At 50.3% G+C, this 126,444-nt stretch overlaps 6 protein-coding genes across 6 annotated transcripts; 3 read left to right on the forward strand and 3 right to left on the reverse strand.

The window, feature by feature from the left end:
- The first annotated feature begins 32,127 nt into the window (after positions 1-32,127).
- On the forward strand, positions 32,128-32,965 carry TIMM13 (translocase of inner mitochondrial membrane 13). The gene is made up of 3 exons (XM_070931963.1): positions 32,128-32,282; positions 32,615-32,683; positions 32,783-32,965. Exons 1-3 carry the CDS (start codon positions 32,166-32,168, stop codon positions 32,879-32,881), a joined length of 285 nt encoding a protein of 94 aa, XP_070788064.1. The 5' UTR covers positions 32,128-32,165; the 3' UTR covers positions 32,882-32,965.
- Positions 32,966-34,134: 1,169 nt separating this feature from the next.
- TMPRSS9 (transmembrane serine protease 9) lies at positions 34,135-43,794 on the reverse strand. Its single transcript, XM_070931964.1, has 19 exons — positions 43,650-43,794; positions 42,775-42,902; positions 42,270-42,337; positions 42,009-42,175; positions 41,839-41,883; positions 41,358-41,471; positions 40,549-40,720; positions 39,829-40,103; positions 39,201-39,340; positions 38,800-39,118; positions 38,550-38,721; positions 37,948-38,219; positions 37,588-37,724; positions 36,282-36,600; positions 35,881-35,997; positions 35,239-35,410; positions 34,754-35,019; positions 34,459-34,595; positions 34,135-34,296 (listed from the first exon to the last, which is right to left on the reverse strand). Exons 1-19 carry the CDS (start codon positions 43,792-43,794, stop codon positions 34,135-34,137), a joined length of 3,327 nt encoding a protein of 1,108 aa, XP_070788065.1.
- Positions 43,795-51,380: 7,586 nt separating this feature from the next.
- Positions 51,381-74,059, reverse strand: SPPL2B (signal peptide peptidase like 2B). Its single transcript, XM_070944868.1, is given in 16 exon segments — positions 51,381-53,275; positions 55,313-55,473; positions 55,854-55,931; positions 56,281-56,380; positions 57,301-57,363; positions 57,927-58,001; positions 59,126-59,207; positions 59,685-59,801; positions 60,230-60,326; positions 61,295-61,409; positions 61,411-61,438; positions 62,164-62,303; positions 72,404-72,493; positions 73,178-73,360; positions 73,473-73,595; positions 73,695-74,059. Coding segments are annotated over 16 exon segments (1,851 nt in total). The 5' UTR covers positions 73,746-74,059; the 3' UTR covers positions 51,381-52,927.
- Positions 74,060-74,122: 63 nt separating this feature from the next.
- On the forward strand, positions 74,123-75,254 carry LSM7 (LSM7 homolog, U6 small nuclear RNA and mRNA degradation associated). The gene is made up of 4 exons (XM_070944879.1): positions 74,123-74,197; positions 74,304-74,394; positions 74,487-74,558; positions 74,843-75,254. The coding sequence occupies exons 1-4, from the start codon at positions 74,192-74,194 to the stop codon at positions 74,983-74,985; spliced, it is 312 nt and encodes a 103-aa protein (XP_070800980.1). The 5' UTR covers positions 74,123-74,191; the 3' UTR covers positions 74,986-75,254.
- A 1,926-nt stretch (positions 75,255-77,180) lies between these two features.
- Positions 77,181-84,829, forward strand: LOC139317805 (kelch-like protein 21). Its single transcript, XM_070944892.1, has 3 exons — positions 77,181-78,090; positions 82,408-82,819; positions 83,961-84,829. Exons 1-3 carry the CDS (start codon positions 77,181-77,183, stop codon positions 84,280-84,282), a joined length of 1,644 nt encoding a protein of 547 aa, XP_070800993.1. The 3' UTR covers positions 84,283-84,829.
- Positions 84,830-85,169: 340 nt separating this feature from the next.
- On the reverse strand, positions 85,170-119,313 carry ADAMTSL5 (ADAMTS like 5). Its single transcript, XM_070944904.1, has 12 exons — positions 119,204-119,313; positions 115,264-115,324; positions 108,649-108,803; positions 102,295-102,355; positions 99,905-100,013; positions 98,199-98,326; positions 97,329-97,452; positions 95,398-95,481; positions 94,011-94,174; positions 93,441-93,696; positions 86,489-86,560; positions 85,170-86,037 (listed from the first exon to the last, which is right to left on the reverse strand). Exons 1-12 carry the CDS (start codon positions 119,311-119,313, stop codon positions 85,724-85,726), a joined length of 1,638 nt encoding a protein of 545 aa, XP_070801005.1. The 3' UTR covers positions 85,170-85,723.
- Between the last annotated feature and the right edge of the window lie 7,131 nt (positions 119,314-126,444).

A 126,444-nucleotide genomic window follows, 5' to 3' on the forward strand; every position in this document is an offset into this window, starting at 1 on the left:
CTGATACTGGAGGTTTTGCATGATATGTTTTCTCCATGTGCCCTAAATTTGCCTTACTCACCTTAAAAGCTGCCCGTGTGTTTGAGAGGGGAGCCACTGACATCCTCCATCCGCTCCTTGGGGCTAACTGGGATTGTGGGAAGAGACCCTGACCTTCCTCATGCATCCCTTAGTGCCCTCTGGACTTTAAGCAGCCTTAGACCCAGGGGTGCTATTCAGCAGGTTCTGACAGGTTCTGGAGAACCGGTAGCGAAAATTTTGAGAAGTTTGGAGAGCTGGCGAATACCACCTCTGGCTAGCCCCAGAATGAGGTGGGAATGGAGATTTTGCAATATCCTTTCCCCAGGAGTGATTGTGCAGTATCCTTCCCCCAGGAGTGGGGAGGGAATGGAGATTTTGCCGTATCCTTCCCCTACCACGCCCACAAAGCCACACCATGCCCACCACACCACGCCCATGGAACGGTAGTAAAAAAATTGAGTTCCATCACTGCTTAGACCTGCTGCTGCAAGAGGCAGCAGAGTAAATGCTTGGGAGACCTGGGGGGTGGGGAAAAGCCCCTCTAGGAAGGTCAGTGGAGAAGCCCCCCATGAGAGGTGGCTGGGTCCTGCTTTGCCCAATTAGCCCTTTTCCATCTGCAGCCCTCCCACACACACCCTTTCAGGACAGCCCTGTCTGGACCCCCACCCAGAAAAAGAGCTAGATTGACAGACCAAGGAGTTTTGTTGTGAAATTTTCTCCTTCAAGGTGTGTTTTCCTGCAGGTAACATGGGGAGGTCAGCCTCTTGCAAAGCTCAGGTGGGGATGCTCACCCAGGAAATGGATCCACTCAGGACCATCTCTCCTTGGTCCAAAAGGTAGCGGGGCAAGCCTGCTTGATCTCTGCATTCTCCCATCGATCCCTGACCAGGACTGGGCAGGTAGCAAGCTGAATGAATCAAAAGTATTCTGATCCACTTGAGAAATGTTCCCTGGCCATGTGGGATCTCCTCCCCCGCAGTCTTCCTTCATGGCAGTGCCTTCAAAAGAGCGCATTATACAAGGCACAGCTACAGTTTGAGGGCTGCAGCTTGGCTGATTTGGAAAAGCAATGGGGGGGGGCACCCAGGGAGTAATTGTCTCGTGGGACCACTGCCATCTTTAAGGCTGGCATTCCTTGAAACCCAAGAGGCCATGTAAAAATGCCAGCATGGCTCTCTCTGTCCTGCATCCTGGCTCAAGGAACAGTCACCCCCTCCCCCACACACATACTGCTTGATCCTTTCGGAGGGCTCCTTCCTTTTCTCAGATATGAGGGGGTTGCCTGTCCTCAGCATCCATGGAAGAGCCCCCCCCACCCCCGATTGATCAGGAAGCTGAGCCTGACTGAGGCAGGCAGGTGAGCCCAGCCTCCTCTCCACCCCTTAGCTCCCCTCCAGGAATCCGAGGGGCACAAAGGCAACATGTGTGGGGCCTGCCTCCATGGGCCGAGCCACACTAGGAACATGGCAACCCTTCCCCCACCTTAGATAGGGAGTGGCCGCCTAAAGGACCTGCGTAACCTGCCAGAGAGGAGACCCTGTCAGGTGGAAAGAGAGGGAAAGGATATGGAAGACAAGACTGGGAGACGTGCACCCTAAAAATGGCACCCCAGATGTTCTCTTAAGGAATACAAACTAGATGTGCACAGGCCAGGCCCTGATCTTAACACCCCCCCCCCCCCGCTTAGAACACCACTTAATCTCTGCAGACGCTTGCTCTGCCCATCATCTTCCCCATTAAAAAGGCCTGTCATGGCGAGGGGGGGCAGGGAAGAGGAAAATGACCCAGCAGCAGCTGGGAGACCGGGAGGGTTTCTCAAGGCGCCCACTCCTCTGCCCTGGCTAAGCAGAAGGAGATGCCCTGGGACAGGCCCGGTTCTCTCAGGGCCAGAGGGAGGCAGTCTGACTGCTCTGCATTCAGATCACCTCGGCCCACTCACTGTCCTCTTTGGAGCAGTTTTGCACAATTTTCACTTGGAGGGGAGCAGCCCCCTCCCCCGCCCAGAGGAGCGCTTAGCAAGGCTCTGACCCAGGAGCCTGGGGAAAGTGGGAAGGGCGGCCTAAGCGCTTCTCTGTCCCACTGCCCAGGCAGGAGTAGAGCCAGAGGGAGCTGGACACAGAACAGAACCTCCTGCCGGATCAGCCCTTCCCAGGACTGGACAGCTCTGGGCAATTGGACATGCAGCAGAAGGGTGCAGCTGGCCCTTGGGTCACAGGTGGCACAAAGTGGACGGAGACAATTGCATGTCAATCCTCACTGCCAAATCAACCTGCAAAGATGACAGCTTGCCAGAAGAGAGAGAATCCACTAGGAAAGTCCCCTGGAATGATTTGCACCCAGGATTGGAGAAAAGCACCCGGAGACAGACAGACAGGGCAACCCCCACCCCCATCACGATTGCAGGGGATTCGATTCTGTGCCTGCATTCATCAGGGTGGGAGCTGTCACTTGCAGAGGGTCACGCCTGTCCCAAGCCGCCCCCCTGCTGTGAGAGATCTGAAAGGTGGGGGGAGGAGAGCCAGGACTGGTGGTTGGGGGGAGGCAAAAGGGCTTTGGAGGCCTAAAATCCACGTGGTCTGGCATTGCCTCCCTCTCTGGGCACTGGAGCCCAGAGATGCCACCCACGGAAAGGCTCAGAGGGGAAACATAAGTGGGGGGTGAAGTTTAAAGGGGAAGGGAGACTGGGAGGAACGCTGCACAGCTAAGAGCACCCAGTGGTTTACAAGGAAACAAGCCTCACTGACTGAGGGCATTTTCGAAGAGAAAAGGACCCTAAACACCCGGGAAGCAGAGGATCCAACATCGCAGAGCAGCCAGAAAGGCACCTGGAGGGAAGAAGAGCCCAGATTTCTGAAAAACACCGGCCCAGAATCCTCTTCTCGGGGGGAGCCGGGGACAAACCGGGCTCTCGCCAAAGAACTCCCCCCCACACACACACACACGCTGCCCCTGGCCTGGGAAGCAACAAGGCTGGGTGGGTTGGGATGGGGGGGGGACGACAGGTAACGCGCACCGGTGCCTGAGGGTTTAGGATCTGAAGCAGCCCCTGGTCCACCCAGCTGCCCGCCCGGGGATTTGACAGCGCAGGCCGCTGGGCCCTCACCCCTGCAGGATCACCCCGACCAGCAGCCCTCTTTCCTAAAGGCCTGGCCGGGACCAGGGGCAGACCACCTCTGCCCTCGCCGCCTACACAGCGACCTCCTCTTGCTCCGGCGGCCCTTGAGTCCGCGGCCCAGGCGGGGTGTCTGAGTCGCTCGCCCCGAAAGCGCCTTCCTAGGGAGCAGCCGCCGACCTCTTCTTGGCCCGCAGAGTCGCAGAAGGAGGCCGAGCAGAAACGCCTCCGCGTCGCGCCGCCCCCGCCCCGCGACGGAGAAGCCGCCCCTCCGAGCCCAAAGTTCCAGGCAGCTGCAGCAGGAGACAAGCCTGCGGCGGGCCGGCGGCGGATAAACGAAGCTGCCGCCGCCCGCCTGCTTGCCCACCCCCGGCCGGTTGCGGTGCTCAGCGAGTGGGGCCATTGGCGCCGTCTCCCGCAGAACGCCGCGGTTCCTGCCCCCGCCCGCCAGTCCCTCTTTCCCGCCAGGACTTCGCTCCGAAGCCAAGCGCGAGGCGCCGGGCACCTACCGGGCAGGGCGAGGAACTAGGCTTCGGCGGTGAGACGGAGCAGATGCAAGCAACTCTCGGCTGGATGAACGGCAGGATGACCCGTGCCAGCCGTCCTCTTCGTCGGCGGGCTCCGTGGCGCATTGGGGGCGGCGATCCCTGCCTGCTCGCCCCGCTGGCTCTCTCCTCCTCGCCGGCCAGTTACCTTGTAGTTCGGGCTGGGCGTGCGGCGCGCCTGGGATGCTGCTCTGCCCCGCGAGCGCCTCTGGGGCTGGACACCCCCCCCACGCCACCCGCCTGCTCGCTCCCGCTGCCGCGCCGTGCGTGGGCCCGCGCTGCGTCCGACAGGGCGCCCTCCTGGACAGCCGGGGCTGCGGGGGAGACGTTTCGCGCGGCGCGGTCCGTTCCGGGGCCGGTGGCAGGTTTCGAGCGTCGGCTCGGCCAACGAGCCTCGGTGGAACAGGACACCCCGACTTGGAACAAAAAGGGCGGCGTGCGGCCCGATGTCCCGCTTGACTGGCAGCGGCCATGGAGCCGCGCCGACTGAGGCAAACTGATACGGGGACCGGCTCCCTCTCGCTGGCGTCAAGCCGAATGCGCCCAGCCCAGCCGACGGCTCCCGGGAAGAAAAGAAGGACCCATGCCAGGGCCAAAGCGCCACTCTCGTCTTCAAACGTCCAAGGGGGCTGCAGTCACGCGGGGTTAGGGCCCGCGAGGAGCCCTGCGCGGCTGAGAAAGGAGTCTCGTCCGCCGCCCGGCTCAGCCCAACCCACCCCTTCCAACGCCCGAACCCCAACAAAGGGAGGGCAGCGGGGCCGGAGCCCGGGGGTTGCTGACCTCTCGCGCTCCGGGCGGCGGAAGAGGGCTCCCCGTTTGTAGAAGGTAGGCCTTCACCTTCGTTCGCCAAGACTGCCCGGGGCAGCCGCCTGGTGCGGCAATCTTCCGCCTCCTGGGCACCTCCAATGCCCCCTTCCCTGCCGGAGGGGAGCCCAGAAGCAGCCCGGGCCGGGCTTCCTCCGGGCTTCTGAGAAGCTCTGGGCCAGATCCGTGAAGAACTGCCCGAAAGACCAGCCGCCCCTCGGCCGGACTCGAGAGCTTAAGAGTGGCCACATACTGTAGAGGGGGGAGAGGGAAGACGGCGGACTGCAGCCCCTAGCTTGAGGCTTGTCCAGCGCTTTCCCCTCTTCCAACCTCTAATGGTCCTCGCGGCCCTTCCCTGGATCCATTTCCCAGAGAGGGAGGGGGAACAGCATGGGGCTTTCTCAGGATGGGACAAAGGCAGGGCTCCCCTTCCCTGATTGGAGTGATCAGAAAGGGTCGCTTTGTGGATGTCACCTTGACCCTTCCTGCAGCCCCTTCAACCTTCACTGGGCAGGGAAAGATCCTTCCAAGCTGACCCTGTCAGGTGCCTCCCCCTCCCTCCACACTGCTCGGATCTTCCTCTCTTCTAGGATATTAGGCAGCCCCTCCCATTTTATGTCATCTGCATTAACTATATTTGGGGTTCATAATTCCCCCCCCCCTTTTGAGTTGTGCTTTCCTCCTTTCAAAGGCAGAATGACAAAACAGTGGCATTTGCTTGTCAAATACACACAGTGGGTGCCAAACAGCTCCCAGAACAGAATATTTACTCCTCATTGTATAAGAAGTACAGGAGGTTTTGGACTACCAAATTGGGAACTTTACTATCAGGCAGCAACCTGTCATGGATGAAAGAGTGGATTGTATTGCAGAATACAAGACTATTGACCTTGGAAGGACATGATTTAAAACTGGGGTGGCATGCATTTTTATGGTATGGGAAAAATAAGATACATGGATATTTTCAAAGACACTATATAAGGAATGCATTATTATTAGTGTGGGAGAAAATGAAAGAACAACATTACCTGAAGATATCAGTTTGGCTTTCAACAATGGAAGCATTGATTCACCCAAATATTTTTAATATGGGAAAAATTGTAAGATATATAGATATTTTCAATGAAGATGCGGGACTTAAAACAAAAGAAGAAATGAGCGAGCAAGGGATCGATATAACATGGTATTCATATGTGCAGATACAGTCTAGATGAGAAAGATGTTAAATTACAGGGCTTTTATAAAGAATTAACGCAATTAGATAAAATCCTAATAGGAAGAAAAGAGAGGGAAATAAAGAAACTGTATAATTATCTATTGGGTATGAAATTGGAGGAGGAACAAGTAAAAGAGACGATAGCATGGGCGAAAAACTTTGGTTATACGATAGAATTGGATAAATGGCAGAAATTGTGGGATAGGAACTACAAATTAACGATGTCAACCGCATATAAAGAGAATTTGTATAAGATGTTTTACAGATGGCATTTACCACTGGCGAGGTTGGCAAAGATGTTTAAAGATAAATCAGCTAAATGTTGGAAGTGTCACCAACTGCCTGGATCTTACTATCGTATGTAGTGGACCTGTGGTGGGTTGCTCCCGGTAGTAAAAGCAGCAGGAGGCTCCGGCCATCATAATTGACAATCTGCGCATGCACATAAGCTCCTGCACATGTGCAGAAGCGTGCATGCGTGCACCCGTTGTGAACCGGTAGTAAAGGTAAATAGAACCCACCCCACCACATGTGAAGAAGCAAAGTACTGGGAAAAAAAAAGACATAGTTGGAAGAGATGATACAACAACATAGAGTTGAAACAAGAAATATTTCTGTTAGGACTTTTACCGGAAACCTATAATAAAGAGAATGTATATTTAATTATTCATGTATTAACTGCAGCTAGAATTGTATATGAACATTGGAAAAGTGGAGAGATTCCTATCGAAGAGAAGGTGATAAGGAAAATATTAGAATGTGTAGAAATGAATAGATTAATATTAGCAATTAAAGAGAAAAAGCAAACAGAATATTTATTTATTTATTTATTAGTTCAATTTATATGCCGCCCTCCTCCGAAGTCTCAGGGCGGCTTACAATGCACTTATGGCAATAGCCTTCATTCTTTTTGTATATACCTGCTTATTAGGGCTTTTGGCCCCCCCATAAGCGGTGTTTCTACAGTCAGCTTATTGCCCCCACAATCCGGGTCCTCAGTTTACCTACCTCGGAAGGATGGAAGGCTGAGTCAACCTTGAGCCTGGTGAGATTTGAACTCGCACTAATTGCAGGCAGCTGGCAGCTAAGTGCTACATAACAGCACTTAGTCCACTGCACCACCAAGGCTCTTTGCTTGTATAATATGGGAAGTATTTTATCAATGGTTGGAGAATAAAAATGGAGTTTGGTAATGAAGGAGACCAAAAATAAGTAGAAAATATATTAAGAAAGAGTTATAAATAAGATGAAAATTGTTAGTATATGTATGAAGAGAATAATGCTATTTGATATTAACAGGGTATTATTATTGAAAGATGCTAAGAAGAAAATGGGGAATTTTACAATATTTAAATGTGTAATGTACTTAACATATTATAAAATTAATGTTAATGTGAACGTGAAAGATGTGATAAATGATGAACAATGTAGCCCAGAGATGTTTGTACTCGGATAACACACTGCATAAAGAAAGATGGAATGTTTTAATATTTGTTTTTTAAAAATATAATAAAAAAAAAAGAATATTTACTCCTCATTGTGAACATGCTGTTCCTTCTGCTCACAGGCTGCTGCCAAGGGATTCCCCAGGACTAGTGCTCCCCTCATGGGGAGGGGGCTTCCTTTAGATGTAGCGCCTCAAGAATTGAATATGTGGAACCCGTGTTGGGGCAGGCACAGCACCTCTGTGAAGCCTGCCCAGTCCCCTTTGTTCAAATTTTACATTCTAGCCAATTCACCAGCTCTGCAGAGGCGCAAAGGACCAATCATTTCCATGCGGACCACAGCAAAGGAGCAATAGCAGCCTCCTCCTGTCTTCCAATCACATGCCGGTTGCTCTGAGTTGATCTGAGGGATGACCTGGCCCTGAGGTCCAACAAGAGGAGCCCACAGTTCCCATGGAATCTCAGCCAAAGCCACCCAGGGACTGCAGGAATTAGCTTCCTCCCCGGCCCAAGGAAGACCAACCACTGCCTGGCAGGGAGACCCAGGAGTTGCGAGAGGGCCCTGGGGTGGTCTTCTCAACAGCAGTAGCAGCAGCCCTAACCAACCGAGCTCTCAGCTGTGGAGCAGGGCATCTGGTCTTGACAAGATGGGTGGCTTGCTTGTCTCCCCCATCCTTCATAATGACTGCCGAAGGGCCTAAAGCAGCGGTTCTCAACCTGGGGGTCGCAACCCCTTTGGGGGTCGAACGGCCATTTCACAGGGGTTGCCAAAGCCCTCTCTCGCCCCCCCCCCACGCCTTCACTCACCCTCACTCTCTGCTCTGTTGGATCACCGGCCGTTCGCTTACTCCACCCACTCCCAATCTATTGCTGTTTCCTGAGACCCAGCTGATGGCTAGAGGAAAAAAAAAGGTTTAAATTCTTGCCGCGGGGCTTCAAAGGGCTGCCCTAGAGCCAGTGGTGCAGCCGAACTCTTTGTTAAATTGCTGGCTTGCCCCGCCCCTCCGCACCACTATTTATTGCCAATAAATAGTGGTGGGCGAGGGGCGGGGGAGCCAGCAATTTAACAAATGGTTCGGTGTTTTTTTGTAATTTTATTGGCCCACGGAGCTTCAGTATAGGCTAATTAGCCCTTGCTTAGATCAGCTCCCGACCCCCAGCTGATTTGCTCTCAGCTGTTTTGCTCAGGGCTCTTCTGCTTGCTTGGAAAGAGTGCAGATTTTTTTCCCCTACCTATACTGAAAAAGGAAAGAGAAAGTAAAGCAGGCTGTTGGCTTTGCACATTGGAAAATTAGGCAGGCAGATTTCTTTTTCCTCACCAAAAAAGGTAGGTGCAAACAACGGGAAATTTAGGGAAAAAGAGGAGATTTTAAAACACAAAAGAAAAAAAGCTCTATTTAACTAGGGAATTGTAATAATTGAGATACTATTAATTGTATATTTCTGAAAGCAGAAATGGTTAAGTTAATGTAATGAAGTGGGCTCTGATGGATGACCACTGGATAACTTTCTATTCACTCTATTCTAAAAAGCAATGCATCCGGTTGGAAAGAGTACAAACTCAGCCAAGGTCCTTTTGGTTCCTCTAGGAGGCCTCTAAGTTGTCAGAAGAAAGGAACATTCAAAGGACATACAGCTTAAAGGTTGGTTAGGTCAAGGGGATCCACATGAGTTAAAAGTTGTCCATCGTCAAAAGATAAAAGATATGCTTCAGTAATCTACAAAAAGAATTATGATTGTTTTGCAAAGAAACTCTGTAATGTCAATTAAAATTGATAAATGTATAGGATCATATGAACTGCTGACTTCAAAAGAATCCTTTGTCTAGAAGGGTATAAAACCATTGTACCTAATTCCTGTCTTTGTTCAACGCTTCATGTACAGAGCCTTGAACCTATTGCGCAATATATATATATAAAATCTGTCTCTGATTAACCCAAAAGTTGTGTTTGTCTTATTAAATCCACAACAAAGTTGTGGTTTGGAGGAATATATGGGGGAAATTACTTGGTAATTATTTATATAATTAATTGATTTGTAAGAAATTGGATTGCATGGAAATAATTGGAATATTCATGTTCATATTGATTAATATACAAAAAAGGTAGTTATATAACAAATTGATTTATATTAAAATGTTGAATTCATATTAAACAACTGTAATATTACATAATTAACCAATGTGAGGATGGATATAAAAATAGATGACAATGGGAAGGGGTATAATATAGAATAGAAGGGAAAAATTTAGAAGGGAATAGAAGGGAATTTGATTAAGATTAGAAATGAGGATGAAAGGTAATATTGGTTTTTTACAAAAATAGATGAGGAATAAATATGGCAAAAAGAAAATATAGAAATTGTAAATTTAATTGAAATGACTAAACACAGTTTAAATTTGTGAACCGGCCAAATACTCTCTTCAAAGAAAATACATTGTATGTTTGTATGTGTGTTTCTAATTATTGTTATTTATTCATATTTGTTCTCTTTTATTCTTTAAAGTTTAATCATTCATTCTTTATCTTAATATCTTTATATTTGTTTGGGGTTGGCTTTCTTCCCTTTCATCTTTTTTATTGTACAGCAATCTTTCTCCTCAAACCTACCACCTCTCTCTTTTCTTTCCTTCTTACTTTCTCTTCCTCCCCCCCTTCTCCTCCTCCCTACTTCCTCTTCCTTTCTCCTTCTCCTCCTCTCTTCCTCCCTCTCTTACCCTCACTCCTACTCTAATTTCCCTTCTCTTCCTTCATCCCTCTCTATTGCTGTATCCTTTTATGCATATGGACTACTCAGAGGGCTGAAAAAGTTATTTCTGACTGGTCCTCGCACTTTTGACCAGTCTTCGAACTTATGACTCTCCTCACATTTTATGTTTTTGCCCTATCTTGTCACCATGGTGAAGAGAAGCAGTTGTGAAATGAGTGACACATTGTTAAGAATGCTACAATGGGCATAAATGATGACCAGTCATAAGTGCGAAGACCAGTCAAAAGTGCGAGGACCTGTCAGAAATCACTTTTTTCAGCCCTCTGGGTAGTCCTTTTGTGCATATGGACTACTCAGAGGGCTGAAAAAGTTATTTTTGACTGGTCCTCGCACTTTTGACCAGTCCTCGAACTTACGACTGTCCTCACATTTTACGTTTTTGCTCTATCTTGTCACCATGGTGAAGAGAAGCAGTTGTGAAATGAGTGACATGGTTGTTAAGAATGCTGCACGGGCATAAATGTGAGGATGGTCATAAGTGTGAGGACTAGTCAAAAGTGCGAGGACCTGTCAGAAATGACTTTTTTTCAGCCCTCTGAGTAGTCCCTATACACATAGCCATGGCCACCCGGTCACATGACCAGCTGGCCACACCCACCCAGTCACATGACCTCCAAGCCACGCCCACAAAATAAACCACGCCCACAGAACCGGTAGTAAAAAAATTTAGAACCCACCCCTGGTTGGGGGTCACCACAACATGAGGAACTGTATTAAAGGGTCGCGGCATTAGGAAGGTTGAAAACCACTGGCCTAAAGCCTTGCAGAGGACCACCACGTCTCAAGGATGGACGGCAAGTTGACCGCAGGGCATCTTCCATCGGATTGTGGCTGGACGATGGTGGGTTTGTGCTCGGTGCCCCCTTGAAACAAAGATGGCTGAAACAGGGATCCTAATGCAGCCAGGAGGACTTGCAGATGGGAGGTTTGGGAATATTGTCATCCACCATGACAATTTCTGGGCTATTGGACAAAATGGAAGTCTGGGAGATGAGGGAGGGAGGTTTTCTTGAAGGAGCGACCAGTGGTGAAATCTAAAATTTGTTACTACCGGTTCTGTGGGCGTGGCTTGGTGGTGGTGGGGTAATGTGACTAGGTGGGCATGGCCATTTTTTTTTTTTTTACTTTTAAAACCATTTTTTCTACAACCTCTTCGGAGAAGAGGCTGTAAAAAAATGCTTTCAAAAGGCTCTGACAATCCCAGCTGAGTTGCCTCATCGGCAGAGGCTTTTTTTCTTTTAAATGCCTCTGATGATCAGGCAACTCAGCTGGGATCGTCAGAGCCTTTTGAAAGCAATTTTTTACAACCTCTTCACTCTGAAGAGGCTGTAGAAAAAATGCTTTTAAAAGCCTTTGACGATCCCAGCTGAGCCGCGCGATCATCAGAGGCTTTTTTTTTTAACTTTTAAAAGCATTTTTTCGGCCAAAGAGGTTATAGAAAAAATGCTTTTAAAAGTAAAAAAAAAAAGTCTCTGATGATTGTGCAGTTCAGCTGGGCATTGGGGGGGGGGATAGGGATTTTTGCTACTGGTTCTCCAAACCACCCGCCTCCATTGCTACCAGATCGGGCGATCCGGTCCAAACTGGGAGCATTTCATCCCTGGGAGCGACCCTCATCTTCTCTTAGGTAGGATGGTCCTTCAAGGGGTAGACTTTTAGCCAATGATTCAGGCAGCAGGGAGGAGAGCATAGATCCCCCTGGCTGACTTGCCTACCTGCATCAGTGCCGTTTTAGGAAGCTGCTGGGCGGCAGGCAATTCAATCAAGGACAAGATGGAATTCATGTCATTAGAAACGGCGGCCTGCTGGGCCTGGAAGTCAAACCTGGGCTGCAGAGTGACAGATGGAAACTCAGGATGACCACAGTGGCAATTTCAGAAAAGGTTCCTGCTCGGTGCACAGGGCCAGCTGGATGGCCGTTTTATCAAGCCACATCAATCCAACATCCTCTTTTGCAACAGAGGGACTAGTTCAGTTGACTACACAATTGTGTAAAAATAGTGTGGCTGGCAGTGTACATCGACAAAATATGGGGCGGTCCTAGATGGCTATGGATTGGTTGATGACTTATAACCTGGTAGTCTGCATGGATGACGCTACTTCAAACAGGAAGAGATTTATTTATTTATTGGTTCGATTTATATGCCGCCCTTTTCCGGAGACTCAGGGCGGATTACAACGCGTTAAGCATTGGTTGAAGTTTGAAGGTTAGAAAATAAAACAACAATAATTAAATTTGCAGGTGATGTGAAGATGGGAGGGTGTTTGCAACATCCTGAAAAAAGATGCAGAGGACTTCCGGTGGCACCGTAGGCGCCGAAGACGCTCCTTTTGTGAGCGCCAGCCCCGCGATCTCGTAAAGCCGCTAGAACAGCGCAAATCAGCTGTCTAGCGGCTTGGAAACTTTCTCCCCGGGAAAAGGGGAGGAAGAGAGCAGACGGGTGCAGGTAGAGCTCCCCAAGAAGCCCCAGGAACAATTCTGGGGCTCGAAGGGTGAGAGCTCCCTGGAAGCCCGACAGAGCTCCCGATCCGGGATGTTTCTGCTTTAAGCAGAAGAAGACGCCGTGACCACCCCTGCAAACAACGCTTGGAATAAACATCATTCGGAAGCAGGCTGAGCAAATTCAGGAGAGATCAGATTTGCAAGTACTGAACTTTAACTCCGAATGTATATTACTTCCTTCTGACTCATTAAGGGGAGAAAGTGAAACCAAGATGGCGATTGAGCTTTAATGGGGCATGAAAGTGAAAGTTAAAGAGGAAAGGTTCATTTAGCGCTGGTAGCCCCTGTTCAAAATTAGAGATTTTTGCTTCAAAAAAAAAAAAAAAGATTAAAGGCTAAAAAGACTACAGCAGTGATTTTTTTAAAAAAGGATTGATATTATTTAAAGACTGGGAATTTTTGGATTTGGTGGATTTGTTGTTCTGGCTGCTAAATAAATTCAAATTGGAAACTAAAAATGGCTTCAAAACAAGTAAAGACTACTGTCACTAAAAGTGCTGGGACCTCGCCAGCTCAAACATCCAAATTGCAATCTCTCTCAGTTCCAACGGAACCACCAATATTAACATTTGAAATGTTGCAGGAAGCCCTTAAAATACAAGCCGCTGTTACAGAAAAAAAAATTGCTACAATGTCTGAGGATAAAATTCAAGATGTTGCTGAGGAGATAGTACAAATTAAAGAGATTATTCAAAAACGAAATCAAGAAATTAGAGAAGATATTATCATGGCAGTACAAGGTCTGGCAGGCCATATTGAAGCAATAGTTGAAAAAGTGGAAGAAATTAAGCAGTCTAATGAGAACCTGGAAAATAAAATAGGGGAAGTCCAGAATAAGATGGAAAGAGCAGAGGCCGATGTGATAATGATACAATATAGAGATATGGAATTTGCTTTGAGAATAAGAGGCCTCAAAGAAAATAAGCAAGAGAATTTGAGAGAGATTTTTTCATTTGCACAGATAATGGGAGACCAAAAAGCAAATCTTGAATGACAAATTGACAAAATTTACCGTGTCAATTCATGTGTTGCCAGACAGAAACATCTACCAAGAGACATTGTACTTTATTTTACAACAAGGAGAATATGCAATGAAATCTTACAAGTCACTTTTAAGAATAAACTTCAAGTGCAGGGGCAGGAGGTTTTTTTTTTTTTTTTTTTTTTTTTTTATTGCAAAAGTTTTACAATTACATTTTCACCCCTTTTTTCACCCCCCCACCACCCTCCCCAAACTTCCCATCCTCCCTAACCCTCCCTAACCCTCCCCCCCCAGACTTCCCTATTACATACTCATAACTAATAACACTAATAAATAAACCTGAACCCATCCCTCCCCCTATATAATTTTTCCTCTTTGTCTCTTTACATTAAAATATTTCTAATACATTATTTTCAAATAAAAGCTATTTGATACTTTCTAGTTTGGTATTTGTTCTGAACATATTCTATCCACCTTTTCCATTCCCATTCATAAGTCTCTTGTGAACAATCTTTTAAATACGCTGAAATCTTCGCCATCTCTGCAAAACTGGCCATCTTCAAAGTCCATTCCTCGATAGTAGGCAAAGCTTCATTCTTCCAGTATTTACCTATCAACAATCTTGCTGCTGTTATCATATACAATATTAGTTTTATTTCACCCCGTGTAAAACCCTTAACTATACCCAATAAAAACAATTGTGGAGAAAATTGAATTTTTTTCTTCAAAACATTCTGCATGACCCACCAAATTTTTATCCAAAAAGCCTTAACTTTCCTACAGGTCCACCATACATGATAATACGTAGCATCCAAACATTCGCATCTCCAACATTTTGGCTGAACATTAGGGTACATACATGACAACTTTTTAGGATCTAAATGCCATCTATAAAACATTTTATAAAAATTTTCTCTCAGGTTTTGCGACTGTGTAAATTTAACATTCTGAACCCAAATTTTTTCCCAAGTTTCCAGCATCACTGGTTCTTCAAAATTCTGTGCCCACTTAATCATACAATCTTTAACTAATTCCGTTTCTGAATCTCTTTCTAACAAAACATTATAAAGCCTTTTAATATGCATTGGACCTTTCTCTCTTATATGTCTAACCAATTCTTCCTCATGCAACATAATACCAGTTTTTTGGTCCTCTTTCCATCTCATTTGTAATTGATTATATTGTAACCAGGTTAAATTAATCCCTTCGTCCAACAGTGTCTGCAATGTCTTCAGCTGCCATCTGCCCGCATCTGTAAAAAGAACCTCTTTATATAAAAACCCCCCGAGTGACATTATATTTGTATTCCACAAGGTATGACCAAGATCCAGCCATAGCGGTATTTTATAATCCCATTTGAGTCGGTGCTTCTTCCAAACTTTCATCAGGGAGTCTCTAAGTATATGACTTTTAAATACTTTATCCACTTTATTTTCATAGAATAAGTAAGCATGCCATCCAAATTCAAGATCAAAACTTTCTGCATTCAATATTCCAGCCTTTTTATTTCCAAACCAGTCACTTGTTAAAGTTAAAGCTGCTGCATCATAATATAACTGTAGGTTTGGGAGTTTAAGGCCTCCTCTTTCTGGAACATCTTGCATAATTTTCAATTTCACTCTCGGCTTTTTCTCGTTCCAGACAAACTTATTCACACCAGACTGCCAGACTTTCAGTTGTTTATCACTTTTAAGCACCGGAATCATTTGGAACAAAAACAGAAATCTTGGCAAAATATTCATCTTAACTGCTGCTATTCTTCCAAGTAAAGACAGTTGCAGCTTTTTCCAAGTCTCCATGTCTTTCTGAACCTCTCGCCACAACACCTCATAATTATTTTGAAACAATTTCATATTTGATTCTGCAACCTGAATTCCAAGATATTTTACCTTAGGTACAATTTCAAAACCTGCCCTCCTTTCAAGCTCGTGTTTACGATCTTGTGTCATATTCTTAACTATCATTTTAGTCTTTTTTGAGTTCAGTTTAAAACCTGAAACTCTACCATAGTCTTGTATAATGTCGTTCATCAGGATTATTGATTCCATTGGTTGTGATAGGGTAACAACCAGATCATCTGCAAATGCCTTTATTCTATAATCCTCTTGCCTTATCACTATACCTTTCAAAATTTTTGAGTCCCGTATTGTATTTAGCAAGACTTCCAATGTTAATATAAATAAAAGTGGGGACAACGGACATCCCTGTCTTGTTCCTTTTTCAATTTTAAACTCTGTCGTCAAACTTCCATTAATAATAATCTGTGCTTTTTGCTCTTGATAAATTGCTGAAATCGACTGTATAAATTGGTCCCCAAAGCCCATCTTTTTTAAAGTCTTTAGTAGAAAGTTCCAATCCACTCTATCAAAGGCTTTCTCCGCATCCAAAAAAACCAGCACTGCAGAAATCTGTTTATTCTTATCAAGATATTCCAATAAGTCTATTACTTGCCTTACATTATCCTTCATATATCTGCCCTCAATAAATCCCGCTTGGTCCTCATGAATTACTTTTTGGATTACTGGCATCAACCTGTTGGCTAATACCTTCGCATAAATTTTATAGTCTGTGTTCAAAAGAGATATTGGTCTGTAGTTCTCTGGTTTTTTAGGACCAACTTGTTCCTTTGGTATCAGAGATATATAAGCAGTTGTCCAAGATGGGGGTATTTTAATTTTAAAAGGAGGTTTTAATACTGAAAGAAATCCCCCCCAAAATGTTGAGAGCCAGAAGGGATTATGGCTTTCTGGTGGAAGAACTGAGAAACCGTCAGATACAGTACAGATGGGAGGTTCCAGCTGGACTAGTGGTGAATTATTCAGGAGAAAGACATCGTCTTAACTCAGTGTGGAAGGCAAGAGATTTCTACACCAATGTACTAAAGGTTGGACGCCCACAGTCCCCAGAAGCTAGAAGGAAGACGGAAGCAGAAAAGGGGGCAAGAAAGGGGGAGAAGGAAGAATTGTTGGCAGAGGCTCAAGGGGGAGCTTTGATTACTCAAGAAGACTTAATACAACTTTCGACTACTGCCCAAGCTTTGGAGATATTCAAAAAAATAGAAGAACCTAAGGATCAAAGACAGACCCGAGCAGCAGCCAAGCGTCAAGAAGAATTAAGAGTGCAGCAACTCCAGATGATTCAAGAAACTACAAAAACAGAAGCAGTGGGAGGAGCAAGGCCAAAAAGTAAAATGCATGGAGACTTCCAGCAGATGCTCCAAAAGCTCCAGGGGCCCAAGAATGGCAACTAGATTTTTGACCTGGAATGTTAATGACCTAAATTCACCACAAAAGAGGAGAAAAATATTTCATTATTTGAAACAGTTTAAAAATGATGTAATCTGTCTACAAGAGACTCACATTAGAACGACAGATCAAAAATATTTAATAAATGCAAGGTTAGGTATACATTTTGTTGCATCTGCTCCCGAGAAGAAGAATGGTATAGTTATATACCTAAAAAAAGACTTAATTGCCAAATTAATTGAAGCAGATGATCAAGGAAGATTTATAGCAATTGAACTTTTAATAAAAGGAGAAAAAATACTTTTTTTAAAAAAAATTGATTTATATGCCGCCCTTCTCTGGAGACTCTGGGCGGCTTACAATGCATTAAGCAATAGCCTTCATACTTTTGTATATTTATACAAAGTCAGCTTATTGTCCCCACAAACTGGGTCCTCAATTTATCTATCTTAGAAAGGATGGAAGGCTGAGTCAACCTTGAGTCTGGTGAGATTCGAACTTACAGTAATTGCAGACAGCTGGTGTTAATCACAATGCTATCAGTCTGCTGAGCCACCAGGCCCTTATAACATAAACTTAAAAGTTGCATAAACTTTTGTCCCTCTTTAAGAGGGACAGATGCAAAATTCTTCAGCTCTGATGAGAGAAATCACAAGGGCCAATGTATGAATACGGGGAGGCCAAACTGAGGGCAGCACATTCTCTGTATCTTGGTGAATCATTAGTTCTTATTATGAGCAGTCAGCTTCCTTGAAATTTAAATCAGTGTTTTTGGAACAACTCTAACAATTCTGCCCATCTTCTGCAAGCCAGCAATCTCATCTTTCTGGGCTCTCCTCTTTTGAATATCCCAGGGCCGTCTCCAATGGCTCCTCTTCACATTTTTCTATTCGGGCCGTATGCTCCTTTGGATGCTCCTGTTTGCCAGGGTCCTCCAAGGCAACGCTGAGAACCGGAAGAGAAGGCCAGGGGTACATATGACAAGAACCCTGGTGTCCTTGTGGGTCACAAGTGGAACAGGAGATGGGAGAGGATGGGGAAGAACAAAAGAGGGTGGGCAGAGAAGATCTCTAAGATCTTCTAGGGAGACCCGAGTTCAAGGCTCCCCGTCTCCTCAAAGCACTTTGACCATCTTTCCAAGGCAGGATGAGGGGGAGAAGGGCCCCTGTGGGCAAGGGAGACCAAGGGGCTGCTTTGCCCAAGGGGCAGACTGATCTTCCTTTTGGTCCTGGATGCATCTCCCTGCTTAAATCTTGGGGTGTGACTCCTCATCCTTTAGCCCCCCCTCTCCTTTCACACCTAGAAAGGTGTGAAAAGTGACCTTTTTTCTTTCAAACTCCACCTTTTTCTAGTTATTTCTCCTAGCAACAGCTTACTTATTTCTTGCTTTTTTGTGTGTTTTTTGCTTGTTGTGATTAGCTAGCACTTTCAGGGGTTCCTCAAGGTTCAACGTTGTTACTGCTGCTATTCAACCTCTATTGGAAGCTGCTGGGGGAGACCATCCAAGGATGTGATGTACACTGACAATTCCCAATTGTACATTTCCAACTGAGACCAAGTGGGGCCATCGAGGTCCTATCCCAGTGCCTGGAAGCTGCTGGAGTCTGGATGGTTGACTCGACAGAGCCTTTCCATCTTTGCGTGCAAAGTAACAAGTCCACATGACTTTAGTGTTGCCTATCCAGTGATGGACTTGTATAGCAGAGTTATCTTGTAAACTGTTGAAAGATTACATTTTCTTGGCAGGATTAACAGTCTGTCTCCTGCTTTGTTTCATGTGCAAAGGACAATTTCCCCCATATTTCAGAGATTATTTTTAGTCCATCCTCCTCCTCCTCCTCCTCCTCCTCCTCCTCCTCCTCCTCCTCCTCCTCCTCCTCAATTAGATTTATTCTGGCTGCCCACTCTCAAAGAATGCATGGCTTACAGCATCAAAATGTGTAATTAAAAGAGTTTAAAACATGTTAAAATACATGTTTATCTTTTTATTCTTCCATGATTAAAATGCCATTTTTTTACTGCTTAGAAATAAAAGATGTCCACCAGGTGTTGCATATCACCCCAAACTGTCCGACTTTTGCTTTTCTTCTGCACCAGTGGCTGGAGGTCTCCGTCGTATTGACTGGCTGGCGTGGCTTCGGACTGAGAGCACCCCACAATTCCTGGGGCTGCAGCTGAGCACCAGCTGAACCAGCTGGTTGGTTACTCACAATGGCGGTGCCACTTCTTCTCTGCCCAGAAGATCTGACGTGAAGGGGGCGGCTCCCATCACTGATCCTCAGAACATCAGTGCTCAAGACTTGTCTCTTCTGCTTTGATGCCACCAAGGTTGCTTCGGTGTCCGTAGTTCTGGCATTGTGTGTGCCAAGCAGAGGCACATCTTTGCGCATGCCACTTTCCTTTTGCCTCAGGCCACATGGGCAGCTGAGCTCTGGCCATCAGCCCCTTGTCGACTCAGATCTGCCTTCTGCTCTTCCTTTTTGGCTTGCTGGATGTTTCATGATCTTCCAAGGATAGATTAACATTGCCGCGCTTGTGAATGCCTATTTTGCTTCAGGGAGGTGAAAATGGAGGGCTGTCTCTCTCTCTCTCTCTCTCTCTCTCACACACACGGATTGCTTTACACTGGGTGAAAAGCTAGTCTGAGAGCCTGTTAGGATATGGTTTGAGCCTAACTATGTTGTACAGGCAATATAAGTGTACTGTAACCTTAGGATGTAACTGTATTATGTGGCTTTAATACTGAGTCATGCTGTAATCACATAATTACTGGTTGTGAGAATATTTAAGCAAAGCTTCTGTAACGTGTTCAGTTGCTGCTATGATCTGCTGTTGAGAGGAAGCTGCAATGCTATGCTGCTGTTAATGATGAAGCTGTGATGATAAGCTATCATTGAGAGGAGGTGCTATCTGTAATCATTGTTTGATGGATCTGCAACTATCGTGGTTTGTGAACCAGAGTGAGTTTGTTATTCTAACCAACTACTGTTTGTTGAGTAAGAAGATTCTGTAACTACTGGACTGATTTACTGGCAAAGACTTGGAATTTGTTTAAAGACTATGAGACTGTTTTTCTACTATAAAGTAAGCCTTTGATAAACCAGTTTGCTTATCTCTTATTCATTGCTCTCAGCAACGTTTCTCTGTGCAATCTACTCTGCTGGTTGGTAACACAACAACAATAACCTTAACATTGGTTATGGGCCCAGAGCAAACCATAACTAACTAGGATTGTTAAAAGCCAAACTGAGTTAATGTGAATAGAACAAACTGTGTTTGTGATAAACGATCTAAGTGAAGATGGCACTAGAACAAGCAGCAAATTTTTCCATGATAACCTGTGGGAATGCAGTGGCCATAGTACATGTATAGACCAGTTTAACTGGTTGGACACTTGTATGGAGCTTAGCATTGAAATAATCAAACTAAGAAAAGCGGGTTCATATGGATACTCTCTGAAGGGCCCTATTCATTCTCTCTTTGTTTATAACATAGGCTGTGCCTGTAAAAGTAAAGATGTCTCTTTGTATAAACTTTCCTGAGAGGCAAAGCAGACACATCTCCTATCTCTTTGTAAACACATTCCTCTAGAATCAGATAAGGGAGATGGGCCTCTCGCCTGGTAGTATCTGATACCAAGCAGCCAGAGTTAGGTTTTGCTTTGTATCTTTACCATTGTTTCCCTATCTCTTGTGTGTAATATGAGATGTGTGGCCATAATAACGCCTTCTGATGACGCTGTATTTGGGTAACTAATAAAAGAGATTGTAGCTCTTTGTTTGCTGCTCTCTCATCCCGAGAAAACACTTGTCCTGTGTTTTTTCTAATCTGGACCATACATGAGGAGCCCGCCAGGATGAATTCAACATCTGGTGTCCCCGACGTGATCTCTGAAACAGATACGTCTCGACGTGATAACCCGCTGAGGCTATACGTTTCTTGGAACCCGTTCTCACCGCCTGGAAGAGGCTGTGCACCTCGATTTCGTCTGAAACACGACGACAATCTTTCGTGAGTATGGGGGGGAGTCTTACCAAGCAGCAAACGAAGCATTTGCAAGAGCTTGGTGAGATATCCAAGACTAATATTATTGGTTTTTAAAAGATAACGGGAAAGTCCTGCCCGTGATAAAAAAGAATTTGATTTACCTTCTAAAATACTTTTGGCAATAAAAGGGCTCTTTAAAAGTGAATCTGTGGAAGCAGATGGGAACATGCCTCCACAAACCTCCCCAGCCCTGAAAAATTTTTTGCACTCTGGAGATTAGTTATAGAGTGTTTTATGATACATTAAAAAATAAATAAATAAAAGCCTTCAGGACACTGTTAATAGTTCCTTTTCAGACTTTGTTGAGAGATTGCTCTCACGTTAAATCACCCACACAGACGCACGGCATGAAATTAAACATCAGCTCATTCTGAAGGAGTCAGTTACACCCCCACTAAGCAGAATTTAAAGAAACAGTTAGACAAAAAAAGGGGGATGGATAGAATAAATTGCTGAAATGCTTTCAGTGTGTCTGCCGGCTGCAATTTTGCAAGCTTCTTCTGAATGTGCTTAACAAGCCTTCAGAAAAATGCTTGTCTCTTGCAAGCGTCAACAAAAGCTCCGGCTTTTAAAGTTACCCAAAGTTAAATTTGCAACAATTACTGGGTATTATTAATTAGGACTGCTCATATTTCTCTTTACCTATGCATTTACTTAGTCCATTATTTGAGTTATTGACAAAAAGAAAAAAGCCAGGAGATTTAATTCTGTTTTAGAACAGTAAAAAGTACATTGCTTTATTTGTCTCATTACCATCTAAAAATGTTTTACCCTTTATTTAAGCTATTGCTGAAATTATAACCTTGGGACGTAATCCAGACTGTCGAAGAAATGGAACTGATCTAATAAATATTATTCTTTCTATCTCAAAATCTGACTTTTACTTTTGTCTTCAGAATAATTCATCTCTTCAGTGTGCTCTAACTGACTATGTAAGCTGTATTTCATATCATTTGCCTAAAGATCCTAGGTTTACTTGCTTAATGATTTTCTCCAGAGGAGCCATTGCTTACAAGGATACTCATGACGACATCTGGAAAGAATCTTACACTAATTGTCTGCGACTATCTTAGCTTTCACATTTTTTCTCAACAAGCTTTTAATTTGATCTCTGACTCTCAGTATGTTTCTCAGGCTGAAAAAATAAATAAATAAATAAATAAATTGTTTATTGTTCTTCCCACCCGGGGTTTAGCAGGAAATAAAAGTAGAGCCTGTCTAAATGGGAAGACTCAGATAATTTGAACTAATCAACTTGAAGTGATTTCTGTTAAAAATATTTTGTTGATGTGCATCTATAATGATAGTGTGTGGAATTGATATGCTTGGCTGGCCAGCAAAAAATTGACTGGGTTTGAACTTGAAACTGTGGAAAACCGGGCAATGGTTATGGGCCCATATCACCTTTTGTGATTATGACTGTTGCCTGAATTTTTTCACTGTTTTGGGAATAAACTAGTTCATTGAAATAATTTGAATGACTGATTCGCATGAAGGATGTATTATACAAAAGGTCTGATTGCAGTACAGATGTGAATGGGTGTGTATTGGATTGCATGAAATGAAATGTAATTTTGTGTATAAGCACTTTTTTCTTTTCTCTCTCTGCCCTCCGAGGAGAAGGGAGGCTTGGTCTGTTTTAAAAAAGTTTTCCTTTCCCTCACCCCCTCCCTTTTTTCCCTGGGAGATGAGAGGCACGAAAAAGGGGGGGGGGCTACTTTGTACTTTTAACCATTTTTTTTTCTCTCAGAGAACCAGCCAGAGAAAGGCGGGAGTGAAAGGGTGATATCTGATACCTGCCTTTGCAGAGCACTGAACGGCTCAGAATGCAATTTTGATTTTTTTCCTTCTGAACATTTTTGACGTTTTAAATACTTTCATACCCAATTCTATTTCAGAGTATTGACTCAAAATGCTCCTTAATGTTTTTATGTCTACGTGCATTTTGCATACTTAACAAATGGCATGTTTGTTCTTTGTTTGTCTGTTGTTTATTTGTTTGTTTGTTAGGAATTATCACAGAGATGAGTTAGAAATTACAATATGTAGACAGAGAGATAAAATACTTAGGACATTTAATTAATGAAAGAAGTAACACCTGAAGAGTTGAGGAAATTTTTAGGATTGACTGGATATTGTAGGCTGTGAATAGATAATTGTGCTATTTTGAATAAAGACTGGTATGCAAAGAATCCAGTGTTACAGGGAATGTAAGAAGGAGTTGAATTGTTTAAGAGAAAGTTGGTTTGCACAGATTTGGGCTGGCTTGGAAGTCAAAATGGCAGTGAGAGAAGGACTTGAATGTTTAGTGTTATAAGGAGATTTGTTTATTGGAAGGTTATAGATGTTGTGGGTAGCGGAGACAGAGATTGGAAGAGGGAAATGACAAAGCTGCAACTGCGCTCATGGTTATATCTTCCATCACACCATGGGACAGTCATGCCTATTTTCATCAAAATAAAAAGCTTTAGCGAAACAATTTGGTCTCATGGCAGCTGAAGTGACTGCCATCATACAACAATGTCCTACCTGTAGTCAACAAGCTCATTCTATCCCTATGGGTGTTAACCCTAGAGGACTTAAAGCTTGTGAAATCTGGCAAATGGATGTAACTCAGTACCCATCCTTTGCCGCATGGAAATATTTGCATGTTTCCGTGGACACTTATTCAGGATTTATTATTGGCATTCCCAAAAAAGGGGGGAAGCAACCAAACATGTAATAAATCATTGTATTCGGACTTCTGCATCAATGGGACGCCCAATTGAACTTAAAACTGACAATGGACCTGGGTACACCAGTACTGCCTTTGCAGACTTTTGTAACAAGTGGTCCATCACACACAAATTTGGCTTATAAAATTGAAAGAGGAAAAATGCCTCGGCCTCCCAGCCATGCAAAACAAACTCAATCTTTGTTTATATACTTTGAACTTTCTTAACCTGACTGGACAGCCTCCCACATCGGCTGCAACCCGTCATTTTTCTGCTTCTCAATCAGCCACTCCAAAACCGAAGGTATATTTCCGCCAACTACCTGATCCTGCATGGAGAGGGCCCGCTGACCTTATTACCTGGGGCCATGGATATGCTGCTGTCCAGGACAATGATCGCATCATTTGGATCCCCAAAAGACACGTAAGACCATTTCATTTACAACAAAAAGAAGGAGAAACCCTTGGTGCTGACATTTAAGAGAAAAAACATCTTGCTGAGTCCTCCCGGCAACAGACTCTTAACGCAAGGTGGTGACCATCAGCTTTGCAGAACTACACCGGAAGTTGGTCCCCTGCGCACAGCGGAAGATTTCATCAGGAGACAAAAATACCTTCACATTGTACATATACATTTTAACACTTTCTTACACATACTAATGTTAGTAGAATTGTTTTTCTAATTTTGCTAGTAATTTTGTTTCACACGTATAAGTGACTATGATTTGTTTATGGCCTTGGACATTGTTAGCTTTGGGACTCTCAAGTGACCATGTAAGAATGCTCCTGCCACAAACGTATTGTCTATGTACAAGGTCCTTATTTTCTACCTAAGTCTACTCCAACACCTAAGGTTCCCATATTGACATTTCCAGCTGAGGGGGGAGTGAATAAGAACAATGGGCCTCTGTAACAATTGCATAAAGGAGACTATATATCATGGATTCTGGAATTAAGTTACGATCTTGCATCTATTGCCCCTACATCTCATGATCCTTCATGTCAGCAGCCTCTACATTCAATCATGATGGGACAGTAAAAGATATTCAAATAGCTGCTAATCGGACAAACTCCACTACTCCTATTTCCTAAACCACACCCATCACTGACACTGGGTGGCTCATTAAAAACTCAGATATTAAGAAACATCTTGCCCAATCTCAGGTGGCAATGAACTATTGGGATCTTCATTTATTAAATAACTGGACAGTATATATGTTCAACGAGACTATCAAGGTGCTGAAGCTGATGAATAAAGAACTGGCTGAAATCAGAGAGGTAGTCTTACAAAACCGATATGCCTTAGCTAAAGGAGGCAATTGTGCCCTTATACATTCATGTTGTTGTACCTATGTATCTGATTATCAGTATAACATCACTCACACCATAGAACATGGAAAACTTGATCAAAAAACAATCCCTTATCATCCAATGGATCTGGCGCCATTGACATCTGGGCTGCTCTTTGGTCATGGCTCCCGGATGGTTCTTGGTTGAAATCAATTATGCCAACTATTGTATCTATAATTGTACTACTTGTTTTGCTTTGTTGCTGTATCCAATGTCTCCCCTCCCTTCTGCAAATGTGCAAAGGTTTTATTCCCTCCAATAGGAAGGACGTCCTGATAAGTGAAACCAAAGCCCTTCTGGAACTGGAGGAACAAATCAGGTGTGGTCAGAGGAGGTGCTCGGGACTTGCAAGATAGGGCTTCCAAGATAACTCAGAGGTTACAAACTCCTGACATGTGGTTTTCTTGGGTGCCTGAAACCGGATGGATTTACAATTTGTGTGAGCGATTTGTGGAAATGTATAACTGGAATACAACTCAGAAACATGATGGCCTACCTCGCTTGACATCTCCTGGCCACTTTTCCACTAACTTTGTTCACCGTAATAAAAGGATGGGTGACCTAAAAATATTTGCAGAAACCAGATGGATGAAGAACATATTGTCTACTGTACTCATGATCATTGCTTTGCTTATTTCTGTATGTTGTAGTATTCAATGTATTCCTGATTTGTTTACTATGATGATAGACATGTTTCCCAGGCATAAAGAGAACATCATAATAACAACACAGCTGAACCCTGTTGCAAAAAACAAAAACAGAGGAAATGTGGGAATGCAGTGGCCATAGTACATGTATAGACCAGTTTAACTGGTTGGACACTTGTATGGAGCTTAGCATTGAAATAATCAAACTAAGAAAAGCGGGTTCATATGGATACTCTCTGAAGGGCCCTATTCATTCTCTCTTTGTTTATAACATAGGCTGTGCCTGTAAAAGTAAAGATGTCTCTTTGTATAAACTTTCCTGAGAGGCAAAGCAGACACATCTCCTATCTCTTTGTAAACACATTCCTCTAGAATCAGATAAGGGAGATGGGCCTCTCGCCTGGTAGTATCTGATACCAAGCAGCCAGAGTTAGGTTTTGCTTTGTATCTTTACCATTGTTTCCCTATCTCTTGTGTGTAATATGAGATGTGTGGCCATAATAACGCCTTCTGATGACGCTGTATTTGGGTAACTAATAAAAGAGATTGTAGCTCTTTGTTTGCTGCTCTCTCATCCCGAGAAAACACTTGTCCTGTGTTTTTTCTAATCTGGACCATACATGAGGAGCCCGCCAGGATGAATTCAACAATAACCCGGCTGGATGGAACAAACTATGTATCCTGGTCTGCAAAATGTACTCTACTTCTGCGTAGAGAAGGACTGTGGGATATAGTTAATAATCCACCGGATGTAACAGCATGGGATCCTGCTGATGAGGAAGATGAGAAGAAAATAACCAAGTTTAACAGAGACAATGAACGAGCTCTTTGCATTATTGGACTAACACTGGGTGACCAACAGCTTGTCCATATTCGTGGCGAAGAGTCTGCTGCTAGGTGTTGGACCAAGTTGAAGAGACTATATGTTCGTGACTCTGTGGGTGCTCATATTTATCTCACGTGGAGATTATTTAAACAACATCTTCTTAAAGGTGGAGATATGATGGCTCATTTGGAATCCATGACCAGAATTTTCCAGGAGCTGCATGAAAAGCAACTTGTTTTCTCAGAACTACAACAAGTTTATATAATTCTTTCTTCATTGGACGATACCTATGACAACTATGTTTCTTCGTTAGAGGTTTTGTCCAGAGATGAACTGACATTGGCTGGCATAACCGGTAGGTTATTGGAAGAATCCAAAAGAAGACAAGAAAGGGATCAGTTGAGAGTGTAACAGCCAAAAGAAGAAAAAATGTACTCAACTGCCTATTTTGTAAAACGTTGTTTTGCTTGTGGGGCTAAAGGGCATATAGCTAAGTATTGCAAGAATAAGAAAATGCCTGTTAGGGACAATACTAGACCCAAGAAGGGTTGTAATTTAGCTATATCAAGTTCAACTACTGATGTTAACCAGGATTGTTGGGTTGTTGACAATGGTGCTTCTCAATCAAGGCATAACCCAATATTGATGGCTAAATCTAAGTCTGTTTATAAGAATGTTAAACCACATGATGAATGTATTCATCTGTTACACAGGAGACCTGGGCATTTAAATTTCAGGATGTTAAAGAAAACAGTTCAGTTATCTGAAGGGATAAAACTACAAGCCTGTAGTAAATATCTAAATTGCAATGCCTGCAATCAGCAAAAAAGTAGGGTTACACCAGCAAACCGTGTTAATGGTTTTAAAACTAAAAATCCATTAGAGGTAGTGTTGATAGACCTAATTGGACCCAAGAAACCTAGCATTGGAGGTGCCTGCTATATTCTGAGCATAGTAGACCATTATTCAAGATATGGATTCTGTTATCTAATGAAAACAAAATGTGAAACATTCCAGCATATTAACAACTGGCTATATTTTGTAGAAAGGAAACAGAAATTTAAGGTTAAATGCTTAGTGACTGATAATGGTACAGAATTTACCAACCAAAGATTAGAAAAGTTTTTGCAGGATGCAGGGATCCAACATAAACGGTCTGCTCCGTACAGACCAGAACACAATTCGTATATTGAAAGACAAGGTCAGATATTACAAGCCATGACTAGAACTATGTTGGCAGATTCTGGTTTGCCTGAAAATTTATGGGGTGAGGCTGTTATGTGTGCTAACCATGTGTTAAACAACGTGGTTCATTCCTCTACAGGTGAAATACCATTCACCTTATGGCATGGGAGGAAACCAAATCTTAGTTACTTACACACATTTGGAACCCCAGCTTGGGTACATATTCCATCTAGTTTAAGGAGAAAGGATCAACAGAGAGCCAATGTTTTTCGTTGGCTATGAATCAAATCATAGATCTTTTAGATTTTGGGCACAAGGAACTACTAGTGTTTACTGTAGTGCAAGTGCTAAATTTCTAGAGCACAAAGGATGGGATAAACTAGAGCGTGCAGATTATAGACATGATAATACTGTTAGTATAAAGCATCATATTCCTGATGATATTCCTGAGGATTTAGATGATATAAAATCCTCTATCAAAGAGGAAGAACAGGAAGTAGGTTTAGAGGATGCAGTTTTAGGGGAGGAGTCAGATGAACCATCTGCTGTAAGTCCTGTATTACCTAGGAGATCAACTAGGGAAAGGCATCCACCTGATCGATATAAAGCAACTGTAGTTTGCCAGGTTAATATTGAACCTTCAAGGTATGAGGATATCAAGCTCTATCCTGAAAAGGAACAGAATGCTTGGAAGGAGGCAATGAGTAAGGAAATTAATTCTTTAACCAAGTTAGGTGTTTATGAAACTGTGAAATTGCCACCTGGTGAAAAACTAATAGGCTGTAGATGGGTTTACAAAATTAAGAAAAGCATAGATGGGACAGTAACCCATAAAGCTCGCCTTGTAGCTCAAGGTTTTTCTCAGACCGAAAAGGATTTCGATGAGGTTTTTGCTCTAGTACTTTACGAACAATGCTAGTGTGGGCAGCTAAGCATAAATATACTATTAACCATATAGATGTAGAGACAGCATACTTGCATGCTCCATTAAGACACACCATCTATATGAGGAAGCCTTTAGGAGTTGATACACAAAACCACACTGATTGTTGGAAGTTAAATAAAAGCCTTTATGGTTTGAGACAATCAGGGTTTGAATGGAACCAATGTATAGTTAAAGAGCTAAATAAGATAGGTTTTCATGAAGGTGTAGCGGATAAATGTCTCTTTAAAAGAGAAAATAATGGTGTAGTATCATTTTTGTTATTGTTTACAGATGATATAGCCATAATAACTAAAACTGACAATGAAGCCATAGATATTGTTAAACAGTTAGAAACCAAATTTAAGATCAGAAATTTGGGAAATATTAGGCATTATTTAGGTTTAGATATCAATCAAACAGCTAGAGGTTATAAAATATCTCAATCTAGCAAAATAAGCCAAATGTTAAAACGTTATGGCCTGGAGCTATGTAAGCCAGCTAAAACGCCTATGGCACAGGATTTTCAACAAGATGAAATCCAAAGTCCTAAATTTAGTAAGGAGATCTACCAATCTCTTATAGGTAGTCTATCTTATATAAGCAATTGGTCAAGACCTGATATTTCATTTGGAGTAAACCAATTAGCGAGATATAATGCAGAGCCAACTGATAGGCATTGGCAGGCCGCAAAGCGTATATTAAGATATCTGAAAATGACGATGCATTATGCATTGTATCAAGAACCTAACAATGATTTAGTATTAACTGCATATGCTGATGCCAGTTTTGCTACTGATGTGACCACCAGAAAATCCACATCAGGTATAGCTATCATGTTAGACAATTGTTTGATTGGCTGGAAATCAATTCGTCAAAAACATATTAGTCTTTCGACTATGGAGGCGGAATTCTCATGTTTGTCACTAGTTTGTACAGATCTGATTTATTATAAACAATTAATGATGGATATTGGTTTAGATATGGATTATCCAATTGTAATACATGAGGACAACCAAGCTGCTATTAAAATGGAAACAAATTTAGCAGTTAAAACTAGATCTAAGTATACTGACATTAGGTATCTGAATGTTCATCAGTGTATTCAAAGCAACATGGTTAAGTTGGAATATTGTATGTCAGAAGACAATATAGCTGATAATTTTACCAAAGCACAAGGTGCTATAAAACATAAAACGTGTTGTGAAAGCTATGGATTAAGAATCTAAACTGTATATATTGACCTGTCCAAAGGGGAGAATGTTAGGATATGGTTTGAGCCTAACTATGTTGTACAGGCAATATAAGTGTACTGTAACCTTAAGCTGTAACTGTATTATGTGGTTTTAATGCTGAGTCATGCTGTAATCACATAATTACTGGTTGTGAGAATATTTAAGCAAAGCTTCTGTAACGTGTTCAGTTGCTGCTATGATCTGCTGTTGAGAGGAAGCTGTAATGCTATGCTGCTGTTAATGATGAAGCTGTGATGATAAGCTATCATTGAGAGGAGGTGCTATCTGTAATCATTGTTTGATGGATCTGCAACTATCGTGGTTTGTGAACCAGAGCGAGTTTGTTATTCTAACCAACTACTGTTTATTGAGTAAGAAGATTCTGTAACTACTGGACTGATTTACCGGCAAAGACTTGGAATTTGTTTAAAGACTATGAGACTGTTTTTCTACTATAAACTAAGCTTTTGATAAACCAGTTTGCTTATCTCTTATTCATCGCTCTCAGCAACGTTTCTCTGTGCAATCTACTCTGCTGGTTGGTAACACAACAACAATAACCTTAACAGAGCCCATGTAGCTTAATATAAGTTAAGTGTAAAGTGATGCAATTTGGGGACTCTCCCTGCCCCAACTTCACATATGCACTGAGAGGGTCTGTAACTGACTGGCAAACAGATCTCGGGGTTAAAATGGAGAACTCAAGAAGAGTTCCGTTTAGTGCTTAACGCTCCAGGTTAAAAACCAGGAAATTCTGAGTTCTAGTCCTGCCTTAGGCATGAAAGCTGCCCGGGTGACTTTGGGCCTGTTGCTCTCTCTCTCAGCCCAACCCACCTCAGAGTGCTGATGAGGAGGAAATAAGAGGAAGGAGTATTAGTTATGTTCACTTCCTTGAGTTATTTATAAAAATAGTAAAGGCAGGGTAAGAAAATCTAAAAACTATGCTGATTCAGCATACAGTGGCGTATTAGGAAAGGGGTTAAAAATAAGACGACCCATGCTATATTAATCCTGTTCAGACATGTAATGCATTTCATCTGCAGTCCTGCCTGGGGCTTTCTGGCTACCCCATTTGGAGAATGGTACAATAGAGCTTCGGGCTCTGAAAAGCACAACTGGAGCGGAACACAACTGTGGCACAGAAACACCTGAACTGAAGAAGGCAAGGGGGGGGGCGTTTTTCTCCCATAAGAAAGCTGATGGGAGAAAAGTCTAAGGAGAGGACGGGATTTCTCCATGTAGCCTGCAACGATGAAGTAAACTCCAAGATTAACATAATCCCAGGAGGAGAGCCTTCTCTGTGGGGGCACCCACCCTCTGGAATGAGCTACCCCCAGGAATACAACTAATCCCGGACCTCCGGACCTTCCATCGAGCTTTGAAGACCTTCCTATTTCAGCAAGCTGGGCTGGCTTAAAATTTTAATGGGTTATTTTAAGGGTAATGGGTTTTAATTTTTGGGAAGCCAATTCGATTTAATTCTGTTTTTAAATTATTTTAAATTTTATATTGTATGTATTTTAATTTTAGCTGTTCACTGCCCTGAGTCCTTCGGGAGAAGGGCGGTATACAAATTTAAATAATAAAATAAATAAATAATAAATAATCAAAAAGGAAACAATACGCCAATCTGGGATCTGCCAAACAAGTCGACAGTAAACAGCCTGACCAAAGAATGCCTTAAGATCTCCGCCCCCATCCACCCCCACCCCAACAGAGACAGGGAGAGACAACAAGGACATGAACTGGGAGAAAACCCTTCCTTCCTAGTAGCGCTGCTGATGTTACCTAGTTGGGTCACAGAACCCCTGCAAGAAACCAGCCAAGCCCAGAGGGCACCAAGCAGGGGTGGGTTTCACTTACCTTTGCTACCAGTTCGCTTGTGCGCTTCACTCACGCGTGCGCCACTTCCGCACGTGTGAGCGAATGACGTCCAGGCGGGTGGGTGGAGCCCAACACTGGCGCCAAGGATGCCAGTGGTGTCCTCCAATTCAACCCCCAGCTGCAAAGGTTCCCCTTTAAAAGAGCCGTGGTGGCGCAGTGGTTAGAGTGCAGTACTGCAGGCTACTTCTGCTGCCTGCCGGCTGCTTGCAATTTGGCAGTTCGAATCTCACCAGGCTCAAGGCTGACTCAGCCTCCCGTCCAGATTGTTGAGGGCAAAAGGCTGACTCTGTGAACCGCTTAAAGAGGGCTGGAATGTGGTATATAAGTCTAAGTATTATTGCCACTGCTATTATTGGCGCCTGCAATCGCCCCGCGGGACTCCTCACCCGCGGACGCGGCCAAGGCTACTGACGCCCATCGGAGGGCAGGCCAGCAGTCACCCCAGGGCGGGAGGGCGGACGGCTGGGCCCACCTGACTGCTGGCACCCCGTCTGGCGCGTGGCGGCACCGAGATCGGCTTGCCTGCCCGCTCGCCCCTTCGCGGTGGCCGGGACCGTTCGCTCGGCTGCGCGCCCTCCCGCCCTCCGCCGCTGGGGGCGCCCGAGGCCTCCGCGAGCCGTGGCGGGCTTGCGGGCAGCGCGGCCGGAAGCTTGGCTTCGGAAGAGGCGGAGCTCGGGACGGAAGCGGCTGCGCAGGCTCCTGGGACGGCGCGGGATGGCGGCGGGCGACGAGTTCGGCTCCGGGGCGTCGTCGGGCCGGCTGGACCCGGGAGCGCTGATGGAGCAGGTGAAGGTGCAGATCGCCGTGGCCAACGCGCAGGAGCTGCTGCAGGTGAGCAGGAGGCGCCGCCGCCGCCGCCGCCGCCTTGCAGGCCCTGCGGCGGGTCCCGTGGATGCGTCGCCCCGGAGCCCTCGTGCGGCGGAGGCGGGTCTGGTGGGGCCGGGCCTGCGGTCGGAGGCTAAAGGCCCCCGCCCGGCCCTTCTGCGGAGGGGGGGGGGAGCCCCGGGAGAGGCTGCTGACGCGGGAGGGGGCTTTGCGGGGGGGGGGGAGACGGATCCAGTTGGGACCCTGAGCCCTTCGGCGGCGGTGGTGGGGAGGCTGCTGACCTCCTTCCTTCCTTCCTTCCTCCCCTCCGGTCTCCCCCCCCCGCCCCCCACCCGCAGAGGATGACCGACAAGTGTTTCAGGAAATGCATCGGGAAGCCCGGAAGCTCCCTGGACAACTCGGAGCAGGTGAGCCCTGCGGCCCAAAAGGCCCTTTGGAGCCAGTTGCCTGCTGCCCCTCCCCCCTCCCCCCTCCTGACTCGGCCTCTTCTCTCCTCTTCCCCACAGAAGTGCATCGCCATGTGCATGGACCGCTACATGGACGCCTGGAACACGGTTTCCCGCGCCTACAATTCCCGTCTCCAGAGGGAGCGGGCCAACATGTGAGAGGGGGACTCTGGCAATCACCTTTGGAGAGATCGGTGGACTGTTAAGCGGTCAGCCTGATACCATTAAAACGTTGGCCCAGATGCCCCTCTGTCGTCCCCTCGCCTGTGTCGGTCAGAGGTCTTGGCTGCAGCCCCCAGGAGGCAAGGCCCGCCAGCCTCGAGAGGCTGATGTTGCTCTGGAAGGGGGAGTCCTTATTTCCTCTTTCAGAGTTGTGTCTGAATTGGAGGAGGGGGCTGCTGGTCTGCTTTCTGGGACCTGCCTCCCACTGGAGCTGGAGAGGAACGGAAGACCCCAGACTGTTGTTACAGCCTGTGTTGCTAAGACCTGGCCTTCGAGGGCCCTTCGTTCCCTCCCTCCTTGAGGCTGGCAGAAGCAAGGCCTGCCCTGCCCCTTCTCTGGTGCTGGGCTCTCTTCACAGCCAAAGCCCCCTTCCCCTGGCCCTTTGGCAGCGAGTAGGCAACACCCCGTCTGAGCTTGGATTTAAGCTGCTGATCTTCTGGGTCCTTGGTTTTGGGGGGGTCCTTGAAGAAGTGAAAGCTGTCCCTCTGCTTTGTGGGAGTGCAGAGAAGCTGCTTTGGGTTAAGTAGGGTGTGGTCGCCGAGCCTTGTTCCTTTGGCCAGCAGTGGAAGACACTTCGATTTCTAGAGTGCCAGCATCTGTCCTTCGATAAAATGAGGCAGGCGAGGCTGAGCTCAGCCAGAATGGCTGGTGGGTGGTGCATTGATTGTCCCTGAGGCTGAGAAAAGTACATGGAATATTTGTTCAGGCTTACATGTTATGAGAACTGCCAGAGTGTGTTTTGTTAATCCTTCTTGAGCACATTATGTGCATCCTGCCATTTGGGGGTTGGAGAGAGGAAGGAAGCGGCACATGGGCCGATGCAGGGAAGATCGCCCCAGTTAACACATCCTTCCTTGGGCCTTAGTTTCCTTTCACATTTCCTATTGTCTGAAGACACAGCATTTTCTTGGCATGGTGAAAGGAGGGAAGCCATCCCGCTCCCAAAGCTTGTGTGAGCATTGCAGGGGCTCCTCCTGACAAGCTGTGGAGGCTGGAGGTGGTAGAAACCACCCCCTCCCAGCAGATCCACAGAAACCACATGGAAATTCACAAGTGGATCATTTTCATTTAATGTACCTGCAGCTGGAACAGTCTGGCAGAATCCTTTTTAGGAAAGGGCTTTGGTAGGATCATGAGAGGTCAGTCTCTGTGGGCCTTGGCTCCCCCTGCTGGCCCCAGTAGGTAGGGAGTTATGCCTTGAGGTTCTGCGCAATCCAGCCCCGGACTGCTGTCACCTTGGCATAGACCCCGGGGAAGGAAGGCCGGGCGCAGCCGTAGCCCCAGCTGGTGACGCCTGCCAGGAACCAGCGGCCAGACGGCTCTCTGCAGGCCAAGGGCCCCCCCGCATCTCCCTACGGAGCAAGAGAGAAGCATGAGGGCTTGCAGCTCTGAGCACAGGGTAGGGTAGGGTGACTTTGAGGAATTGCCTCTCCCCTCCCCTGCAGAACAGTGTTCCAAGGCCTTTGCCATTCCTGGCGGCCATAGGGGCGCTGCTGCTGCTGCGTGGAGCTCACCGAGCAACTGTCGACGCCCCCCTGCGGGAAGCCAGCACAGAGCATCCGGCTGCTGATCTGGATGGGGTAGAACCTCCGGCAGTCCTGCTGTCGGATCACCTGAACATCAGCCTTTTGCAGGCGTGTGCTCACCAGGCCTGTGAGTAGCAAGACCCCCGTCACATTTCTACCCTGAGCTGAAGAATCCCATGCCAGGGCATCCCCGGAAGACCCTGGGCTTGGTCTGATGAGAAGTTGGTTGGCCCCAGATTGAGCTGTGCCCCATGGGGACAGGGCTTGTCGGAAACATCCGTACCCCCCTCCTTGGTGGAGCCCCAGCCGGTGATGACGCAGGGCCTGCCCTCGCTGAAGGCATGGGTGCGGTCTGGGAGGCAGATGGGCCGGATGGAGCTGGTGTAGTGCAGGGGGGCAGCCAGCTCCAGCAGGGCCACGTCGTAGTCCAGCATGTAGCCATTGTAGAAGGGGTGCTTGTGTATCCGGGCAATCTTCTCCGCTTGCCCCTCAAGGCCGCTCAGGAAGGGTGTCCCCAGGACAGCCACCCACATCTTGGGGTTGCTGTAGCTGCAAGAGGCAAGGCTGTCAGCCTTTCGGAGGTCTCAGGAGAGCCCCCTCCCCCCCCCCACAGCGCCCACACTCTGGCCTGGCCAGGGTAACCATGGAGGTTGCTGAGCCCAAGAGGCCTGGGGTGGCCAGGGCAACCTTCTGTGGGGCTGGCGGAGTGGGAACAGAGGGGGCACAGCTTGGAGGGGTCCGGGCCCTCCTCCAGTCCCCCTCACTCACACATCGAAGCAATGGGCAGCTGAGAGTAGCCACCGCTCAGCGATCACAACAGCCCCACACGTGTGCTGCCTTCGCTGCAGCCACAGGCTCGCCTGCCATGGCCACTCGCCCTGTGCTGCACCGCTGCCCCCCACGATCTTGCTGAAGGCTGCAGTGTGGGCCAAGCCGCAGTCTGCCGGAAAGGGCCAAAGCAGGGGCTGAAGTGAGGGTAGACCAGCCCAGGAACTCTTTCCCCCCCCCCACTTCTGCTGGAATGGGTGTCAGGGGCAGCCCAATCGCCTGCCATATTTCCAGTCATTGATGGCTGCAACTAAAGCACACTCAGAGCAGCTCTGACCCAGAGCCTACCTCCTTCCCCTTTGTCCCCCACATGCTGCCACAGGATTCCCCTTGCCCCTCGGGTGCAACTGGGCCCAAGCCATTTTTGGAAATGATGGGGACAGCGGGGGACCCCTGGAGATCACAGGGGAAGTGGCTGGCAGCCCCTCTCTTCATCAGAGAGAGACTTCCCAGCACCCTATTGGGAGCCCCCCCCCCCGACATCTCTGTGTCCCTGTTTTTCTAAAGTCCTCTCTCCCCACTAGACCAGTTGCTGCCCCTGGTGAAATGAGGGTGGGGCTGGAGGGTGAGAGAGGTACACACTGCAGCCGATCTCATCCCAGCCGTTGCCACAGTCAACGATGCCGTCACACTCGGGGTTTGCTTTCCCGATGCAGACCTTGCTGGAGCACTTGAATGTGGAGGGGGTGCATGGCACGGCTGGGGGAGGAGGGGACAAGTGGGTGAGTCCAACTGGGAAGCCCAGCTCCTCTCCCCACAGGGAGCCAGAATTCCCACCCATGGCTGGTTAAAAGGGGTGGGTGCTGAGCTTGGCAATGTAGAGTCGTGTCGGACAGCTCTGCCCAGAGGGCATTTCCTGGCAGGCCACCTGTCACAAGCGATTGTGGCAGAGGGAGAAGAGGACTGCTGTTGGGCTTGCTCTGCCACGCTGGCTTGCACACCCCATTTACTTACACACTGAGCCTTTTCTTTCTGCCCTGTACCTGGCGGCTGGGTGGCCTGGGAGGCGCTGACTTCCTGCCCGGGTGTGGTCAAGCTGGCAGGGCCAGCACTTGGGCTGAGCGGTGTAGGCCTTTGCTCCAGGCCAGAGTCGGTTGAGGCAGTGGTGGTCCTGGATCTGAGGGGCTCTGCGGTGCTGAGACAGGGCAAAATGATGCCTAGGATCCAACTCTTGAGCTTGGTGATCCGGGCGTAGACCCCCAGCTTCTTGGCCTGCCTGCAGCCAATGCCCCAGCTCACCAGCCCAGCCAAGTAGAAGGTTCCTGGAGTCTCCTCGCAGGCCAATGGTCCCCCCGAGTCCCACTGGAAAGAAGGCAGGAGGAAGCACCTCTTGGCAAGGGCCAGTGGCTTGATGGTGAATGCCTCTTCTGTTATAGGCAAGGCAATTCCTCCCTCCATAAACAGATGGCTGAAAGAATTCTCAAGCTGGACCTGGACCTGAAAATGCCCTAAATACTCAGTGGGGAGGCCACAGGAGCCCCTTAACCATCCCCCGCCTTCAGTCACCTGGACAGCTGGCAGCAAGTTCCCTGCTTGGCAAAAAGTGGCAAATGGGCAGCGTGGGAAAGGGACACAGGCCTGAGTTGTTCCCTGGGAAGAAAAGTGGAGCAGGCAGCATAGACAAAAGATGAATGCCAGGAGCAGGACCCCAGAGAGGAGGGGGTATGGAGAAAGGGCTCCCCTTACTGCCCTGGCATCTGCCCTGGTGGGACTGATGAGCTTCTCCAGCAGTAGCAGCACAGAGAAGCCATAATTGCCAGGGGCCCCTCTGTCTCCCACCCAGGAAGCCTGTCTTCGCGCTACACTGTGGGGCCTTTCCCTGCATTGCAAAGGAAGGGGAGCGGTCCAGGGAAACGGGCATCCTGTCTCCGAGTAGCAGCAGCAAGGGTGAGGTGAGGGGTCAGGTCTGGGAGACAGCTGCGAAGGGTCCATGTAACCCAGCAGAAGAGTGTTGAACTGCAGGCCCTGTGGTGCTCTCTGAGCTTGGTGGTTTCCGGCCAGACGTTTTGTGACCCAACTAAGGAACATCTCAAGTGCTAGACACTCTATGGTCTTTTAGCACTGTTACCGATGCCTAGTCGGGTCATGAAACATCTTCAAGAAAAGCACCAAAGGCCTCCCTAGTTGTGTATCCTTTAGACTCCCGCTACTGAAAACGGAAAAGAACACTGTTGGAAAATGGTGATATCTGTCCAAAACACACTTTCAGCCTTTATGCCCCTCTCCTCCAGGAGGGGGGGGGCGCTCAGTCCTGAAAGGGCCAGGGAGGGGAAGAAGTGCTCCTGGTACCTGGCAGGCATCCACTTTCCCCTCGAGGAACCCCGCACAGATCATTTGGTCCGAGAGGGAAACATTGTGCAATTCTTCACAGGTCTTCTGCTCAAGGATCCCAACTGCGGCTTGGTGCAGGTTCTCGGGCTGAGAAGCTGGAAGCCCAAAAGGAGGAGGAGGAGGAGACTTCGCAGGAGACTAGTCAGCCCAAAGTCCCAGGCCCCATTTCAAACCACCCCAGACCCTGGGCAATCTTGCCCAGTGTAGCACAGACTGATCTTGCCCAATGGGGTTCAGTACGCAAGGGGGGCACTCTTCTACCCACAGGACACAATCTGATGCCCGGTTCCCCATCTACTCTGAGGAAGTTCTTCCTACCATTGCCATCCTGGAGGCTGCCCCAGCCCGAAACCAGGCATTTTCTGCCCACAGGGAACTTGTGGACGGCCAATGGGAGGCAGATGGGCTGGATGTATCTGCCAAAGCGCAGCGGCCTGACCAGTTCCAGCACCGCAACATCGAAGTCCAGTAGGGCAGGGTCGTAAGAAGGGTGGAGCACCACCTGTTGGATGCCAACCTTCACAGAAGAGCTGTCCATGGCTGAGAGTGAGGTGGTGCCTGCGAAGGCAGTGAGGTGTCCCACCTTGGTCCTGCTGATACAGGAACAGGAACGATGGCCCATTTGTCCACAGGCAGAGCATGCCCTGTGCACCTTCCGTGCACCCCGGGCCACCCCCAGGGTTGAGGTTGGATGGAGCAGGGCCCGCCTTGGGGGAGGCAGACATGAGGCAGAATGGCAGGCGACTTTCAGGAGTGCCTCAGCCCCAATGGGGCACCCCTCCCTCAGGTTCTCCACTGCCACCTCCTGCTGAACAGACCACAACAGCAGCTGCTCAATTACTTCCCCTCGGTGGAACCCAAACACGAGCCTTCCAGAAGAGAGCCCAGCTGCCAAAGAGATCCTACTAACAAACACTTACTGTTTAAAACAATGTGCAGCTGAAAGCAGCCATCGCTCCCCAATGATTGCGGCCCCACAGAAATGCTGGAGACCCTCTTTCAGGGTGACTTGCCAAGGGACTTCCCCGTGGGATGCTTCCAGGCCACCCACAATTTTCATGGGTTTGGAGAAACCAGGCCGCTGACCACACTCTGCACATAAACAGGGAACAGCTATGGATGCAGGAGGGGGCCACCCCACCTCCACTCACTCCCTGCCAGCTGCCCTACCTGAGGGCTGGGGGCTTGAGGCTGCCGGTCTGCTTGAGGCTGGGGAGGCAGAGTTGGGGGTGGAGCTGGGGTGCTGTAGCCTGGCTGCGCTTGTGCCCACGGTTGGAGCTGAATGATGGAGCCCAGTGCCTGGGACAGCTGAGGCGGTGGGGCCCCTGGATGTGGCCATGGTCTTGAGGATCCAGTCCCAGAGCCGGATCACACGAGTATAAACACCTGGGCGCCTGGCCTCTGCACAGCCAATCCCCCAGCTGACTATCCCTGCGAGGAAGAAGCGCCCGGAGGGCTCTTGGCAGACCAGTGGGCCCCCGGAGTCCCCCTGTAGAAGGAAAGGGCCAAGATGGGGTGGATGTCATGCAGGGAGGTCCGTCCAAAGCCTGCTGGGGGTTGGGGACCCCTACCTGGCAAGAGTCAACCTTGCCCTCCAGGTAGCCAGCACACATCATCCGGTCGGTGAGCACACTGCTGCCGTAGAGATTGCCACACAGAGCCTGGTCCAGCAGCTCCACGGTGGCTTTCTGGAGCAGCTCCGGCTTCACTACTGGGAGGGTAGGGGAGGATGAATGCTAAGTGGATCCTGGCTTTGCTCTCAGGGCAGCCTAGCGGGGTTGGGGGCTGAGGATATGCTTGCAGGAGCAGCAGCAGCAGCAGCTATGGGCTAGCTGGATTGCCTCCCTCCTCCTCCTCCTCAGTGTAACACACCAGCAGCTTTGCATGGGCACACAAAACAGTTGTGTAGTTACGCTGGCCTTGCTCAGGAGTTTTCCCTCTACCACACCTGAGGGTTGGTGCAGCAGCAGGAGTCTCCCTTCTCGGACTGTGGGGACAGTGGTGGCCTCTTTGTGTCCCTGAGCAGCCACAGGTTTCCTCACATGAGGAGGTGGAATTGACAGGTTCAATCTCCCTGCACAAACCCTGGCCCCAGCAACATCCCTTTGAGGTAGGCCGGTCAGCTCCAGCCCTGACCGGAGGATTCCTTCTGTGCCGCCTCACCCTGTTTTTCACCTGACCGCCAGGGACCCCACTTACAGAAGTCTTCCTTCAGGTATCCCCAGCCGGAGATGAGGCACTTCCTGCCTGGGGGGAACCAGTGGGAGGGGGCTGGCAGGCACACGGGCTGGATGTATTTGCTGAAGGCAAGGGGCTCCGCCAGCTCCAGTAGGGCTGCATCGTAGTCGGCGCTCTCCACATTGTAGGAGGGATGCTGGAGGATGCGCAGCACCTTGGCCTGTGCCCGGCTGCCTTCACTGCCACTCAGCCGGACACTGCCTGCCTGGGCCATCCAGGTGCGGGGGTCCTGGAACCTGTGAAGGGACAGCTTCAGTCTCCCCTGGTTTCCCTCCCTACCCAGGAGGTCTCAGGGAACTGCAAGCCACACTTTCCCTAGAATGCCTGTCTGGGACAAGGCCCATGTTTCATTTGTGACCTCACACTCCATTGTTGCTCTCCTGACTATTTTGATCTCACTGGGCACCTCAGCCATCCATCCCTTTTTCTTCTTGCTATTTTGAAGAAGCTACGTGGGCTTGGGGTTTCTTCTGCCCCTGTCACCCCCTTCCTCTCCCTCCTCCTCCCTCCTCCCCATGCTGTAGCTCTATACCCACTGCATGCTCCCCACCCCCCAGTGTCCCTACTGACTGCCTCTTTCCATCCTTGAGCTGCTCCTTCCTGGCCTCATCACCTCCCCCCCACCGCCAGCCTCTTATTCCCCCTTGGCACCAACCCACTGCAGCGGGCTCCCAGGCTTACTCATTGAAGCAGTGTGCAGCAGACACCAGCCACCTGGCAGTCAGGATGGCTGCCCCACAGAAGTGTTCATTGCTCTCTCTCAGGCTGACCTGCCATGGGAACTCGCCCAGCAGCGCCTCTGATCCCCCCACGATCCGAGTGGCGGATCGCATGGCTGGCCTGGTTCCACAGTCTGCAAGAGAACATGAGGGGCTGATGGTGAATAGGGGAGTCCAGGAGAGCCCACCCACCCACACATTAAACCCCGGAAACCTACAAAGGGAGGAAATGCACGACAGAGACTTTGGCTCTGATTTGAGGTTTCAGAGCCTCTTCTCTTGCAAGTTAGGAAAGCTCCAAACGCAGTTGCCCCACCACCCCTGGTCAGTTCTTTTATAAGTTTGCAGTTTGAAATTGGTCAGAGGGGAGGGTTCCTGTTTTTTTCTGACATGGCAAAAGTAATGTTTCAGCCATCTGTTGTCCTCCTGCTTATGGTCACTCTGGCCTGACTGATCACACTCTGAGTGAAGATTAGCTCCAAAGGCTTTCTTGTGCACAGGCAGCCTCCCACCACCTAACAGCCCCCTTCTGGTTTCCTAAGGCCAGGTGCCCCTCTTCATGCCCCCCCCCCCGGAAGGTAGCCTCTCTGGAGACTCTGCCCCCCCCACAGAGGTCAATTATCTCTGCAAAGGATCCTGCACTCTGCATAGTTCAGCTCTCCATATAGGGAGGCACCCACAGTCTACCCATCCTCCAAGGGAGATCAGCACGGAGAATCCCCAGCTTTGCAGAGGCAGTGAGCCCAGCAGCTCCAGCAGCGAAAGACCCACCACACTCAGCCTCGTCAGAACCATCTGAGCAATTTTTCCTTCCGTCACACTGCACGTTTCCTGGGGCTACACACTGGCCATTTTGGCAGGCAAAGGCCTCCCCTGGACACCTTCCTGTGAACATAACAGTGAGTGGCAGAATTGACTCCGGGGTTGTTCTTCCCCTCAGCACAGATACTGGGAGTGGGGCGGGGGGATGCATTGGGGAGAGTTCAGCCCTCATTGGGTTCAGCCATGGTGCTCAACACCTCCTGTAATTGAGGTAGGAAATCTCTGCCCTCGGCAGCCTGGGCTTTTGGGTAGCAGTTTGGCTGTTCTTTTCCAACCTCTCACTCCTGCCCCCAAATGCCCCTGTTCTCTTGTGCACAATGCTAAGGCCAAACGGGCCCCCAGTTCCCAATGCTGCCCACCAGGAGGGAGGGATGGAGCTGGGCCCCCCAAAATCAGGGTCCCAGACCGGTTCCATGGCCGACCAGCCTACCTGACTTGAGCTCTGTGCCTGAGAAGGTGACGTCCCATGGCCCTGCTGGAAAGAGGGGGGGGGATCAGAAGTGAACTGCAGGTGAGCAGCACAGGAGAAACTAGGCTAATTAGGGGCACACACCACCCCAGTCAGCCTGGGCCAAAGGGCCAGAAATAGTGCAGGGATACCCAAGAGGGAAGCAGCCGAGATGGTGCCATAGGTGGGAACCCTGATGCCCTCGTTGCTCACGGCTGCTGCCAGTCCCCGCCTCAGGACGTCCTCTTCCATGCCAGGGCTGGGCAGCGGTGCAGAAAAGCAGAGGTGGAAGCGGACAATGAGGCTGGCATTGCCCTCCCTGCCAAGCAGAAGCAAGAATTCCTTACTCTCTCTTTCTGACAGGAGAGTGGAGGAGAGCCTCCCCCCAGGCCAGCCCTCCGGCCCCTGCCCACCTGTATTGCAAAATGGTACACCTGAAGCAGCTGCCATCCAGGGATGAGTTCTGAAAGCTGCTTTTGAACTGAACAGTCAGAAGAACAAGAGAGCACGTTGGCCTTGTTGCTGTGCCCATCAGACCCACACTCAAACGGGGGGCGGGGCAGTTTCAGAGCAGCCTCGCCACATGAAAAGATCCATGCCATCTGCTCACTCAACCAATTAGCCAAAGGGATGCCTCACCTGGGGCTTAGAGGAGGCATTGCACACACACCCCAAGCTGGCTGGCAGGATGCATTCCCTCAACCCTCACCTGGGAACAGCCCAGCCAGCCATGGAAGGTCTGACCAGTCTTGTGTGCCTTCCCAGGGTGGGGGAGAGGCTTCTCTCCATCCCTTAGAGCTACACTCCTGGGGAGCACTGAATGGACAGCCCTGCCTCAGGGCGGAACAGCATCTGGTGGCCCTTCTCAGTGGCTCGCCCATAGCTCATTGTCTTGAGAAGGGGGCAGGGGGTCCTTACCAGCTGTTCCAGAATAGGGGTCAGCAGGCGGGAGTAGCCAGTACTGGGCTGCTGCAAACTACTCTGGTAGGGGATCCCTCGCAGCTCCACCATGTGCTCAAAGTGGGTTTCTTGCTTCCCAAGGAAAACTGCAGCAGGAGAGAGCCTCGGTGCTCTGGTGGTTGCCAAGGGCCCCTCCAAGCACTGCCAGGCGCCTGGCCCACCCAACTCCTTCCCCCTGCCAGCCGACATGGTTGCTTAGCTGCCAGGGCCCTGCCAAGCTTTGGGGCTGTCTGTGATCTCAGCCACAAGAGGGCTACTGCTGAAAGGATGGGCAGCCCAGCTGCTGGTTTCTCTTGGCACAGTTGCCGCAGAAAGGTCCTGGCACAAGATGAGCACCGAATTCAGACTCTCCTTGTCTAGCCAAGGGGTTTTCTGTCCCTGCCCTTTGCTTTGCAAAATTGCAGCCATCTCCAGAGGACACACATCCCTCCCCTCCCCACTGGTATCTTTGCAATTCTTGCAAATAGCATGTTGCAAGTCCCCCACCCCACCCCACTCTTGTTTTCCCCAAGGCAAGCAATGAGGTTGCTCACTGCCTCCTTTCCCGAAGGGTGCCAGGCCCACCAGATCGGGTAGCGTGGGCCCACTCCAGGTCCCTCTCCTTAAACATGTTCAGCTAGTTCTGCCACCCAAGTACTGCCGGTCTAGGGAAAAAGGAGCTCAGCCGAGGTATGGGAGGCGCTGCTTGGGGCTACTCTATTGGGCTGACAAGAAGGTCCCACCACCAAAGAGCTTTTTCTTTGTCAGTCCAATGGTGCATACAATTTGTAGGGGAATTTAAGCTCCATGGGGGACCCCAGGTTAACCCCCAAACCCATTTCAAAGCAACTCACACACAAGGATGCCCACACACAGGGCTGTTGCGGTGCTCGTGAGGATGGTGGCCAAGGCAGCTCGGCTGCAGATTCCACCGCCAGCCAGGGGCCGTGCTGTCTGTCTGTCCAGTGCCGGCTTTGAGGTGATGCCTGGTGGTCCCATAGCTGCCCCACAAAGTAGGATGGACCTGGAGATGGAGAGAGAGCAGGACTGAAGTCCCCTCTCTCTGCTTTCTAGGCCTGGAGCCCTGAGGACCAGCACAGCCTCCCACAATGGCCTGTTGAGACACAGGATGTCCACGTCTCAGGTGGGGGAACTACGCCGATGCCTCCCCGGTCAGCAACAACTTCCCTGACCCAGCTATGATGTCTCTGCAAGAGAGAGACAAATACAGACACACCTCATGGCCAAAATTACCTGAGGGAATTACATAGCGTCCATTTGAATGCCTTGTAACCTGCAGAGACAGCTCCGTTGGCCTCTGCAACCCTTTGAACAGAGAAGCAGGGCCCAGAGCCAGTTTGCAGCATGAATGGCTGGTTATTGATTCATTATTTATTCCTTTAGTTCCCAGCTTTGCAAAGCCCCATTGAGCCTTATAAGCCCAGTGACAACAATGAAAGCTGGTCTGGTGTAATGTTAAGGATCGGACTAGAAACCAGGGGTGAAATGCTCCTGGTTCGGACTGGATCACCCGATTCGGTTGCAATGGCAGCGGGTGGTTCGGAGAACCGATAGCAAAATCCCTGTCCACCCACCCCCCATGCCCAGCTGAGCCACGTGATCATCAGAGGCTTTTTTTTTTCTTTTAAAAGCATTTTTTATAACCTCTTCGGCTGAAGAGGTTGTAGAAAAAATGCTTTTAAAAGTTAAAAAAAAAAAAGTTGGCCACACCCACCCAGTCACATTACCCTCCACCAAGCCACGCCCACAGAACCGATAGTAACAAATTTTACATTTCACCACTGCTAGAAACTGTGAGTTCTAGTCCTGCCTTAAGACAGAGCCAGATGGGTTAGGGTTAGTGATGTCATATCTATGTCCAATGTTTTTTTAATTTTGTATTATTATTAAAAAAAAAAAAAAAGACAGAGCCAGCTGGGGGACTCTGGGCCAATCATTCTCTTTCAGCCCTAGGAAGGAAACAATGTCAAAAACCTTGCCAGGAAAACTACAGGGACTTGTCCAGGAAGTCACCAGGAGTCAAAAAGGTGCACATATTCACACTAATGAAACAAAAACCCAATAACAATGTTAAAAATAAGATTTCAGGTTCCTCATCCCAGTTGTCTACCCTGCTCTCTGTCCCATGAGGAGCATCAGTGTGGGGCCTTCCCTGCAATGGGAGGGCTTGCCTCCAGGTCTTCCCTCTGCAGTGCTCAGCACTTGCCAGCAAAGGCTGGGGAAAGGGGAGCTGGTGACTCCTGGGCTGGCAGCTGAGGCAGGGCAGGGGTTGATTACAGATGCCAGTCTGCCAGGTAAGTTGCTCTGAAGAATCTGGTGGTGCCCCTCGGTTGGGAAGGAAGCTTCCCCACCCTCACCCCAGTGCCTTCTGATAAGCCAATTTCAGCTTCCTCCTGGCTTGCTGCTGGCTCACTTTCTGCCCATGCTGGGAGCTGTTCTCCCACCAGGGGAGCTGAGAAGCCTCTCCATCAGGGGAGGCCTGCAGCGCACAAGCCAAGCCAAGAGTTGGCAAAGGCACCTTCTCTTCATGCCACATAAACAACCTTTGAGGGTTGCTAAGGCGGGAGGGGGGAGGAGAGGCCAAGAGAAATCTGATGCAGTAGGTGGCTCCTCCCAGCCCCCCCACCACTGGGGGTGGGGGTTGTCTACAAGGCAGTGAGAAAGGGCAGCCTGCCTTTGTGTGCCTGAGAAGGAGGGGGTGGCTGCTGCCTGGCTGGGCGTCCCTGCCCATCTGTGAAAGGGAGGCAGTCCAGACAGCAGACAATGCCGGGCTTGATAGGGGCCTCTCGATCCCCCTGGCCTGCTTGCATGTCAATGAGCCGTCCAGGGACAATGCAGGGCAGGTGAGGCAAATTGGAGCCAAAATCCTTGGAGCTGCAACCTGGCCTCCTCCTCTCCTGCCCAGAGGCAGATCCCAAGCAGGGTCACATTTCAAAAGAGAGTGGGAGGGGGGACCAAACTAGGTTTATTTGCGTCAAACCTTGGTTAATGCAACCACTCTATTATTTTCCATATCTACACTCCCCCACCCCAATTGTTTTCCCACAAGTGCAGGATCTGTTCTCCCTCCCAATCAATTGAGTGTTGACCCATCATTTGTGTTTGTTGCTAGAGCAGAGAGAGCTGGACTAGCCTAAAGTATCTTAGCTGCTCTGGCACCTGGGTGGGACTAGAACTCACTGTCTCCTGGTTTAGCCTGGTGTTTTAACCACTAGAGCAAACTGGATCTCTTTTTCTATGTTGGCAATTTTTGTCACCTTAAACCTCGGGTTGGAAGAGATCACAGGCTTTCAAGAGGAGGAAGGGGGAACAGGTTCAGGTCCCCCTGCCAGCTAGGAAATGCAGGAAAGGGGGCAGTCAGGCCAGGGGTCCCAGGAGAGAGGACAGACTGGGGCTGCTACTCCCCCTGTGGCAGGCTCAGAAAGTCCAGGGCTGATTTCTGATCAGCTCCCATGAGACCTTACTAAAAGGGGTGGGTGGGTGGGGAGAGGGCCCGAGACACAGCCCACTTCCCACCTGCTCTTTTGGGAAGTGGGAAGATTCTACTCCTGGTCAGCTTTTTGACCAGGAACTCCCCCCACTCCCAATGCAATGGGCATGGGTCAGAAATTCCGTTCATGGCTTATGCTGCCTTGGGGGCTCGCAGCTAAGGGCCCCTTTGGGCTCTGTTGTCCCTTCTCTGGGCATTGCCAGACCTGGAGCTCATTGCTGCCAGCCAGCATCCCTTCTCTGCACACATGTGTCTCCCTCCCACATTTGCATGGTCTGGAGAAACATCCCCACCATCCTTTTTGCTAGTTTTCCCTTGTTTTCCCAGGCTACATACCAAGTGACTTTCAACTTGCTCGGCAGTGCAGTCCCCTTGGTTGCCCTTAGCCCCAGGCCCTGCCTTAGTTCTGGGCTGGGCTGCCGCCCTCCCGTCCAGGCTGCACGCACCTCCTGAGCAGCCACTCCTACATGAAACAACTCCCGTCTGCTCTCATCCCCATCACCTCTCTGGCTCTCAGGTTGGCTGCGAGGTGGGGGGGGAGGAGGGAATCTCTTAAAGGGACAGGAGCCGCCTGGAATTGCTTGGACAGGGTGGAGCTGAGTCAGAGACATGAACAGGGTTCAAAAAGGGTGGAAAGTTTGGTCTGCCATCTTTCTTGCTTGTCCATAGAGATGGCCATGGTTGTCCCAAAGATGCTCTTTTTTTTTTTATTTGATTTATATGCCGCCCTTCTCCGGAGACTCAGGGCGGCTTACAGTGCGTTAAGCAATAGCCTTCATACTTTTGTATATTTTATACAAAGTCAGCTTATTGCCCCCACAAACTGGGTCCTCAAAAGGCAACTGGATTTTCTTGATTTTTTTTTCTTTGAAAACGTTTTGCTTCTCATCAACTGAAGAATCTTCTTGGATGAGAAGCAAAACATTTTCAAAGAAAAAAAATTAAGAAAATCCAGCTGCCTTTTGGAAAAAGCACCTTTGTAGCATCTTTCTTGCTTATTTATAAAATTGTCCCATTTATGTGGTCTCTGCACCATACACCTCACTAGAGCATTCTAAAAAAACAGTGAAAACTTGAGGTCAATGCTTGTTAAGAGCAAGAATCAAAAACTAAAAGGACATCCGCATATGAGGACCCGCACCTGTCTACCTAGTGAGCCCCCTAACGCCCAGAGACTGCAAGGTCATCCAGGTCTTGAGCTGGGCATGCGGTATCAGAAGACCTGTTCCTTGGCAGAGTCTCCTGAGTCCCACCAGGGAGGCACTGCTTGATAAAGGGACCTATGTGGCTTCTTGGGGGGGGGGGGCTGAATTAATCAGAGACCGATGGCCCTGCAGGTAAGTCCGTCCCATGCTCCAAAAGATTTGGCTGGCAACGAACAGCACCTTGACTATAGAGAGGGGGTCTCAGTGACAAATGGAAGGATGTTGCTGGCCATAACCTCATTGGTTTAACTGACACCCCTTCCACCCCGTTCACTAATTATAATATAAAACGCTATGGGATTTACGGTGCAGAAAGCAACTTTTCACACAGCATGAAGAGTTTGTACTGGCTCACAACATGTGGACGAGCGTCCGCTTGACTCTGCCACAGAGGAGGAAGGACAGGAGGAGCGGCAAGTAACCACATGCCAGCCTTCCTGGCTAGCAGGGGCAGGTACGGGGGTCTCCATGAGCCCTTTTCCTGGAAGGCTGCGGCTCCTCAGCCACCAACAGCTGCACTTCTTCTCAGAGAACTGGCATCTTGGAGATTTCTTCATGCCAACAGAACAGAACAGACGATGGCATTGGTCGCGCTTACCAAGGATCCCTGGTGAGAGCGGGATGGGGGCAGTGTGACCATCCTCACTCTCCTCAACCTATCAGCGGCCTTCGATAGCTCGACCAAGGTCAGCTATGGGGGCTGAGCTGGGCAGCAGAGTCTCACGCAGGTTCAGCTCCTTCCTCCCATCGGTGTTAATAGGGATAGAGAGGTCCAGCCCTCAGCCACCATCTCGTGCTGTGCCACAGGGTTTGGTACTCTCTCCACTCCTCTTTAATATCTACATGAAGCTGCTGGGCGAGATCAACTCTGGGTGGAGATACTGGCAGGACACTGATGATGCCCAACTCTGTATCTCCACCCCTGGTGATCCAAGTGATGCTGTGGCCACCCTCTCAGTGCTTGGAGGTTGTGGGGGCCTGGATGGGGGACAACAGGCTTCAATTGAACCCTGGCAAGAGCAAATGGCTTTGGGTGCACAAGGCCCTGAGATTCAGACTGTCATCTTTAATTCAGAATGGGGTGGCACTACCCCCAGACGAATCTGGCCCACAACTTGGCGGTTCTCCTGGACTCACGATTCCTGCTCAAGCCAGCAGGTGGCAGCCGCGGCCAAGAGACCCTTTGTGCAACTTTGGATTGGGTGCCAGTTGTGTCCTCTCCTGGATCAGGGCTCCCTGCACTCGGCTGTTCAAGTCATCTCACGGCTGGACTACTGTAATGCTCTCTACATGGGGCTACCTTTGAAGAGCATTCGGAAGCTACAGCTGATACACTATGGTGGTGCAGGTAGTTCCTGGGGCCCGAAGAATGGCATTACTGCTCTGCGAGCTGCATGGGTTGCCAATCTGCTTCCTGGTGCAATTCAAGGTGTTGGTGATCACCTTTAAAACCCTTCATGGCAGTGGATCTAGGTTACTCAAGGCACCGTCTCACCCCACTGGATTGGCTCACCCCACCCGTGCCAGCAGAGGAGGCATGCTGTGGGCCCCAGCAGCCTAGTTATTGTGGCTGGTGGAGTCGGGGAAGGGGCTTCGCTGCTGTTGCGTTGATCAATCAACTGATCGCCATCCATGGAGGTGAATTCACATTGGAATCAGAAGGGGCCAAGGAACCCAACCCCTCCTCACCAAAGGAAGCCAGACTCTAGCTGTCCTCTGGCTGACTCACCATAAACCAGCATAAACAGTGCTCTGCTGAGAGCAAAGTGGTCCCCTTCATAACAAAGCCGGCAGGCTAGGTCAATGATGGCAAACCTTTTCGGCACTGTGCCCAAACTGGAATGTGTGCATGTGCTGGAGCGCCGGAAACCCGAAGACCAGATGGCCGGTGTGCATGCGCACTGGCCAGCTGGTCTTCGGGTTTCTGGCACTCCAGCATGTGCCAAGAGCAGCTAGCACACCAGAAACCAGAACAGCAGTTGACGACTGCGCGCGTGTCCAGAGAGGGCTTGCGGGCCCCCTCTGGCATGTGTGCCATAGGTTTGCCATCATTGGGCTAGGTGATCCCTACAATTTTGGCCACCCAAGATAAGGAAGGCGAACTTCCCATCCCAGTTTCCCTTCCTCTTCGAGAGATTCTCCTGACTGCCTGGGTTTGGTTGACTGGAAACAGGCTCTCCACAGGCTCCTTTGGAGCAGCCCTAAGTCCACCAATGAACATCCATCTGGGCAGCCAGCGCCCTGTCCTGGCTCATCTGGGCTTGACTCACAAACTCAGCCACACGCTAGACCTGGTTTTTATCCCAGGGCAGCACAAATAACTGTCCTTTGCCAGGGCTGGATCACTCCCTGCTTGGTGCCATTCCGTTGGGGGGACAAGCAGCTTCCTTCCAGGGGAATTCAGAGTTGTGCAGACACAAGGCCAGATGGGGCAAGAGGGGCTGGCAGAGCGCATGGTGTGTGCTCTGCAGTCCACAGCCAACTGAGAGCTACTGTTAGGCAAGGTCAGAGTGTGAGGAAGAAAACAGCTGGCCGTCCCCATTGGGCAGCCTCTCTGACCACTGCCTAACCCAGAACGTGGAAGGAAGAGAGCTGCCGGCCAGCCCTGGAGGCTTAGCATCCCTCCCTCCCTCCCTCCCTCAAGATGTGGCAGTGGTTCCCCTGCCACAAACTTTGACTGCGTTGTCAAAATGTAGTGCTAAACAAAAATGATACTTCAACAAGCAGATTTGTGACATAGCCACACAAGTCTACAAAAGGCTACCCCTTAAGGTGGCATTAGAGTGAAAAGTTGGTGGCTTAACCAATTATATTGGGGCACTGTTACACACACGGCACCATTTTGCGACTTATTCTGCCAGATACCTTAGCAGACAAAGAACAGGTGTCAGTTACTTTTGTTTTGTTTGCCGCCTCCTGTCCACGGAATTGGTTTGCATTTATTATTTTATATAGCTACCCAATTTGCAAATTGTAACTAAAATAGGACTAACATGGTAGCTAACATAAAATTAAACACTCAAAAAAATAGCAGAATTACAGAGTTGGAAGGGACTTTGGAAGGTCCCAACCCCCTGCTTGAGCAGGGGGTCATATACCATTCTCAGGCATATGTTGCATCTCCTCTTAAAAGCATCCAGTGATGGGGCACCCACAACTTCTGGAGGCCTTCCTCCGGTTAATTGTTTTCACTGTAAGTTTCTCCTTAATTCTAGGTGAAAATAAGCCATGAGCACAATGGTGGAACCAGCAAACCATCTAAACAAGGGCCAAACCCAATCTGTCCAAAAGCCCACCTGGGTTCCCCCATTGACCTGGCCCTGCACTGGGGGAGAACTCCCAAATGTTTGATGCCTCAGGGCGCAAGTTCAGGAGACGTTCTTGAGCTGCTGACCAGGACTTGAGTCAGAAGACAAAGGAAGAAGGTGAGTTACTGCAAGTCGCCTGGAATCACATCCAGGGGCTGGGAAGCCCCCCACCCCCCCCCCAACAACAAAGTGGGAACGTAGCAAGTCTTGGGAGCCCAACTGGCAGCCCCGGATTTCTCCTGCTTGTTCCCATGTCAGAGACCTGCTGTCCTCCCACCCCCACTGCTGCTCTCCCCTCCCCACCCAGGGCTGAGATTTTTAAAAATGCAGTGAAAGAAGATGGCATTTTTAGGCTTCCTATGCACTGGACAGTCCTGGCTGCTGATGTCATCACTTTTCAATCTGGATGGAGCCATCCACCCCACACACAATCAGGAAAAGGGTCCTGCCGTAGCCCCAGATATGGGGAACCTGCAGATCTTCTCCATCCCTTGACAGACCCTCCTTCCACAAAGGCTGAGCAAAAAAAAAATTAAGGCGTAACATTTGGGCAAGAGCAACTCAAGTTTCATCAAGTTTATTTTTTAACCTGCTTCAGTAAAATAAAAGTTCCATGTACATTATTTATAAAATGGCTTAAATTAAGGCAAAATCCTGTAGTGTCTAAACAAGTGCTTGTCGTTCTGCATGAGAGAGAGAGAGCCAGGCCCACTGACCAACACCCCCCCCCGCCCCGCTCCCTCCAATTGCTCCAAGGGATCGGGATAAACCTCTCCGAAACAAGGCTGTTGTATCCCTTCCTCGGCTGACAGCCAACAGAACAGGGATCGGCCAGCGACTCAGCAGAAGCCAGTAAATCTTTAATATGCAGGCTTGTAAAGCTACATTTTACAGTCCAGAGAACAAAACAAAACAAAAAAAGAAGAAGAAGAAGAATGCAAACACACTACACTGAAACACAAAGACAACACAGAAGCCCTCTGGCCCAGGATGCCGAGGAGGAGAAGCTGAAGGGGGACCCGACACTCCCCGTGTTAAGACTATTGTCCCTGGAAGGCTACCAGTTCCCTCCCTCCAACTGCCTGCCCTCTGCTACTTCAATGCCCCCACCCCTCAGGAGGGCCGGGGGAGCTGCAGCCACTTCCTTTCCCAAATCACCTGTCAGGAACCTTCTCCTTGAGTCCCAGCTGAGCCAGAAGAGAAGGGACACACTAACCCTAGACCGCTGCCTCCACCTCCAGGAATTCAACAGACTAAAACCCAGGGCTGCAGCACCGAAGCAGGGCTCCGGCAGTCACTTTGCAGGAAGACTTCTTGCCTCTCGCACGGCCTTGTTCCCTGGAAGTGGCCTCGAGGCAGCCACAGGCTAGCCATAGGCAGAGGCAGCCACTTCCATGAAGAGCTGCAGGCGTCTGAAGTGACAGCCCAGAGAGCTGGGAAAGGCACCCCACTTCCTCCTGAGCTTAAGGGGCCAGCAATTTGGGGTGCCATGCCCCAGGGTGTTAGTCTGCAGGCCCCGACAGCCCTTCCTTCCAGCACACGAGCCCCCAGAAGAGACAGACAGAACGAAAAGCCTGCGGAGACAGAGTGGACAATTTCTTTTTGAGACCGGCTCGTTCCTTGAGGATAGAGTGAGTGGGTGGCCCCTGGGAAGGACAACCAGCCCTGCAGCGCCTTCCACGGAGAGATGAGTTTTAAAAAGAGGAAACCGTTGGAGAAGAGCTTCTTCCCAAAGAGCCCTAACTTATGCTAAAGCGATTATCATGGCCACACAAGTGCAAATACTGCCTAGTTTTTTTTGTTTTTTTTTAAAAAAAGATATTAATACTAACCAGCAGACTAAAACAGGGAAAGGAAAGGCATCTGCTTGCTGATTTGTCTTTTAAATAGTTGAACTTCTATTCGAACCTTCGTAAAAGCACCATATTCAAAAAGGAAGGGGATTTGGTATGAAACGCAGATGGCTGCCCCTCCAAAGTCCAACCTGGGAGTCTCCTAATGGCCCAAGAATTGACATCGTCCCTCTGAGCGAAACCCACAGGGGACCAAACCAGTCCTCAGCTGCACTGGAGGAGGGAGGGGGCCGGGAGAAAGGGGGAGAAGGGACTCTAGCCAGACTGACTATGCTCGACTGGGGGGCTCATCTGTCCCGGAGCGTCATCCTTCAGAGGGTCATCGGGCGGCTCTCCCCATGGCCTCTGGGCTGGCGGTTGGTCGGGCTGGGGCTCAGCAGCGTCGGTCTCCTCTTCCTTCGCCTCTTGCTCCACCTCCAGGAAAGGGGCGTGTGGCTCCTCCTCCTCCGGGCCCACGGGGGTGCTGGCAGGCTCGCTGGGGGGGGCAGTGGAGGCAGCTGCTTCTCCGTCGGCCTCTGGGTGGGATGCTGGAGGTACCTCTCCTTTCGGGGGAGCAGGGCAGCTGACAGGGGAGACGACCAAGGAAGGATGAGGTAGCTCTTTCTGCGTATAGAAAAGCATAGGTCAGGATCACAGGGTAGAGAGAACTGACCCCCAACAGCATCTGGACATGGTGGGCCAGAGGCTCTCAAGACACCCCCTAAATCCTAGACCCTGGGGAGCGAGGATGGCTGAGAGCCCCAGCCCAACCGGGCCTTTGCTTGAAAGCGCAGCCCCCTCCCCTTTCTCCCCTGCTCCGGTTCAGCTTTGCTGCCAGAAGAAACCCTGCATTGGGCAGCACCCGTGCCCATTCGTCAGGAGCAGCAGCCAAAGGGCCCCGGTCAGTCTTTAGGCTTCTCGTGCCATTCCCTGGCAGTGGAAGGTGAAGAAAATAAGAGGGCTGCTCAGCTCTGAGGGCCAGCCATGGGGCGAGGGTGGAAAGGGGATAGTGGTCTGGGCTGCTTTTCACCACGGCATGTGCCACACCACAAACACACCCAGCGATAACTTTCTGGGTTACTAAATAAACTGGCTTTGGACAGTTCAGTTCTGCTGCTCTCATCTTGCAAGGAAACCGGGGACTTTTCAGCATCCACAAGCGCCTCAAAGAATCTCACCTTCCTGCAGTTTGGGGAACAGGAGGGGCTCTCACCTGCCAACCAAGCTCTTTAACCTTTGGCCTGAAGGCCCACCTCTCAATTTAAGGAATGGCTCGGCCCAATGAATTCTATGCTCATCCCCAAAAGGGAGAACCTGACCAAGCTTTGCTCTTCTAAAATCTCCCCCCCCACACCACCACCGTCTATTGTAGCACCAAGTCTTTTTGTGTGTGTGTGTGTGTGAGGGGGGGGGGAAGGGCAGCCACAACAGTGATACTTGAGAAAGCACAAGGCTGGAGATGGGATGGAAGAGAAGGAGTGAGGGGGAGAGAGAGAGAGAGAGACATTATCCTTCACTTCATCACACTTTCCTTTTTGCTTATTGATTTTATTGTTCAATTGTTGTGAGCCACCCTGAGTCATGCAACATAAAATAATAGCTGGGTAAAAATCCCAAATTGGGTCTGGCTGATGACGGAACCAACCATAAAACTCCACTGCACTGCAATGGATCGGTGCCTTCCCAGGGAAACTTCTAAGGTCAGGGGGCGACTGTGATGCACCAAGCCCCCTCCCTCTTGAACAGGATTCATGGGACACACAGAATCAATATTTTGGCTTTCCTGAGCGCCCCCCCCCCATCTGCCCGCTTGCTTCTATATTGGACCAGGTCAACTGACCATACATAAGCCCTCCCCCTCCCAAATCACAGTCTGCCACTGTTTGCCATGTTCCCTAGGAAGTGGCTTGGGCTTCTGACATAGGGAGGGTGGGAGGCCTTGCCCTGCAGGGTCGGAGGATGAGGGGGCTTGGAGATTCCCCTTGTCCCCTCCCTCCCACCCTCCATCCAGAGAAGCCCCCACCGTCCTAGGAAGCTGGCTCCACCACCCAATGATTCTTAGGAAATATTTTCTGAGATCCAAATGACATCTTCCTCGTTTCTCGCCCTATCCTTTAGAGCCGGGTTTCTCAGAGGGGGGTCTCCCAAGACCCTCTCAAAGGTCCACAAAATCAAAATTATTTGACAGCCTATGTTGAAAAATAAGATGCATTAAAATCTCATCAATCACGAGAAGCAGTAGTTGCAGCGAACGCCTCCATTTTCGGCACATTTGGGGTCCTCCATTATTTCTAAAAGCGGGAAGGGACCACGAAAGAAAGAGAAGCGTGGGTCCAAGTCCAACATTAAATACATCCCACCCGCTTTGCTTCTTCCCCCACCCTCCGGCCATTTAAAAATATTTGGAATGGCTTGGAAACAGAGCTGCTTTGCTGGGCGGAACCCCCCCTCCCTTGCAGGACCCCCCCCCCCATTCCCCAGAAAATGGCTTTTTCACCCCAACCTTTTGCATCGAGAGGTGCGCTGCACCTGCCCCCAAACCAAAGGCCTGGCTTTGACGGAAGAGGAGCTGAACATGAAGGGAGAACAAAGAGGCAAAACCTCTACTCAACTTTAATTCTAGTTAGGGGCTCGCTAGATTCATATCAAACTGGTATTCACCGCAAAGCCGCTGCCCGTCCAGAACGTGGCCAGCTCCCGGCGCCACAGGGCCACGAGGAGGCTGGTGAGGAGAGTGCAGGGCACCAGGTAGAGGAGCGCCGGCTGGCCCTTCCGCATCCAGGCCAGGGCTGCAAAGGTCGCCAGGAGGCCGATGCCATAACCTGCAGGGAGGAGGAAGCGGCAGGGATCTCTCTCTCTCTCTCTCTTTCTCCCGCCCAGACCAGACCCTGGCTAGAAAGAACCCAGACCCCGGCCAAAAGGAAAACAGAGGGAAGCCACCCCCGTCTCTGCCAGCCTCTCAGAAGCCCCAGGAGGGCAGAGGCAGAGCTCCAGCCCTGGCAGATGCTGCCCCAAGGCTCCCTTCTGTGCAGGGCCGGCTGGGGGACGAGACTGGGAAGGCTTTCTGGGCGTCGGGCGACTTCATCCCAGGGAAGGCTCCATCGGTGGGGAAGATGCCAGCCAAAGGCCGCTGGGTTGGGCCTAGAGGGGCAGCCCCTTAGCCCTCAGACAAAGGGGGAGGCAACAGTGGCAGCATACATACCTATGGTGCAAGCTACGAAGTATACCCTGGACGACTGGACTTGAATATCAAACCTGTGGCAGTAGGCCACAAGCAGACCTGCACGGGGAGGGGAGAGGAGAGGAGGAATTCTTTCCTTTCCTAAGGAGCCCCAAGTGGAGTCAAGGCTGTCCGCACGGAGGCAGGTAGGGACATAGGGGTGTACTTCCCCAACCCCCCAGACCCTGGTTCTAGGCCCAGGGCCAGCAAGGGCACCAAGCCCAAGAAGGGGGCAGCTGGGAGGGCTAGGGGCCTGCCTGCCGCACAGCGGCAGCCTCCTCCAGAGCCCCCTGGCCAAGCAGGGAGGGAGGGAGGGAGGGAGGGAGTGGGGCAGGTGTTCGTGCTGCCCTGAGCATCAGGCTGAACCTGGTTGTTGGTGGTGGGGGGGGGGAGGATTGGAAGCTCCTACCTGGTACCAAGATGTCCCCAAATCCCAGGAGAGAGAAGGGTCTGTCACAGAGGGCCAGTGGGGAGAAGTTGAGCCGGGGGACCTTGAGCACCATGGGGAGCTTTGGAAACGAAAAAGGCATCAATTCTACTGGGAAAGCAGCTCCACCTCCACCTGTGCCACAGGACCTCCCCCACCCAGGCTCAAGAGCCTTGGTACTACAGTGGTTTAAAGCACCCTGTTATTAACACAGCTGCCTGCAATTTACTGCTGGTTCGAATCTCTCCAAGGCTCAAGGTTGACTCAGCCTTCCATCCTTTCTAAGGTAGGTAAATTGAGGACCCAGTTTGTGGGGGCAATAAGCTGACTTTGTATAAATATACAAAAGTATGAAGGCTATTGCTTAACGCACTGTAAGCCGCCCTGAGTCTCCGGAGAAGGGCGGCATATAAATCAAATTAAAAAAAAAAAAAAAAGTGGGCCAAAGGGTCAGCTATAACAACCAAATCTTGCAAGTCTGACCGTGCAGGGTCTCCTCTGTCCTCCCCCTCCCCCTGGTGGGCCTCTACCAAACATCATCTTGTTCCCCAACCTGTGCTGAAAAGGGCTCCGGCCCCTTGTGCTCAGTTACTCAGCCTGTTGGCTCATCGGCCTCTCTCTGTGCCCCAAGTGCCCAGCAGCAGCTCCCCTGCCCCAAGGGGAACATGGAAGAACCACGACTGACCCAAAGGTGGGTCTCTCCCCAGAAGAGCTGCTTGCAGCTGGCCCCTCTTTGCACATGGCTCCAGAGCAGGCTGGGCAGGACACACAATGACAGGGGGTCTGTATTTGGAGCACGGCAGGGGGCTCCCGAAGGATTGGCAAACCCAGCAAAATCTCGGCCCTCCCAAGGTCAGTTGTGCTGCCTGCATCCAACTCTTCTCTCTTTCCTCGTACCGTGACTTAGGCATTCTTAGGGAACTCCAGACAGCCTCCCCTTCCCGGGCCCTTTCCCCCTTCCTGTTTTTGAGCAACAGGAAGGGGAAAATTCCTCCTACTCACCTTTTCACGAGTGGATGAGTCAGTCGGTCCAGCAGCCACTTCCACCATGATGCTCTCCCCTGTCTGAAGGGATCAGGGAGGAGGACAAGGTCAGCAGTCCCCAAAGCCTCCCAATGACCTGGAGAGTGTCCCAACCCCACTGAAAACAGCCTTGTGTCCTTCTCCTCCTCCTCCCTTGGGGACTGAGCTCCCCAACTTCTAAACAAGAGAGCAGAAGAGCTGAGTGGTGGACAAAGAGCAGGGGCTCCCTGACCTGGCCAGCAGGCACCCTGGCAGCCTCGCTGGACAGTCCTCTCAGCCAGCTGCCCTTCAGATGTCTCAGATCCCCAATCCTGGTTAGTTCTGGCTTGCATGGATGGATCTGGCAAGGGGCGGTGGGACAATCAAGTCCAAGCAGCCAGAGGGCATCTGCCAGCGCTTTCTCTGGGTCCTTCCTTCTCCTGGCTACCTCTCAGTCCTCTGGCTTTCTCCTCCCCAGATCAGGAAGCCTTCCAAGGCAAGACTGCCCAGCCGGCCAGGGGTGTGAACCCGGGGGGGGGGGGGTGTTAATCCAATGCCCTTCTCCTTCTCTGACTGCCCAAGTCACAGCGGCTCCTCAAAGGAGGGTGGGGCAGCAGTGCACCTACCTTGGTTAGGTATGGAGTAATGAAGACGAAAAAGACGTCATACACAAAGAGGACCAGAAGGAGCAAAGTGCAGCCCTGGGGAAGAAAAGGCCCCAAGTCAAAAAAGGCCACAGCTTCCACTGCAGATCGCTCAGGCCCCGCCTCTTTTGAAGGGTGGGGGCAGGGCTTGGGAGATCCTGCTCCAGGCCCCCTGGGAAGCTCTGCAGGGAGGAGCTGGCTGTTCTGACCTAGGCTTCCCCAAAAAGCAGGAAGCAGAATCCTGGTCCCGACAAAACCCCTTTTATTAAACAAACAGTGAATTCCTCTCATTCACCTTCAGCAAAGGGAGAATTTAGGGTCACAGACCTTATCTGGCTTGGAGAGCTGCCAGGCCGATATCTTCAAAACTTGGCAAGGAGTCTTGGAGAGTCACGAACCAATTAAGTGAACTAATTGTCTCTTGCAAACTCCACTCTCCTTTCGCTCCTCTTTTATTCCCCCTGGGAGGGGCCATTCATCGTCCACCTGTGGCCTTACTCCCAAGTCGACCCTTGTTCCTCAGTTGTTCCCTTCATCTGGCAACTCTGCGCATGTGCACACTGGGAACAGGCTCCAGCTGTTCGTCTGCCTCACTGATGTCTGAATCTGAAGGCAGCTGATAACTGGCATCCGGCCCTGGCCCCCTCCCTGCCTCCGATGCAGGGCCTTCATCAAAGCCTTCCCCAGACTCCAGGACTGGCCCATGTTCCTCCCCAACCTCCTCACTGTCCGAATCCGCTGCCAGCTCTGCTGGAGGGCCACAACACTGGCTTGGTAAATTTTGCCCGACTAGACAGGCTTTCCGTCCTTCTGTTTAAAGCAGCAGCCAGAGCATCTCGTTTGCAAGCACCACTCTCTTGCTCCAGAGCAGCCGAGAGGCATTCCACAAACCCCTCTCTGCCTGCTGGTCTGCCCGGCTCAGTTTATCTCCCGTGGCCAACAGGTAACCTTTTCGGGGCTGCCCCTTCCTGAGGACGGGAGTGCCTGGAAACCCTCAGCAGTCCTTGGTACGCCTGCTGCCCTGCCCTGCTCTAGTCAGGAAGACCAGAGCCTTCAGGCTCTGTCCTGGGGTCTGGTGCCCCCATGTTGCTGCTGGGAGGGAAGGAAAAAAGAGCAGGTGGTTCTCAGCAGCCTCTGGGGAGGGCAGAAGGCGGGTGGGAGGCCCATCATGGCTGTCTCACCTTGAACGTTGGCAATCGGATGGTTTTCAGCATGTAGAGGCAGAAGGCGATCCCCAGAGCGTCTTGGAGGATCCAGGCCCACCTGGGGGGAAGACCCACCACATGTGGCTGACCCTTTCTGCCCTGTGGAGGCCTTGCTCCATAACCCTACCCCCCACAGGCTCTCCCTCTTGGCTCATGCAGGGGCAGAACAGGCCTCTCTGGGTCTGACCCAGAGTCTTTGTGTGGGTTGCAAATCCCTGGTGGCACCAGAGTCACTCTGATTTTGCCTCCTGCACAGCCTCTGCTGTGCTAACCGCAGAAGTCGTGCGGCAGAGATGGAGGGAGGCTGGCTCTCACCCAAAGCATGCTGGGAAGGTGCTGGAGGCCCTTGAGTCCGGGGGTGGGGGGCTGCCTGGGGCAATCCCAGTCCCTCTCCTCCCCCCCCCACACTTTCTCGGGAGAGGAGACACCCTGTGAGGCTTTCTTAGAAGGCCAGAGTGTTGCCAGCAACATTTCAGGAAACCAGGAAGCAGACAGTTGTGGGGGGGGGGGAACGGGGGACGGACACCAGACTTACTGGTCTTCATTTCGGAAGAGACCCCAGACCAGGCTGACAGCAACGCAGAAGGCGGCAAGAAGAAGCATCCGGACTTGGGGCCGTTTGTGGAAATAAGGCCAGTTGTTACTGGGAACGCTGAAAGCAAGGCAGAGGCAGGGCATGGGCATCGCCTGGCAGCAGTAGTGGGCACAGAGGAAAGGGAGGAAGCAAGCTGTGCGGCAGGAGTGTGTTAGTGCATGAAACACTCTCCAAGCACTTCCCTTCCGAAGGGGGGTTTGGGTTTCCTGCATCCCCCTCCCCCAATCTTGCACCCCTCTATCCTCCGGTCTGGGATAGCTGAAGGTGGGCTAGTAAAACGGACCCCAAGGGAGACTCCAAACCACTGGGAAAGAGGTGGCTGCTCTGTTTCCAGCAGTCCTTGTCTGAACGTGGCCCATAACAAAACCACGTGTGCCAATCTGGCAGCTGAAAGGCCAGAGCCTGGAGAGGGTCCCTGCCATCCTGTGGGAGCTGCTCGGGCCAAAAAGCCCCTTCCCCACCGAATCCATCAGCAATCCACCTACCGGCACTTCCCGAGGGGGAACCTTCGGACAAACGGGGAAAGGCAACTGTAGAGGCCGATGGAAGCGGCGAGGCAAAAAATCCCAATGATGGCATACACTGAAGGGGAAAGGAAGAGGGAGGAAAAGCCTTCGGAGGCGGCCCTGGCAGCCAAACCAAGCCAGGGATTAGCTTGGCTATAAATTTGGTTTCGCTATAAATCCGTGGCATTTATAGCTGTCCTGCTCCACACACACACACCCAACACCCAGCCCTACACCTCTCACTCCCCCCTCGCCTTGGTGAAGCCAAAGCAACGTCCTTGAAAGCAGAAGAGCCTCGTGGTGGGCCTTGGTTCTGCCGTCGGCTGAAAGCTCCTCTACTGGGTTGAAGCCAACGGCCCCGTGTCTGGAGAAAGCCTTGTCAGCTGAGGAAACAGGGCTCACCTTCCAGGTGGGAAGGAAGGCTGGAGGCCCCATCTATCGTTCATGACAGGCTGGGGATGAAGGAAAACTGACATTTTGGCCAGAGTGATATTGGCTTATTTTAGGCTCAACCAGAGGAGCAGGATGGGCGCTTGCCAGTTCCCGGAAGGACCTGCAGCTTCCCAGGGATTCCCCTTGTCAGGCTTTGGGGAATGGGGAGGGGGAACGGATGGACACCCCCCCCTCCACATCCACCCACACACAGACACTGCAGATCCTTAGGCTCCCAGGAAGCCAGTCTTTCATTTGGAACACCTGGTTCTTTGAGGGGCTCCGGTCTGGATGCAGGAAATTGGTCTTGGTCCTTGCAGCCTCTTCTGGCAGGGCAGGGAAGTACCCGGACGGCCGTTGCTGACCACGGTGCCCATGGAACTCCGCCCAAGGAAGCCCTCACAGGGTCTGAACCAGGGTCCCAGCAGCAGACAAAGCCCTGGCTGCCCAGGCCAAGCTGCCTCCCTCCCTTTTTTTTAGCCACCGGGAACCTGAAAGGGTGGTCTTGGCCAAAGTATTCCAGCCTTTCCCCCACAGAAACGGAGCCAAGGTGAACCCAGAGACACCAGGGCCAAAGAGCGTAGAGACCATGTCCCTCCGCCCAGTCAGTACCTAGTTGGTCATAGAAGTAATACAAGAGGACCAGCATAGAGCAACACATGACCACAAAGACGCCGATCATGACCGGAGTGACATCCACCGTCTCGTCTTCTTGCTTCTCAGCCCCCGTCGTCCCGCTTGTGTTTCATGTAGCGTCTGAAAAAGAGGGGTCCTCAGTGGAGGCTGCCCCCCTCCCTCTTCCTGTGTCCATGAAGGCTGAGGGCTCTGGCCATCCTCCTCCTCCTCCTTCCCACCCCCCACCCCCGCTACAGAGATAAGGCCAATTCAGCTGCCACCCTATCTTAGGGGGGCTTCGGGACAGTCCTGGCCCTTTCCTTGGGGGCTGCAGCAGGATGGCTTTGCTGCTGCGTTCGGTCAACTGCGGGCAGTGGCTGGGCGGGCAGCAGCCCCCTCCTTTTGATCTAGACAGCTGGGCGGGACGGGGTTCCACAGGACTGCCTCTCTTCCACTGCCCAGTCTTCCAAGCAGATGGGGTTTCACAAGCGGACATTTTTTTGGCAGTTGTATAAAAGCAAATAAATAAATGAAATTACTAAGACATTTACAGCTTCCTTTCCAGAAGATGAGCTGGTGAACTGTGGCTCAGAAATCCTGCTGGCTTAACAACCCCTCCCCGTTCAGAAGCAAGATACCCCTGGCTGAGGGACAGGAAGCGGGGATGCTTCCTTCTGTTCTGCTTATGGGCCTCCTGAGGCCATTAGAAGAGTGAGGAAGAGAGAGCAGTGGGGAGACCGTGGGGCAGAGCAGCTGTTTCCTGCTAATATCCCAACAGAGGCGGATAGAAAGGGCAGGAGACCAAGACACCCCGCCATCCCCACTCCAATTCATCCCATCCTTCAGGGCTTTGTCTCTGCACTTACTTTTTCACATCTCTGCTCCCGGCCCAGTATCCACCCACGGCCACCGTGCCCACCGCCATGACAAAGATGATCACCATGTTGTAATCTAGAACGGGCTCGCCAGGTGCGTACATGGCCACCTTGGCCGAGCGACCAAAGCTCTACAGGGGAGAGAGGGAGGGAAGGAGAAAGAAAGAAAGAGTAAACGAGTGCTCCTGACCACCCCAGGCAAATGATAACCTCCAGCGATGGAGTATCAGAGGTGGTACTCAGCCAGTTAGGACCGGTTCGGATGAACCGGTAGGGGAAATTAAAACTGGTTTGCTGAACCGGCAAATACCACCCCTGGCTGGCCCAGCTCCTGCCCGCCAGGTTGCCGCTTGCCCCCGCCCTATATATGTTGCCTTCGCCACGCAGCCCAGCTAAATGCCTCACCTCTGCACCTCACCCGCTTTGCTCACTAAAGGTAAGCATGCCACCCACTTGCCCTTCGCCTCGGGTTGGGGCCCAAGGCGGCGTCATTCCCTGAGGACCCGGTTGGAGCTTCCACCAGCTCACAGTTTGCCCTGGCCAGGGAATGTGCCATTCCCCGGCCCCGGCCTTCCCCAGGGCCTCTGCCCGCATGCCGCCTGCTCACCCTAACCCTAACCCATTGCCTGCCGGTCAGTGTGCGCAGCCACACTCCATTGCCAGACATGGCAAGGAGAACGGCCTGCTGCGCTGGAGGGACGGCATCGCAGGAGAGCTGCTCGGAAGGTAGCTGAACTGCAGTGTCCCTTTAAGGTACTTTGATGTGGGGGGGGGGACCATAACGTACCTGGCTCCCTGCCGCGTGGCAATGGCCCTGCTCGAGCTGCTCAACGTCATAGCTGAGGTGGCGGTTGGTACCCCCCGACTTCTAGTCATGGGGGATTTCAACCTGCCATCTGTCGGCGAAACGTCTGAGGTGGCTCGAGAGTTCATGGCTTCCATGATGGCCATGGACCTTACTCAGTTAATTCATGACCCTACTCACACGGGTGGACACACTCTGGACTTAGTTTTTGTCTCTGGTCAGTGGTCGAGTTGCCTTGATACAGGGGATATAGTCATCGAACCCTTGTCATGGTCTGACCACTCGCTCCTTCGACTGGACTTTCTAACCGCTACACCCTACTGCAGGGAGGCGGACCCAACCAGGTGGTTCCGCCCCAGGCGCCTGATGGATCCTGATAGGTTCCAGATGGAGCTTGGGCCATTTCCTGAGACTCTGGCTCACAACTCGGCTGATGACCTGGTGGCCGCCTGGGATAGTGCGGCCGCCAGGGCTCTGGACCGCGTCGTGCCTTTGCGGCCTCTGACCCGGCACCGAACTCACCTAGCTCCTTGGTTCTGCGAGGAGCTGAGGGAGTTGAAGCGCTGGAAAAGACGCCTGGGGAGTAGTTGGAGGACCAGCCGCTCCGGAATCTGACCGAACACTGGTGAGGTCTCATATTAAGACCTACCTAGTGGCGATAAAAGCGGCGAAATCTAGTTATTTTGCCGCTCTTATCGCTTCATCAGATAATCGCCGAGCCACCCTGTTTAGGGTGACCCGCTCCCTCCTCCATCTGGAAGCGCGGGATGATCCCTTGCAGGGTCGAGCTGAGGATTTTGTGCAGTATCTGTATGACAAGATCGCTCAGATTCGGGAAGGCCTGGCCTCTGACTGGGTAAGTCCGGACGGGATGACTGAGGCAGGTCTTGAGAGTGTTATCTGGAAGGAGTTCGATCCTGTGGCTCCCGAGGACGTGGACAGGATCCTGGGACGGCCACATGTTTATTGGACCCGTGTCCCTCCTGGTTGGTACTGGCTTCCCGGGAGGTTACACGAGGCTGGCTCCAGAAGATTGTTAACGCTTCTTTGAGTGAGGGGGTCCTGCCGGCCACTTTGAAAGAAGTGGTGGTGAGGCCCCTCCTCAAGCCGCCTTCTCTGGATCCGGCTGTATTGGCTAACTATCGTCCAGTCTCCAACCTTCGCTTTGTTGCGAAGGTTGTTGAGAGTGTGGTGGCGCGGCAGCTTCCCCGGTACCTGGATGAAGCTGTCTATCTAGACCCGCTCCAGTACGGCTTCCGACCTGGGTACAGCACGGAAACAGCATTGGTCGCGTTGGTGGATGATCTCTGGAGGGCTTGGGAGAGGGGTTGCTCCTCTATCCTGGTCCTGTTAGATCTCTCAGCGGCTTTTGATACCATCGACCATGGTATCATGTTGCACTGGTTGAAGGGACTGGGGGTGGGGGGCACCGTTCTGCGGTGGTTCTCCTCCTACCTCTCTGACCGGTCGCAATCTGTGTTGACAGGGGGGCAGCGGTCGACCCCGAGGTGCCTTGCGTGTGGGGTGCCACAAGGGTCGGTCCTCTCGCCCCTTCTGTTCAACATTTATGTAAAGCTGCTGGGTGAGATCATCCGTGGCTTTGGGGTGGAGTTCCATCAGTATGCTGACGATACTCAGCTGTACATCTCCACCCCAGGCCACCCCAACGATGCCCTTGAAGTGATGTCCCAGTGTCTGGAGGCCGTGCAGGCCTGGATGGGGAGAAACAGGCTCCGACTCAACCCTTCCAAGACCGAGTGGCTGTGGCTTCCGGCATCCCGATATAGCCAGCTGGTGCCATCGCTGGCTATTGGGGCCGAATCACTGGCCCCCACGGAGAGGGCTCGCAACTTAGGCGTCCTCCTGGATGCACGGCTGTCTTTAGAAGAGCACATGACGGCCGTGGCCAGGGGGGCTTTTTATCAGGTTCGCCTGATATGCCAGTTGCGCCTCTTTCTGGGTCGGGACTCCCTACGCACGGTCACTCAAGCACTCATCACTTCCCGCCTGGACTACTGCAATGCTCTCTACATGGGGCTCCCCTTGGGGTGCACCTGGAGGCTGCAGTTAGTCCAGAATGCGGCCGCGCGGGGGATTATGGGAGCGACGGGGCGCTCACAAATGACACCTCTCCTGTGCGAGCTGCACTGGCTTCCTGTGGTCTTCCGGGTGCGCTTCAAGGTGTTAGTGACCACCTTTAAAGTGCTCCATGGGTTAGGGCTGGGTTATCTGCGAGACCGCCTTCTGCCACCAATAGCCTCCCACTGACCGGTTCGCTCGCACAGAGAGGGCCTCCTCAGGGTGCCGTCGGCCAGACAGTGTCGGCTGGCGACCCCCAGGGGGAGAGCCTTCTCTGTGGCAGCACCCGCCCTCTGGAATGACCTACTCCCTGAGATACGCACGATATCAGACCTCCGGATTTTTCGTCGGGCCCTGAAAACACACCTATTCCATCTAGCTGGGCTGGCTTGATCCCATCCTCTCAGTTTTAATTGAATTTGGTTTTAATTGGGTTGTTTTTAATATCTTGGGCTGAAATTATTTAATTGTTTATTAAATTGTTTTTAAATTTTATATGCAATGTTTTATCTTGGCTGTACACCGCCCTAAGTCCTGCAGGAGAAGGGCGGTATAGAAATAAAATAATAATAATAATAATAATAATAGTAATAATAGTAATAATAATAATAATAATGGGACAGGCCGCAGGAGCTGCCTTTTATGCTGGTTCTGTGGGCATGGCTTGGTGGGGGTCATGTGACTGAGTGGGCATGGCCAACTCGATGTCACTCACAGCAAGGTGCTGCCCCACCAAGCCATGCCCACAGAACTGGTAGTAGAAAATTTGAATCCCACCAGTGTGGAGTAACCACCGTTTGAGGAGACAGGCTGCTCCTTCTGTGGCTTCAGAGTTCAAAGGAAATTCCTCTTTAACTCAAGTTAGGATCTCAAAATTCCGCTTGGCTCACGCCTGGGGTCAGGGAGAAAAATCCCACTCCTCCCCCCTTCCCGGACTGGAAGGCTGCTGTCCCTCCCCAGGTGTCTCTTCTTTAATAGACCAAGTTCCCTTAACCACTCTGGGTAGGATTTGGTAGCCATCTTTTTTATTTTATTTTATTTTTTATTTATTATTAAAATTGTCCCATCTCACTTCAAAGCATCTCTGGGTGGCTTACAACATTAAAAGTGTGTATATGTATGTATGTGCGTATGCATACTGTGTGCGCAATTATTAGGCGAGTAAGTATTTTGACCAAATCATCGTTTTAATGCATATTTTCCATCTCAAAGCTGTATAAACTGGAATGCTTAGTGCATTCCAAAGGTGTCAGCTTTGGAAGCCATATTAGCACCAGAAGCTTCCACGCTGCCACCTTCTTGTGTGTGGGAAAGTAGGAGGGGGGATTTAATAGAGGGAATGTAGTTAGACAAAATAGCATTCTTCTTTTCGGTCAAGGTCATGACAGTCCTGCATCTGGAGAAGGAGTGGTTGGAGTGATGTCTCGAGATGGGATGGATGGTGATTGGACCATGTGATGGATGCAGGGGATGGATTTGGGGGTTTTGATTTACTGAGGGAAAACCCGGAACTCTCAGATTTGGGTTTTCCCAGATGTGCCAGTATACCTACCCTGTCTCCCCCAAAATAAGACATCCCCTGATAATAAGCCCAAACGGGTTTTTGAGTGCATGGCAATAAAGCCAAGTGCTTATTTCAGGGTTTAAAAAAATATAAGACAGGGACTTATTTTGGGGAAACATGGTACTCTAATAAAGGGAACTTTGAGAAAGTGCTTGTCTTGGAAGTTTTAATTGGAGTTATTTATTTATTTATTTATAAATAAATAAATAATTGGAGTTGGGTTTTTCCTGAACGCTGACAGCAGGGGTATCAAACTCGCAACATGTTGTCGTCACATGACGTATTGCTTTTCCCCCTTCGCTAAAGCAGAGGTGGGTGTGGCCAGCGTGTGAAGCATCTGGCCGGTGGGCCGCAAGTTTGATATCTCTGGCTTAATGGATATAAGGAGATCAGGTGATGTGCATTTGTGTAATGAGGAAGGGTGTGGCCTAAGGAGATCAACAGCCTATGTCAAGCTGTGCATAATTATTAGGCAGTTTCTTTTCCTCAGGCAAAATGGGCCAAAAAAGAGATTTAACTGACTCTGAAAGGTCAAAAATTGTACAAAGTCTTTCAGAGGGATGCAGCACTCTTGAAATTGCTAAGATATTGGGGCGTGATCACAGAACCATCAAACGCTTTGTTGCAAATACTCAACATCATTGCAAGAAACATGTTGAGAAAAAAAGACACAAATTAACGGCCAAAGATTTGAGAAGATTCAAACTGAAACTACTAGGAATCCATTATCCCCCAGTGCTGTCATATTCCAGAACTGCAACCTACCTGGATTGCCCAGAAGTACAATATGTTCTTGTACTTCTGCCCAAGGTGTACATGGCCAAGGTAGGGAAGGCTGAAACCCCGACCACCACTGAACAAAGTACATAGGTTGAAATGGCAAGACTGGGACAAGAAATATCTGAAGACAGATTCTGCAAAGGTTTTATGGACTGAGGAGATGAGTGACTCTTGAGGGACCAGATGGATGGATTAGAGTTAGGGACCCTAGGGCTGGATCAGTAACGGGCACAGAGCTCCACTCGACTCTGACACCATCAAGGTGGAGGTGGAGTACTGGTATGGGCTGGTATTGTGAAAGATGACCTAGTTGGACCTTTTCGGGTTGAAGATGGACTCAAAGTCAACTCCTAAACCTGCTGCCAGGTTTTAGAAGACACTTTCTTCAAGCAGTGGTACAGGAAAAAGTCTGCATCTTTCAAGAAGACCATGATTTTATGCACCATTGCATGCATCGCACTGTGTGGCTAGCCAGTAAAGGCCTTAATGATGAAAGAATAATGACATGCCTCCCTTCCTCACCTGACCTAAACACTATTGTGGGCCCATCTTAAATGGGAGATTTACGATGAAGGAACAGAGGTGCACACATAGGGAGGAGCTCTGGAATCCAGGGGGGCCGCAGGGGTATCAGGAACACCCCATGGCGTTATCTCACCAATTCTGGGAGCGTGCCCTTCTTGTCTTCTGAGCCCAAATGTTGACCATCCATCCTCTTATAGCAGGGGTGAAATTCACTTACCTTCCCTACCGGTTTGCAAATGTGCATGCGCTGTTGTCCAAACATGCACAAAGCCTTCTGCACATGCGCAGAGGCTTAAAATCATTGCAAAAAAGCAAGGTCATGATGTCTGCATGGATGGGCGGAGCTTCCAGCAGCCATTGCTACTGGTTCGCCTGAGCCGGATAGAACCCCTGTGTTATAGTGACCTTTTTCTTTGGCCATTTCATCTAACATTATTTTTTTGGGGGTGACGTCTCTTGTTCAAGACCTAGCAGGTCTTTTACCTGAATTCAGAGGCTGATCCTCTCTTTCCGGAGCTCTCATCACCATCCTTACGAGGGCTGCCATTTTTGTTTACATCCATATCTCACAATGCTTGTCATGTCCTTCTTAGAAATTGCCTCCTCTCTTGACTTTAGTCAGGGAGCTTTCTATGGTCTATATTACAACTTCCCATAGTTTGAATTACAGGTAGTCCTTGACTTACAACAATTGGACTGAAACTTCTGTTCTTAGGCGATTGCCTGAGTGATACCCTATTTCATGACCTCTTTGCCAGGGTCGAGCAAATCGCTTGGTAAAGTGAATCCGGCTTCACCCTCGCCATAAGCCCCCCTGGGAAGGTCATAAGTGGCCGTCAATAACCCCAGGACGCTGCAACTGTTTTAAGTACATGCTGGTTACCGAGCGCCCAAATTTTGATCACGTGACCATCAGAATGTTGTGACGGTCATGAGGACTTGTCATAACTTTTCAGCACTCTCATAATTTCAATTGGTTATTAAACAAATAGCCGTAAGCTTCTTTGAGTGAGGGTGACCTGCCTTGAAAGAGGCGGTTGTGAGGCCCTCCTCAAGAAGCCATCCCTGGATCCGGCTGTTTTGGCTAACTATCGTCCAGTCTCCAACCTTCATTTTATTGCGAAGATTGTTGAGAGTGTGGTGGCGCGACAGCTTCCCCAATACCTGGATGAAGCTGTCTATTTGGATCCGCTCCAGTCCGGCTTCAGACCTGGGTACAGCACGGAAACAGCATTGGTCGCGTTGGTGGATGATCTCTGGAGGGCTCGGGATAGGGGTTACTCCTCTATCCTGGTCCTGTTAGATCTCTCAGCGGCTTTTGATACCATCGACCATGGTATCATGTTGCGCCGGCTGGAGGGACTGGGAGTGGGGGGCACCGTTTTGCGGTGGTTCTCCTATCTCTCCGACAGGTCGCAGTCTGTGTTGACAGGGGGGCAGCGGTCGACCCCAAGGCGCCTTGTTTGTGGGGTGCCACAGGGGTCGGTCCTCTCGCCCCTCCTGTTCAACATTTATGTGAAGCCGCTGGGTGAGATCATCCGTGGTTTTGGGGTGGAGTTCCATCAGTACGCTGATGATACTCAGCTGTACATCTCCACCTCAGACCATCACAACGATGCCCTTGAAGTGATGTCCCAGTGCCTGGAGGCCGTGCGGGTCTGGATGGGGAGAAACAGGCTTCGACTCAACCCTTCCAAGACCGAGTGGCTGTGGCTTCCGGCGTCCCGGTATAGCTAGCTGGTGCCATCGCTGGTTATTGGGGGCGAATCATTGGCCCCCACGGAAAAGGCCCGCAACTTGGGCGTCCTCCTGGACACATGGCTGTCTTTAGAAGAGCATATGACGGCCGTGGCCAGGGGGGCTTTTTATCAGGTTTGCCTGATACCCCAGTTGCACCCCTTTCTGGATCGGAACTCCCTACGCACGGTCACTTCTCGTCTAGACTATTGTAACACTCTCTACATGGGGCTCCCCTTGGGGTGCACCCGGAGGCTCCAACTGGTGCAGAATGCGGCCGCATGGGGGATTATGGGAGCAACGGGTCACTCCCATGTGACTCCTCTCCTACGCGAGTTGCATTGGCTTCCGGTGGACTTCCGGGTGTGCTTCAAGGTGTTGGTGATCACCTTTAAAACACTCCATGGCTTAGGGCCGGGGTACTTATGGGACCGCCTTCTGCCACCAATTGCCTCCCACCGGCCAGTTTGCTCCCACAGAGAGGGCCTCCTCAGGGTGCCGTCGGCCAGACAATATCGGCTGGCGACCCCCAGGGGGAGAGCCTTCTCTGTGGTGGCACCTACCCTCTGGAACAATCTACCCCCAGAGATACGAGTGATCCCCGACCTCCGGACTTTTCGTCGGGCCCTAAAAACCTATTTTTTTCAGTTAGCCGGGCTGTCCTGATTTAATGGTTGGTTTTAAAATTTGATATGGATTTTAATTGAAATGTTTTAAATTACGGTCCAAATTTATTTAATTATTTTAAATCTATTTTAACTTTTGTGTATAAATGTTTTATCTTGGCTGTTCACCGCCCTGAGTCCGAAAGGAGAAGGGCGGTATAGAAATCTGAAAAATAAATAAATAAATAAATAAATAAATAAATAAATAAATAAATAAGTAAGTAAGTAAGTAAGTAAGTAAGTAAGTAAATAAGTAAGTAAGTAAGTAAGTAAGTTGAGGACTACTTGAAGTCTCCTTCTGGTCTCTTATCTTTGTTAAGCAGACAATCCTCATACAATAGATCCCCAAACAATCCACTTGGGGGGGAAAACAGAATAACAGAGTTGGAAGGGACCTTGGAGGTCTTCTACTCCAACCCTCTGCTTAGGCAGGAAATCCTACACCACTTTCTCACAAAGGTATTTAAAACTCTTTGGTTACCTTTTTAAATTTCCCCAAAAATCCAGTTTTGACTGGTTGCCTAATTCTATTTAAACCTTTCTTTGTTTACTCTTATCTTCCAATAAAGTGGATGTCCACACCTCATCAAAAAGTGCCTGATCACTCAACCCAATACAGAACAACCAACACAAGTCGTAAAAAGGATCACACTACATCAAAAGCATCTCAGGAACCACCAAGAGACTATTACAACCACATGGAATCAGCACAGCACACAAACCAACTAAAGCCAACCCCCTCCCCCCAAATGTCCTAAGTAAAAAAAAAAAAATCAAGGTTTGTCATATCTATTATTATGGAATGTTTTTTCAGCTTCCCTATGGGACATCCCCATCATTGCCCGGCTTAGGTATTTAAATCATCTACAGCTCCCCCTGCTCAGCTCTTAAATAACAGACAGGTATAAATATTTTAATGAAATACATAAGCATAGAGCTAAAAGAGCACTTCTTCCCCAGAAACAAATGAGTTTAAAAGCATGCTTAATTTTTCAAAGAGAACATACAATGCTGCCCCCATTCCAGTTAACCAGACAACAATTATTAGTTTAGTTTAGTTTAGTTTTATTTGATTTGTATACCGCCCTACTCCCGAAGGACTCAGGGGGGTGAACAGCCACAGGATAAAAAACATAAATTGTTTGTATACTGTGCCATTTAGTTTTTCTTTTTGCCAGAAACTAACCCAGGATCAATTCTCCTCTACCTTATGAAGGTGGCTACTGAAGCCATTAAAAGACCCCTGCAAGAGGCCAAACTGTCTTTTTGCCACCGAAAGGAACTGAGCATAGCTTCACTGGAGAAAGGAAGGGGCCTAACCCTCTCCTTGGCCACCCATCCAGTGAAGGTGTTGAGAGATGGCAGGGTCAAGCAGTTGCAAAGCATGGACTGGCTGAGATGTGCAGTTACATCTCTCTTCTAAAGCAGCCCACAATTTCTGCAGATTGCAGCTATACAACTGGTGCTCTCTAGGGGTGTAGGGGGGAATCATTTCCCTCAGGCTTATTTGGTGACACTATCAGAATCAAACCAGGAGTATTTTGCGTAGAATAACTGTCATCCTCTCTGCTTCCACTGGGCTGCCTTAAGTAGAAATGGAAGGAACTCTGATTGTCTCTCTCAGCAGGACCAATGAATTCCCCCACAGAGAAGTTACAGAAATGATCTGGGAAAAACTCTTTTGGCAATGCTTGACAATTCCTGGAGGGTTGATGAGACCCCAGAAAACTAGAGGAGAGCAAAGGCAGAACACTCTGCTATGTGAAACAGTGAGATCCCCTGCAAAGGGCGACTGGATGTTCATCTTTCCAATTCAATACTTTGGGGGGGGGGGCAGTCTGCAAGGCAAGAGCCTACCAGTAAAAAAACCAAGATGTGCTATTTATTTAACCATCACTACTCTTTCCTTGGGGGGGGGATTATATTTGTTCCACAATTTACCAATGTTTATCAATTAAATGGTCAATGTTACTTTCATTGGAAATGATTCTGCATTTCAGTTTCCCCAACATTTTAGCTAGAAGCGCCTCATGCTTGACTATGTGGAAGAACACACAAAGGCGGGAGAAAGCTCACCTGTCCTATGTCCAGCATATCTGCATAGCTAAGCAGGGCAACTGGGATATCAATTTCCTCATACTGACTCCGGTTACCAGCGGGGGGCACCTGATGAGAAGAGGAGAAAGGAAAGCAGCACCTAAATAGACCACCTAGGAAACACCAACTCAATTTCTGTGGCCCAAAATCTAAACTCACCAGCATCTATTTAACAAGCATCAGAGCAGCTTTGTTCAACCTATATAGGCATTGGAAGGAGACTCTAAGACGCTAAAATTGTTACAGGATATGCGTGTTTAGGAACACATGGGCCATGGGGAGACCAAAGGGCAATACAGACAGGACAGAATGACCTTAAGCCTTCACGAATGGGTTGTGACCACGGCAGAACTTGCAGAAATGGCTGAATCGATGTTTGATTAGGGAGGGAACAGCAGCTACTGTTATAAAAGACTGTAAACCTTTTATGGACTTCATGTGGATTGAAATGAAGTGACGGTTTCCGAACGTACTGATTCTTTGGGGTTGAATAGGGGAGAAGGGACCCACGTGAGGCAACTCAGAAGGGGGAAACAGTTTCAAGGATGTGTATGACAATTGAAAGTCATTCCTTTAGTATCTTCTGTCTTCTTTTTGCTTTCTAATGTTCCAACACTTTCTTGCTTTTTTTTTCTATCTATCCCGTTTCATCTTTTAACTTGGTGAAACATTTCCTTAACAAACATCACAAAAGGGAAAACAGGACAACGGCAGCCGTCCCCAGCCCGGGAGGGTCCCCGCGAGCGGACTCACCAGCCTCTCCTTGCTGACGATCAGCAGCCCCCGAGCGCCGTTCACCTGCGCCAGGCGAACCTTCTCGTAGAAGGTGCAGTTGCCCCGCATCACCATGGGCACCGCGTTGCCGAAGCCTCCCTCGGGCACCTCGGAGGCCGCGCACAAGAAAGACACCGTCTGATCCTGCAGCGCCAGCAGGGACTGTGGGAGGAGCGGGAGGAGTGAGGCACCGGGGGAGCCCTTCCGTCAGCCGGCCCGCCCCGGGCCCCCACCCCCACCCCACCCCCACCCCCACCCGACGCGAGGCACTCACCGCCTTGCCCAGGTCGTGCGGCAGGTGCGCCCACTGCGAGTTGAAGAGGATGCAGTAGTCCTTCCCGCCGCCGCCGCCGCCCTTCTCAGGGAAGACGCGCACCACGCCGAACTCGCCGGAGACCTGGCGGGAGGCAGAGCAGCCGGGGCAGCTCGGGGACCCCGCCAGACGGATGGCCAGCCGCCCCCGCCCATCCCCCGCCCCGTCTCCGCGGGCGCTCACCTGGGCCACCAGCAGCGCCAGCACCCACCCGCGCGGCCCGGCAGCCGCCATGGCCGCCTCTCCCTCTCGTCTCCCGCGGGCACCGGAGGCAGCGGCAGCAGCGGCGGGGAAGGGCGACCCTCGCAAGGCAGGAAGCGGGCGCCCGTTACTTAGCAACCCCGGAAGTTCCACCCCAGCCGGCCAGGGAGCTTCGCCTCTTCGCGGCCGGAGCGGCCTCCCGCGGAGGCTTCCGGGAGCGGGAAGCCGGAGTCCGTGGCGGGGCGGCCCGGGAGCCCCTCTCGAGCCTCGCTTCGGCGCCGCAGCGGAACGGGGATCGGCCCGAGGAGCCTCGCGCGAGAGCCCCGGAAGTTTCGGTGGCTCGCGGATGCGCCCGCCGGTCACGTGACCGCACTCCCAGCCGGTAATTGGAGAAGAGGCGAGAGGGGGGGGTCCCTGGAGGGCCGTGGGCGGAAGTGACGCCACGAGGCCCCGGGCGCGGGATCCCCGGCGAGAGCAAGATGGCGGTGAGCGGCGGGCCGCTGCAGGGTGGAGGGGCGGGTCGCAGGAGGGGGCGGCTTTCTTCCCCTCCGGGTGGCGTCGGGGCTTGACGTCCTTCTGCTCCGCCCGCAGGACAAGGAGAAGAAGAAGAAGGAGAGCATCTTGGACCTCTCCAAGTACATCGACAAGACCATCCGCGTGAAGTTCCAGGGCGGCCGGGAAGGTGAGTGGCGGCGGCGGGGTCGGCGGCCGGGGGATGGGAGTCCTACGGTCGCACGGAGAGTGCCGGCCATTTCTCCCTTTCTCTCCCCACAGCCAGCGGCGTCCTGAAAGGCTTCGACCCGCTGCTCAACCTGGTGCTGGACGGCACCATCGAATACATGAGAGGTGGGTGCCCGAAGCCCCCCCGGAGGGAAGGTGGGGGGCGACCCTGGCGCGGGGTTTTCGGCTCTCCCCGTGAGGGGCGGGAGATGGTGGTCCTGGGCGCGCTCTGGCCTCGGGCGGGTGGGGGTGGGCTTTCCTCTCTGACGCTTCCTGGCCCAGCTAGGTGACCTCATGGGGTTCCTGTTTTCCCATCTGCTGCTCTGGAATCAGAACCTTTGCCCAGGGGAGAGACCCTCGCCTGTTGTCTGCCTACCCATTTAACGTTTTCTGATTAACCTCCTCTTCAGATCCGGATGACCAGTACAAACTCACGGAAGACACCCGCCAGCTGGGCCTGGTGGTCTGCAGAGGGACCTCCGTGGTCCTCATCTGCCCGCAGGACGGGATGGAAGCCATTCCGAACCCCTTCATTCAGCAGCAAGATGGCTAGCCGGCCTGTAGGTCAAACCTTGGGAGGAGTGGAATGCAGTTTCTGGAAAGAAGCCACATTTGCAGAAGAAATTATTTTTTTATGCTCTTTTTGTATAGGAGGAGAACCTTATAACATTTTTTCTTATTTTGTGTGACACTGTGAGTGGGCCAGGAAATAGTCTTACACGAGGTGATGTCTTTTGTCTACAGAGGCTTGGACCATCTTTCTGCTGTAAACGATTGAAAGCACATTAGAAGGTTTGGTAAAATACAGCAGACTATTCTGGTTGGTTCCTGTTCCTTTAATCTCTGGATAAACGATGCGATCACTCCCTGTTTGGTCCCGTGTCCTCGGGCCTTCATCTTTGCGTCTTAACTCTGTTGTTTTCTCAGGAAGGCATCTAAGACAAGTGAACAGCAGCCAGGTGAACATTTAGTCATAAAAGATAAGGTGATAAAATTTGTGTACTGTGTCAGCATTCATCTTCCTTTTCATTCCTCACTGAAGGAGGAGTGTTTATTATTTGACAAATAATAAAACACATCCTGAATCTTCTCATAAATTGAATGTAGGAGAATGTGAAAACTCACTGATAGAGCACATTGAGAAAAAATTATAAATGGTGTCAATTTAAAGGGTACGCTGGGATTGAGGCACAACAGCTGTTTTCTTATAAATGATTCCTGGGATAGAATCTTGAACCTGGTCTGGATCTGCTTGCTTGGTAACAAACTATCCAGTGTTGTTTGTGGAGCTAGAATTTGATCCACTGCAAGAAGGTAATTATTCTATTTACATCCTGGGCCAAACAAGTAATGGCTGATCTTCCTTTTCCAACTTCTCGCCTCTCTGAGCAAGCTGCATTCAAGCAAGGGCTTGTATGCCAGTCACAGGGTTGTGGTGAAAACCTGTGTTTAAAGAAAAATACCCACTGGCTGCAGTTGTTGGAAAAGTAATTGGCAGGTATTGATAACAATTGTTTATATCAAAATACAAGATTTTCCAAGCCAACTCGTGGAGGGATAATTTTTTACTGTAAATATTTTTGTACTTAATACCATATTATGGTCATGATGAAGAACATGTTGAGGACTAAACAGACTACTTAATGGACAATAACTAAAATGGATGACTTTGCTGAGTAACAGCCTGAGGGAAGAAAAATCTGAGATCTCATCTTCCAATTTCCATTGAGGTTCATCTCGGCCCTCTAAGGGGGCTTCTTACCACCTTTTGTCACTGACTAATAACATGAAAAATGTGCGGTCTGAATGAGAGTAAAAGTAAGATGCTTGCATTGCTAAAATAAAGCCTTTAAAACCCACTGTAGGCTCCTATAGGATATGAAGATCGCTGACTGCTCCTATGCTACATAAAAGATTCCTAGTTTTAAGAATTTTATAACAGAAGGCAAACTTGTAACACCTAGGAGGCTGAATCACAAAAGATAAGGATGTTAAAGAGGAAGATAACACAAATGCCAGTCAGTCAAACACGCTTCTTGGGGCAGTTTGATCTGCTCCATGGCCGACTTGTTTCTCCAAAGGGAGATTAGCCTTCCAGCCACAGTCCAGCCCATCATTCCCGTTAGGGTTAAGTCTTTTGAAATGCCATTCCTGCAATGTTTGGGTAAGGATCAAAGACTGGGCAGCTGAGCAGTTATTAACATTTCATCCTACTGTTGTATTAAGCAACTCAAGTGGCAAACATTCTTAATACTCCTGCCTCTTCCGCTTTTCCCCATAACAGCCCTGTGAGGTGGAGTGGGTTGCGCTGTCAGAGAAAGAATGGCGCAGAAGTCATCCAGCCGGCGCTTATGCCTAAAATGGGACTGGAACTGACGGTTTCTCGGCCTGCACCTTCATCCTGATAGCAAACCGCCTCCCCACTAGTTGTTTCGTGTTGCCATATCTAACCCCCAGGCTTGGTAATGTTCCTCCTCTTGTATCAAAACAGTTGTGCTTGCTCCAGGCGGACAGGCAAACGAGATTGCCACCAAGCAGCAAGTGGAGATGAGGGGTTGGGACATGGGTCCCTGGGTAAAGGAAGATGGTCTCTATTTTTAGGATTGGAGTTGTGTCTATATTGGGCCTAGCAACTGCTCTGCTGGCTTTTCACCATGGTTTGAATGGGAGCCAAGGTCACAGGACAGGAGGGCGTTTTATTCTGGGTTGGCTTCTTGAGTCAGCCAGCCAGCCAGCCAGCCAGCCAGCATGGATCCGTCCCCGTGTGCGGCAATTCAGGCCAGTCTTCAGTGTGATGCAGTCCTGGAAGTGGGGGGAAAGTGCTTCCCAGTCAACCGGTGGGCCCTGGCCCACCACAGCAGCTATTTTGAGGCCATGTTCTTTGGCGGCACCCGGGAGTGTGTAGAGCGGCACATTCGGATCCAGGGGGTTGAGGCGGAGCCCTTCCAGGCACTTCTGGACTTTACCCAGACAGGCAGCCTTGGCATTGCCCCTGGCAATGTCACCAGCCTTCTGCAGACAGCAGACTTCCTGCAGCTGGAGGCTGCCAAGAGGCGCTGTGAGACCTTTCTGGAAAGGGAGCTGCATGTTTCCAACTGCCTCAGCCTCAGGGCCTATGCACAGCACTTTGCCTGTGCGGCACTCGGCTCTGCTGCCTTCAACGTGGCCCTCAGCCACTGGGCTGATGTGGTGACCCATGGCGAGGTTGAGGAGCTGCCCAAGGCCACTTTGATGGAGCTGCTGCAGAGCGACGAGCTCTTCGTGGCTCATGAGGATGTGGTCTTCGACACGGTGATGCAGTGGGTACTGGCCGACCTGCCCGGGCGGGCCAAGGATTTCCTGGAGCTGGTGGGGCTGGTGCGGGTCCCCTTCCTCAGCCTTCCCTTCCTTGGCCTCCTGGTGAAGCGCAGCCAGCGTCCTGGGCTGGATGCTCCGGCTCAGCTACTGAAAGAGCTGGACCGCTTCCCACCTCCCAACTGGCAGGACGCTGCCCAGGCCCCCTGCGCAAGCCGGAGCTATGAGACTCTCTTCGTGATGGCTGGGAAACGCGACCAAGAGCAGCAGGAGCTCTTCCACTTCCTGCCCAAGACGGGAGCCTGGCAGGCCTGCTCGCCACTCAAGCGCAAAAACCTCACCCAGTATGCTGTGGCTGCCGTGGGTAATGCTCCTTCCCTCAGAGTGGGGGTGGGCTCTGGGCTGCAGCCCCATAACAAGGGGAGGGGAGAAGAACTGCCAAAGCAGCTCCTGGCTTGCTCTACTCTAGAAGCCCCTTCACCAGAGCTGCACATTGTAATTGGAAAGGCTCTTCAGCTCTCTGCCCTGGGGCCGGTTCCTCGCTTTGCGGTTGCTGGGCTTTTTGGCCTCCCTTCCCAATGCCCAGGGAGGAACTGGAAGGAAGTGGGAGCCGGGATTCAAACCTGGCTCCAAGTCTGCATGGGCTGCAAGCTAGAAAGTGCACAGGTGAGAGTCTTCTGAATGCACTCTGGACAGTTGCTCTGCTTCTGGGTGGCAGGGAGCCCGCTCACTTCTGAGCACCATGTGGCTGGCCAGGGTGGGGCCTGGAGAAATCAGGGGGGTCCCTTTCATTGGGGGGGGGACCCTTGGGACATGGTCACTTATCCTGTGACAAGATGTATTCGGCAGCTGAGCTTCTTGTTCTGCGAGACTCCCCCCTCTTGCAGGATTGGCCCTCCACTTTATCGAGGGCCTACCTCGATGACGGGCTTTGGAACCCCGAGAGGTGGCATGCGGCGAAGAGGGGGTTGAGGGGTTTTTTAAAATTGTCATTTGCCAATCTTTTAAGGGGTTTTGGGAGAGGGGAGGGCTGTTTGGCAAAGGATAGGGAGGGTGATTTGTTGGGGAGGGGGCCAGGCCCGGCACAGGGTTGCGTTAGGGGAGGTGCGGAGCGGGGATCGGAGGGGGTTGGTGTTGGTAGGGAAGAGGGCGATGTCATCAGGACCGTGGGTGGGAGGGGCAGGTATGGTGGGAGCAGGGGGCCATATCATGTTGTGGGGGCATGCACCCACTGTCTCCAAGTGGTGACGTGCTCCGGTTCCCAATGCTCTCCTCATTCCCTGGGTTGTTCAGAGCCTCAGAGCCTGGGTCTTAGGCTGATGTTGTGCAACGCCAGGTCCGTGGTTAATAAAGCCCCCCTCATTTGTGAGCTGATTCAGGAGGGGGGAGTGGACCTGGCGGGTATTACAGAGACCTGGTTGGGCCTGGAAGGGGGGGATCCCCCTCGTAGAAATGTGCCCACCGGGTTTCCGTGCATTTCATCAGCCGAGGGCCCAGGGTAGGGGTGGGAGGATGGTGGTTATTGTAAAGGAAGGTCTTGATCCTAGGGAGGCCACTGTACCTCAGATAGCCGGCTGTGAGTCTCTCCTTGTGAAGTGGGGCCATGGGAGGCAGATGGACCTGCTGGTTGCATACCTGGCTCCTTGCTGCGTGGCAGCGACCCTGCCTGAGCTCCTCAACGTAATAGCCGGGGTGGCGGTTGATACCCCCAGGCTTTTAGTCATGGGGGATTTCAACCTGCCATCCATCAGTGAATCATCTGAGGTGGCTTGGGAGTTCATGGCTTCCATGACGGCCATGGACCTGACCCAGTTAATTCAGGGCCCCACTCACACAGGAGGAAACACGCTGGACCTGGTTTTCGTCTCTGGTCAGTGGTTGAATGGCCTAGATACAGGGGATATAGTCATTGAACCCTTGTCATGGTCAGACCATTCTCTCCTTAGACTTGACTTCCTGACCGCTACACCCCACCGCAGGGAGGCGGAACCGACTAGGTGGTTCCGCCCCAGGCGCCTGATGGATCCTGATAGGTTCCAAATGGAGCTTGGGCCATTTCCTGAGACTCTGGCTCACGACTCGACGGGAGACCTGGTGGCCGCCTGGGATAGGACAGCCGCTGGTGCTTTAGATCGGGTTGTGCCTTTGCGGCCTCTGACCTGGCGCCGAATCTGCCCAGCTCTTTGGTTCTCCGAAGAGCTGAGGGGGATGAAGCACCGGAAAAGACGCCTAGAGAGCAGTTGGAAGGCTAGTCGTTCCAAATCTGACCGTACACTAGTGAGGTCTTATATCAAGACCTACTTAGTGGTGATAAAAGCAGCGAAGTGTAACTACTTTTCCACTCTTATCGCGTCGGCAGATAATCGCCTAGCTGCCTTGTTTAGGGTGACCCGCTCCCTCCTCCATCTGGGAGCGCGGGAAGACCCCTTGCAAGGACGTGCTGAGGATTTTGCGCATTATCTGCACAATAAAGTCGCTCAAATTCAGGAAGTTCTGGACTCTGACTGGGTGGATTCAGGCGGGTTGTCCAAGGTGTGTCTTGAGAATGTTACCTGGGATGAGTTCTACTCTGTGACCCCCGAGGACGTGGACAGGATGCTGGGGAGGTTGAACGCAACCACATGTTTATTGGACCCGTGTCCCTCCTGGTTGGTGCTGGCTACCCAGGAGGCTACACGAGGCTGGCTCCAGAGGATTATAAACGCTTCCTTGAGTGAGGGTTTCTTGTCTCCCGCCTTGAAAGAGGCGGTGGTGAGGCCCCTCCTCAAGAAGCCCTCTCTGTACCCAGCTGTTTTGGCAAACTATTGTCCAGTTTCCAACCTTCGCTTTCTGGCGAAGGTTGTTGAGAGAGTGGTGGCGTGACAGCTCCCGCAGTACCTGGATGAAACCATCTATCTAGATCCGTTCCAGTCTGGCTTCAGGCCTGGGTACAGTACGGAAACGGCATTGGTCGCGTTGGTTGATGATCTCTAGAGGGCTCGGGACAGGGGTTGTTATTCTGTTCTGGTCCTATTAGACCTCTCAGCGGCTTTTGATACCATCGACCATGGTATCATGCTGCACCGGTTGGAAGAGTTAGGGGTGGGGGGCACTGTTTTACGGTGGTTCTCCTATCTCTCCGACAGGTCGCAGTCCGTGTTGGCTGGGGGGTAGAGGTCGACCTCAAGGCACCTGGTTTGTGGGGTGCCGCAAGGGTCGATCCTCTCGCCCTTCCTGTTCAACATTTATGTGAAGCCGCTGGGTGAGATCATCCGTGGTTTTGGGGTGCAGTGCCATCTGTACGCTGATGACACTCAGCTGTACATCTCCACCCCAGACCACCCCAACGATGCCCTTGAAGTGATGTCCCGGTGCCTGGAGGCCGTGCGGGTCTGGATGGTGAGGAACAGTCTCCGACTCAACCCCTCCAAGACTGAGTGGCTGTGGTTGCCGGCGTCCTGATATAGCCAGCTGGTGCCATCGCTGGCTATTGGGGGCGAGACATTGGCCCCCACGGAGAGGGCGCGCAACTTGGGTGTCCTCCTGGACGCACGGCTGTCTTTAGAAGAGCATATGACAGCTGTGGCCAGGGGGGCTTTCTATCAGGTTCTCCTGATACGCCAGTTGCACCCCTTTCTGGATCGGGACTCCTTATGCACGGTCACTCATGCCCTCGTCACTTCCCGCCTGGACTACTGCAATGCTCTCTACATGGGGCTCCCCTTGAGGAGCAGCCGGAGGCTCCAACTGGTGCAGAATGCAGCCATGTGGGTACTTATGGGGGGCGACATGGCGCTCCCATGTAACACCTCTCCTGCGCGAGCTGCATTGGCTTCCAGTGGTCTTCCGGGTGCCCTTCAAGGTACTGGTTCTCATCTTCAAAGCGCTCCATGGCTTAGGGCCTGGTTATTTACGAGACCACCTTCTGCCACCGATAACCTCCCACCGGCCAATATGCTCCCACAGAGAGGGTCTCCTCAGGGTGCCGTCAGTCAGGCAATGTCGACTGGCGACCCCCCGGGGAAGAGCCTTCTCTGTGGGGGCACCTGCCATCTGAAATGAGCTACCCCCAGGGATACGACTGATCCCGGACCTCCGAACCTTTAGCTGGGCTCTGAAAACGTTCCTATTTCGGCAAGCCAGGCTGGCTTAAAATTTTTCATTGGTGAATTTTATGGGTAAGGGGTTTTAACTTGGGGAAAGCCATTAGGGATTTAATTTTGTTTTAAATGTATTTTAATGTTTATATTGTATGTTTTTAAATCTTGGCTGTCCACCGCCCCGAGTCCTTTGGGAGAGGGGGCGGTATAAAAATAAATAAATTGTCAGAGTGAGTGAGTTCAGAGCCCTTTGGGAGGCTATTGGGTGTCATGGCCAAATAGGGAATGGATTGTTCTGAGGCACTCTATCTTGAGACACCAGTCCTTGGGTACAGCTGCCATCAGTGCTTACCTTGGGCTCCAGGCAGTGCTCCCGCTCCTCCCACTCGGTGGGTGGGTGGCAGTCAGCCTGCCCCACTTTAGGATGCTCAGCAGGATGAATCTGCCCAGTGCCATGTTGATGCTGAGGGTCCTGGGGAGGGCAAGGGAGCCACCTCTCTGTGCCAGGAGGGAGCAACCCAAGCCTTTCCTTTTCCCAACCAGGAACAAAGTGCTGGCTTCCTCCGGACACAGAGCCTCCTTTCCCTGTGCTCTTTCTGCAGGCAACCTGGTCTTCGTCACGGGAGGGAACTTCCGAGAGGAGTTTTTTTGGGCCCCTGTGGACTGGGTGTGGATCTACAACAGCTGGGATGACAGCTGGCTGGAGGGGCCAGCCATGAAGGAGGCTCGCGACAGCCACTGCGCAGTCGGGGTTGGCTTCCATTTGTATGTAATGGGGGGGAGCACCCTGGAGGGCATCACCCCCAGCGTTGAGCGCCTCGCCCTGACCGACTCCTCCTGGAAGCCCACCAGTCCCCTGATCCACCCTGTGGAACGAGCCGGAGCCACTGGTGTGGGGACGCGGATCTACGTGGTCTGTGGCATGGATGAGAATGGGGATGTCTGCCAGGCAGTTCAGCGGCTGGACATAGAGACGGACATGTGGGATGTTGTTTCTTTCTCACCACTGCCAAGGTGAGGCTTAGCCGGCTTTCCTGGGGTCTTTTGGGGGAGGAGGGTGGGCTGCAGAGAGTGGAGGACTTAGAGGTTCCCTGGTGTCTTGTAGAATAGAATAGAATAGAATTCTTTATTGGCCAAGTGTGATTGGACACACAAGGAATTTGACTTTGGTGCACATGCTCTCCGTGTACATAAAAAGAAGAAAAAAGAAAAAAAGAGGAAAAAATACATTCATCAAGAATCATAAGATACAACACTTAGTGATAGTCATAGGTTACTAATAAGCAATCAAATCATACTAGGAAACAGAACAATATAAATCGTAAAAATACAAGCAACATGGTTATATAAGACAGAGAAGGTAGATACTAGTAAGGAAGAGAAGAATAATAGTAATAGAGTCTTAGTAAATAGTTTGACAGTGTTGTGGGAATTAGTTGTTTAGCAGAGTGATGGCATTCGGGAAAAAACTGTCCTTGTGTCTAGTTGTTCTGGTGTGCAGTGCCCTATAATGTCGTTTTGAGGGCAGAAGTTGAAACAATTTATGTCCAGGATGTGAGGGGTCTGTAGGTATTTTCTTAGCCCTCTTTTTGACTCATGCAGTATACAGATCCTCAATGGAAGGCAAGTTGGTAGCGATTATTTTTTCTGCAGTTCTAATTATCCATTGAAGTCTGTGTGTCTTATTTGGTTGCAGAGCCAAACCAGACAGTTATAGAGGTGCAGATTGCAGACTCAATAATTCCTCTGTAGAATTGAATCAGCAGCTCTTTGGCCAGTTTGAGCTTTCTGAGTTGGGGCACAAAGAACATTCTTTCTTGTGCTTTTGATGACATTTTTGATATTAGATGGCCGAAGAGGAGAGGTCAGGGCAAAAGGGGGGTTTGAGGCCATTCCTATCCTTCATCAGATGTGCCATTTTGGGGAAATATTCCTTACTCGTGCCAAGTTCAGATAGATGAAGCTACTGTTTGAAAGGCCACCCCAATGGGCGGCCAGATGTGGAGCACCCCAACAGGACTGAGCTCTTCAGCTGCTGGCAACTCAGGCCCTGGAGGGAGCTCTTTGTGGAGCAGGGGAGCTCCATCAGTGGGTCCAACTAGCTCGAGAGAGCAGTGCTCTCCATCCCACCCTGCCCTGCTTCTCTTCCCTTCAGGTATGACCTCTGTGTGGCAGCCTTGAACGGGGCCCTCTACACCGTCGGAGGTGGGGCCTTCCGCTTCGATGTCTGCACCGATGAGTGGACCCCCATGGAGGACGACAGCCTGGCTCAGAAGTTCTTTGAAGGATGCAGCTCGGCCAACGGACGCATCTATCTGCTGGCAGAGCGGCGGGGGAACGCTGCAGTCCCAAACATGGTGATTCTGGACCCCTACAAGGAGGCGTGCCAGGAAGTGGGCCAATGGCTCCCCTGCCCCCTCCCAATCCACGGAATGGCCTCTATACGCAGGTTCAACACCTGGGGGTGCCAGGCATAGCCAGGGGTGCCGCCTCCCTTCTGAAGAGATCCCCAGGGCAGAGATCAGCCTCCATGGAGGGTACATCTGAGCCCTCCTGTTCTGCCGACATTGGTCCCGAGACATGAGGGGGGATTCCCTTCACAGATCCGTAGAGTGGGAGCAACCTTGGAGATAACTGGGCTGTTCCTGGTGTCAATACAGGAACCCCCAACTGAAGGCCCTCAAGCCCCCCCCCCCGAAGCCGGTCCCTGCATTCAGCCACCCCAGGGCATCCCACAGGCTAAACACGGCCAAAGCCCCCAACCGCTGCTCCTTGAGCCCCATCTCACCTTGCTTGCTCTCCCCTGGAGACACCCTTCCCCCACACCATTTCCAATATCCTTTCTAAAATGTGGTGAACAGGACTGACCCGTGCTGAAACAAGGGCCTCTTGTGGTCTTGGTTTGACCTATTGATACAGCCGGGCATGTCATTGCTACAATTGTAGGATTTTCCTGCTTCGATACTTGGTGGTTGCCGGAGTTTTAGGCTTATGTTTTTTAAGTCATTGGTTTGATTACCTATTTATTTGTGTCATAAATTTATGAATTTATAAATGTTACTATTAAACATTTAAGCTGGTTTATTACTTATGGTTTATGTATACATTTATTTCAAACTTAAATTCTTTCCATCTGAAAGTTAAGGATACTGAGTTGGAATGTAAATGGTATGCAAAATAAGGTACTGCAGGTGGCTTATATAGTGATAGGAGAAATCCCTGAGCCCTACACAGAACGGGGTCATGTGGTGCTGGCAAGAGAAGAACAGACAAATTGTACATCCACAACGACATCCACTCAGGGCTTATTAAGGCAAGGAGGTAACATCTTAAGCGCAGAGATGACGGAATCTGTTCAGTTGTGGAACCCTGGATCATGGATAATCTTGAGTTATTGCATGAAATTTTAAGACCTCTCAGTCAAAGAAAAATGGATAAAAAATTGGGGGCGGAGTTTCTTTCAATGTTATTATTTAATAATAATAAAAAAACTACCATCGCTAGCTGGGGTGGGAGCACTTCCTTTCCGTCCGTGTCCGGGGCCAGGCCTCTCCTTCAGACCTAGGGGATCAGCGCAAGATTACCCACGGGGCAGCGGGACGCAGCATCGGTCCACCCAGTAGCAGCATCGGCCAAAGGAGCCAAACTGCGGAGGCCACTGGGCGCCTGGGCTTGGCTGCTCTTCCGGGAGACAATCACGGGGCTGATCCAGCAGGCCCCTTTTGCTCGGACTCGGCCAGCTTGGATGCGGCTCGGCGGCGGCGGGATTTGCCGGCACGGTCGGTCGGATTCGTCCCCGGGCGGTTCAGAAGCCCAGCAAGCCGGCGGCCGAGTCCGGCGTCTGCGCTCTCCTGCCGGGCGGGGCGGACTGGGCGTCCGTGGCGGGGTTTCGCGGCTCCCTTCCGCGAGCGGAGGCTCTCAGGCGGGAGGGCCGGGCTGGCAACGCAGGGCGGCGTCGCGTAGCAGCAGGTCTTCGCGGGGCGACCAGGGCCGGGCGTAGCCGCCGCGCTGCAGCAGCAGTCGGTTGAGGGTCTGCTCGAAGTTGACGTGATTCCGCGTCATAAGCAGGTACTCGCGCCGCTCCAGCAGGTGGGGGCAGTCGCAGGTGTTGGGCACCCAGAGGTACTCGCGCGAGCGCAGCGGGTAGCGGTTGCGGTACGTCTGCTGCACCTGCACGTCGTAGCGTGTCTCGGAACCGACGTAGCGCTTCGAGAGGATCCGTGCTCGGAAGACTGCCGGGAAGAAGCCCGCCCGCTCGCCGGTCAGCCCGTGAGAGGAGTCGCCGCCGCCGCCGCCCCTCGGTTCCCCCTGCACCCCGTCCCCCGCCCTTGTCCGCGAAGGAGGGTGAAGGCAGCCTTCCTGACGCGGAAGCCGGCTGCCCCGGAATGCGTTCCTCCTCGCGCGCCCCTGCCGCAATCCTGGGCCGCCTGCCTGCCTGCGGCTCCTATGGTGCGCGAACGAGGCACAGCCGGAGAGCCGCTTTGAGCGCGGGCGTTTTCCCGGGCCATCCAAGCCGATTTCTGTGCAGCTTGAATGGCGCCCATGATGGACGGACTGATGTAAGGAAGCCGGCGCCACGGGAGACCTGAGTTTTGTGCGGGGCGCGGCAGAAGCTCGGCCCAGCGCAGCCGGTCTCCCAGGTCTCTCCATCAGCCCATCCCAGCAAGGGGGAAGACTACCTACCGAAGTCGCTGTTGCAGTAGTGGTGAAGGCGTTGCGACTTTCCTCTCGGCGGGTCGCACTTCCCACAGGGTCCTGCAAGGTCAGAAGAGAGAGCGAGAGAGGAGGGTTAGGGCTGGGTTAGCAGCGGCCTGAACTGCTGCTGGTAAGGAGAGGTTTGGGTCTCCTCCTGGATTAAGGGAATTTCCCATGGGGAAATTGCGCACGCGGGGGGGGGGGGGCGGGGCAGGGCAGGAGCATACTTTTCCAACGGCCTAGGCGGCCCACCCGTTGTTTCTGGTCAAGCTGCTACCCCTCCCACTTGCAGGGGCTGGATGCCTTTTTGATGATGCCAGCTGGTGGGGGGGGGCAGTTCCACTACACATCTGTGATTTCTTGACTGCAGATGTCCCAGCTGTGAGGGCCTGGCGGAATTGCACCTGTTGGATGTCCTCTTGTTTTAGTGAGGAGCTGCTGAAAATGCAATGGGTAAATCAACTCCCAGTTCTGACTGGAAGCAACAATGACCAGGCTCTAATCCCCCTACTTTAGAGCCTCTTTTGGCAAGGGGAAGGGACTGTTGGGCTGTTCCTTGTGGGGGCCAAATAGGCCCCTGAGAGGCCTTTGGGGTGTCCATTATACACTGTGCGCACAATTATTAGGCAAGTAAGTAATTCGACCATATTGTACACATATTTTCCACCTCCAAGCTATATAAACTTGAATGCTTAGCGGATATAAACATATCAAGTGATGTGCATTTGTATAATAAGGGAAGGTGTGGCCCAGGGGTGGGTTTTACTTACCTTTACTACCAGTTTGCAATGGGATCACGCATGTGAGCAAAGCTTCTGCGCATGCGCAGATCACCAATGACATCCGGGGCAGTGAGTGGGGCCTCCCGGCGGTTTAACTACCAGTTCTTGCGAACCGGTCCGAACCGGGGGCAACCCACCACTGGTGTGGCCTAAGGAGATCAACACCCTCTGTCAAGGTGTGCATAATTAAGCAGCTTCTTTTCCTCAGGCATATAAAATCCAACCAATAAATAAATAAATAAAATAAATAAAAAATGGGCTAAAAAAGATTTAACTGACTCTGAAAAATCAAAAATTGTACAAAGTCTTTCAGAAGGATGCAGCACTCTTGAAATTGCTAAGATATTGGAGCGTGATCACAGAACTATCAAACATTTTGTTGCAAATAGTCAACAGGGTGCAAGAAACGTGTTAGAAAAAAAAGACACACCTTAAATGCCAAAGATTTGAGAAGAATCAAACATGAAGCTACCAGGAATCCATTATCCTTCAGTGCTGTCATATTTCAGAACTGCAACCTACCTGGATTGCCCAGAAGTACAAGTTGTTCAGTGCTTGGCCAGAGACATGGCCAAGGTAAGGAAGGCTGAAATCTGACCACCCCTGAACAAGACACCTAAGTTGAAACAGCAAGATTGGGCCAAGAAATATCTGAAGACAGATTTTTCAAAGATTTTATGGACTGATGGAATGAGAATGACTCTTGACAGACAAGATGGATGGGCCCATGTCTGGATCAGTAACGGGCACAGAGCTCCACTTCGACTCAGACGCCAGCAAGGTGGAGGTGGGGTACTGGCATGGGCTGGTATTGTGAAAGATGAGCTAATTGGACCTTTTCGGGTTGAAGATGGACTCAAAGTCAACTCCCAAACTTGCTGCCAGTTTCTGCTACAGAAACTGCTTGAAGTGGTACAGGAAAAAGTCTGCATCTTTCAAGAAGACCATGATTTTATGCTCCATCGCATGCATCAAAGTACTCTTCTGCCTGGCTAGCCAGTAAAGGCCTTAATGATGAAAGAATAATGACATGCCTCCCTTCCTCACCTTACCTAAACCCCATTGAAAACTTGTGGGCCCTTCTTAAATGGGAGATTTATGATGAAGGAAAACAGGACACCTCTCTGAACTGTGTCTGGGAGGCTGTGGTTGCTGGTGCACGAAAAATTGATCAAGAGATCAAGAAACAGACAGACTCCATGAATGGAAGGCCTAGGACTGTTATTGAAAAGAAGGGTGACTATATTGGTCATTGATTTTTTTTTAAACTGTCAGAAATGTTTATTTGTAAATTTTGAGTTGTTTATTATTCTCACTTTAACAAATGAAAATAAATGAGTGAGATGGGAAAATTCTCATTTTTCATTTAGTTGCATAATAATTCTGCACACTAATAGTTGCCCAATAATTGTGCACACATATTCTTCTAAGAAAGCCATAACCTCACTTTTACTTTCTTAAATATTCAGGTTTGAGATTTATTAACATTTTGGATTGACCAAGAGCACTGTAGTTGTTCAATAATAAAATTAATCCTCCAAAATACAGCTTGCCTAATAATTGTGCACACAGTGTAGGCAGGTTCTCCTTGGACATGAAGAAGAATTTTCTAATACCGTATTTCCCTGAAAATAAAGGCTGGAACTTATTATCGGGGGGGGGGGGTGTCTTATGTTGGGAGTGCAGGAGGCAGCGAGTGTGGGACTGGATGTCTCATCACTGCCATCGCCTCCCCTCCCTGTTCTTCGTGCTGGCTGAGCGGCTGGCCGCAACTGCCCTGACATGTCCCGCCACGACTGCTGCCTCACAGAGCAGGACTCTGCAAGGCTTGTTGTGCCATTGTAAAAAAAACCTTCTTGCTCATTCAATCAAACTTCTTGAACTCGCGAGAAGTTTTCTTTTACAACCTGTTTCCCCTGGACACAACGGTGAGGAACACAACAGAGCTAGAAAGGAAAGATGTGCGTCCCGCTTCTCGCCCGCCTCACCTACCACCCCCAAATTACATCCCTAAAGGGGGTGGGTGGCTAAGCAAGGGGCAGGAGCCCTGCCATGCCCAGTGAGGGGGGGGAGAAGAGACGGCAAGAGGAGCCACATCTTGCTAAACACTTCTCACTTCTCCCCCGCCCCACCTGCCACCCCTCTCGATACGGCTGTTGGCATGGGGGTGGGGTGGGACGTGTTGGGCCATGAGATGCGTGTCTTACCTTTCCAGCTCTGTCGCATTCCTCGCCTTTGTGTCCAGGAAACACCTTGTAAAAGAAAACTTCTTGCATGTTCAAGAAGTTTGATTGAACTTGCGAGAGGGTTTTCTTTTACAACGGGTTGCCCTGGACACAACAGCAAGGAATGCAACGGAGCTGGAAAGGTAAGACACACGTCCTGCTTCTCCCCTGCCCCACCTGCCACTCCCAAATTGCATCCCTAAAGGGGGCGGGTGGCTAAGCAAGGGACAGAAGTGGGGCGTGAGGCGGGGTGCTGGCCTGCCGCTCTTTTTGCGGCGGCCATCAGCATTACTGGTAGGTACGGTAAGGGTGTGTGGGGTGCATGGGGCATATTCCCCCCCTTTCCCCCCTCTCTGGCCTTGCCTCCTCACATCGTGTTGTTTGGGCAGCAAGCAACCAGAGGAAATGGCGGGATCGGCTGCACATGCATGTAAGTAGTTGGTGGGGGGCTTATTTTGCGGGGGGAGGGGGGCTTATCGCATGTGCTGAAAAGCCCGATTGGGTTTATAATCTGGAGAGGTCTTAGTTTCGGGGAAACACGGTAGCAGAGCCATTCCCAGTGGGACCAGCTGACTCAGGAAGTGGGGTGGAGCGTGGAGGGCATCTCTTCCTTTAAACAAAGGCTGAAGAGGCACCTATTGGGCTGCTGTAGAAAAGCGGTCACCAACTGGTGGTCCGTGGACCACTGGTGGTCCGTGAGAAAATTTTGGTGGTCCACAGACAAATTATTTGCATTTTTTATACTGCACTAAATCAGGGGTCCTCAAAGTACGGCCCCTGGGCCGGATATATGCAATGAACGTTTGTGTTGCTGCAGAGCAGGGGTGAAGTGCTCCCGGTTTGGACCAGCTCGGGCAAGTAGGTAGCGATGGAGGCAGGCAGTTCGGAGATCCGGTAGCAAAAATCCCTGTCCCTGCCCCCCATGCCCAGCTGAGCCGTGCAATCATCAGAGCCTTTTTTTCTTTTAAATGGCTCTCAGGAGCCAAGCTCTAATGATCACAGCTGAGTTGCCTGCTGGTAGCAAAAGTCCCTCCCCCCCTGCCTCCAGCTTGCTTACTTTAGCTGCTGGTCACAACACCTGTCTTGCTTCGCTTGCTGTAAATACCTGCAATCCATTGCATCAGCAAGCAACTGAATCTCCCTGCCTGCAATCAAGTTCATCGGTGAGCAGCTCTATCTGCCTGCCTGCCTGCCTGATACCTTCTATTGCAGGGGTTTCCAACCTTGGCAACTTTAAGACTTCTGGACTTCAACTCCCAGCAAAGCTGGCTGAGGAATTCTGGGAGTTGAAGTCCACAAGTCTTATAAAGTTGCCAAGGTTGGAGACCTGTGTTCTATTGGGTAAGTTTTTTTCCCCTTTGGGAGCTTTAAAAAAAATAGTTAATTGGGGTTGTTTTTAGTTGTTCTTTTTTTAGACCTAGCCATTTAAAGTTTAGGAAGTTTTAAATTCAGCTGCTTTTATATAAAAATAAAAATAAATGAAAATAAAATAATATTTGTGCAGCTTTCTGAGATTTAGTGTGTTTCTGTAGTGTTTCACTCTAACTACACAAACACACAAAATCTCACAAAGCTGTATGTGGAATTTTGTGTGTGTAAAGTGTGAAAGTTGGTTTTTTGGGCTTTTTGGGGCTGTGTGTGGTTCCTGCTTGTTGCAGGGCCCCTTTTACATTGTGGGTGAGCCAGTTGTGTTGTGTTGTGTTTTGTAGGTTAAAAAATGGCAAAGAAGTGACATTGACTTGGCCACGCCCACCCAGTCACCTTACCACCAAGCCCCGCCCACTAATTAAGCCACGCCTACAGAACCGGTAGCAAAAATTTTTAGATTTCACCCCTGCTGCAGAGTTTTCCCCTTCGGGGTCTTTTTGTGCGGGTCGGAGGGGGGCAGAAATTCTGACTCGGATTTGCTTCTGCTTCCTGGTGTGGGGCTTTGGGCGAAGGCTGGAGGGAAGCGCTGCTGGTGGCGAAGAGCCGGAGGGCCTTGTTCCAGTGGGACTGCATCATGGCCTGGAACTGGCTAACCATCTCAGCCCGCTGAGCTTCCAGGCACCGCTACCTGGCCTTGCACTACCACTGGTCTTCCCTCTGCTTGTAAAGCCTATGCTCATAGTCCTCAGTGAGGTGCTTCTGCTGAGCCTCCTTCTCGGCCAGATCCAATTTGAACTGAGCCAGCTGTTTTGCCAACTCTTTCTCGTGGTGGCTGCTTAGCTCCAACAACTGCTTCCTGTTGGGGTCCTAAGGAGCCTGGGTGCGGGGAGACGAGTTGGCCACACCCACCCAGTCACATGACCACCTAGCCACACCCACCCAGCCAGTCATTAGGCAGATCATATTACTGGTAGTGTTCCGCGGGATTTAAAATTATGAATTTAGTGGTCTCTGAGGTCCGAAAGGTTGGTGACCCCAGCTGTAGGGGAGCCCTCCTAAACTGGGCAGGGGATTGGTCTGGATGAAGGGTGACTTTCACCCTTAAACTCTGTGAGGAAAGAGCCCATTCCCCAATGCTGCTGATCTGAAGGCTCAGTGACCTGGAAGTGGCTCCCAGCGGGAACGGAAAGGCAACACTCAAATGGCCCTTGAGTGTCTGGAAGAGAGCATACAAGCTACTGCTACCCTTTTTAAAAAAAACCTGACAGAGCTAAAGTTGCTGGCCATTTTAAATGAAGAACAAAGGATTCCCACTGATGGCTGAAATGGAATATGATGTTTCTTGATCCTTTCTGGCTGTACAAATTATCTGCAAGTCAGTGAACTCTCTGCACAAATTCAGGATTGAAAGAGAAAGAATCCAGAGCAGAGTCTGTTCATTCCAGGGTGTTATTGGCAAGGAAATGTGAAATCAATTTCAAACGTTAAATGGAACTCCAGCTCAGCTGTTGGAAAAGAACTGGAGAGGTGGAGCATCTGCTCCCTGGAGGGGCGTGTGGGGGAGACAGTCTAAAAGCAAGCAAGCAGAAAGGAAACCTGAATTTTCTATCCAAAATGCAGAGAGTCCAGCTTGCCCAAAATTGAGTGGATGGTAAACTGGAAAGGTGCCAGCAAAAGGCGAAGGCAGTTGTGGACTGCTCTGGCTGGAGGGATCAAAGCCTACCTCCCTTGAGCCCTGATTCCTGGTCTGGGTACTGGCACCCCCTCCCTCCCTTAAGGAGAATTTAGAGAAGCTGGAACCTTTTTAGAGAGGGGCGGGGAGGGGGAGGGGGAAGCCTAGCCGGGTAGGGAGATTGAAGGAGCTGGGGGATGCTTTGCCTTGAGAAGGGAAGGAGGAAGATGGCTCTCTTGAGCTCCCTCGGCGTGGAGGTTCTCGGTGTGGATCACATTCTTCCCCAGCCCAAAGTGCACAACAGGCATTTAAGTTACAGGAAGGCCATTTCTGACCCAACTTAGGACAAGCCTCCTAATGGTAGGAACTGTTTGATCATGGAAGATGCGACAGACTTCCCTTTGCTGGATGGACTTGAGTGGAGGGCTTGTTTGAGCAGGGTGGGAGTAGATGACCTCAAGGCCCCTTTCTCTCTCTCTCTGAGTCAGCTTGCTAGCTAAGGCTTCTCCCCTTCACAGGGCTATCTGCCTGCCAACTCATGAGCATCCCTAAGGACACCCTCCCCCAAGAGCACGTGGCAGTGTGGCCCAACCCCCCCCCAAAGAAAAGCCTGACCTCTCGGGGGGCAGTCCAATGGACCACCAGTTCTGTTTCTTATGAGCTGCATTAACAAAGAATAAAGTAGCATTTGGGAAGTTGGGGTGGCATCACTGAGCTAGAGGATGCTACTGTACATCTATGGGCCTTTGTGGCCACAGTGGGGGCACGGGGCCAGCTGTTCCACCCAGGAATCTGTTGTGCCCATCGCTTCTCTTCCTACATCTGCCAGAGAAGCAGAAATGGATGGTCTGGATAATTGGGGGCTCCCCCCCCCGCGCCTGTTCCAGTGCTACCTAGTGCTGTAGGAGTCCTCAAGGGTGCTGGGGTGACCTGCGGTGCCTCCTTGGCCACCTCCTCGGCCTTGGCGAAATGGCGCGTCGCTGCTGTAGCTTCAGGAAAGTCTGCAGGCTCTTCTGGGTGCTGGGCCTCTACCTCCCTGGCCTGGGGCTGGCGCAGAGCATGGGCCTCCCCCTGCGCACGGTGGAGGGTCTGCTTCCTTGGCCCCCAGTACTGGTAGTCTATGCTGAGGTCCTCCTCCTGACAAAGGACCTGGCAATGGGGGCAGGGTGGGGGTGTTAGCTGGGGCCCAGGCATACTTGCACCCCCCACCTCCAGCTGCCTGCGGTTGCAAAACTGCTCCTGGGCCCATGCCATTTTCTTCCTTGCATACCAGTTTAGAGAACCAGCAAAAGCCAAAGACACAGTTTCTGTGTGTTTTTCCCGTGTCTCTAGGGTAAGGCCCACGGATCATTGGGTGGTCTGTCCCTCCCACCCAGCATTTAATGTCCAGAGGTGGCCTCCTTTGAAGGGGCTAAAAACAGTGATTTTCCAATTTCCTTTTTTGCTAGGGGGTCCCTTCTCACCATGACAAATAGATCGTCGCTTGTGGGTCCGGCTGCCTCAAGGGTCTCATGCCCGTTAGCCGTGCGAGTGTAATGCCACTGGGTGCCTGCTGCCTCAAATGCACCTGGCTGATCCACGGCCCACTCCCCGTTGAGGACATAATGCTGGTTTGCTTTCATCAGGGCTGCAGAGGGACAGAGCACAGGAAGGGTTGGGGATGGATGGGGGGCTCTGGAGAGAGAGAGTGGCAGAGCTAGGTAGGTGGGGAGGGTGAGGGCTTTAGTTTGGAAGTCTTGTTGCTTTGAGAAGCAGCCATCTGGGCTGCTGTGCCAAGGGCTGGACTGGCACAACACACAGACCCTGGCCAGCCGAAAATGTCAAGGCTGCGGCCCCACTGCAGCTGCTCTTTGTGGCTCAACTTGATCCCTGTTGGCTCTTTGTTCAGAGCAAAGGCCCTTTTGGAAACGGCCATGGCCACGTCCGCGTGTCCAGCATGGGGCAGAAGGCTAAGGGGAGAATGGAAGCGTGCTGAGCTAGATGTGGGGAGTGTCTCAGAGCGACTTTGGCTCACCATTTTCTTACTCTGTGATGCACAGGAATGAAAAGGCCCCAAAGCAGGAACCAATTTGGGGGGTAGGGGGTTGCAGAAGGCTGTGACAGAAGAGGCACCACCCCTCTGCTTTGGACAATCATTTCTCCACTGGACAATCATTTATCTGAAATGGTACAGGGTCTCCTGCTCAAGCAGGGGGTTGTTCTAGATGACCTTGAAGGTCCCTTCCAACTCTATTATTCTATGTTTTTTCAGGGAGCCTGGGGGGAGGACAGCACCTTCAACCGCAGTGCCCTTTGATGAGGGGAAGGCTCCCCAAGATCTGACCAGGAGAGGGAGGCAGCACGTGCTGCCCTTCAGTGGGACTGAGGTGCCCACAAGCAGGCTCCTGCTGAATGTGGAGGTGACATTTTGTTCTCTCCTTTGGAGCCTTCTGAGCCAGAAGCCCTCCTGCACTCACTCCCAGGAAAAGAGTGAATAACTTCTCTGGGGTGGAACGCTGGCACCAGCTGAATTCAAGCGGTGTCCTAAGGCTATTAAGTCCATTGCTGCAGCTTGTTTGATTAGCATGCTGAGCCTTAACTTGGGGTGGCGGGGTGGCACCCAGGGGCTGGGGCTTCAGGCTCTGCATCCCCATCATGGAATTGGGCAAAACAAGGGCCTACCAGGATTGGATGCCCATTGCCCCTTTCCCCCTCTCTGCCCATCCTTAACCTCTGGCTGACCCTCTGCCTCCAAGGCTGCCTGTTGGGATTCCCCCCACCCCCACCATGGTTGCGGGGAGAGAGGCCGGAGGAGGAAGCGCTGTGGCTGATCTGAGCTGCAGCCAGTGAGGAAGGGCAGGACGGACCTACCGAGATAGTTGCGGCTGTTGTCGATCACCCTGATCTGTCTGGCTCCGGCTGAGATCTGGGTCACGTTCCTGTACCCAAAGAAACCTGTTCAGAAGAGTCAGAGGGGAGCCAGTCAGAGAAAGGCAGAGGCGAGGGAGATCCGAGTAGTGGGGGCCCAAGGGAAGTGGGACCTGTGCTGGGGGGTGCCCTGGGTGGCTTCCCAGGGCTGCTGGAGAAGTGGCCACCCTGGCCTTTGCAACTGCTCCCCACCCCATTTCAGAGGATGGGGGCCTCCATGGCCACTATTGGGCCCCTCCTGTCCTCTGCACTGAGAGAGCAAAGAAGAAGCCCTTGATGGCGCTTGCACACCAGAGGCTTTGGCACTGTTTCTGGTTGGCGGAGCAGCTCCCTCCCCTCCCTTCCCCTCCCCTCCCCTCCCTCCCTCCCTCCGCCTTCTCTGAACTTCTCAGTCTTTCAGCTTCTTATTGACCATCAGTTCTTGCCCTCAAAAGATGGTCACGCTCTTCCTGCCCATCATATGTCCCCGGCTTCTAGTTTTCTTTCAGGTTTTCCTGATGGCACCCTCCCCTCCCCCGGTCTTTTTTTGACTTCCAGTTGTCATTCCAGCCACTTCTAAGACCCATCCTCACACATGCCAGGACTGGTGACATGAAAATGCCTGACTTTTTTGAGGAGCCCCCCTCCCCCGGGCCATGCCAGGGTCTCCATGCCAATTCAAGGACTGGAGGAGTGCCCATGCAATGCAGCTCCGAGGAAGGGCCCATTTTCTATCTCTTTCTGCTGGAAGATTAATCGAAGGCTGGCCTGTCTCTTTCTTCACCCTCTTTCCTTTCTCCTCCCCTCAAGGCCACGAAGGAAGCCTGCCTCCTCACGGCCCTGGAATCCGCTCTCCAGAATTCAGCCTGAATCCCCTCATCAAACTTGCTCTTAGATTTAGGGCCAGTCCTTTGCCAGGTGTGCCGACATGCAGTTCGCCTGCCTGAAAACTGTTGTGCTCAAGAGGCCCAGTCAACGTTTTCTGCACTTCCTGCCTCCTTCCTCCCCCACCTCCTTCACCTAAGAAAGCAAGGACACTCCCCCCCCAGCTTCCTTCAGTTTCCAAATTGCACCCCCGTTCTCTCCGTGTCAGAGTTCACTGAAGCATTTTTGCATCGCCAACCAGGAGCCTCACTTTCAGCTGCACACCCACCCCCTCCCAGTTTGGTACACACTATTTCCCGGTATGTGCTTGTCAGCTCCAGTCTGTGACATTGGATGTGAAGTGTGCAGGAGCTGGGATGGGATCAGAGGGCACAATGACAACACAGGTAGGGTAGAACTTGAGTTTGACATCTGCAGCTCTGTCATTTGCACAGTGGTGTGTGTGTTGTCCTTAGGTGTGATGCAATGGGACGGGTGTGCCTGTATATGCTTCATTCAGACGGATTCCACACTTGTCCTTTCGGTGAATTTCACAGATTCACAAGGCACCTCTCCCATCTTCACACACGATTCTTAAATGTTAACGTCCTGCTTTTGGCCTCCAGGCTGGCCCAGGGGCATCTGCCTGTTGCTTAGGAGTATTTTTGTGTTACTCTCGCGTGCCAAGAATGCTGAGACTCTGGTGCCTGTCCAGGAGTGTTCGGTGCCCCCTCCCTGGGCAGGAAGAAGCTGCAAAGCTGCAGGGTGCCCTGCTGCCCATCACAAAAGGCTTCAGCTTATTAGGAGGAGAGCGCCAGGTGCTCTGCCCGCAAGCCTGGAGGTGTGGCTCCTAGAGGGCACCAGGCCTCACCCTGCGTGTCAGATGGGCAAAACCCGCCTTCAGGACAGCCCCGGCCAGCCAGCAGAGCAGCAGCAGAGGAGGAAGGGAGGAGGGAAGGGGGGAGAGGCAAGGGGCTGGGTTGACGAATGCCAAAAGCCAAAGCTTCACCCACGTCAGCACATTCAATCACCAGAGGTGGGAACCGCCACCCGGAAGACTTCCTGGACGAAGACGCAGGACTCGTTCCTGCCCCCACAGATGCCACAGGCATCGGCCCGTGCCTCGGAGCCCAGGACTCCATCACAGCCAGCTCTCTGAGGGATTGGACAAAGGGTGGCAATTAGAGGTGCCTGGAAGAGCCCCCACTCATTATGGGGGAAATGGAGAAAGCCCACTGCAAGGCTGCCCTACATTCCCCTTTCCTGCTAGAGCTGCTGCTCAGGGACGTCTTGGGATGGAGCAGGGAAACCCTCCCCAGAAAAAGCATTTATCCCCTCACCCCCCATAAGGGCAAGTGCTGCTTTTGCGGATGGGCTGCTCTTCCTCCCCAGCTCTGCTCCTCTAGAAAATGAGGACACCTGTGACTTTCTTTTAGTCACCCAGTCAACAATGAGGCTGCTGTCGCTGCAGCGCCTCAGTTTGTGTGGAGTTTTGTGTTTTTGTCTTGCTGTGCTTGGAGAATGAGGGCGACAACCCAATGCTGGCGAATGGGAGGATCTTGGCCACCTGTCCTTCCACTGGCCAAAAGCGTGGAGGTCCAGGCCCAGCCCCGGATTGAACAATCCAGCCAAAGTTAGTTCTTTATTTACTCACACCAAACAGCCCGAATCTTGCTGGAATAACCTTTACTGCCCCCACCCAAACTGATATGCCCTGGGAGTTTCTGGGAAGGGGACTCCTAAATCTCTTCCTCTGCCCCCATCCAGCTCCAGGCTGGGCTGCTGCTTGTCTCGCCCCTCCCCCTGCAATGTGCTTCCTGGGAAATTCTCTGGTGCTTCCATCGCATCTTTTCCTCCCTCACACAGACTCAACCTGTCACAGCCGATGCTGACTGACTCACCAAGCAGCGGCCGCTGATGCAGAGTTCCGGCGATGCTGGGCTGCAGGGGGTTCCGTCCAGGACTCGGCCAAAGCTGTAGTAAAAATTGTGCCCCATCGCCAGGCAGTTAAGGTCACAGAGGTTGGCAGCTGGGGGAGAGCAAAGGAGGCATGAGAGCCAGGCAGTGGCACAAAAAATGCCCCATCCATTTGATTGGGGGGGGTGTTTGGACTGAAGCAGGGGTGAAATCCAGCATGTTCCGACAAGTTCTGGAGAACCGGTAGCAGAAATTTTGAGCAGTTCGGAGAACCGGCAAATGCCATCGCTGGCTGGCCCCAGAGTAGGGTGGGAATGGAGATTTTGCAATATCCGTCTCCCAAGAGTGGGGTGGGAATGGAGATTTTGCAGTATCCTTCCGCTGCCACACCCACCAAGCCATGCCCACAGAACCGGTAGTAAAAAAAATTGGATTTCACTACTGGCCTAAAGGTCACACAGTGCTGGACCAGGGTTGAAGTTTTTAAGTCCCTCTCGCTACCTTTGCTCCAGGGGGTGTGCGTTCTCCCCCCCCCCATGCAGCTGACTTGCCTCCGGCCCTGGACAGCCACAGTCAGGGATCCTGGCTCACTTTCCCCTCGGAAATGTTTAAAAGCACTTTCTCCCCTTTCAGGAAATTCCCATCCAGGCAATTGTAGGGTTGTGTGTGTATGTAAAGCATACAACACACACAGATCTAGAGTTCCCGACAGCCCTGATTTCTGGGACCACTTTGGGACTTCAGTTCTGTCTTGGCTCCATTAATGCTCTGCTACACTACTTGCGCCCATTCTCACAATAGCTCTGATGGGGTTTGTAACCCTGCTGAGCTGCTCTGTTATTTGGATGTCACTTTGACTCTCCATGCTTGTCCCAGTCAATTGAGTCCCATATCTGGTTTGCGATCAGAGCACAGTATGAATCATATAGAAGGCAAAAGACTCTCCCCAGTCTTCTCTGTTTCCCAGAATGTAGCTTTTCAAAAAGGACCTTCCAAGGTCTGAGTGCAGAAAGTGGGGGGAGGGGGGGGTTTCTACCCCGCCTTCCCCAGCTTCACAAGGCTCTGGGGCTCCATCAACTGATGTCACTTTACTGGATCTTACAGGAAAAGCCACTCTAGCAGATATCTTATCCTAAGCTGTATAGGATGTGAACTGGATCCAGTGTCAAAAACCACACAAATAAGTCACAAAACCCACAATGATGAAGCTCGGTGGCCATTTGCAAGAGCAGAAAGTTTAACTCCTGCTCAATTCTCTGGCTGTCAATCTGTCTCTACTCTGCCTTGTCCCGGGGTTTCCACTCTGAGGAAAGTCCCCAATCACGCTCTTCATGGGGACCGAAGGAAATCTCTTCCGGTGGAATGGTAACACCTTTTAGTCTCAATGATGCACTGAGATATTTTTCTTGAAAAAGGGGAAGTGTTCCTGCCTGCCAGTCATTGTTTATAAGGGTGGGGGTGGTCTTTAGGACCGCCCCCCCCGGCGTAGGACTCCAAGCCATGAAGCTCCCTCCCCTCAGGATGGCCCTTGCCTTGACTCTGCAGCTGGAGAAAGCTGGTTCTCACAATCAACTCCAGGGCAGGCCCAGCACTGGGCTCCCCAAAGTGAAGCCGGAAAGAAACCCATGGCCAAGTCCCCCACCTCCCCCAGTGACCTTGAGGGCCTGACTGCCCTCACTGATGCTCTCACCTCCATGGAAGGGGACCCACTGGTACTGAGCCTGCCCCCCTAGGATGGGCCTGCTGTTGTAGAGAGTGCACTGCATAGCCCTGAAGGGGACAGTGCCAGCTGGGCAGGCCTGTGAGAGAGAGGGAGGGGGGAGGAAGGGAGACAACCACCGTTAGACCACGACTGCAGGATGGAAAGAAAAGACACATCCAGGTTGACTTCCCATTCATTCATTCATTCATTCATTCATTCATTCACTCTATAAATGACATGTCCCAGACAAGGCAACTCATAAAAGCCAACAATACCAAACAAGAACACCAACACTCTAATCCAGAATCACAGAGTAATAAAATTGTAATAAAATGTAGTAAAACTTCAAAAGCACCACATAAGGTTCATAAATACCATCAGGGCCTCTACCACTTTAGATCATCCTTGATTTCTGACCCCAATAGGGACTGAAAAAAATCATCTTTAAATGGTGCTGTCATTAAGCACCTGATCTTATGAGCTTTTTTTTGCTATGGTCGTTATTAAGGGAATCACCCATGATAGTTAAACATCAGGCAAGTGAAACTTGCCGCTGCCTTCCCTCTTGACTTTGGGAGTGCCACAGATGTGGACCATGTGGCTGCAGGATGCCCTGATTGTGGTAAATGGGCACCAGCTGCCAAACTCCCAAATCATGATCACATTGACTGTGGGGACGTTGCAATGGTCGTAAGTGTAAGAACTGATTCATTGCTTTTTTCAGTACCATTGTTACTGCAAATGAATGGGTGTTAAGCAATAAACAATAAAATCAACAACAAGCTTCACACGTCAACCTATCAAATATGTTGATTACTAACTGTGGGAGCAGCCTCTCGATGGAATGGCTTTCATTCAGAGATTTTGGTTGCTCCATCACTGGAAACTTTCAAGAAGAGACTTGAACAGCCACCTGTCTGAACTGGTATAGGGCAGTGATGGCTAACTTTTTTGCCATCGCGTGCCAGGAGGGGGGGTGGGGAAGGGTCATGCACACACATGACCACATGCATGTGCGCGCAACACCCCCCCCCCACTCCTGGCACATGATGGCCTGGTAAGCCCGTTTTTCTTTCTTACCTGGTTCCAGATCCTATTTATCTGGGAAGGGTGAAAACAGCTTTTTTTTCTCTCTCTCCCTCTCTCCTCCCCCCCTCTCTCTGTCTTGGAGGCTCTCCAAAGGCCTGAAATGGCCCATTTCCCAACTCCCAGTGGGACAGGAAGTGACATTTTTTGCTGTCCCCAGCCTCCAGAGCCTCTAGGAGTCTCTGGAGGCTGGGGACAGCAAAAATTGTCACTTCCTGTCCCACCGGGAGTCAGGAAATGGGCCCTTTCAGCCTCCGTAGGGCCTCCAAGGGAGTGGGAAAGGCTGTTTTCGCCCTTCCCAGATAAATAGAGAAGATCTGGAGCCATGTAAGAAAGAAAAACGGGCCTTCCTCACACCCCCAGGCCCTGTTTCCCTACTTCTGGTGGGCCCAGAAGGCCCGAAAATGATCTGGCCGGCATGCGCATGTGCCCCAGAGCTGAGCTAGCGTGCCCACTAATATGGCTCCGCATGCCACCTGTGACACGCGTTCCATAGGTTCACCATCACGGGTATAGGGCCTCCTGCTCGGGCAGCGGGTTGGACTAGAAGACCTCCAAGGTTCCTTCCAACTCTTATTGTTCTGTTAACTCTGATATGTTTTTAAACAAAAGCCCTAGAATACAAGGCTGGATGTTAACTATGCATCTTGAATGTAAGCACAAATCCACAAGGCCCCAGTGCTCTTTGTGCCTACCAGAAACTTTGGGAAGAAATTCATCCCTGCATTCTGGATCCATTCTGAGCGACATGGTGGCCTAGTGGTGAAGATGCTCACCTCCCACTCAGAAGGTTGAGTTCAATCCTAGGTAGTGGCAGATATTTCTCGCAAAGAGAAAGTATCTGCTGAGAGGTCTGTGTGGGCATCAGGAAGGGCATCCGACCAGTAAATCTCAGCTCCATTCATTTTGTCATGCCAACTCTACCCAAAATTAAGAGATTACAGGGTTGTAAAAAGGAAAAAAATTCCAGACCCATAATAATCTGGAGGGATTCCCCATTTATAAGGAGGGAGTCTGGGCAGCATTCAGCTGATCTATCTCTCCATAATTTGAGTGTGCACTTATGCCACAAAGGCCACGCAGGGGCCACGGAACTGTTGGATTTCCTCCCAGGCCATGCCAGCAAAGGTTCCCTTGAGCATCCAAGGACTGTGGTCAAACCAGGACCCCCAAGTGCCTTTTTCCTTGCCCCCCACCCCACGACTGATGTCTGCAAGAGGCTTCTAGCCTCATGGTTAAGCCCACCTGCCCCCTATCAAGATGGGCTCAGCAGGGGAGAGGAAGGTACTTACTTTCTGCTCACAGACGCGATACTGCCTGGCCTCCGCTTGGCAGGGCTCTTCTCCAGGAAGCCTGTGGCCCAAGAGAAACAGAATAACAGAACAGAGTTGGAAGGGACCTTGGAGGTCTTCTAGTAAACCCCCTACTCAAGCAGGAAGCCCTATATCATTTCAGACAAACTGTTGTCCAAATTCTTCTTAAAAACCTCCAGTGTTAGAGCATTCACAACTTCTGAATGCAAGCCGTTCCATTGGTTAATTGTTCTCAATGTCAGGAAGTTTGTCCTTAGTTTTAGGTTAGCTCTCTCTTTGATGACTTCCTGTCCGTTGCTTCTTGTCCTATCTTCTGGTGCTTTGGAGAATAGATTCACCCCCTTTTCCTTATGATAGCCCTTTAGATATTGGAACACTGCTATCATGTCACCCACCCCCCAGTCCTTTTCAGTAGTTTAGACATACCCAATTCCTGCAACTGTTCTTCATATATTTTAGCTTCGAGCCCCCTAAATATTTTTGTTGCTTTCTCTGCACTCTTTCCAGAATGACATCTTTTTTTATATTGTGGTCATCAAAACTGGATGCAATATTACCAAGACATAATAAAGTGGTATTAACGCTTCATTTCTATCCCTCTGTTAATACCGCCTAGGATTGTATTGGCTTTTTTGTCAGCTGCAGCACATTGCTGGAGTCCAAGATCCTTCTCGCAGTTCCTGCTATTGAGCCAGGTTTCATCCAATCTGTATCTGGACATTTGATTTTTCTTGCCTAAGTGTAAAATCTTAACTTTTCTCTACATTGAATTTCATTTTGTTAGATACGGCCCAGTGTTCAAGTCTGCCAAGATCCTTCTTGAGCTGATTATCTGGTGTATTGGCTATTCCTGCCAGCTTAGTGTCATCTGCAAATTTGATGAGTTCCCCTTCTATTCCTTTTTTTAGTTTTAGTTTTTAATTGTTTTTAATTGTTTAGTTTTAATCTGTTAATGGGTTTTAATTCACATTGTTTTAATTCGGGCCAAAGTATATAATTCTTTTAATTAATTTTAAATTTTGTATTGTTATGTATTTTAGTTCTGGCTGTGCACCGCCCTGAGTCCACTAGGAGAAGGGCGGTATATAAATTGAATAAATAAATAAATAAATAAATCTAAATAGTTTATGAACAGTACTGAGCCTAAGATGGAATCTTGTGGTATCCTTACTTCCCTCCATGTAGATGTAGTACCGTTAAGGACTACTCATTGAATAGTTTGTCAGCCAGTTACAAATCCATCTGGTGGTGATGCTGTCTATGCCACATTTTTCTAATTTACCAATAAGTAAGTTAGCCTTACTGAAGTCCAAGTATACTATGTCCACAGCATTTTGCTGGTCCACTATTTTGTCAAAGAATGAAATAAGATTTGTTTGGCATGATATGTTTTTAACAAACCCATGCTGGCTTCTGGTTATAACCCTGATTGAGTATTCTCTGTTGGAGTGGCACCGCTCACTGGCTGGAGAGCCACAAGGGAAGGAATCAGTAGAGCAGCACCTGTTGTTGCCACCATCACTGCCTTCCCAGCCATTGCGAGGTAGATGCTCTCTGTCCACAGAGGCTCTTCCCGAGGCCAATAGCCATTTTTCTTTCCCCCAGAGCCCACCTTCCTCCATGACTGCCTCCAAACCAATCTAATCTGGGGAATTTTACCTAATAATATTGGGAGAACAGAGTCAGCGCTGTGAGATTTATTTATTTTATTTTATTATTTTATTTTATTTTATTTTATTTTATTATTTTATTTTATTTTATTTTATTTTATTTTATTTTATATTTTATTTTATTATTTTATTTTATTTTATTTTATTTTATTATTTTATTTTATTTTTTTATTTTATTTATTTTATTTTATTTTATTTTTTATTTTATTTTATTTTATTTTATTTTATTTTATTTTATTTTATTATTTTTTTATTTTTTTATTTTATTTTATTTTATTTTATTTTATTTTATTTTATTTTATTTTATTTTATTTTATTTTATTATTTTATTTTATTTATAATTAGACTTCTATACCACCCTTCTCCCAAAGGACTCAGGGAGGTGTACAGCCATATTAAAACACATAGATTTACAAAATTTAAAACCAATTAAAATCAAATATATAATAATATTCTCAAGACCCCCCCCCCCTCCATCACCCCATCCGAATCTACCCAATCAGAGTCCAGACCTTCCTGAATCTGAGTGACTTTGTCATGCAGGAATTGCACAAAATCCTCAGCCCTGCCCTGCAAGATGTGCTTCTCCAATAACCACAGCAGATTGAAATGAGGCGACTGTGTTATTTCCAAAGCTAGCAGGTCAGAGGCACCCACAGGATTCATGAGCAAACATGGGAAAACATTATGGATGCAGTTATTACTTCTTTTTACTGATGACATAGCTTTGATTACAGAAAATGAACAAGAGACCAGCAGGATTGTTGATCAATTAAAAACTGATTTCAGAATTAAAAATCTAGGGGAGATACAACAATACCTGGGTTTACGAATTGAAAAAAACAGGGGAGGATTTAAATTATCCCAAACTGATAAAATCAATAATTTATTAAAACAATTTAGGATGGAGTTATGTAAACCATCAAAGACACCTATGGTTCAAGACTACTGTAACACTGATGTAAACAGTCTGTTGTTTGATAAAGGGATTTACCAATCGCTGGTTGGCAGCTTATCATATATCAGCAATTGGTCTAGGCCCGATATTTCTTATAGTGTTAACCAATTGGCTAGGTTTAACAAGGAACCTACAAAAAGACACTGGCAGGGAGCAAAATGTATCCTAAGGTATTTAAAATATACCATGCATCATGCATTATATCTACAACCATCAGAAGATTTACCCGTAATTGCTTATGCGGATGCTAGTTTCGCAACAGATGTGAATACAAGGAAATCAACCTCAGGAATCACTATATTTCTGGGAAAGTCTTTGATATGGTGGCGTTCAATTAGACAGAAGCATTTGAGTATGTCTACAATGGAGGCAGAATTTTCTTGTTTCTCTTTATTATGTACTGATCTGATTAGTATTAAGCAACTGATGCTAGATATAGGAATAAATATAAGAGATCCTATAACAGTATACGAAGATAATCAGGCAGCGATTCAAATGGCGACGAATATAGCTGTGAAAACTAGAACGAAGTATACAGATCTTCGGTATCTAAATGTAAGAGAGTGTATAATGAACAAGATGATAGAACTTGTATATTGTGCATCGGAAGACAAGGTGGCTGATCATTTCACGAAAGCACAAGGAAGTAGGAAACATAAAGATACATGTGAACAATATGGTTTGAGATTGTAAATATATTAAGCTACCCAAAGGGGAGAATGTTGGATATTTATCCTACGGTTGGGTAGGTAATATATAGAAAAACTATGTTTGTGACTTTAAATGTTATAAGAAAGAATGATTGGCTGTGCTATTATCAGGCAGCCATAAAAGTAGACAGGAAGCCCGGGAGCTCCTGCTCCTGCTCCTGCTATTTGATGACTGATCTTCTGAAGAGGGACTGTGTGTGACTGAAGAGAACTGTAAGCAAACTATGTTTTGTGCTGGAGAGTGATTATTCGAAGACGTGTTATCATTGTTTTGAGAAACCAAGTTTGTTTTTTCACTAAGAGTAAAGAATGTTTTTTTTTTCACTGTTCAGAGTCTGTGAGTATCTGTGTGTTTAACCAGCAACGTATCTCTTTGCTGTCCGGTCTGTTGCCTACTATGCAGAGGGAAGTTTTACCCTCAACATAGACAAACTTACCAACAAATTAAAGGTACACGTCTGGCATTACTGCTTTCGTGACTTATTAAGGAGGTTATTAGGCAACATCTAGAAGCCATAGCACTCCCACAGATACAATCCAAAACATGGATCAGATATGTAGATGACACCTTCACCATAATAGAAAAGGACCAATTAGAGAAAAAACAACTTACTACCCTTCCTGGCCATCCTGATCAACAGAGACCACAATGGCAAACTAGAAGCACAAGTGTATAGAAAAAACATCCTCATCAACCAAGTGGTCCACTACCAAAGCAACAACCCAACCTCCCACAAGAGTAGCTGTGTAAGAACTATGTAGATGAGCACAAACTCATTGCAGCAACAGAATATCTATATAGCATATTCCAACAAAATGGATATCCATGCAACTTTCTCAAAATGTGCCTGACCACTCAACCCAATACAGCACAAACAACACAAGCCCTAAAAAGAATAACACTGCCATACATCAAGAACATCTCACAAACCACCAACAGACCACTATAGCCATATGGAATCAGCGAAACACACAAGTCAACTAAAGCCCCCCCCAAATATTCTAAGTAAAGCAAAAGACCCAGCAGCCCCAGAAGTAAAAACAAGAGTCATCTACTGTTAGATAGCGGGCGTGAATAGAAGAGGCGGGACACCGTAGTCCGTTTCAGCACTTGATTTCCAGCTGTGATCAGGAGCAAGAGAGTGGCAGGCTGCCAGAGCTCTCTTTTTAAAGAGCTCCGGCAGTCTCGCTGGCCACTGACAGGGGTTTATTTTTCCCGCCGCTAGATTAGTGAATCAGTGGCGGCATGCAAATGAGTGCTCCGTACATCCCTACGTAACATCTACAAGATACAATGTAATGAGTGCAACAGCCACAATGTAGGGCAAACAGACAGAAGGCTGGCAGAACTCATCCATGAACACCAACGAGCAATCAGAAGACATGATGAAAACTCTTCAATTTCACAAGATATCGGCAGACTTAATCATAGTTTCAAATGGGAAATTGTGACCTAGATCAAGCCAAGTCCAAAAATGCTAGAGAACTTCTAGAAGCCTGACACTTTGACAAATTGGCCATTAGTAGACACAAAGGCCTAAATAATATCTACAGACCATGCAAAAAGACACAATCAATCCAGCCAAAAAGGGAACAAAAAGACCAAACCATCTCCCCGCCTGCAAAAGGTTAAAAAAAAAGGTTAACATCAGACCAACAATCAACAATACCCCAATCCACGTCCTGACAAACAAGCCAAACAAGCATCCCAACCAAAGAACCTCTAAGATCACACACGCACACACCCCAACACTGACAGGCTGAGGCACTAGAATATAAACTGAGAGCAAACCCCATTCCTTTCTAACACTGATGATGTTACCTGCTATCTGCATGAAAACAACCAAGCCCAGAGAGCCCCAAGGACCCCCCAGAAATGCTAGTTCTAGAAGAAGAAGCTAGATCAACACTCTAGTCATCACTGAGCTGGAAGGCTACAGGAATGGATGGAAGATCCAAAGAAACATGGCAAGAAACTGAAGAAGACCAGACTATGACAACAATTCTGGAGAATATCACAAATTTTGTTGTTGTTTTATATTCTGATTTAGCTTGTTCCTCTCCTACAAACACTCCACTGCAGCTCTGGGACTGCATTTAATGGGGGGAGGCGTGGAACAGCTGACAATATAGAAGGATCTTGGCAGATTTGACCACTGGGCCCTATCTACAAAATGCAATTCAGTGGTGAAAAAATGTAAGGCATTACATTGTGCAAGAAAAACCAAATGCACAGATATATAATGTGGGTGGGGTGGAGTAGTAGCAACTGTGAGAAGGATCTAGGAGTCCTAGTGGACAATCACTTAAGTAAAGGCAGCAGTGTGCTGCAGCTGCTGAAACAGCCAATGCACTCCTAGACTGCATCATCAGAGGGAGAATATCAAGGTCACATGAAGTGGTAGTACTGCTGTATACTGCATTGGTCACACCACATTTGGAATACTTTGTCCAGTTTTGGTCATCCTGATCCAAAAAACGATACTGGGATTCTAAAAAGAGTGCAGAGAAGAGCAACAAAGATGATTAGGGGACTGGAGGCTAAAGCATAGGATGAATGGTTGCAGGAATTGGGTATATCTAGTTTAATGAAAAGAAGAACTAGGGCTGACATGATAGCAGTCTTCCAATATCTAAAGAGCTGCCACAAAGAGGAGGGGGTCAATTTATTCTTCCAAAGTGTGTGAAGGCAGGACAAGAAATAATGAAAATAATCAAGGAGAGAATCAACCTAGAACTAAGGAGAAATTTCCCAATGGTGAGAACAATTAACTAGAAGGAACTGCTTGCTTTCAGAAGTTGTAGGTGCTCCAACGTTGAAGGTTTTTAAGAAGACACTGGACAGCCATTTGTCCAGAATGGTATAGGATCTCCTGTTTGAGCAGGGGGTAGAATTAGAAGACCTCCAAGGTCCCTTATTGTTATACTTGTTATTCTGTATTCTGTTGGGTCTTTTCCCTTAGCGGCTACGTCTAAACAGGTCTCGTGTGCCCACCTGATACACCTCCGGATCCGGAAGGAGACGCCGTCCCCGCAGGTACTGGAACAAGCACTCCAGCTGCCCCAGTGTGTCCATGTCCCATGGGTTGGTTGCTGTCGGTGCTGGGGCTCTAATTCCAGATCAAGGTCCAGTGGGCCATTGTTTCTTCCCTACTTAAAAGAAGATGGCAAAGTCAACAGTGAGGAGACAGGCACCAGCCCAGGACCACTCAGCACAGCCTACAAAGTGTGTGTGTGTGTGTGTGTGTGTGTGTGTGTGTGTGTATTATTTCTGACTTTGCCATGTTTTGGCCTCTGTCTCTCAATTGGAAGCAAGACCAGAACTCCCCCAGATTGAAGGGGCCAAGACAGGGCAGCCCTGAGGAGGCCACCTCAGGTCCCATCTGCAGGAGATGTCTCTTACAGGCTAGGGCAACCTCCTGAGAGCCAGGCTTCTCTCCTCCCTCCACCCAGCTCCAGTCCTGGACGGGCAGCCTGGCCTTTTCTAACTCCCCTCTCTTCTGGCAATGGCAGGGGGTGCCCTCTCTGAAGCTGCTAGGGCAGTGGGTCAACCAGCCGGACATGAGAGACCCTCTTTGGGAGAGGAGGCTCTTGGCTTAACAGACAGGGCTGCGGTGAGACTCAGAACGCATTTCCTGTTCCTGAGGCTTCCTATGAGGAGCCTGTCTCAAGGATGGCTCCTATAGATCTTGGCCGTCCCTGTTTTGCCTCTGCTCTCCTGATTAGCATCAGTGAAGATGACATTTCCTGGCCATCTTTCTCTTTGGTCCAATGGATGGACGGATGGCTGCTCCGGTGTGAGCCTCTCATATTGTGCTCTGCCTGCCAACTGGCAGGGAGAAAGGGAGGATCATGCCCCCTCCGTGCAGGCATGACCTGGTCCAGAAGGGCCATGCCTGCTCCTGAATAATAAGGATTGTTTCCCTCCCCTCCATTTTGGGAGAGCTACTGGACGCCTCCCCCACCCCCAAGGCTGAGCTGTCCTCTAAGGGAGCACTTTGACTGCCCGTATCCCCCCTCCTTCCCCCTTCCCTGCTGCAGATGCCAAGCACAGGGGCAGCTTGTTACCATCGCTTGCTAGCATGGACTGAATGGAGAGGTGAGGATGCCCCCCTCAAGGATCTTCACCATCCCCTCTGCCCTCTGACCAAGGGAAGGGCACCTGATGGCTGCTGGTGGGAGCGGGGAGGAGGGAGCCCTCATGAAGCCTGCAGCTGACCTATTTTGGGCAGCGGATAAGGTGCCTGTGGTGCATCTGGTTGCCAGTTTTTGCCATCTTTTGTTCCTTGTTTTTATAATGAAGGGGCGGGGGGGGTGGCGGTTATTATAAAGGAAGGTCTTGATCCGAGGGAGACCACTGTTCCACAGCTAGCCGGATGTGAGTCCCTTTTTGTAAAGTGGGGCCGTGGAGTACAGATGGGCTTGTTGATCATGTACCTGGCTCCCTGCCACGTGGCAACGGCCCTGCCCGAGCTGCTCAACGTTATAGCCGAGGTGGCGGTTGATACCCCCAGACTTTTAGTCATGGGGGATTTCAACCTGCCATCTATCAGTGAAACGTCTGAGGTGGCTCGAGAGTTCATGGCTTCCATGATGGCCATGGACCTTACTCAGTTAATTCATGACCCTACTCACATGGGTGGACACACTCTGGACTTAGTTTTTGTCTCTGGTCAGTGGTCGAGTGGCCTTGATACAGGGGATATAGTCATCGAACCCTTGTCATGGTCTGACCACTCGCTCCTTCGACTGGACTTTCTAACCGCTGCACCCCGCCGCAGGGAGGCAGGACCGACCAGGTGGTTCCATCCCAGGCGCCTGATGAATCCTGATAGGTTCCAGATGGAGCTTGGGCCATTTCCTGAGACTCTGGCTCATGACTCGGCTGAAGACTTGGTGGCCACCTGGGACAATGCGGCTGCTGGGGCTTTGGACCACGTCGTGCCTTTGCGGCCTCTGACCTGGCACCGAACTCACCTAGCTCCTTGGTTCTCCGAGGAGCTGAGGGAGATGAAGCTCCGGAAAAGACGCCTGGGGAGTAGTTGGAGGACCAGCCGCTCCGAATCCGACCGAACACTGGTGAGGTCTCATATTAAGACCTACCTAGTGGCGATAAAAGCGGCGAAATCCAGCTATTTTGCCGCTCTGATCACATCATCAGATAATTGCCCAGCCGCCCTGTTTAGGGTGACCCGCTCCCTCCTCCATCTGGAAGCGCGGGATGATCCCTTGCAGGGTCGATCTGAGGATTTTGTGCAGTATCTGTATGACAAGATCGGTCAGATTCGGGAAGGTCTGGCCTCTGACTGCGTAAGTCCGGACGGGATGACTGAGGCAGATCTTGAGAGTGTTATCTGGGAGGAGTTTGATCCTGTGGCTCCCGAGGACGTGGACAGGATCCTGGGACGGCTGAACGCGACCACATGTTTATTGGACCCGTGCCCCTCCTGGTTGGTACTGGCTTCCCGGGAGGTTACACGAGGCTGGCTCCAGAGGATTGTTAACGCTTCTCTGAGTGAAGGGGTCCTGCCGGCCGCTTTGAAAGAAGCGGTGGTGAGGCCCCTCCTCAAGAAGCCCTCTCCGGATCCAGCTGTTTTGGCTAACTATCGTCCAGTCTCCAACCTTCGCTTCGTTGCGAAGGTTGTTGAGAGTGTGATGGCGCGGCAGCTTCCCCAGTACCTGGATGAAGCTGTCTATCTGGACCCCCTCCAGTCCGGCTTCCAGCCTGGGCACAGCATAGAAATGGCATTGGTCGCGTTGGTGGATGATCTCTGGAGGGCTCGGGACAGGGGTTGTTCCTCTACCCTGGTCCTGTTAGATCTCTCAGCAGCTTTTGATACCATCGACCATGGTATCATGTTGCACCGGTTGAAGGGGCTGGGGGCACCATTCTGCGGTGGTTCTCCTCCTACCTCTCTGACCGGTCGCAATCTGTGTTGACAGGGGGGCAGCGGTCGACCCCGAGGCGCCTTGCTTGTGGGGTGCCACAAGGGTCGGTCCTCTCGCTCCTTCTGTTCAACATTTATGTAAAGCGCTGGGTGAGATAATCCGTGGCTTTGGGGTGGAGTTCCATCAGTACGCTGACGACACTCAGCTGTACATCTCCACCCCAGGCCACCCCAACGATGCCCTTGAAGTGATGTCCCAGTGCCTGGAGGCTGTGTGGGCCTGGATGGGGAGAAACAGGCTCCGACTCAATCCTTCCAAGACCGAGTGGCTGTGGCTTCCGGCGTCCCGATGTAGCCAGCTGGCGCCAGCTGGCGCCATTGCTGGCTATTGGGGGTGAATCACTGGCCCCCACAGAGAGGGCTTGCAACTTAGGCGTCCTCCTGGATGCACGACTGTCTTTAGAAGAGCACATGACGGCCGTGGCCAGGGGGGCTTTTTATCAGGTTCACCTGATACGCCAGTTGCGCCCCTTTCTGGGTCGGGACTCCCTACGCACGGTCACTCAGGCACTCGTCACTTCCCGCCTGGACTACTGCAATGCTCTCTACATGGGGCTCCCCTTGGGGTGCACCTGGAGGCTGCAGTTAGTCCAGAATGCGGCCGCACGGGGGATTATGGGAGCAACGGGGCGCTCACATATGACACCTCTCCTGCACGAGCTGCACTGGCTTCTTGTGGTCTTCCGGGTGCGCTTCAAGGTGTTGGTGACCACCTTTAAAGCACTCCATGGCTTAGGGCCGGGGTATTTGCGGGATCGCCTTCTGCCGCCAATAGCCTCCCACCGACTGGTTCGCTCGCACAGAGAGCGCCTCCTCAGGGTGCTGTCGGCCAGACACTGCCGGCTGGCGACCCCCAGGGGGAGAGCCTTCTTTGTGGCAGCACCTGCCCTCTGGAATGACCTACCCCCTGAGATACGCATGATATCAGACCTCCGGACTTTTCGTCGGGCCCTGAAAACACACTTATTCCATCTAGCCGGGCTGGCTTGATTCCATCCTCTGCATTTTAATTGAATTCGGTTTCAATTGGGTTGTTTTAAATTTTGGGCCAAAATTATTTAATTGTTTTTTAAACTGTTTTTAAATTTTATATGCTATGTTTTATCTTGGCTGTACACCGCCCTGAGTCCTGCAGGAGAAGGGCGGTATAGAAATAAAATAAAATAAATAAATAAAATAAATAAAAATAAATAAATAATGGCATTGTTTTATTATATTTCAGTTTGGGAGTCAATGGGAATTGGTTTATGAAGTTTATGAAACAAGTTTATGAAACAAATAAACAAATTGATTGGCATAAGACTCTGTGTCTCATCATGAACTGATCATGATGGATGCCAGGCTGGATCAGGGTAGCCAACCAAGCCCATCAGCTATGGCAGCACTTGGTTGGCTGCTCGGCACTGGTGGGCACTTTTCCGAAGCATTTTCTTGCCCCAGGCCTCTGGCAGCCATGAGGGAGCGTGACTTCTCAGTGCAGTGACCAAATTTTATTGAGGAAAAAAAAGGACAAAGCTGAAAAAGGGGCTCAATAAGGATTAAGAAAATTGTAGTGTTTAAAACTTTGCTTTACAAAGAAAAATTCAAGAGCAAAACCAAGAAAACAAATAATTAAATCAATGATGAGTTCCAACTCCAGCTTTAAATTAATAAAGATTAAAAATTGATTTAAAAAACTAACACAAAGTGAAACGTGTAAAAATAAGAAGTGCAGAGAATTTTTAAAATAAACACAGATAAAAGGGGAACTTATAAAGAAGTGACTCCCCCTTCATCAAGACAATTTTGATAACTTATCACTTTCTCTTATCCTATCACAAAAGATCTCTTCTTCCCATATCTCACCTCATTTCGTACCTACTAATTCTTAAAGCTTCATCATTCAGTCCTACGCAACAACATAAGTCCATTAAGAATGACAAGAAATAACACTTATATATTAACCTCAATCAAATAAACCAACTTTATATTCCTTTACTTTTAACAGACATTTATCATTTCCCCAAAAATCAGAGTTTGTCAGTTTTTTTACCAGGATTTCTTAGGAGATTTTGTCAGTCTGGGAGTTCTTACTTGAGGGACAAATGACAATGCTCAAATTATCCTACTTAGACCCATTGTATCAGCTGCATGAGTGAGAGTTTGGGATAGGTGGAAGGAAAGAGGAGGGGGACAGATGCCACCTATGTGGCCACTAACAGTCAACAATGACTTGATGGTACATGATCAATAATAATTGATTAATTTGTTCCATGTTTTACTGAAGTCAAAGGACACCATGTTCACCCCATTCCCTGGTCAATTGAATGGGTTATTCTGTCAAAAATGAGCTGACTTATTCTTGATAAAGCCCTGCTGGCTCCTGCCAAGCCACACATTCTTTCCTTCTTACTCACAAACTGACAGCATAAAATCTGTTCTGGAGGTCTGTGTGGCAGACGTCAAGCTGATTGGTCTGCAATGACCTCAGTCCTCTTATTTTCCCTTTCTGAAGGCAGAAACAACATCTCCTTTCTCCAACCCTCTGGCACTGTCTCTGCCCTCCGTGACTTCTAAAAGATCACAAAAAGGGGCTGCGAATGACCAGGATTCTCAAACCAAAGCTCTCTGGTCCAGGAGACCGAAATGCTTTCATGGAAGACATCTCTTTCCCTCCCTCCATAAGCCTCTTTCCCCAAACACAAAAGGTACCACAAGACTCTGGGTCACAACCCAGCTTCCCCCCTGGGCCTTGCCTGCCCCCCTTTCTTTCCAATAAGAAAAAGCACACCATAACGGTTGCCCTGCAGAGTCCTCCAAGGAGAGAAGGAGACTGTAGCCTCCCTGTCCCTTACAGATGCTCCTCCGGGCCTTCTGGGGATGAAGGGGGCCCAGCCCCAGTCCAAGGGATGCTCATGAATGCAGTGGATGTATCGACCGCCTCCCAGATCCTTCCAGGGATGAGCAACCCAGAAACTACTCCAGGGTCATTCAAATTGGCTAAATGGCAGGCCTGAAGGCACAACTGCAGAAATGGATTTCTTTAAAAAAAGAAGAGAAAATGCTCCTTTGAAGTAAAAGCATTTCAGGAGCATGCCAACTTTCAGCCTTGGGGTCTGGCATGAACGGGGAACATGCCATGCTGCTGGGCATTTATTGTTTCCTCTGTTACACTCATGGGTGGGTGAAGTTGCGGACACGACACCTCCTTTGGCTGGGCACCCATTCTCACAATATCTGGTTCCAGATGACTGTCAGGGGTGAAAAGCCAAGTCTACCCGTGAAGGTTCAGCTTGACTGATCTATTGCTAAAAGCCTCTGCACAGGAATCCTCTGAGTTAAGGGTCAGCAACCAGTTAGTTCAGAGGTGGCTCTTTTCAATCCTCCCCCATGCCAGGCTCTGCCAGGCCTTTCCCTCCAGGGACTAAGCCAACTCACCAAGGGAGCAATGAGGCATCCAGGATGGCAGCTCTCTTCCTTGAGACTCTAATTTAGAAACCCTGTATAAATGCCTCTGCTTCCTCCTCCTTCTCCTCTTCCTCCATGAGAAGAGGTGACCAGTTCCCGGATGCTGTCAGCAGAGTTGACCCAAAGGCTCTCTTCTTAAGGGGAGAGTGGGCTGAAGGGGAGACTTGTCACCCAGTTCTGGAGAGCATTTCTGGGTTTGGGTTGGGTGGACTTACCTGAACTGTGCACGCAAAGACCAGGCCAATCAGGAGCAGGACTCTCCAGTGGGATAGCTGCCTGCAGGAAAACACCAGAGGGAAATGAACATTTCCAAAATCTTTGTCAGGAAGGAAAGAAAACGCTTTGCCAATATCTTATAAGCTTAGAGAAAAAGTGTATACTGGCCAAACTGTAGTGCCAAAGATATGCAAATGCTTTAATTCCCACCTGGACTACAGTAATGCTCTCTACATGGGGCTCCCCTTGAGGAGCACCCGGAGGCTCCAGCTGGTTCAGAGTGCGGCCGCGTGGTTGGTTATGGGAGCGACGTGGCGTTCCCATGTGACACCTCTCCTGCACGAGCTGCACTGGCTCCCGGTGGTCTTCCGGGTGCGCTTCAAGGTTTTGGTTACCCCCTTTAGAGCGCTCCATGGCTTAGGATCAGGGTACTTACGGGACTGCCTTCTGCCACCAGTAGCCTCTCACCGGCCAGTACGCTCATATAGAGAGAGGCTCCTCAGGGTGTCGTCGGCCAAACAGTGTCGACTGGTGGCCCCCAGGGGGAGAGCCTTCTCTGTGGGGGCACCAATCTGGAATGGTGGTCCCCCCGGAGATACGGAGGATCCTGGATTTACGCACCTTCCGCCATGCTCTCAAGACCTATTTATTTCAACAAGCTGGCCTGGCCTAACTTCCCTTTTAATTGTAACTTTTAAAATTGGTTTTAAAACATTAGGGGTGTTTTAAATTGTTTTGGGCCAAATTTAATGGGTTTTTATATTGTCTTTTAAATTTTATAGTTTGTGTGTTTTATCTTTCTGCCTGTTTATCTTTCTGCCTGTTATATACCGCCCTGAGTCCTTCGGGAGTAGGGCGGTATATAAATCTAATAAAATGAAATGAAAAAAAATGAAATGAAATAATGATCTGCCTTGAGTCTCTCAGGAAGACCATTCGTCTCCTTCTGGTGCAGAGCCCCCCCGCCCCCCGTCCCCACTTCTGCCCCCTTATGATTCACAGCCTCCCACACCCCAGTTCTCCCCCTCCCAGACCCCAGTTCACAGCCTAGGGGCCAATGCCTACCCTCCAAGGGCCTTGAGAGTAGAATAAAAACAGAATAGCAGAGCTATTAGAGACAGAATGCGAGTGCCGAGGCTCTTCCCTGGCGTGACCCTTTTGCCAGCTCTGCGGGCGGACGGCTGGTGAGGCTTTCTGACCAGTTTCCAAACTGAGGGAAAAAAATTGTGGTAGAAAAGAATCAGGAGCAAAAGATAAAAGTGCCCTTCAGAGAGAGAAGATGAGACATCTCAGAAAGTAGGGAAAAATCTCAGTCCGGGTCTTGACCATCCCTCAGGGGAGAAAAGTGATTGAAGGCTGCCTTGCCCTGAGTTGACTATGTGGGCCAAGCATCACCTGAGTCTCCTGGCAAGCAGAGTCACGAAGGACCTGCGCTGACAGCCTTCACCCTGAAGGCCGGACCCGACTCCGAGCTGCCGGCAAAGAGGCTGCTTTTTCCCAGGATTTGGCAGCGCAGCAGCAGCAGCGGATACTTAGTGCAGGTCTTGGCCAGCTGTCGTGGCCCTGTGGGCAGCGGCTTCTTCAGGGAGGCCTCAGTGAATGATCATTTGTTTGCTTCCCGCCTTGGAGAAGGCGAACTGTGATTTAAAGGGTCTACCACTAAGTTTAAAAAGCAAAGCAATTCCATAGTGTGAATGCCAAGCGGATGAAGACAAGTGTTGGAAATTCAACCAACTTTGGGAGGACAATATCCCTTAATGTGGGTGTCCCCCCCCAAAATGCTTTTGATCCCTGAGCCTGCCATTCCAGGACGCTCGAGGAGGGCATCCCTGGACCAGCCTCCCAGTTCCCTCAGCGATGGATGGGCAAGGAAGACTTTCTGGGGTCTCCTTGGGTTGTCAGCCCTACCTGCCTTCCCACTGTCTGGAGCACCTAAAGCAAAAGGCTCTCACCTGGGACAGGCAGAAGAGGGTTCCTCTCTGTGGGGCTAAGGGGAGTGGCTGGCGGGGGGGGGGGGCGTTCTCAGTGCAGAGGTGAACAATATACAGATTGATTTTGCATATCTAAAAAAACATTTCAACCGATTATTTTCCAGCCAGTATTTTTGACCCTGAGTGACCACATAGATAGACCAAAAGCAACACGGTTTCAACTTTTATGTCATATCGTCCTGAGTGAAGCAAGGGGCACATTGGGTGAATTACGCATCCTCTATCCCTCCAAGGACTTGGCCCTCCCCCCATATGCCTGGGGCCTGAAAAGGCCATGTCCTTGAAAGGATAGGGGGCACTTGGGGGAGCCCCTTCTGCTGGCTGGGATCAGTACCAAGAAAGGGCCACAGGGTTTCAAACAGATGGATCTGCCACCCACAAAGCAGCAGTCTGGGCTGCCAGATTCCAACCATCACAGCCATCCAGAATAGCCGCCATGCGGGCATGCCCTGGAGATCAGCCAAGTGGGTGGACCCACTGCCAAGCAGGCCAGCAGCTGTCCTACGTGCAGTCCCACCGCCAGGGATATCATAAGGGGGGGTGGTGGTCTCCCTTAAGAACCTGGGGGTGGAGCAAAAGTCCCCTTCCACAATGTCACAACAGCTCAGCTTCTGTAGGTCCTCAACAAGGAAGAGTTGGGGGAGACAGAGGTGAGAGCATGATTTAACTGGCACAGAGTGTCAGTGCTGCACAAAGCAGAAGAGGCAGACTTCTTGTTCTTCCACTGAGTCCCAGGTTTTGCTAGAAGGTTCAGCCTCCCCGGACAGGTGGCCTGACATTTCCAGCCCAGGGACCCTAGAAGGGAAAGGAGGTTTGGCGGCGGCAGGGGTGTGTGTGTGGATGGACAGGGACAGAAAGGGCAGCTCCTGGGAGGGTATGGGCCTTGTGGCCCTTGGAAAGAGGAGCAGGAAATGCAGGAAGGGACCAAGCAGAACCCGAGGGGTCAACCTACTCTCCAAAACACCAGACAGCAGGACAGGAAGTAATGGATGGAGGATCATTAAAGAGAGATCCAACCTCGAATGAAGGAGAAATTTCCTTCTGGTGAGAACAATTAACCAGCGGAACAACCTGCCACCAGAAGTAGTGAGTGCTCCATCACTGGAGATGTTTAAGAAGAAATTGGACAGCCACTTGTCTGGAATGGCATGGGGTCTCCTGCTGGGGAACCAAAAGACCTTCAAGGTCCCTTCCAACTCTGTTATTCTGAAGCAAGAGGCTGGCAAGGGCCGTGAGTCACCATCCAGAAGTCCTGAGTGCAAACCCTGAGCAGAAAGCATGATAGATCCTCCCTGTGGCTTGCCGGGAGAGTTTCTTCTTTCCTTTTCACAATAGGCTGTTTCGGTTTCTCAAGTCCCAGACCGACTGACTTAAACTTATTTGCTCCCTTAGCTCAACGGGCCTCCTTGCCCAGCAACAGCATAGGTTGGGGGCTGCTTCTCACTAGCTGTCGGCCGCTGGAGCTAGCATAAGAGGGCCCCTTTGCTCTGCGCCCAAGGAAGGGAGAAAGCAGAGTTAGCGGCAGCCCGAGGTCTCCGCTTCTAGGCAAACGGCGAGCAGCGCAATGGGACAGATCCGCGGCACTTGCTGCCGCCGCCGCTCTGGAGGCAGCTCCGACTTGTACAGCGGCGCTCGGTGACAGCTTGCAGCTGCACGGGCGGGCCCGGGCTCCCGCAGCTGCACTGCCCTCCCAGCCCTGCGTAAGCCAGGCTGACGGCTCAGCGCAGCAAATACGTATCTCCAGCAGGCTCCAGAAAGCAGGCGGGGATCTGCGGGCAAGAAAGAACCGAGGCAAGACCTGGGGAGTCCCTCTTGGACCCGGGTCATGGCCGGCAGCGGGAGGCGCTCCGACGGCCCCAGGTCTCCCTAAGAATGAACTTCTCCGGCCACGGTGCCCTTGTGGCAGCTACTGAAGGGCCGGCACTAAGCAGACGGGACGGCTACTCACCAGAAGCTGAGCACGTCAGAAGCGGGGCCCCGTGGCTGCATCACCCATAGCCCTCGTGGCCTTGAGTGGCACCGGGGACAGCTGTCCGTGCGCTCCCCCTGGGGCTTCATACCAAGAGGAGCCAGGAAGAGGCTTTGACCAAGCCAAGGCGGGTGTGTACCCGCCCTGCAGAAACTCGCGTTTCTCTCCCACCGAGTTTGGGCGGGTCCCGCAGAGGGTGGCGATTGGGGTGGTAGCAGGGGAGGGAGGAGAGCGAGTGCCCAGGCTGCAGCCTCCTCCCACAGCGGGGTTGGGGGGGATGTACCGCTGAGCACTGTCAGCCACCCCCCTCCCGGAGCAACAGGAGCAGCAGCTGTTGCTCAGACTCTCAGGGAAAGGTGTGAGTCAGGAACAAGCTGGAGGTTCACCCTTCAGCAGAATTCACAGGCAATTCCCCCTCCCCCACCAGGGGATCATCTCAGAGCAACATGTCTGCAGCTAAAAATAGCACCTGTGCTTCTCATGGGGGGTGGGGGTGGGGGCTGGGAGCAGGGCAGGAGGAAGCGCTCTGCAAAATTGATTATGGATGGTTGAAAAGCCAAGAAGTGGAACCCAACTCCCATCCTCTTGCCTCACTTTCCTGGCCAGTTGCCAAACAGGCCTTGGGAAAGATAGGCCATAAATAACATCCTTAGGGCGGGTGGGGCAGGATGGAGGGGAAACAGGGATGGGATGGAAGCCATATGGAAAGAGGAGGGGGAGCAAGGTTGGAAATCAGGGCTGGCTCTGGAATCAGAAGTGCATCCAGAACTCCCCAGGAGCAGAATCACCAAAGGGAGATCTGGGGCTTCTCTCTCTCCCTCCCTCCCTCCCTCTCTGTGTACATGTGTGTACATGCACATTCCCTGGCTCAGTGAGGAGACAGTGAGTCACAGTAGTTACATTCAGTCCTGCACTTAACCCACTCAATGGCTGGGTTTCCACAAGCAAAGAGCCAGAGCAAGGAGGCCTGGGACTGGGCAGGCTTCTCCCTCCAGGCCCAGGGTGAGGGTCTCTTCCCCAAGCCCTTCACAGCATAGGTACAGCAGGTGAAGTATAGTTGCCCACCTGATCCATTATCAGACCTTCCTGGCACTTTGGCATTGCTGCCTCAGTGGTGAATCCACTGGGCTGCTCTTCTCCCCAGGTGGGGGCTTTTAACCAGGGAGGGGGAGCTGTCTAACTCCCCCACTCTCAAGAGGATCAGTTGGATCACTCAGGCTCAGGGTGTGGCATGCCTCCCCCCCCAGGAGCAGCAGCAGAGGTGCCCCTTCTGGAATTAGCCTGTTCAAGAGAGGCAATGGGCACCTCCCGTCTTTTCCCAACGGCTGAGGCAAGTGAAAACAAAACTTTGGAAGTTAGCTGGAAGAGACAGGGGCTGCCATCAGGCTGGAGGGAGGAGACACCCTGCAGGAGAGAATGGGAAGAAGTGGGAAGGGGAGTGCCATTGCCAGCTCAACAGGTGCAATTTCCAAAGATGGTGAGAAAAATGTAGGGTTTTTGTATCTTGTGCAGGTATTTATTTATTTATTGGATTTGTATGCCGCCCTTCTCCCAAAGGACTCAGAGCGGCTCACAACAATAAGAAACAGAAATACAAAAGTTAAAAGACAGATTAAATCAGAATATCCAATAAATAGGTTAAACATGGGAATACAAATTCAAATTCAAGATTTAAGAATTTTAAAAGCTACAAAATCAGTTTAGAGTACTTGATGTGATTACACTACAGCAGATCAGATTTTTTTTAAAAAAGTTACAATTGTGAAAGTCAAACTGCAGAAACAATTACTAAAAAAGACTCCTACTATTAAAGGAAAAAAAAGATTTGACATAACTGTGTAAGTCAGCCAGTTAATGGCCATCCCATCCCTCACAATAGGATCAGATTAGACCCTCCACATCCCTGAATGCAAAGTCCAAAATTATGTAGCCCCATAATCTAATTGCCATTTCAAACTTGTTCCAATTTTAATACAAAAGATAAGCACACACTTCTTATCAATTTTAACAATTACCTTTTCTTATTCAGTGTTACCTCAACACTTTGAAAATTAATAAACATTTTTTTTTTTTGAAAAAAAACTGCAATGTTCATGCGGCAATCCCAGGCTAAAAATCAAGTAATTCTGATTCAGATGGGAAAATAATATGAGCACCATGATAAACACTGGAGCTCTGCTTTTTATTACATTATCCTATTTGTCCAACTTCTGTTTCCAAAAAGCCCTTATTGGTGGAAACAGGTGACTTACCTGGTCTTTAAAACTAAAAGTTTGCTGGGAGAAGAGAAGCCAACTGGCTAGCTTTGGCAGAAGACTTTCTTTCAAGACAAACTACATGGCCTAAAGAGCATCTTTTAAAAGACACTACACACAAGCTAATGTTTTCATCAATAATAATGAGATTTTTAAACTATAGCTCTGGGCTACTCATCTATCAACTTGAGGATTAGATCTTTTAATTCATTTTTATAACATGTGACAAAGGAAGGCTGGACTTGAAGCACTATTTAAAGCTGTTTATGCACTGTGCTGCTTGATCCAATTCTCTTATCTCCTTAGTGATAACATAGTCCTAGATGTAGAGAAAGCCAGGTATCTGAGGCACTTGCGTTTTTCAGAGACCCACAGCAACCTTTACAAAAGTATAGGACATACTGTATGCACAAAGAAATGTATCATCTTTCTACCAAACAGGTAAATGTATAAACATGCTAGCTAGGTAGACCTGGAATTTTAATGTTTTAACATTTAAAGCCTATTTTAATGTTTTTCATTGTTTTACATCACTATTTTTGGCTTCCTACTATAAGCTGCCTAGAGTCCCTTGCTAGAGAGAGAGAATATCCAGTTCAATTGATAGACAGATAAGGGGCCACTGAGTTCGTTTTTGAGTCCTAGCAACCCTAGTGATAGGTTTCCTCCATGGGGACATATCCCTAATCTGGCACTTCAGGTCTTCTGATGGGGCCCCCTCGCCCTTGTAACCGAGGAGCTCCTCCGTCCATCCACCTGGCTATGGGTCCTCTTCTACTCTGTACTCGCATCCCACATTGGATGCGCCCTGAGAGAGCTGAGTCCTCACAGCATGTCTTCCATGTAGGATATACATCTGTGGGGAAGGCTTAATGCTGTGAAAATGAATTTTGCATCAAGATTGATATGTACCGTACTTTGACAGCAGTGCCTATTTTGGTCCCACTTCAATATTTAAACTGTTAATAGTTTCAGTTATGTGAAAAAAACAAATATAGTTAAACTGATGACTGTAGTTTTAATTTTCTTGATTTTAGACAATGTATTTGAGCTTTTAAAGCAAATCACGATTAGAATGAAAGACTGTGATACTTAATAATATTGTTTTGTTTGATATTTGTTTTTATTTGTTGCATTTTTAGAGCTGCCCATCTTAACATACAAGTCTCTAGGCCAGTGATGGCTAACCTTTTTGCCGTTGCGTGCCAAAAGCGGGGGGAGCACGGGGGGGGTTGTCGCACACGCGTGCATGCCCACACCCACAATTCAATGTGCCCCACCCCCCCGCGCATGCAAACGTGACCGTGCTCCCCCTGCTTTTGGCCCACAATGGCCCGGTGGGCCTGGTAGGCCTATTTTTCACACTCCCCAGGCTCCAGAGGCTTTCTACGAGCCTGGGGGAGGGCGAGAAACGGCCTTCCCTACCCCCCTGGAGGCCCATTTGCCAACCTCTGGTGGGCCTGGAAGGCCTGAAAATCAGTTGGGCTGCGCGCACATGTGTGCTGCAGCTGAGCTAGGGCAATGTTCGCATGCTCACCAATGTGGCGCCCCGTGTCACCTGTGGCACGTGTGCCATAGGTTGCCATCACGGCTCTAGGCAGATGTGAACATGGCTTAACTTGAGAAGTATTTTAGGGTCTTGCCAGTTCTTATTTCTAACTATAGTAGTAAATCAGTTTCTTTCCCAGCGTTAAAGGCAGTTAGACATGTCTGGGCCACTTTGGGCAAAATATTTAAATCTGACTTTTTGTCTCATGAGATATGAATCTTTTAGTGTTCTTTTAAAAAACAGGTGGCAATGAAGTTTGGGAAACGAGCTCATAATGGGCTGGCTTCCCTCACACAAGAATTAAGTAGTGATACTTTTAAAACTTATGAATTTTTACGAAAACATATAATTAATGGAGAAAGGTGGAACGGCTGTATATAAAACAAGAACACCTGTTAAGCACATTGGTAATAGTCTAGATGTCCTTGAAAACTTTGGGTGCTTTGAGGTATTTGAATGGTTCGGGATTAGGGGTTATTGTTGCTGCTGTTGTTGTTGTTTTAGTGTGTGGGTGAGTAGGTCGGGTCAGGGAGCAGCGGTCTAGGGTGAGGGTGAGGGTGAGGGTGAGGTCGAAGGGTAGGTCGAGGTCGAGGGCTAGGTCGAGGTCGAGGTTGAGGTTGAGGTTGAGGTTGAGGTTGAGGGCCAGGGCCAGGGCCAGGGCCGGGCCAGGGTTGGGTCAGGGGGTCAGGGTCAGGGTCAGGGTCAGGGTCAGGGTCAGGGTCAGGGTCAGGGTCAGGGTTAGGGTTAGGGTTAGGGTTTTTTTGTATTTGTATTTGATTTGTATACCGCCCTACTCCCGAAGGACTCAGGGCGGTGAACAGCCAGACAATAAAATAACATAGATACAAAAAATTTAAAAAACCAGATAAACTCAGATTAAATCATTTTGGCCCAGACAAATTAAAACGCCCCAATAATTTAAAAACAAATTAAAATTTACATATTTAAAAAGGGAAGAGATTAGGCCAAGCCCGCCTGATGGAATAAAAAGGTCTTCACAGCGCGGTGGAAGGTGCGCAGATCCGGGATCCTCCGTATCTCTGGGGGGAGCCCATTCCAGATGGTAGGTGCCCCCACAGAGAAGGCTCTCCCCCTAGGGGTCGCCAGCCGACATTGTTTGGCTGACGGCACCCGGAGGAGTCCCTCTCTATGAGAGCGTACTGGTCAGTGGGAGGCTATTGGTGGTAGTAGGCGGTCCCGTAAATAACCAGGCGCTAAGCCATGGAGCGCTTTAAAGGTGGTAACCAAAACCTTGAAGCGCACCCGGAAGACCACCGGGAGCCAGTGCAGCTCGCGCAGGAGAGGTGTTACATGGGAGCGCCATGTCGCTCCCATTACCACCCGCGCGGCCGCACTCTGCGCCAGTTGGAGCCTCCGGGTGCTCCTCAAGGGGAGCCCCATGTAGAGAGCATTACAATAGTCTAGGCGGGAGGTGACGAGGGCATGAGTGACCGTGCGTAACAAGTCCCGATCCAGAAAGGGACGCAACTGGCGAATCAGGCGAACCTGATGAAAAATCCTCCCGGTCACGGCCGTCAAGTGCTCTTCTAAAGACAGCCGTGAATCCAGGAGGACGCCCAAGTTGCGAACCCTCTCCGTGGGGGCCAATGATTTGCCCCCAATAGTCAGTGATGGCATCAACTGACTATATCGGGACGTCGGAAACCACAGCCACTCGGTCTTGGATGGGTTGAGCCTGAGCCTGTTCCTCCCCATCCAGATCCGTACGGCCTCCAGGCCCCGGGACATCACTTCAAGGGCATCGTTTGGGTGATCCGGGGTGGAGATGCACAGCTGGGTGTCGTCAGCGTACTGATGGTACTCCACCCCGAAACCACGGATGATCTCACCCAGCGGCTTCACATAAATGTTGAACAGGAGAGGCGAGAGGACCGACCCTTGCGGCACCCCACATATGAGGGGCCTCGGGGTTGACCTCTGTCCCCCCTGTCAACACAGACTGCGACCGGTCAGAGAGAAAGGAGGAGAACCACCGCAACACAGTGCCTCCCACCCCTAACTCTTCCAACCGGTGCAGCATGATACCATGGTCGATGGTATCAAAAGCCGCTGAGAGATCTAACAGGACCAGGACAGAGGAGCACCCCCTGTCCCGAGCCCTCCAGAGATCATCAACCAACGCGACCAATGCCGTTTCCGTGCTGTACCCTGGCCTGAAGCCCGACTGGAACGGATCCAGATACGTCGTTTCATCCAGGTGCTGGGGGAGCTGTTGTGCAACCACACTCTCAACAACCTTCGCCACAAAACGAAGGTTGGAGACCGGACGATAATTTACCAACATTGCCGGGTCCAGGGAAGGCTTCTTGAGGAGAGGCCTCACCACCGCCTCTTTCAAGGCGGCAGGAAAGACACCCTCACCCAACGAAGCATTTATAATCCCCTGGAACCAGCCTCGTGTCACCTCCCGAGAAGCCAGCACTAACCAGGAGGGACACGGGTCCAATAAACAAGTGGTCGCATTCAGTCTACCCAGAATCCTGTCCACGTCCTCAGGGGTCACAGGATCAAACTCATCCCAGATAACATTCTCAAGACCTGCCCCTGTCCCTCCCCCTGAGACTACCCAGTCGGAGTCCAGATCTTCCCGAATCTGAGTGATTTTGTCATACAGATACTGAACAAAATCCTCGGCTCTACCCTCCAAGGGGTCCTCCCGCGCTTCCTGGTGGAGCAGGGAGCGGGTCACCCTAAACAGGGCGGCCGGGCGATTATCTGATGACGCAATAAGAGCAGCAAAATAGCTACATTTTGCTGCTTTTATCGCCACTAGGTAATTCCTAATATGAGATCTTACCAGTGTCCGGTCAGATTCAGAAAGACTGGCCCTCCAACTGCTCTCTAGGCGTCTTTTCCAGCGCTTCAACTCCCTCAGCTCCTCAGTGAACCAAGGAGCTAAATGAGATCGGCGCCGGGTCAGAGGCCGCAAAGGTACGACCCGGTCCAGAGCTCCAGCGGCCGCCCTATCCCAGGCGGCCACTAGGTCTCCAGTCGAGGCGTGTGCCAGAGCCTCAGGGAATGGCCCAAGCTCCATCTGGAACCTGTCAGGTTCCATCAGGCGCCTGGGGCGGAACCATCTTACCGGCTCCGCCTCCCTGCGGCGGGGTGTAGCGGTTCGAAGGTCAAGACAAAGGAGAGAGTGATCAGACCATGACAAGGGCTTGGTGACTATATCCCCTATCTCGAGATCACTCAACCACTGTCCAGAGACAAAAACCAGATCCAGCGTGTTTCCCCCCGTGTGGGTAGGGCCATGAATTAACTGGGTCAGGTCCATGGCTGTCATGGAAGCCATGAACTCCTGAGCCACCTCTGACGCCTCACCCGCGGACGGCAGGTTGAAATCCCCCATGACCATAAGGCTAGGGGTATCAACCGCCACCGCGGCGATGATG

Source organism: Pituophis catenifer, unplaced genomic scaffold, assembly GCF_029215685.1.
Source record: "Pituophis catenifer annectens isolate HBS135680 unplaced genomic scaffold, rPitCat1.0.hap2 SCAF_1, whole genome shotgun sequence".
Lineage (NCBI taxonomy): Eukaryota > Metazoa > Chordata > Lepidosauria > Squamata > Colubridae > Pituophis > Pituophis catenifer.

Bases quoted from the DNA above. Each gene is read 5' to 3' on its own strand.
- LOC139317805 (XM_070944892.1), top strand. From the start codon at position 77,181: ATGGATCCGTCCCCGTGTGCGGCAATTCAGGCCAGTCTTCAGTGTGAT. The intron at 78,091-82,407 runs GTAATGCTCCTT...CTCTTTCTGCAG, and splicing joins GTATGCTGTGGCTGCCGTGG to GCAACCTGGTCTTCGTCACG. The intron at 82,820-83,960 runs GTGAGGCTTAGC...TCTTCCCTTCAG, and splicing joins TCTTTCTCACCACTGCCAAG to GTATGACCTCTGTGTGGCAG.
- TMPRSS9 (XM_070931964.1), bottom strand. From the start codon at position 43,794: ATGGGACCACCAGGCATCACCTCAAAGCCGGCACTGGACAGACAGACA. The intron at 35,020-35,238 runs GTGAGTGAGGGG...TGCCTCTTGCAG, and splicing joins GCTGCCCATTGCTTCGATGT to CTACAGCAACCCCAAGATGT. The intron at 34,596-34,753 runs GTACGGATGTTT...TGCTACTCACAG, and splicing joins GGGCTCCACCAAGGAGGGGG to GCCTGGTGAGCACACGCCTG.
- TIMM13 (XM_070931963.1), top strand. From the start codon at position 32,166: ATGGCGGCGGGCGACGAGTTCGGCTCCGGGGCGTCGTCGGGCCGGCTG. The intron at 32,283-32,614 runs GTGAGCAGGAGG...CCCCACCCGCAG, and splicing joins ACGCGCAGGAGCTGCTGCAG to AGGATGACCGACAAGTGTTT. The intron at 32,684-32,782 runs GTGAGCCCTGCG...TCTTCCCCACAG, and splicing joins CCCTGGACAACTCGGAGCAG to AAGTGCATCGCCATGTGCAT.
- ADAMTSL5 (XM_070944904.1), bottom strand. From the start codon at position 119,313: ATGAAGCCCCAGGGGGAGCGCACGGACAGCTGTCCCCGGTGCCACTCA. The intron at 102,356-108,648 runs GTGGGCACACGA...CTTGGGCCACAG, and splicing joins CGGATCCGGAGGTGTATCAG to GCTTCCTGGAGAAGAGCCCT. The intron at 97,453-98,198 runs GTGAGTCAGTCA...CCAATCCCTCAG, and splicing joins GCATCAGCGGCCGCTGCTTG to AGAGCTGGCTGTGATGGAGT.
- LSM7 (XM_070944879.1), top strand. The intron at 74,395-74,486 runs GTGAGTGGCGGC...CTCTCCCCACAG, and splicing joins GTTCCAGGGCGGCCGGGAAG to CCAGCGGCGTCCTGAAAGGC. The intron at 74,559-74,842 runs GTGGGTGCCCGA...CCTCCTCTTCAG, and splicing joins CACCATCGAATACATGAGAG to ATCCGGATGACCAGTACAAA.